Genomic DNA, 144,179 nt, shown 5'->3' with positions numbered 1-144,179 from the left:
ACAACTGAATGCCTTCAAAAATAGCATGGGCGACCAAGAAAAATAAATAAGAACAATTTAAGGCCAAACAATAATGCAGGCCAAACAATAATGCAGGCACTTGGGATGGAGGTGTGAGCATGTGGGTCTGGGCAGATTAGATGTAGTCATTGTTTGTGTGTTTCTGTAAATTGATGTTTGTATGTATAGATTTGTATATGGAGTAATGGTATAGGTCTATGTTTTGCCTCATTAATATAAACTGCAGTAACAGTGTCCAGCCAGCCAGAATTATCATATTTGTTATATTCAAGTTCATTGGATGCCTTCCACTCAGTGACTCCACAGCTTGATTATCTTAAGTGCTCGCAACTTAATTCTGCCTTCTTTACTGATCGATCCAGTTGAGATCTTTCTATTCTCCAACAGTGAGGCATGGAGGTGAAGACTTATTGTAGTCCATTTAGCTAATGACATCCTGCGGTAGAGAAATTACAGCATTGCTGTTTACAGTAAATGTGCCAATTAGCACATACTGTATATCCATTTTACAAGGCTCTTTTACGAAATGGTACTGTGCATCTCACTCAGTAATTATGAGGTTGTATCCATTTTCTTCACACTGTAACATTAACAGGAGGCATGGCTAGTGTACATCCATTGTGTCTTCAGGATATTGATTTTGTAGTTGGTACTTTAGACACTGTTACCTTGAATAACCTACAGACTTCCATAAAATCATAACCATCTATAATTCCCATCCAGTCGTAACACTGGGAGTTTCCAGAATACTCAGAAGGTAATGTTCCTCCATTTCTGGTGTTCTGATTTGTTGCTCTGATTTGGTGTCTGATTTGGTGCTCTGATTAGCGCGCTGACTTACTCACTACTGAGTCGATTTCAATCATGACTCCAGAAAGCACCATGGCTCCAGATCCCATAGCCTCAAATTTGGGTGAAAATAATATTATTTTCTTGTCTGTGTAATGACTGATAATATTAGACTTTAGCATTGTGCTCACAATAATGGAATATTGGAAATGTCTCTGCTTAAGTGTAAGGTGTGTACACTATATCAGACAGTAGAGGCCCCTTTCTGCTTGTCTCAATGCATGTCCACACTCATCTCCCTAGCCTCAAAGACAACCAATCACAGTGCTATACATCCAGCTTGCTAACATGTCATATGTCTTTGTGGATGTAAAGGGCACCAGGACTCGACATACATGTTCTCAAAAAGTCTTGAACAATAACTCTTAAAAGTTGGCACATGATTCCATGGCACATGGTTTATGAACTTAAACACAAAATGACACGGATTCAAAACGTAGAGTTTTTCAATTAAAATTATCAGAATGTTATATATACGGGTGATACAACCATCCCAGCTCTGCAGATTTTGCTGCGAAGAGACAGAATCATCAGATCATTTGTTTTGTTACTGTCCATATGTAGCTTCATATGTAGCTTGTTTTTGGTCGCAGGTTCAGGAATGGCTGAAGAATTGTAACATTTACCTGGAGCTAACTCTGCAAATAGCACTGCTGGGTAATTTGAAAAGTCATAGTCAATCGATCAATAATTTAATAATACTCTTAGCAAAATTTTTTACTTTACAATCTGTAGACACTATGGGAATAAAAATCAAAACTGGAGGGTGTTCAGAGATTTGAGGGGAGCTGAGAAGGAGGGACTAAAATAAAACAACTTAACTAATGTAAGATATACTGTGTTCCAAAAATGTACAGAATATAGGTTCAGAAGTTTTGTGAAACATCACGGCACAGTTGAAAAATAGATGGCAAATAGAAATCCAAACTGGATAGATGGAAGGTGTTGAGGGTAGCTGAAGGGTGGGACTAGGTTTTGTTGTGCCCTTTTCACGACTGTCTTGGTGTGCTTGGACCATTTTAGTTTGTTGGTGATGTGGCCGCCAAGGAACTTGATGCTCTCAACCTGCTCCACGACAGCCCTGTCGATGAGAATGGGGGTGTGCTCGGTCCTCCTTTTCCTGTAGTCCACAATCATCTCCCTTGTCTTGATCACATTGAGGGAGAGGTTTTTGTCCTTGCACCACACGGTCAGGTCTCTGACCTCCTCCCCATAGGCTGTCTCATCGTTGTCGGTGATCAGGGCTACCACTGTTGTGTCATCAGCAAACTTTATGATGGCGATGGAGTTGTGCCTGGCCGTGCAGTCATGGGTGAACAGGGAGTACAGGAGTGGACTGAGCACGCACCCCTGAGAGGCCCCTGTGTTGAGAATCAGCGTGGCGGATGTGTTGTTACCTACCCTTACCACCTGGGGGAGGACCGTCAGGACGTTTAGGATCCAGTTGCAGAGGGAGGTGTTTAGTCCCAGGATCCTTAGCTTAGTGATGAGCTTTGAGGGTACTATGGTGTTGAACGCTGAGCTGTAGTCAATGAATAGCATTCTCACATACTGTAGGTGTTCCTTTTGTCCAGGGGGAAAGGGCAGAGTGGAATGCAATAGGGATTGCATCATCTGTGGATCTGTTTGGGCGGTATGCAAATTGGAGTGGGTCTAGGGTTTCTGGGATAATGGTGTTGATGTGAGCCATGACCAGCTTTTCAAAGCATTTCACAGCTACAGACATAAGTTCTAAGGGTCGGTAGTCATTTAGGCAGGTTACCTTAGTGTTCTTTGGCACAGGGACTATGGTATATAAATCCTGTTAGAGATCGTGCTACTTTTCTCAAAATTCTGTTAAAAATCGCGCAACATTTCAACGTCCTGCTACTCATGCCAGGAATATAGTATATGCATATGATTAGTATGTGTGCATAGAAAACACTCTGAAGTTTCTAGAACTGGTTCAATGGTGTCTGTGACTATAACAGAATGAGTTCCGTTGTCAAAATCGCAAGAAAACCTCATCCCAAAATCTACAAAGAAAAATCCATCCGCCAGTGTTTGTATTGTCTAAGGCTTGTCATAAATGATGGAACTGTGTTTGCAATTCCTACAGATTCCACACGATGTCGCCAGTGTTGTGATTACCAGGGCACTTTATCCTTGGTTAGATTGGTCAATAACACATCCAGTCTTCAGGTGCGCCACAGAAAAAAATGTCCGTGAGGAACTGGAATTCTTTTTGTAAACTTCTAGCTATTGAATACAGATCTCTCCGTGATCAATTTGATCATTTATTAACGTTTACTAATACCTAAACTTGGATTACAGAAGTAGGTTGAAGTGTTTTGTCAAAGTTTATAGGCAACTTTGTGAATTTTAAAAAATTACGCTGCGTTGGGAAAGGTGCCTTTTTACATGGATTTCACGGTGTTCATAAATGGACATTTTGGGTATATATGGACCGATTTAATCGGAAAAAAAAGACCCAATTGTGATGTTTATGGGAAATATAGGAGTGCCAACAAAGAATCTCGTCAAAGGTAATGAATGTTTTATATTTTATTTCTGCATTTTTGGGTAGCGCCGGCTACGCTAATTTCTTTGTTTACGTCCCCTTTGTGTGTTTCTGGGGGCTGCATGCTATCGGATAATAGCTTCTCATGCTTTCGCCAGAAAAGCATTTTACAAATCTGACATGTTGGCTATATTCACAACGAGTGTGGCTTGAATTGAGTACCCTGCATGTGAATTTTAATGAAAGTTTGAGTTTTAACCTCTTGAATCTCCCCATCCCGGATCCGGGATCGTGACTAAAGCCTCAGGCTCATTAGCATAATGCAACGTTAACGATTTCTGAAAATCACAGATAAAATTAAAATAATGCACCTGCTCTCAAGCTTAGCCTTTTCTTAACAACACTGTCATCTCAGATTTTCAAAATATGCTTTTGAACCATAGCAATTGACTAATTTGTGTAAGAGTATGCTAAGCTAGCTTAGCATTTTGAGTAGCATTTAGCACGCAACATTTTCACAAAAACCAGATAACCAAATAAATAAAATAATTTACCTTTGAAGAGCTTCGGATGTTTTCAATGAGGAGACTATCAGTTACATACCAAATGCGCAGTTTTTCCTGAAAGCGTCTGTGTGTAGGAGAAATCGTTCCGTTTTGTACATCACATTTGGCTACCGAAACGAACCGAAAATTCAGTCACCTACAACGTCAAACTTTTTCCGAATTAACTCCATAATATCGACCGAAACATGGCAAACGTTGTTTGGAATCAATCCTCAAGGTGTTTTTTCACATATCTCTTCATTGATATATCGTTCGTGGAAGCCTGCATTCTCCTCTGAATTCTGTGGAAAAATACTTGCAGCCGACTTTTGCGCACCAATTTCGGCGCAGGACACCGGACGGACACCTGGTAAATGTGGTCTCTTATGGTCAATCTTCCAATGATATGCCTACAAATACGTCACAATGCTGCAGACACCTTGGGGAAACGACAGAAAGGGCAGACTTACTCCTCTCGCATAGCCATATAAGGAGACAATGGAATACAGAGCCTCAAAAATCCTGCTCATTTCCTGGATGCCGTCTCATCTTGGTTTTGCCTGAAGCTCACGTTCTAGGGCACGCACAGAAAATATCTTTGCAGTTCTGGACACGTCAGAGTGTTTTCTTTCGAAAGCTATCAATTATATGCATAGTCGAGCATCTTTTTGTGACAAAATATCTTGTTTAAAACGGGAACGTTTTTCATCCAAAAATGAAATTGCGCCCCTAGAGTTTCAACAGGTTAACGAGTACAATTAGTTGGCGCTCTGGAATTTCCGCTGATTTGGTTCCTGTACAGGAACCAACTCCTGAAGTTGATTTATTAATAAAAAATGTTTTTTCATAATACAAAAACCAACTTACATTGCTACATCAAACATGTCTAACAAAACAAAACACAGGTATTAACAAGAAAATACTCAAACATACAAAAATATCAATAAATTAGTACAAAAAATAAACAATTTTAGTGCAGTTGTATTCACTCTGAAAAAATCTAATTATAATGATTCAGGAAGATGTTATTATTGTTGTTATTCACTAGGGTTAATTCTAGTGGTCGTGTTATCATTGCAATATTAACATATTACATCTTTCATGTCAAAAACACAGGCAGTGTTCATAATGGTAAATAAGTATTTTGCAAGGTTTTCCCAAAATTCTGACACAAATTTACATTCAAAGAACAAGTGAGACAGATTCTCACCTTCTTTTTCACAGAAAATGCAGATATCATCAATAGCCACAAATTTGGATATCATAGAATTACATGGATATATCTTATGTAAAATTTTGAAGTGCACTTCCTTAACTTTGTTTGGTATACAGTATTTGTAAGGCCTTAACCATGCATTTTTCCAGACAATGTCAGGAATAAGCATGTTCCAGAAAAACTTTCCTCTCGGTGTAAGTTGGTTTTGTGAATGAAAAATGGATCTTATATATTTATTACAACAAGTAAGCCCACGCCTTCCAATCTGAGTTCTGGATAAACTTTTTGATCATTCCCAAAATTAAGATGAGGGACTATGGTAGTCTGCTTGAAACATGTTGGTATTACAGAGTCAGACAGGGAGAGGTTGAAAATGTCAGTGAAGACACTTGCCAGTTGGTCACCGTCTGGCCTAGCAGCCTTGTGAATGTTGACCTGTTTAAAGGTCTTACTCACATCAGCTGTGGAGAGCAGCGTGATCACACAGTCATCTGGACCAGCTGATGCGCTCATGCATGTTTCAGTGTTACTTGCTTCGAAGCAAGCATAGAAGTTATTTAGCTTGTGTAGTAGGCTAGTGTCACTGGGCAGCTCTCGGTTGTGCTTCCCTTCGTAGTCTGTAATAGTTTGCACGCCTTTCCACATCGACAAGCGTCAGAGCTGCTGTAGTACGATTTGATCTTAGTGCTGTATTGATGCTTTGCCTGTTTGATGGTTCGTCGGAGGGCATAGTTATGGTCAGATTTGTACCGGTCTCTGTAGTAAAGGTGGTCTAGAAATGTTTCACCCTCTGGTTGCACATTTAACATGCTGGTAGAAATTCGGTTTAACTGAGTTAATAGTCACCGGCCACCAGGAGCACCACCTCTGTGTGAGCGTTTTCCTGTTTGCTTATGGCATCAGGCAAGTAAGTTAAGAACAAATTCTTATTTTCAATGATGGCCTAGGAACAGTGGGTTAACTGCCTTGTTCAGGGGCAGAATGACAGATTATGACCTTGTCAGCACAGGGATTTGAACTTGCAACCTTCTGGTTACTAGTCCAATGTTCTAACCACTAGGCTATCTGCTGCTCTGTGGTGGTATGTAGACAGCTACGAAAAGTACAGATGAAAACTCTCTAGGTATTTAGTGTGGTCTACAGCTTATCATGAGATACTCTACCTCAGGTGAGCAAAACTTTGAGACTTCCTTAGATATCGTGCACCAGCTGTTGTTTACATAAATGCATAGGCCCCCGCCCTGTATCTTACCAGAGGCTCCTGTTCTGTCTTGCTGATAGAGTGTATAACCCACCAGCTGTATGTTCTTAATGTCGTCGTTCAGCCACAACTCTGTAAAACATAAGATATTACAGTTTTTAATGTCCCGTTTGTAGGATATACGTGCTTTCAGTTCGTCCCATTTATTTTTCAGCGATTTAACGTTAGCTAGCAGAATGGAAGGCAGGGGCAGATTAGCCACTCGTTGCCTGATCCTTGCAAGGCACCCAAATCTTTTGCCTCTAAATCTCAGTTTCCTTCTCCAGTGAATCACGGGGATCGGGGCCTGGTCGGGTGTTTGCAATATGTCCCTCGTGTCTGACTCACTGAAGAACAACTCCTTGTCCAATTTGAGGTGAATAATCTCAGTTCTAATGCCCAGAAGCTCTTTTCGGTCATAAGAGACTGTAGCAGCAACATTATGTACAAAACAAGTTACGAACAATGCGAAAAAACAAACACAATAGCATGATTGGTTGAGAGTCGATAAGAAGGCAGCCCTACCCTCTGGCGCCATCATAAAGGAACAAGAGTAGTGTCTGAACATAACACAGAAGCAATACTGCCCGATGGGTGATAACAAAGGAGTGCTAGATAAAGGGGGAGTAATCAGGGAAGTGATGAAGTCCAGGTGTGTCTAATGATGAGGCGAAGGTGTGCGTAATGAAGGTTGCCAGGTGAGCGTAACTATGGATCCCAGGGCTGGTGGTTAGTAGACCAGCGACGTCGAGCGCCGGAGGGGAGGAGTGGGAGTAGACATGACAGGAGGGGTGGTAGGGTTAGAAGAAAATAATAAAGGACATTTTATTTAACAATAATAATAATTGCAGCACTGTTTCTGTGTCCATTTCACTCTCCTGTGAGTCAATGCCTCAGTGACTTTACCGATTGTCTAAAATGACAGTATGCATCTTGAAGCTGCTGTCACAGTTAACATACCTGTAGTCATATTCCAACTGTGTTGTAATGTTTGTGAGGTAAAATTCTCCAGGTAACAGTGTGTCTGATTGCGTAACAGAGGGAAATACATAATTCACCTCTACACTATCCTGTAGCGATTAAAAAGTGAGAAGAGATCCTGTTGACATTGTCTCTGGATTGTGCTATTCCTCAGTAGACACCATGGAATAATATAGCATGCACCATGTTGTCTTTTATCTTTAGTCGCCCACGGACAATCCAAAGCCTAGGTTTGCAAAACCATATTTTGTTGGAGAAAAGTAATCTCTCATATGAGAGGGATGGGAGGGATGGGATGGTTACCTCAGAGGAACAAGGGAGAATTATGAAACACAGAATGAGGGCTATTTGTAATACAGATGACGGAAAAACAGAGCTATAGTATGCAATGTGCGTTGTACTGTATATGACATACATTCTGCCCACGACTCCAATGCAACACAATGCACACGTCAGTATACATCCATATGTAGTTCTGCCCTTGAGATGTTTGTGTCTATTCATGTTCTGTATTATGTCATGTTTCATGTTTTGTGTGGACCCCAGGAAGAATAACTGCTACTTTTGCAACAGTTAATGGGGATCCTAATAAAATACCAAATACCATATACAACATCCATGTACTGTAGTATTATCCATGATACAGATACATGTAGTTCATACAAATCAACAGCTTTGCTACCGCTAATGCCATGCTACAATATTCCCCACTGGATATATTAAAAGCTGATAAACATGTTATCATTACTATAATACAATTCATTCGGTGGTGTAAAAAAAGAGCAGTCTTATTAAGCAGAGCTCCTTAGGGGGTTGAAATGAATTGATACTTGTGAAAACAAACCGGAGCCTCCTCTCCCAGAAGAGGAACTGAAAAGAGAGGTCAAAGTAGTGGGAGAACAAGCACGTCAATTAGGGAAGACAAGCAGGCATGAAGCTCTGCAACTCAGTGTGTCTTCACGAAGACCCAGGAGACTACATTGCCTTTAACAATGCACAAAGGAGCTAATAAGGCAATAACATGTGGGCCTTGTGAGTTGTCTGCAATCTGTTGACAAGAGGTCAGAGTAACTGTCGCCATCTTTACGACAGAATATATTTTACGTGCAAATCACTACCTCACAAAGCCAATACACAACTCTGATGTGGAAGCTCTACTATTGATAAGGATTGTAAACCTCTTTCCATCCCTTGATTTGGTTTAATGTATCCCAGAAAAACCTTTCATGACTTTTATGCTCAGTCCCATTATATTTCAGAAATATTATTAACAATGTCAGTCACTGCACTTTTTAGTCACCCCAACACAGAATATGCATTATACCTCAAAATAACTGAAACAATAAAATAACAGTGATATGAAAATATCTTTATTCTTTATTCATGGATAAATGTAAATATAACAGAATAGTTATCCCAGTGGGCGATGTGTGGCTCTGTGACATGTGATTTAGCTGTGTAGGGTGTAGTGTCTTGGAGAGACCATGTGGGCGCTTGATTAAATTGGGGACAGCAAAGCTAATGGAGATGCTGTCTAAATCACATTGGCAGGGCTGGGCGTGGACCTGGCAACAGAAATACACTGAAAATACTCAAGATCGGTATACCTAACTCACAGACTAGTGCAGCACATATAGGCCTATGATACTGAAACATATGTACCTATATGTGCCTTTATTAAAGTCATTATTGATCTGAAACCAATTATTATGTTATTGGTGACATCAGTATGAAATATGAAAAAAGGATGTCTTCATAAGTTCAATGGAGAATACAACTAGAACGTTTGGTATAGACTACGTTCTCTGTATCGTTGGTACTTATTTGTTGTGTTTAGGGAGTAAGATATTTTATTTATTTAACCTTTATTTATTAATAAACAATATCAACATGGTCCTGGATGTGGTTGTGTAAAATAGCCTTTTGCTTTTGTCCTGGAAAGATCAGTGTATAAACACTATATACCATTACTTACATGTGGATACATGCATGATGTTTGTTCTGGAACCATTAGGTCAAATTCAATGAAAGAATATTTGGTATATAATGTGGAACGCTGCATTGTGATCAAGGCTATGTTGATGATCTGAGCAGTCAAAACTGTTCGCTGCTCTGGCCCCCCAATGGTGGAACAAACTCCCTCACGACGCCAGGACAGCGGAGTCAATCACCACCTTCCGGAGACACCTGAAACCCCACCTCTTCAAGGAATACCTAGGATAGGATAAAGTAATCCTTCTCACCCCCCCCCCCCCTTAAATGATTTAGATGCACTATTGTAAAGTGGCTGTTCCACTGGATGTCAGAAGGTGAATTCACCAATTTGTAAGTCGCTCTGGATAAGAGCGTCTGCTAAATGACTTAAATGTAAATGTAAATATACAGCATGATACGTTGGAAATAAAGGAAATGTTAATTAAGTGCCATGTACCATAATACATTGCCCATGTTGGTAATGTTAAGTGTCATGTACCATAATACATTGCTCATGTTGATAATGTTAAGTGTCATGTACCATAATAAACTACTTGAGTTGGTAATGTTACGTGTCATGTACCATAATACATTACTCATGTGGGCAATGTTACGTGTCATGTACCATAACAAATTACTCATGTTGGTAATGTTAAGTGTCATGTACCATAGGACATTGCTCGTGCTGGCAATGTCAAGTGTCATTTACCATAATACATTGCTCGTGTTGGTAATGTTAAGTGTCATGTACCATAAGAAACTGCTCATGTTGGTAATGTTACGTGTCATGTACCACAATAAACTGTTCATGTTGGTGATGTTAAGTGTCATGTACCATAGGACATTGTTCGTGTTGGTAATGTTAAGTGTCATGTACCATAATGCACTGCTCATGTTGGTAATGGTAAGTGTCATGTACCATAATAAATTGCTTGTGTTGGTAATGTTAAGCGGCATGTACCATACGAAACTGCTCATGTTGGTAATGTTAAGTGTCATGTACCATAAGAAACTGCCGATGTCGGTAATGCTAGGTGTCATGTACCATAAGAAACTGCTGATGTTGGTAATGTTCATGTGTCATAAACCATAAGAAACTGCTCATGTTGGTAATGTTAAGTGTCATGTACCATAATAAACTGCTCTTGGTGATAATGTTATGTGTCATGTACCATAAGAAACTGCTCATGCTGGTAATGTTAAGTGTCATGTACCACAATAAACTGCTCATGTTGGTAATGTTAAGTGGCATGTACCATAGGACATTGTTCATGTTGGTAATGTTAAGGGCCATGTACCATAATACACTGCTCATGTTGGTAATGTTAAGTTTCATGTACCATACGAAACTGCTCATGTTGGTAATGTTAAGTGTCATGTACCATAAGAAACTGCTCATGTTGAAAATGTTAAATGTAGTGTACTGTCAGCTCTGTCTGCTCTTTACGATTCAAATCCCTCCGAGTCGATTGATCTGTGCTACAAACGAATAAGTCACCACCATCGACAGACAAACATGGCAAGCTCTACGACATCCACAAGCTGAACTCTGTCACAGACGTCCTCATTTCGAAGAGGTCTTCTCACAAAACTGACTGTCCAGACCAAACAGTCAGAGCTACAAACTAACACGAAGGTGTCGGTTGTTCTGCTCCAAGACACACACAAGCTTTAGTCTGAAGGTAACCCAATACCAGGGTGTAAAAATGGCAAAATGTGCCACTAATAACATGACCAGATTCCCAGATATAGGACAGTCACTTCAAAACCTTATTCTGTTTTGTCATATACAAATGTGGCATTCAATGTATTTCTATGGGCTATAGCAGTAAAGACCAAATTCTATGTTTATATATATATGTATTTATACCTAGAGACTCCTAAAATTCAAAATCAAATGGCTAAATGATCCATTTTATGACCATCTTAAAACAATTCCATGTGTTAGCTTAGTAGATATTGTGATCTAAGGGCTTAGATCATTGCAGAATAAAACAAGTACACCGACCCATATGTATCTAAAATACATTTTAATCTTGCTTAGATTCACAATTGTTACAATATTTAGATTGTTCTATCTTTTTCCTTTCACTCTTTAAACATACTGTACAATTAATGAAACGTGAAGAAGTGGTCAACATCAAGGCACAAGACACAGCCATGGTCAGGGAAGCTTGTGGGGGCGGAGCTTGATGTAGTCTCCGCCCCCCTGCAGTGTGCTGCTGACACAGGAGAGAGGAGGGGTGGGGAGTCAGGGTCAAACTGTACATGTGCTCTAAGCCAAAACGGGACAGAACCAACTGGCTTGTACAGGGTAATGATCTGGTGAAAATTGACATAACAGAAGTTAGTTCTTTCATTTTTGTTGCAATCTTTTCTAGTTTGTCTCCTCATGGTTATAGAGCAAAAATGAATATCGGTAACACAGAGTATGCAAGAGGTATGCAGGAAATCAGTTCTGTAGTTTGAAGGTTTTTTTTTTTAAACAGTGAAGCGTTGTCATTCCCAGATGTCTGTAGTTGGTTCAGGACAGGATGTACTGTTGTCTCACTAAAGGGCTCATACTCTGCAGGGAGAGAAAATGGAAGGAAATGACTGTTTATCCTCCTTTCTACTGAACTCTATCTCCCAACTTGTATTCATCCATAAGACATAGACCAAATTTGAAGGCCGGCAAAGTTACAAAGAGACTGTCTGAAGAGTACTGAAGTAGAATAGATGTGGAAAGACAGAGGCTGGGGAAAGAGCATTAGAGATACAGTAGAGACAGACAGAGGTTGACAGAGGCACAGCAGTGGGAAGAGAGAGGAGTGTAGAATGTTGTTATACCAAATCCCTGAGGCCTGTTGACACATTCACATAGGTGCTGTCATGGGGCTGTCTCTCCTTCGTCGTCCGAACGCCTTGGCGCCCACGTTGGTGGGGACGAAGTTACTGTTGCCCATTCCTCCTGATCTGTTCAGGAAGTCAGCCAGGCGGTGGGTGACACATGTGGCAGTATTGCACGCACGCTTCTGTGCTGTAACGCTGCTTTTAGGAAGAGAAAGGACTGGTCATACAAACCTCTCCTAAATTCAGGATTTATTACAAAGATACAAATCTATGAATTACAATAAAAAGTACAAAGGTAATACATTACTGTTTGCTGGGGAAAATGTATAATATATATCATGAAATTGAAAATAAAGACATTCAGAGATCTAAACAATTAGTTATTCAACTTACCTCAAATGTATTGTGAATTTATGTTTACATAGCAAAAAAACTGTGGCTTATATTGTTCAAACTGTTGTGAACTATTAAAGATGTTAAAAGGCTTTGTTTCACTTGAGTAATTAGGAAGGAAAATATGTTCTGGCATAAAAAAATATGTTTATTAAACAAGAACCCAAGTCACGGTTGAAAGAAGCATTGATAAAGATTTTTGTTTTAACACTTTGAAATATTGTGAATGATCTGTATAGTAAAGGGATATCATACACCTTAAGATAGGGAAGTGAATCTAAATCATTATTCACTTTCTAAATCTAAAGGATTGGACTCTGCTTTGTACTTATATATATTTTATTCTCTGTCAAAAAAGGGGATTTTAACAAAAGAAAAAGAGAGCAGGGACATTGCGGGACATCAAGGTTTCTCTGCAGTCGGTCAAGCAAGATTCACATGCATCAGCAATCATCAGGCTAGGCTGGAACAGAGGGTTCAGGTTAACTAGGGCTGAGGGAGGGGAGGACCGCTCAGATTCCATCATATGAGTCTCCATAGCTTGCATAGCGGTTGCTCTCAGGCAAGCTGCGTTTCTTGCCAGGCGTGCCACTTCCCGTGTTGGTGCGGGGGTACGTCTGCAATTTGTGCAGCTCTTGTGACAGTTTTCCCAGCACACAGGTGCTGAGGTTGGAGCAACGCTTGGACATGGGTCTATCCAGGCTGTTAGAGAGAGAGACAAACATGCAGAAACAGGCTCATAGTAACCATGGCATGCAGATGCATCCTGCTGTTATCCACATGCTACAGTAATAACACTGTATTCCAACATCATGCATTTCAAAGTCAGTTTTTACTTGCATTTATATAAAAATAACAGTTTAAAGCCATGCTGTCAAGTCCAACACGGGCAATTGAAAATAGTCTATAGCTATAATGACCTCAGTTACTTAGGCTCATGCGGCAATCCTGTTTATAGCGTTGTAGTTAAATTATAACAAACAGCACAACTGCTGTCATGCGTCCCATTTCTCTTGCACTAATTCCCATGCTTTCTTCCATTCTTTAGGGTTATTTATCATTTAGCATTCCTCAACAGGCTTTCTCATAAACAATGCTTAAATAATGAATACATTAAAATGAAGTGTTCCAAAAACCCATGCATAGATAAACACAGAGAATATATGCTTTAACTCTAAATCTCCCTGTTGATGGTTGGGTGATGTCCATACCTCTGTGTCTTTAATAAATACCCATAGCTCTGACTGCTATAGGAGGCAGCAAAGGACTGGCCACATATTAGACATTTGGGGTTATATGTTTTCTTGAATAATAGGAACATGCGTCATCCATATAGTATACACCAAGTAAACCTAGAGAAAATGAAAATGAATGTTATTAAAAACAAGTTGTGGAGATGAGGAGAACTGTACCTACCTATTTCCTTCATTGGCTTGTTGCTCCAGTTCCTCTGAAGTCATTTGAACAAACTCCTTGACGATGGCATTGAGTAGCCTTCGGGCTTCATAGTCAGTTAGCGTGACTTGGTCTGTCATGGACTCTAAACCAGTTCTGAAAACACATAGGCAATTAGGTTGATGAACTGCACCAGCACTGAGTTAAAAATAGTATGACGTAGGTTATGTGAGTTTGCTCCAGCTAAAAGCCATTGACTCCTGCTTTAAGGGATACGAGCCAAACTCAAAACAATCTGCTAAAAGTGTTCCTTTTAAAAAGCTGACAGGTAGCCAACTTAGAGCTTTATGACTAAATCAATATTGTAGTAAGAACGGTGACCAGGGTCTCTCTATCCGGAATATTGAACACCCATGTATTCTACAACCACTTGGAAATATTCTACATGCAATAGCAATAATTTTAGCCTATTGCTGTGGCATTAAGTTGGATTGTTTCCAAATGGATAGAAGTGGTTAGGAGGTTATACATAGAATGGCTTTATGAGTCACCGGATTGACTAGATTACGATATCGTAATCCAATTGGATCATTGCACTGAAAAGAGGGCATTTAATGTAACGTAATGTATGGATTTCTGTAATCACATCATGTTATCTGAAAACAAAATAATCTAAATTAGCATACATAAGATTTATGTGGATGCCAAGACACCTCTTTAGAAAATTATCAATGAAATAACAGATGGCGTTTCCTTTTGGGATTGCTACAAATGAACATCTCTGTAGTCTATACATACATTTCAGTGACTGACTGGACATTGCAGTTTATAAAACATGCTTTGATCCTCACCTGGCTGGAGCTGCATGTGAGCTGTACATCTGACAAATGACCAGGAAATAGGCAATGAGGAGGGCAGAGAGCTTCATCATAACCATGGTCCCTGCTGTAAAACACAGTACATCCACAACCACAGAAACTTGGCTTTAAAAACATTCACATTTCTCTCAAAGCAGAATGAAATAAGCATTTCATCAAAACAAACATTTTCATATGTCCCTACACATGATGTATCGCATGTAAGCTCCATCCATCTCAGTTTCAGTTCAGTTTCTCACTGTTCTACTGGGAGTGAAGAAGCTGCCCATCTCACTCTCCCTGTCCCAATGCATTCTCTTCCCTTCTGCGATGAGACAGTCCTACCAAAGTCCCTCGTTCCCTGCTATCAGAGTGAGCCATCTAGTCTTAGTGCTCCCCTCTAACTGAAGAGAAGAGCTGGGCTTGGAGACGCAGTACCAGACATTGAGGAGGAAGGCATTAGTGATACTATCTAGATTAGGAGTTGGAGCCCCAGCCAGCCAGTCAGTGGCTCCCACAGGAGCCCATGCATTAGTGGAATGAGCTGTAGTCTAAACCCAGCTGTAGTTTAAACTCACAATCACCTCATCTACCCTTGAAAAGCCATCTGAACTGCATTTCTCAGCAGCATCTCACAGAGGGTCAACGGCCTAGGCAAAGTTTATGCCATCTCATTCTGTCCCCTCTATCATCACTGGAACACTCTGCAGATTTAACAGAATATCTAATAGCCACCGAAATGACATCCCATCCATGCTAACCCAATGCATCATGTACACAGAAAAGTGGTTGAAATTCTCTGCTTACCGTGATTGGTTGTTTTCGTGGACGAAGATGGAATGAGTTGAGGTACTTCAAGCTTTAGACCAACTTGTGAATCTGTTGCACCCTGCTACAATTCCCTGTCTTATATATCTACCACTTGGGTTTCTGTACTGTCTAAGAAGTTGTTTAATTATCTAATTTTAGCCAATCAGAGCATTCAGCCCCATCCACTAGCCAATCAGGTACCGTCCAGCGGTTACGAGAAACCAGTAAAGACGATAGAACACAAATGACGTCATCGTTCTGTCACAAAATGCTCCATTCACAAAAATCTGCCAGTCATTTGCACCATTTGATATCATAATTTTCATTGAGGACAGGGCCAAATCAGACTGGCAGATACTGAAATCATCCCAAAATAGTTCTAAATATTTTAAAGGTCCCAACAATGTTCCATTGCTTTATGTTTTTGAGGAATCAAGAGAATAAGACATCCCTTGTTGGACTTGCTGGTAGAGCCACCTACTGTACAAACAGACACATTGCAGCTCTCCAACTCTTGAGACACATTTGTTGTGTTTGTTTCAATGTCAAAGAATGAGACTGGGAACACTACGACACCGTGCTTTGTTTTCCCAACTCCGGTCCTCCAGTTACATTTTACATTTACATTTAAGTCATTTAGCAGACGCTCTTATCCAGAGCGACTTACAAATTGGTGAATTCACCTTCTGACATCCAGTGGAACAGCCACTTACAATAGTGCATCTAAATCATTTAAGGGGGGGGGGGGGGGGGGAAGGATTACTTATCCTATCCTAGGTATTCCTTGAAGAGGTGGGGTTTCAGGTGTCTCCGGAAGGTGGTGATTGACTCTGCTGTCCTGGCGTCGTGAGGGAGTTTGTTCCACCATTGGGGGGCCAGAGCAGCGAACAGTTTTGACTGGGCTGAGCGGGAAACAAACAGCACACATTTTTGTTGTAGCTCCGGACAAAACACCTGATTCAACTTTAGTTGACAAGTAGAACCAGGTGTGCTTGTCCTGGGCCACAACAAAAATATATACTGTTGGGGGTACTGGAGGACTGGAGATGGGAAACGCTGTACTACAGAATTATCAGGCAACGATCATGTGTTGTTATATTCATTTAAAATATACATGTTTGGGTTATTTGATAACAACTGTTATAATATTTTAATTGATGATATTGAAACATAATTGTTGAGTTGGTCAGGCTGCTTAATTTTGATTACCAGAATTACAAGATTATCAGAATATACAGCATTCTTAGGGCTTTTCTACATCCAAAAATGGATGACATGTGTCACATTTTAGACATTATAAATTCAAAGATGTTGGCAGTTTAAACTAGCTCTGTGAAATGCTTGGACATTAGTCTTGTGGTATTTTTTGGAACAATGACATAGTTAATACTTCATATTCCATAATCAATTCGCCATCCCCTTCTCCATACATTACACTACTGACTCCTCATTGAACTGCTCTTTTCAGGGAATCGATGGTGTGGCTGACAATAGTCGGCCCAATTTCTCAGACCCAATTACAGAGCTGTTGGTCTCTGGGCATCATCTTGTTCCCCTTACTTTACATTATTGGGTAAGGTATCGTAAAGCATCCTGCCCAAGAGTCTTCTTTTGCGTCACGGAGGAACCCCATTAGTGTGGATGAGGCTTTTAGTGCTATTGAACAGAGTGCCGGGCCTATGACGGAGCCACTAAATCAGGGAAATTGGACAGAGCCGGGGTCCACCCCCCTCGGTGCTCCCGGAGACAGCGGAAACTGCGGTTGTGTAGGCGTACAGGCTTGCCTGACTATAATTAATTGCCACTCCAGAATAAAGGCCTAACTATATGTGAACAGATGCAGCATGACCACATATCTATGGATCATCTCAGTCCCTACCTCAACTTTCTGTTCCCCGTTTCTAACTTTCAATTCAATACAGTAACCTTTCCAATCTATTTTGGTCAGAGTATCTCACGGTGCATCAACCTGGTGTAAGTTATATCAGGAGACAGATAATCATTGTCTTATCTGAACAGAGAGGGAGGGAACACTGACATGTGACATGATGCACTGTACTGTAAATAAGCTTAGCTGTATCTATTTAAAGGGTGTTGAGAGGACAGAAACACATTCATTATGCCTCCCAAATCAATACCACACTATGGTATTGGAATACAATATCAATGCCAAAATAGGAAAGATAATTTCAATTTCAAATAATGAGACTGTATCATGTGTCTGAATGCAAACATTAATAGCACTCAATGCATACTGTAGGGCAGGCTAAGCATCTCCTACAAAAAGTAGGGAATTGACAATATTTGATTATATGGAATAAAGACTGGAGACTGACACAAGCTTCCGCCACTTGATGCTCTCCATTGAAGGTTTGACCACCTGGAGACTGTGGTGACACAGGGATTACAGACTTAAACATGTACACTTGACCTGGCTGTCCTGTCAGGGCCTCGCTAGGGAATTGGATGGATGGTATCTAGAATCCTCTTTGAAATGCAACTTACCTCATCTCTGGCGGAAACAGGAAAGTTTGCACTGTGCATCATTGCTGGGACATTAAGGAAATGAGATGTAATCACAGAGCCTAGGTTACGCATCAATCAGAGCTCCTCTGTTCTGTGTGATCACACTGCAGGATGCAGCCACCTCTCTGACCTGGCCTGGCCATGGCAGCTCTCTCTGCATGGGGCTGGGCAGGCTCTCTTCTCCTGTAGCATAATGAGGAGAACCCAGTTAAATGCCGGTGCTAAAATTATACTTGTGAGAACCAAACAGCAGATTTTTATATTTGTATTAATAATATTTAGATTTATGAAATTACATTATTGTTTGTGTCATTGTGAGTCATGGATGCATAGTCCTATGGGAGTAGCTGACTAGAGCTGGGTTGTGCACAATAGAAGACAATAGAAGTCAATAGAAGAATAGAAGAACAGAAGAATATAATATAACAGACGACAATAGAAGACAATGGAACATAACATAATAAAATAGAATACAATAGAAGACAACATAATATAACAGAAGACATACAACGGGTGGGCCTAATCCTGAATGCTGATTGGTTAAAACTGTATTACAGCCAGTGTCTATTTCACAAGTTACCACCCGCTAAATCTATAACGTTAACTATTTACTCGGTTCCATCTGACTGCACAATCCACTGTCTTATCAGCCCAGCCAAGCAATTTATAAACTTGATCTCCACTATAAAAAGCATCTAGACATTTTCTCATATTTCTTTTAGACTAACATTTAGTTTTCAACAGCGGAGATTTGTATAAATCTTGCTGTCTGTCTCTCCAACATTTGCAATATTGTTTCAATATTCAAATTCGTTTATTACTATTGCACAGCAAATGCAGCTACTGTGCTGTTATTCGACTGCTAGCTAGACAACTACGGCTAACTTACAGTCACGTCAAAAATAATAACAATAGTAGCTGCATTTGCATTTGTTTAAGCTCTTTTCTAGTGATATTTATTTGGATACATCCATAACACTGAGCTAATGAGGCGTGATTTCGCTTGACATAGCCAACAACACAGCTAACACGTTAGCCAACAACACAGCTAACGCAATCACTTCAAACAATGAAGCTGTAAAGACCGCAAATTAGCTGCACTTTGTTTAGTTTCACCTATTTTCAATTAACATTTATTTGTATATATCCATAAAAATGATGCCAGCTGATTCTTGATTTCGACTGGCTGAGAAACGCTGACTACCTGTCTCCTCCCGACCCCAACACGTTCATTACTATGGGACAGCTGGAGATTGAATTTGAATATTTAAACAATGTTGCAAGACAATAAGGTTTATAGAAATCTATGCTGTTGAAAACTAAATGATGGTCTAAAAGAAATGTGAGATAATATCTAGATGCTTTTTATAGTGGAGATCAAGTTTATAACTTGCCTGGCTGGGCAGAAGAGACAGTGGATTGTACAGTCAGATGTAACAGAGTAAATAGGCATTTGAATGTCATAGGTTTATTGGTAACTTATGGAATAGACACTGGCTGGAATGCGCTTTTAACCAATCAGTATTCAGGATTAGACCCACCATTGTATAAATGTGATTATAAACTGGTTGGTTTGAGCCTGAATGCTGATTGGCTGAAAGCTGTGGTATATCAGACCGTATACCATTGGTATGACAAAACATGTATTTTTACTGCTCTAATTACACTGGTAACCAGTTTTTAATATCAATAAGGCACCTCAGTGTTATGTGATTAACGGCCAATATATCACGGCTAAGGGCTGTGTCCTAGCACTCTGCGTTTCGTTGTGCGTAAGAACAGCGCTTAGCAGTAGTATATTGGCCATATACCACACCCTCTCTGGCCTTATTGCTTAATTATAAATTGGGTGGTTTGAGCCCTGAATGCTGATTAGCTGACAGCTGTGGTATATCAGACTGTATACCAGGGGATGACAAAACATTTATTTTTACTGCTAATTACGTTGGTAACCCGTTTATAATATCAATAAGGCACCTCGGGGGTGTGTGGTATATCAAATCAAATGTTATTTGTCACATACAAGTGTTTAGCAGATGTTATTGTGGGTGTAGCAAAATGCTTGTAGTGTGGTATATGGCCAATATAACACGGCTAAGGGCTGTATCCAGGCCCCCTGCGTTGCGTCGCACTTAAGAACAGTCCTTAGCTGTGGTATATTGAGAAAACGATCTCAGAATGAGTTTCTGTTTTACACCTAAGTAGCTGCAGTAAATGACAGAATTTAAGGTTGCTGATGTATATAATGGTCGATGAGGTTATATTTAAACATCTGTTTAAAAGATGCTTGAACAAAACTTGTCAACATACTTGACGTTGTGCCTACAGTATTCAAGTAGTAAGGCTGATTTCCAGTAAACACAAGGTCTGTTGGTCTGCCCTTCCCAACACAGTCACAAGTGGACATTTCCATTCAACAGTGAGAACAACTTAATTCAATGATGTCTTTGATTGATGTGTAAAATGCTTCCTGGACAGTTTGTTGTATCTGAGGGGCTGGCAGGAAGTAGAAAAGCAGTTCCTTGAATGTCCTCATTAAGTAGCGATAACAAATCCAAATCATTGGGCGAGGTCTGGGGAGACCAGTTTGTTACATTTGGAGAAAAAATAAGCATCTCTGCCAGCTGCCTCAGCAAGAAGGAATGTCTGGCTGGGTAAACAGACATCACTGGTACTAATGAGGAGCAAGTCACCACACACTGAGTGGACAGGCAGTCGATACAGAGAACCTCCAGAATCAACGGGCACACTATTATTTGATCCGGATTTGGGCCCATATTCATAAAGCTGGCATGCTTTATAAATATGAGCCAAAATCTGGATCAAAGGGTCGGTATTGACATAGACAGGAGGTACCTGATCCTGGATCGGCTCTCCTGTCTATGAGATGCTTTATAAATACAGGCCCAGATCTGTGTTTAGGTGTGTGATTAGTGAACAGGCACAGCTTAATTAATGATCCCATGTTTCATTTCCTTCATTTCTGCCAGTAGCCTATGGACAGAGCATAAAGGTGAGTCAAATCAAACCAGGTCAACTATAACTGGAAGAGGAAAGTTTGTGTAGCATAATGCATGAGAGGACAACTCTATAAGAGGGTTTCAATTATTCCCATGCTATGATGACTATGACAACCCTGAACCAGTCCTGACCAGTCCTGTCCTGTCTGATGCCACCAGGGAGTGATGTTCTGAATCCACTGTGCTTCTTTACAAATGGCACCATTGTGCCCTATATATTGCACTACTTTTAACCAGAGCCCTGCTCAAAAGTAGTGCACTATAATAGGAATAGGGTGCCATTTGGGATGGAGCCTGTGTTTCCTTTAGCCATCACAATAGCGCCATGGTGGTTGCAGGAAGGTTTTCGTATATGTTCTAGACCCAGACAGACCCTTTCACAACCTCTACTGCTATCTGCAGGGCCTAAGACACACTACTGGAGAAATGTGTGGTATTTCATTGAAATGGCTCAGTAGGCTTTCCTTCCACACCCCAACGTGACCTGTTGGAGACTTGCAGTGGTGGAAAAAGTACCCAATTGTCATTCTTGAGTAAAAGTAAAGATACCTTCATAGAAAGTTACTCAAGTAAAAGTGAAAGTCACCCAGTAAAATACTACCTGAGTAAGTATCAATAGTTAATGTTATTGCTAAAAAATACTTATGTCTCAAAAGTAGAAGTAAAAGTATAAATCATTTCAAATTCCTTATATGAAGCAAAGCAGACGGCACCATTTTGTAGATGTATTTTTAAATGTACGGATACCCGGGGGGGATAGCCAACACTCACACATTATTTATGAAAGATGCATTGGTGTTTAGTGAATCCGCCAGACCATAGGCAGTAGGGATGACCACATGTTCTCTTGAAAAGTGGGTGAATTAGAAAAATGTTCTGTCCTGCTAAGCGTTCAAAATGTAACGAGTACTTTGGGTTGTCAGGGAAAATGTATGGGGTAAAAAGTACAATATTTTCTTTAATAATGTAATGTAGTAAAAGTTGTCAAAAATATAAATAGTAATGTAAACTACAAATACCCAAAACAACTACTTAAGTAGTACTTTAAAGTATTTTTACTTAATTACTATACACCACTGGAGATGTCCTCAGGTTCTCTCGATGCTCCAAAGGGCTGCGACAAGGTTCATTATAGTGTATCGAGCCACTCAGGAGGTTAATGTAGGAAGAAATGTGCCATATAGCACGCGCATTGCTATTGTAATAATTTGCGATTATTTTACATGATATGACAGAGACATTCTACACATTTGCTTGCAAGTTGCAAGTTGTTTGCTTTAATGACTGACACTAAAGTGGGACACTTGGGGAAAGACAATCATCTTTATATTGTAATACTCTTAATGTACAACCCAGACTACATACAGGTGCTGGTTTAGCCTACCAAAAGAAATACAGCCCAGACAGAATGGCACAATTGTAAAGAAAGTGATTGATCTATACTGTGTTCCAACAACACAGTATAGGGCAAAGTTTATCTCCTAATACAGCAACACTGTAAAGGACAAAGTATATATCTTAATGCAACAACACAGTATAGGGTGAACTACAGTATATATCCTAATGCAGACAAGGACATGTTTTACCCCATGACCTAGGTCTTTTAAAATTGTGTTATAGGTTAGGCCTATGTATTATAACTGTTATAACTGTGTTATATCACATGAATTTGAAATAAATATTGTATTTTATTATTATACAGCATTAGGCTATGAGTTATAGAAATAGCTCTCTTGAATCAATCAAACATGAACCTTGCTTTGGCAGCACAATGCAATTTATCTAGATAGAAGACACTCACATAGAAAGTATGATATGACAATGGGATCAGCCAATTTGAACTCAGGGGTAGACGTAACACTGTAAATAAAAAATCCGTATTCCAAGACACACAAATTAGTATGATGTTAGGTTTGGTATGGTATCTATTAATTTGTGACTCTCCATCATCCATTTCATATGATATGTTACGAATTGCAATGCATGCAATATGTTACGAATTTGCAACACATATGACATGTTATGAATTCCAACTTGTTGTGGATAACTTTAGCTAGGTGGCTAATGCCAACGTTAGGGTTAGGAGTTAGGTTAAAGCTTAGGGTTAAGGTGAAGGGTTAGCTAACATGCTAGTTGGAAAGTAGCTAAAAAGTAGTAAGTAGTTGCAAAGTTGCTAATTATCTACTCTGACTTTCGTTTTTGCCTTAAGTAAAAGTCTGGATTATGTAACCATAACAAATGTAATATATCATGCTGTTTTGAGTGTCCCGGGGGTTTCGTTTACTATGATATGTCTAGTCTATGAGACCAAGCTGGATCCGCGATGACGAAATAAAGCTTTTAAATTACCAACTTGATCTGTGTGGTGCCAGCTGGCCGGCAAGTTATGCTGCATGTCAACAAATGGTCAGAAATCATCATTGGGAAATCAAATCCTCAGAAATAGCAGAATCACGATTTGTTGATTGCTAGAATTGATCGAAGGCTGATCAAAGTTCATCGATAGTCATTACAGCTAAACTTCCAGCCAATCTTTGCCATGTAGAGGGAGAAGCATCCTATTGGGTAGAGGCAGGGAATAGAAACATGTGCAAGATGATATAGCCTACATAACTATTTTCCTTGTAGAGGGAGAAGCATCCTATTGGGTAGAGGCAGGGAATATAAACATGTGCAAGATGATATAGCCTACATAACTCTTTCACAGAGGAGAGCTTAGTCCAGAAAGCAAAGTTAGAGATAGAAAAATGGTATTAATTCAGTTATCATCTCTAGTCTCAGAATTGTCGCACGGACAGGCTTTCTTATGTCTGTGTAGTTTATTTATTTCCCTTATTGTTCTTTTGCTGATCCGACAGCTTGTGAAGCAGAGGAGACCCCGAGGATTCCCTCCTGGACCGTCACCTATCCCTGTCATAGGGAACATTATGTCTCTAGCAACAGAACCGCACGTCTTTATGAAGAAACAGAGTGAAATCCATGGGCAGGTACGGTACTTAAATTATTGTGTCAAAGTGGCTTGACTAAACCTAGGCATATTTTTGTGTTGGCTACTTGTGTGCACCCCCATGTAGGCTAGTCTTCTTTTGCTCAAACCGGTTTAACTCTTGCGGTTTAGCATGTTGAGTGTTCATTTATTAATTTTGCATTACAATAGATGTATTTTATATCGCGCTTTTCATTCCAGAACAGGATCTCAGTCGCTTTAATTTCACTGGTGAAAAAACTGTGCGAAATAAAATTTGTAATGGGGTGACAGGTAGCCTAGTGGCTAGAGCATTGGGCCAGTGACCGAAAGGTTGCTGGATCGAATCCCGAGTTGACAAGGTAAAAATCTGTCGTTCTGTCCCTGAACAAGGCAGTTAACCCACTGTTCCCCGGTAGGCAGTCATAGTAAATAAGAATTTGATCTTAACTGGCTTGCCATGTTAAATAAAGGTAAAAAATAATAATCCGGGAACACACACATACCATAATTCCTAAATGTGTCAAAGGTTAGTTAGGGTGGACGCTCAATTCTTGACCCTATGTCAACCTATGCGTCAGCCTATAAAAAGCTCCGAAAACTGAACAAAAGAGGCTCACTATTCGCAAATTTATTATGGCAGGCTCCAGCTGCGCTAGCAGGGTTTCTAAAAAAATGGCGAATATCCACTTAGTCAGCATGCCTCGGCAAATAGAGCGAGAGCTACTTTCCTATCTTTGGACTAGCCAAATAAACTCAGCAAAAAAAAAAACGTCCTCAGTGAAGAGCACTTTTTGCCAGTCCTGTCTGGTCCAGTGACAGTTGGTTTGTGCCCATAGGCGACGTTGTTGCCGGCAATGTCTGGTGAGGACCTGCCTTACAACAGGCCTACAAGCCCTCAGTCCAGCCTCTCTCAGCCTATTTCGAACAGTCTGAGCACTGATGGAGGGATTGTGCTTCCTGGTGTAACTCGGGTAGTTGTTGATGCCATCCTGTACCTGTCCCGCAGGTGTGATGTTAGGATGTACTGATCCTGTGCAGGTGTTGTTACACTTGGTCTGCCACTGCGAGGATGATCAGCTGTCTGTCCTGTCTCCCTGTAGCGCTGTCTTAGGCATCTCACAGTATGGACAATGCAATTTATTGCCCTGGCCACATCTGCAGTCCTCATGCCTCCTTGCAGCATGCCTAAGGCACGTTCACGCAGATGAGAAGGGACACTGGGCATCTTTCTTTTGGTGTTTTTCAGAGTCAGCAGAAAGGCCTCTTAGTGTCCTAAGTTTTCATAACTGATCTTAATTGCCTACCGTCTGTAAACTGTTAATGTCTTAACAACTGTTCCACAGGTGCATGTTCATGAATTGTTTGTGGTTAATTGAACAAGAATGGGAAACAGTGTTTAAAATCTTTACAAAGAAGATCTGTGAAGTTATTTTGGATTTTTACTAATTATCTTTGAAAGACAGGGTCCTGAAAAAGGAATGTTTCTTTTTTTGCTGATTTTAGATAATTTGCAGTTTAGATGTTATGCCATACTGGACTATAGTCTACTTTTTTTTAAGATCCAAAATTAAACATATTTAGGGAAATATATGGCATATAATTTTGGATGTCTATTTATTCAAGTATTTTATCTCAGATTTTCAGTCTTGATTTGGGAGGCTACTCAGCAGTGGTTCTGAATGGATATGATGCCATCAGAGAATGCCTGTACCACCAGGGTGATGTCTTTTCTGACCGGCCATCGCTGCCTTTATTTATGAAAATGACAAAAATGGGAGGTAAGAAAGTCAGTTATAATGTATTCTGAATATGGACATTATGACATTGTTATATTGTTATTAGTTATTATATGCAAATACAAGTTTGGTGTTATCGAACTCTAGGCTATTTGATGGTATTGAGATGAAAATAGGTCCACCTATCCTGAGAATAATATTTAGTATCTTCACACATGCTCAGAACTAATCTCAATATCTTCCTTCTCAGGACTTCTGAATGCTAAATTTGGCAACGGATGGATTGAACATCGTCAACTGGCCAGCAACTCCTTTCGTTACTTTGGAAGTTTTCAAATGCCCCTCGACCAGAAGATCTTGGAAGAGTGCATGTTTTTCGTGGATGCCATCGACGAACACAAAGGGAAACCCTTTAACCCAAAGCACCTGGTGACCAATGCTGTGTCCAACATCACCAACCTCATCATCTTCGGCGAGCGTTTCACGTACGACAACTGTGACTTCCAGCACATGATCGAGATCTTCAGTGAGAATGTGGAGCTGGCCGTCAGTGGCTGGGCCTTCCTTTATAACGCCTTCCCATGGATCGAGTACCTCCCCTTCGGAAAGCACCAGAAGCTGTTCCGCAACGCAGCCAAGGTCTATAACTTCCTGGAGCAGATCATCAGGCGCTTCTCAAAGGGCAGAGTGTGCAACTTCCCGCGCCACTACATCGATGACTATCTGAACAAGTTGGACAAGAGTGCTGGCGACTTGGGCACCCCGTATTCCAAGGAGAACCTAATCTACTCTGTGGGCGAGCTCATCATCGCGGGCACGGAGACCACCACCAACACCCTACGCTGGGCTATGCTCTACATGGCCCTCTACCCCAACATTCAAGGTCAGTGTGCTGCCTTATAGGGCGGCAGGGTAGCCTAGTGGTTAGAGTGTTGGACTAGTAATCGGAAGGTTGTGAGTTCAAACCCCCGAGCTGACAAGGTACAAGTCTGTCATTCTGCCCCTGAACAGGCAGTTAACCCACTGTTCCCAGGCCGTCATTGAAAATAAGAAAAAATAGAATAAAAAATAAATAAAATAAAAAGAGCACAGTAGGCCTCAGCATCAAGTCTTCTGCCTTATCCACACTTGGGCCTCATAGCACCCTGCCTTGTACTTACTCAGGCCTCATAGCACCCTGCTCTGTCCTAATTCAGGCCTCATAGCACCCTGCCTTGTCCTTACCCAGGCCGCATAGCACCCTTCCTTGTCCTCATTCAGGCCTCATAGCACCCTGCCTTGTCCTTACTCAGGCCTTATAGCACCCTTACTTAGGTCTCATCATGTTAAGTGCTGCATGAGACCTCCACAACGCCCTCTATCTCTTCCTGTCCTGTTCTATTCATCTATTTTCAGATGAGGCCTATTAAGCTCAGTTTCAACGGTTCTGGTCTTTCTTTCTCCTCTTCTCCTCTGGTGTCCAGTAAAGGGACTTGCCTTGTCTTTATTTAACCTTTCACCAAGCCATAATATACAGCAACTTTTATTTGCATACGTTAGATAACTAAGGTATAGATTCAACTGTACAAAGGTATACACTCCCTCCCCTCGAACAGTGAAGCTACAATTGTAAATGTGTCTCTATACTTAACGGTTTTCTTCCGCTGAAGGAGAGGAGGACCAAAACGCAGCGTGGTTCGTGTTAAACATCTTTAATAAAGACGATAACTGAGAACACTACAAAAATACAAAACAATAAATGTGAAAACCAAAACAGTCCTGTGTGGTGAAACAGACACGGAAACAATCACCCACAAACAAACAGTGAAACCCAGGCTACCTAAGTATGATTCTCAATCAGAGACAACTAACGACACCTGCCTCTGATTGAGAACCATACTAGGCCGAACACAGAAAAACAACCTAGACACACAAAACATAGAATGCCCACCCAACGCACATCCTGACCAACTAAAACAAACAATTAACACAATAACTAGGGTCAGAATGTGACAACAATTTTAGATTTGAGATCAAATATTTAATATTAGGTGACAGTACAGAATGTCACCTTTTATTTGAGGGTATTGTTATTTATTTAAATATATATATATATATTATCTGTTTTACCGTTTAGAAATGAAAGCATGTAGCTAATGTAGTTAATCCCCCCCATTTGAAGACATCATAAGTATTTGGACAAGTTCACTTATAGTGTTTTAATGTAGTAAATTATTTAGTATTTGGTCCCATATTCCTTGCACACAATGACTACCATCAAGCTGTGACTTTAAAAAATTGTTGGATGCATTTACAACTTGTTTTGGTTGTGTTTCGGATTATGCTTGGCCCAATAGGAAGTGAATGGTGGACAATGTATTGTGTAATTTCGTAGAGACTTTTATTGTAAGCAAGAATAAAATGTGTTTTTGAACGCAGCTACATTAATGTGGATGCTACCATGATTAGGGATATCATGAATTAGAAATAAAATTACTCCAGTCATCATCCATCATTCATAACCCAAAATCAACCAAACCAAACTCCAAATGCATCCAATGAGTGTGTAGTCACAAGCTTGATGTATCAAATAAAATACAATTTTATTTGTCACATACACATGGTTAGCAGATGTTAATGCGAGTGTAGCAAAATGCTTGTGCTTCTAGTTCCGACAATGCAGTAATAACCAACAAGTAATCTAACTAACAATTCCAAAACTACTGTCTTATACACACAAGTGTAAGGGGATAAAGAATATGTACATAAAGATATATGAATGAGTGATGGTACAGAGCAGCATAGGCAACATACAGTAGATGGTATCGAGTACAGTATATACATATGAGATGAGTATGTAAACAAAGTGGCATAGTTAAAGTGGCTAGTGATACATGTATTACATAAAGATGCAGTAGATGGTATAGAGTACAGTATATACGTATACATATGAGATGAATAATGTAGGGTATGTAAACATTATATTAGGTAGCATTGTTTAAAGTGGCTAGTGATATATTTTACATCATTTCCCATCAATTCCCATTATTAAAGTGGCTGGAGTTGAGTCAGTGTGTTGGCAGCAGCCACTCAATGTTAGTGGTTGCTGTTTAACAGTCTGATGGCCTTGAGATAGAAGTTGTTTTTCAGTCTCTCGGTCCCAGCTTTGATGCACCTGTACTGACCTCGCCTTCTGGATGATAGCGGGGTGAACAGGCAGTGGCTCGGGTGGTTGTTGTCCTTGATGATCTTTATGGCCTTCCTGTAACATCGGGTGGTGTAGGTGTCCTGGAGGGCAGGTAGTTTGCCCCCGGTGATGCTTTGTGCAGACCTCACTACCCCTGGAGAGCCTTACGGTTGTGGGCGGAGCAGTTGCCGTACCAGGCGGTGATATGGCAGTGTAGCCTAGTGGTTAGAGCATTGGACTAGTAACCGAAAGGTTGCAAGTTCAAATCCCCGAGCTGACAAGGTACAAAATCTGTCGTTCTGCCCCTGAACAGGCAGTTAACCCACTGTTCCAAGGCCGTCATTGAAAATAAGAATTTGTTCTTAACTGACTTGCCTCGTAAAACAAAAATACAGCCCGCCAGGATGCTCTCGATTGTGCATCTGCTTTTGGTGACAAGCCGAATTTCTTCAGCCTCCTGAGGTTGAAGAGGCGCTGCTGCGCCTTCTTCACGATGCTGTCTGTGTGGGTGGACCAATTCAGTTTGTCTGTGATGTGTACGCCGAGGAACTTAAAACTTACTACCCTCTCCACTACTGTTCCATCGATGTGTATAGGGGGGTGTTCCCTCTGCTGTTTCCTGAAGTCCACAATCATCTCCTTAGTTTTGTTGACGTTGAGTGTGAGGTTATTTTCCTGACACCACACTCCGAGGGCCCTCACCTCCTCCCTGTAGGCCGTCTCGTCGTTGTTGGTAATCAAGCCTACCACTGTTGTGTCGTCCGCAAACTTGATGATTGAGTTGGAGGCGTGTGTGGCCACACAGTCGTGGGTGAACAGGGAGTACAGGAGAGGGCTCAGAACGCACCGTTGTGGGGCCCCAGTGTTGACGGGCCACCCTTCACCACCTGGGGGTGGCCCGTCAGGAAGTCCAGTACCCAGTTGCACAGGGCGGGGTCGAGACCCAGGGTCTCGAGCTTTATGACGAGCTTGGAGGGTACTATGGTGTTAAATGCCGAGCTGTAGTCGATGAACAGCATTCTCACATAGGTATTCCTCTCGTCCAGATGGGTTAGGGCAGTGTGCAGTGTGGTTGAGATTGCATCGTCTGTGGACCTATTTGGGCGGTAAGCAAATTAGAGTGGGTCTAGGGTGTCAGGTAGGGTGGAGGTGATATGGTCCTTGACTAGTCTATCAAAGCACTTCATGATGACGGAAGTGAGTGCTACGGGGCGGTAGTCGTTTAGCTCAGTTACCTTAGCTTTCTTGGGAACAGGAACAATGGTGGCCCTCTTGAAGCATGTGGGAACAGCAGACTGAGATAGGGATTGATTGAATATGTCCGTAAACACACCAGCCAGCTGGTCTGCGCATGCTCTGAGGGCACGGCTGGGGATGCCGCCTGGGCCTGCAGCCTTGCGAGGGTTAACACGTTTAAATGTTTTACTCACCTCGGCTGCAGTGAAGGAGAGTCTGCATATTTTCGTTTTGCAGGCCGTGTCAGTGGCACTGTATTGTCCTCAAAGCGGGCAAAAAAGTTATTTAGTCTGCCTGGGAGCAAGACATCCTGGTCCGTGACTGGGCTGGTTTTCTTTTTGTAATCCGTGATTGACTGTAGACCCTGCCACATACTTGTGTCTGAGCCGTTGAATTGAGATTCTACTTTGTCTCTATACTGACGCTTAGCTTGTTTGATTGCCTTGCAGAGGGAACAGCTGCACTGTTTGTATTCGGTCATGTTTCCAGTCACCTTGCCCTGATTAAAAGCAGTGGTTCGTGCTTTCAGTTTCACGCGAATGCTGCCATCAATCCACAGTTTCTGGTTTGGGAATGTTTTAATCGTTGCTATGGGAACGACATCTTCAATGCACGTTCTAATGAACTCGCACACCGAATCAGCGTATTCGTAAATGTTGTTGTCTGACGCAATACGAAACATATCCCAGTCCACGTGATGGAAGCAGTCTTAGAGTATGGAATCAGATTGGTCGGACCAGCGTTGGACAGACCTCAGCGTGGGAGCTTCTTGTTTTAGTTTCTGTCTGTAGGCAGGGATCAACAAAATGGAGTCGTGGTCAGCTTTTCCAAAAGGAGGGCGGGGCAGGGCCTTATATGCGTCGCGGAAGTTAGAATAGCAATGATCCAAGGTTTTGCCAGCCCTGGTTGCGCAATCGATATGCTGATACAATTTAGGCAGTCTTGTTTTCAGATTAGCCTTGTTAAAATCCCCAGCTACAATGAATGCAGCCTCAGGATGTATTGATTCCAGTTTGCAAAGAGTCAAATAAAGTTTGTTCAGAGCCATCGATGTGTCTGCTTGGGGGGGAATATATACGGCTGTGATTATAATCGAAGAGAATTCTCTTGGTAGATGATGCGGTCGACATTTGATTGTGAGGAATTCTAAATCAGGTGAACAGAAGGATTTGAGTTCCTGTATGTTTTTGTGATCACACCACGTCTCGTTAGCCATAAGGCATACACCCCCACCCCTCTTCTTACCAGAAAGATGTTTGTTTCTGTCAGCGCGATGCGTGGAGAAACCAGCTGGCTGCACCGACTCCGATAACGTCTGGTCAGTGAGCCATGTTTCCGTGACGCAAAGAACGCTACAGTCTCTGATGTCCCTCTGGAATGCTACCCTTGCTCGGATTTCATCAACCTTGTTGTCAAGAAAGTCATTTAATCCTTCCTGTAGTCCACAATCATCTCATTTGTCTTGATCAAATTGGAGTGGGTTTCTGGGTTAATGGTGTTGATGTGAGCCATGACCAGCCTTTCAAAGCACTTCATGGCTACAGACGTGGGTGCTACAGGTCAGTAGTCATTTAGGCAGGTTACCTTAGTGTTCTTGGGTACAGGCACTATGGTGGTCTGTATTTTGCACTAACTGAACATTATTTAGTGCTTTATCCAGATGGCCAGAGAGTGGAGCATTGCAGTCGTCTAATCTAAAAGTTACAAAAGCATGGATTAGTTTACTGCATCATTTTTGTACAAAGTTACAGATATTTGCAATGTTACGAAAATGGAATAAAGCTACCCTTGAATTATTCTTAATATGTTCATCAAAAGAGAGTCCAGAGCAATTCAGATGTCCGCCGCATTTTTGAGACAACTGTACAACCATCAACATTCATTTTTAGGTCAAACAGCAGATCTCTTTGTTTCTTGGGACCTAGAACTTGCATCTCTGTTTTGTCCGAGTTTAAAAGTTAAACATTTGCTGCCATCCACTTCCTTATGCCAGAAACACAAGCTTCCAGGTTAGGCAATTTTGGGGCTTCACCATGTTTAATCGAAATGTTCAGCTGTGGGTCATCCGCATAGCAGTGAAAGTTGACATTGTGTTTCCGAATGACATCACCAAGAGGTAGAATGTATAGTGAAAATAAAAATGGTCCTAAAATGGAATCTTGAGGAACACCAAAACTTTTTTTTTGATTTGTGAGAGGACAAATCATCCAAAGAGAGTAAATTATATATTTTCCGACAGATAAGATCTAAACCAGGCAAGAACTTGTCCGTGTAGACCAGAGGGTTTCCAATCTCTTAAAAAGAATGGGGTGATAGTGTCACAAGCGGCACTAAGGTCTAGGAGCACGATGACAGATGCAGAGCCTTGGTCTGATGCCATTAAAAGGTCATTTACCACCTTCAAGAGTGCCGTTTCAGTGCTATGATGGGGTCTAAAACCAGACTTGAGCATTTCCTATGCAGTCGTGGACAAAAGTTTTGAGAATGACACAAATATACATTTTCACAACATCTGCTGCCTCAGTTTGTATGATGGCAATTTGCATATACTCCAGAATGTTATGAAGAGTGATCAGATGAATTACAATTCATTGAAAAGTCCCTTTTGCCATGCAAATGAACTGAATCCCCAAAAAACATTTCCACTGCATTTCAGCCCTGCCACAAAAGGACCAGCTGACATGTCAGTGATTCTCTCATTAATAATACAGGTGTGAGTGTTGACGAGGACAAGGCTGGAGATCACTCTGTCATGCTGGTTGAGTTCCAATAACAGACAGGAAGCTTAAAAAAAGGGTGTTTTTCTCTCCAGGAAAAACATCAGGGACAGACTGATATTCTGCAAAAGGTATAGGGATTTGACTGCTGAGGACTGGGATAAAGTAATTTTCTCTGATGAATCCCCTTTCCGTTTGTTTGGGGCATCCGGGAAAAAAGCTTGCCCTGAGAAGACAAGGTGAGCGCTACCATCAGTCATGTTTCATGCCAACAGTAAAGCATCCTGAGAGCATTCTTGTGTGGCGTTGCCAAGGGAGTAGGCTCACTCACAATTTTGCCTAACAACACAGCCATGAATAAATAATGGTACCAATACATCCTCCGAAAGCAACTTCTCCCAACCATCCAGGAACAGTTTGGTGATGAACAATGACTTTTCCAGCATGATGGAGCACCTTACCATAAGGCAAAAGTGATAACTAAGTGACTCGGGGAACAAAACACCGATATTTTGGGTCCATGGCCAGGAAACTCTCCAGACCTTAATCCCATTAAGAACTTGTGGTCAATCCTCAAGAGGCAGGTGGACAAACAAAACCCCACAAATTCTGACAAACTCCAAGCATTGATTATGCAAGAATGGGTTGCCATCAGTCAGGATGTGGCCCAGAAGTTAATTGACAGTATGCCAGGGCGGATTGCAGAGGTCTTGAAAAAGAAGGGTCAACATTGACTCTTTCCATCAACTTCATGTAATTGTCAATAAAAGCCTTTGACACTTATGAAATGCTTGTAATTATACTTCAGTATCCCATAGTAACATCTGACAAAAATATCAATGACACTGAAGCAGCAAACTAATATTTGTGTCATTCTCAAAACTTTTGGCCACGACTATACATTATTTTTTCTTCAGGATGGCAGCGAGTTGCTGCACAACAGCTTTTTGTAAACATGTCGAGAGGAATGGGAGATTTGATATAGGTCGATAGTTTTTACATTTTCCGTGTCAAGGTTTGGCTTTTTCAGGAAAGGCTTTTTTTAGCTAGTTTGTTACACATTCGGAGGATAGGGAGCTGTTTATTATGATCAACATAGCAGGGCCAAGCACAGGAAGTAGCTCTTTCAGTAGTGTAGTCGGAATAGGGTCCATTAGGCACCTATTCAGCGTAGAACTTTCTTGTATACTGGAGCCTCAGAATGGAATGAGTTGCCTCTGCCCATACAAACGACGTCCTCTCTGGGAAGCTTTAAAAATAAGTTTGATGTCCTCTGTGTCCATATGACACTGTAACTGCAATGATGAGATGGATGTTCTTTTTATGTTTTATTATCACAATGCCATACTCGGTCCAACGTGCCTAGCTATCTTGTCTCACCCTGGTCGAAGTATATTGTGTTTGTCTTCATTTATTTGGTCAGGCCAGGGTGTGACATGGGTTTATTGTGGTGTGTTTTATCTTGGGGTTTTGTTAGGTATTGGGTTTGTGGCTTAGTGGGGGTATCTAGCATAGTCTAGGGCTGTCTGGAGTGGTTCTCAATCAGAGGCAGGTGTTTATTGTTGTCTCTGATTGGGAACCATATTTAGGCAGCCATATTCTTTGAGTGTTTCGTGGGTGATTGTCCTTATTCTGTGTTAGTTTACACAAGTATAGGCTGTTTCGGTTTTCATTACGTTCATTACGTTCATTATGTTCATTACGTTTTGTAGTGTTTGTAGTGTTTGTAGTGTTTGTGTTTAGTCATTAAACATGAATCGTAATCTACACGCTATATTTTGGTCCGACTCTCCTTCCCATACAGAAAACCGTAACAGAATCACCCACCACAACAGGACCAAGCGGCATGTCAACAGGCAGGAGAAGCAACAGAGGCAGCAGCAGCAGCAACAGCAGCAGTGGGAAAGGCTGCATTATTTGGAGAAATTGACTTGGGAGGAGATCCTTGACGGAGAAGGACCCTGGGAACAGCCTGGAGAATATCGCCGCCCCAAGGAAGAACTGGAGGCGGAGAAAGCGGAGAGAAGCTGGTATGAGGAGGCAGCACGGCAACGCGGATGGAAGCCCGAGAGTCGGAGACCTACGCCAACTTCCTGTGGTTACCGGGGGGCTGGAGAGACCGGGCAGGCACCGTGTTATGCTGAGGTGCGCACGGTGTCCCCAGTGCGGGTGCATAGCCCGGTGCGGTATATTCCAGCTCCGCGTATCGGCCGGGCTAGATTGAGCGTCGAGCCAAATGCCATGAAGCCGGCTCTACGCATCTGGTCCCCAGTGCGTCACCTTGGGCCGGCTTACATGGCACCAGCATTGCGCACGGTGTCCCCGGTTCACCTGCATAGCCCAGTGCGGGCTATTCCACCTCACCGCACTGGTGTGCCTGCACGGTCCGGTCTACCCAGTACCACCTCCACGCACCAGCCCTCCGGTGGCAGCTCCCCGCACCAGGCTTCCTGTGCGTGTCCTCGGCCCAGTACCACCAGTGCCAGCACCACGCATCAGGCCTACAGTGTGCCTCGCCTCTCCAGCGCTGCCCGAGCCTTCCTCCTCTCCTGCGCTGCCGGAGTCTCCCGCCTGTTCAGCGCAGCCAGAGCTGCCAGCCTGCACGGAGCAGCCAGAGCTGCCAGCCTGCATGGAGCAGCCAGAGCTGCCAGTCTGCATGGAGCAGCCAGAGCTGCCAGTCTGCATGGAGCAGCCAGAGCTGCCAGTCTGCATGGAGCAGCCAGAGCTGCCATTCTGCATGGAGCAGCCAGAGCTGCCATTCTGCATGGAGCAGCCAGAGCTGCCAGTCTGCATGGCGCAGCCAGAGCTGCCAGCCTGCATGGAGCAGCCAGAGCTGCCAGCCTGCACGGAGCAGCCAGAGCTGCCAGTCTGCATGGAGCAGCCAGAGCTGCCAGTCTGCATGGAGCAGCCAGAGCTGTCAGTCTGCATGGAGCAGCTAGAGCTGTCAGTCTGCATGGAGCTGCCAGAGCTGCCAGTCTTCAAGTAGCCGCCAGAGCTGCCAGTCTGCAAGAAGCCACCAGAGCTGCCAGTCTGCATGGAGCAGCCAGAGCCGTCAGTCAGTATGGAGCAGCCAGAGCAGCCAGAGCCGCCAGTCAGCATGGAGCAGCCAGATCCGTCAGTCTGCCAGGATCCGCCAGTCGGCCAGACTCTTCCAGATCCGCCAGTCGGCCAGACTCTTCCAGATCCGCCAGTCGGCCAGACTCCAGACAGTCTTCCAGATCCGCCAGTCGGCCAGACTCTTCCAGATCCAGACTCTTCCAGTTGGCCAGACTCTTCCAGATCCGCCAGTCGGCCAGACTCTTCCAGACCCGCCAGTCGGCCAGACTCTTCCAGATCCGCCAGTCGGCCAGACTCTTCCAAGTCCGCCAGTCGGCCAGACTCTTCCACGTCCGCCAGTCGGCCAGACTCTTCCACGTCCGCCAGTCGGCCAGACTCTTCCAGATCCGCCAGGATCTGCCAGAACCGCCAGCCAGCCAGGATCTGCCAGATCCAGCCACCTGCCAGAGCTTCCTCTCAGTGCTGCCAGCTTCCAGCCAGCCAGGATCTGCCAGATCCAACCACCTGCCTGAGCTTCCTCTCAGTGCTGAGCTTCCTCTCAGTGCTGAGCTTCCTCTCAGTCCCGAGCTACCCCTCAGTCCCGAGCTACCCCTCAGTCTCGAGCTGCCCCTCAGTCCCGAGCTGCCCCTCAGTCCCGAGCTGCCCCTCAGTCCAGTGGGGTTCTGGGTGAGGACTACTAGGCCATGGTCGGCGGCGAGGGTGGACTATCCAAGGACGCGAGGAGGAGGGACTAAGACTTTGATACAGTGGGGTCCACGTCCCCGCGCCGGAGCCGCCACCATGGACAGACGCGTGTGCGTCCGGGAGTCCGCACCTTGGGGGGGGGGGGGGGGGGTTCTGTCACGCCCTGGTCGAAGTATATTGTGTTTGTCTTCATTTATTTGGTCAGGCCAGGGTGTGACATGGGTTTATTGTGGTGTGTTTTGTCTTGGGGTTTTGTTAGGTATTGGGTTTGTGGCTTAGTGGGGGTATCTAGCATCGTCTATGGCTGTCTGGAGTGGTTCTCAATCAGAGGCAGGTGTTTATCATTGTCTCTGATTGGTAACCATATTTAGGCAGCCATATTCTTTGAGTGTTTCGTGGGTGATTGTCCTTATGTCCTTAGTGTCCTTGTTCTGTGTTAGTTTACACAAGTATAGGCTGTTTCGGTTTTCGTTACGTTCATTAAGTTTATTGTTTTGTAGTGTTTGTGTTTAGTGTGTTTTGTCATTAAACATGAATCGTAATCTACACGCCGCATTTTGGTCCGACTCTCCTTCCCATACAGAAAACCGTAACATTGACCCTCCTTTGGCAGCAATAAACTCAACCAAACGTTTTCTGTAGTTGCGGATCAGACCTGCACAATGGTCAGGAGGAATTTTGGATTATTCCTTTTTACAAAACTGTTTCAGTTCAGCAATATTCTTGGGATGTCTGGTGTGAACTCTCTTGAGGTCATGCCACAGCATCTCGGGTTGAGGTCAGGACTCTGACTGGGTCACTTCAGAAGGCATATTTTCTTCTGTTGATGCCATTCTGTTGTTGATTTACTTCTGTGTTTTGGGTCGTTGCCCTGTTGCATCACCCAACTTCTGTTGAGCGTCAATTGGCAGACAGATAGCCTTACATTCTCCTGCAAAATGTCTTGATGAACCCCCTCCACAATACTTTAGAGTTGAGATATGAGGTTTTGATGTTGGTGTGCTGTGCATTTTGTCTCCACACATAGTGTTGTGTGTTCCTTCCAAACAACTCAACTGTAGCTTCATCTGTCCGCACAATATCCAGGTGCACTTTTGCAAACTTCAGACTTGCAGCAATGTTTTTTTTGGACAGCAGTGGCTTCTTCCATGGTGTCCTCCCATGAACACCATTCTTGTTTAGTGTTTTACGTATCGTAAACTTGTCAACAGAGATGTTAGCATGTACCAGAGATTTCTGTCTTTAGCTGACACTCTAGGATTCTTCTTACCCTCATTGAGCATTCTGCGCTGTGCTCTTGCAGTCATCTTTGCAGGATGGCCACTCCTAGGTAGAGTAGCAACTGTGCTGAACTTTCTCAATTTATAGACAATTTGTCTTACTGTGGACTGATGAACATCAAGGCTTTTAGAGATACTTTTGTAACCCTTTCCAGCTTTATGCAAGTCAACAATTCTTAATCTTAGGTCTTCTGAGATCTCTTTTGTTCGAGGCATGGTTCACATCAGGCAATGCTAGTTGTGAATAGCAAACTCAAATTCTGTGAGTGTTTTTTATAGGGCAAGGCAGCTCTAACCAACATCTCCAATCTCGTCTCATTGATTGGACTCCAGGTTAGCTGACTCCAATTAGCTTTTGGAGAAGTCATTAGCCTAGGGGTTCACATACTTTTTCCAACTTACACTGTGAATGATTAAATGATGATTCAATATAGACAAGAAAAATACAATAATTTGTGTGTTATTAGTTTAAGCACACTATGTTTGTCTATTGTTGTGACTTAGATGAAGATCAGATCCAATTTGATGACTAATTTATGCAGAAATCCAGGTAATTCCAAAGGGTTCACATACTTTTTCTTGCCACTATATATGTGTGCCAATCAGAGAGTGAATGGGCAAGACAAAATATCTAAGTGCCTTTGAACGGGGTATGGTAGTAGGTGCCAGGCGCACCGGTTTGTGTCAAGAACTGCAACGATGCTGGGGGTTTTCACACTCAACAGTTTCCTGTGTATTGTAGGCATGGTCCACCATCCAAAGGACATCCAGCCAATTTGACACAACTGTGGGAAGGGTTTGTATTTGTATTTTTTAGGGATCCCCTACTCTTCCTGGGGTCCAAACCTATTAAAGCACTTACATGACATATAAAATAAAATATAAAACAGTGCATCATATAACATTATTACACCACTACATATCTACAATACAAAATGTTTAATACCACCATATGACAATGTAACAATGTATTCATATAATTGTCATATAATTGTTAATAATAATATATAATTGTTATATAATAATTGTTATATAACAATAATTGTTATATAACAATATAACATATAACATTGTATGCATATCAGGGTGGCAGGGTAGCCTAGAGGTTAGAGTGATGGACTGGCTACCGAAAGGTTGCGAGTTCAAATCCCCAAGCTGGCAAGGTACAAATCTGTCGTTCTGCCCCTGAACAGGCAGTTTACCCACTGGTCCTAGGCTGTCATTGAAAATAAGAATTTGTTCTTAACTGACTTGCCGAGTTAAATGAAGGTAAAAAAATATATAACATGTGTCTCTCTTCACAGTGCCATAAGGTCTTTTTTCCCTGTGTTTTAAATCTGATTGTACTGCTTGCATCAGTTACCTGATGTGGAATAGAGTTCCATGTTGTCATGGCTCTATGTAGTACGGTTCTGGTCTTGGGGACTCTGAAGAGAGTCCCCACCTCTGGTGGCATGTCTTGTGGGTGTCAGCTTGTTAACACCTCTTACAAAAACAAATAGTCAAGAAGTCAATCTCTCTTCCACTTTGAGCCATGAGAGATTGACATGCACATCATTAATGTTAGCTCTCTGTGTACTTTTAAGGGCCACCCATGCTGCCATGTTCTGAGCCAACTGATATTTTCCTAAATCCCTCTTTGTGGCAGCTGACCACACTACTGAACAGTAGTCTAGGTGTGACAAACCTAGGGCCTGTAGGATCTGCCTTGTTGATAGTATTGTTAAGAAGCCAGAGCAGCGCTTTATTATGGATTGGAGTCAACATGGGCTAGTATCCCTGTGGAATGCTTTCAACAACTTGTAGAGTCCATGCCCCAACAAACTGAGGTTGTTCTGAGGGCAAAAGGGGGTGCAACTCAATATTAAGAAGGTCTTCTTAATGTTTTGTACACTCAGTGTGTCTGTAGATACTAGACAAGAGTTGAGGAAGCCTTTGCACCCCAGTATCTCTACCTGCACATTCATCTTCTGCCGATGTACCATTCCAGTGTTTAATTGCTATATTGTTATTACTTCGCCACGATGACCTATTTATTTCCTTAACTTACCTAATTTGCACTCACTGTATATATACTTTTTGTTTTCTTTTGTTCTACTGTATTATTGACTGTATGTTTTGTTTATTCCATGTGTAACTCTGTGTTGTTGTGTGTCGAATTGCTATGCTTTATCTTAGCCAGGTCGCAGTTGCAAATGAGAACTTGTTCTCAACTAGCCTACCTGGTTAAATAAAGGTGTTCTCAACTAGCCTACCTGGTTAAATAAAGGTGTTCTCAACTAGCCTACCTGGTTAAATAAAGGTGAAATAAAAATACAAATAAATAAAAGATAGAACATTGTGATAAAGGTATTGACAGTTTGCTGCTGGTGTTTCCTCTGTGTAGAGAAGGTGCATACAGAGCTGGACAGTGTGCTGGGAAGTGAGAAGTCCCCCTCGCTGGCGGACAAAAAGAGGATGCCCTATGTGGAAGCAGTGCTACATGAGGTCCTGCGCTTCTGTAACATCGTGCCCCTGGGCATCTTCCGCGCCACCACTCAGGACACACTGGTGAGCGGCTACAACATCCCCAAAGGCACCATGGTCATCACCAACCTGTACTCTGTGCACTTTGATGAGAAGTACTGGTGCGACCCTGGAACCTTCTCACCACATCGCTTCCTGGACAGCAATGGAAACTTTGTCAGACGGGAAGCTTTCCTACCCTTCTCTCTGGGTGAGTCTGGCTTCTTTCCACTTTTAGCCCCCCAAAGAGAGTAGCACAGACTCTCACACACATACTGTACACACCCTCTGACTTGAATTCCTCTCCTCTTGCCTAATCTAAATGGTAATGCTTAAAAACAGGGTTAATAGTCATCATGGGCATGAAATTCCAATATATTAGAGATTCTTCTGTATGTTTGTATACTTTTTAGGCAGTAGTTCTGAAAGTAGCACTCATGACCCAAACGTGGTCCCCGAATATCGCATACTACGTCACATATGTGCAGATATGTGCACCACGTCATTGCTCTCTCTCTCTCTGTACTGTGTCCACTGAGCTGGGCCCGCCCTGCAACCTCATTGGATAATGCTAGTCAGCCCTCTTGCTACCTGTCACTCAAATGTGAGAGGCCAAAGCTCATTGGCTAGAACTCAAATTGCTCGGGTGCTGGCCCACATGGAGGGAAATGTAGAGAAAATAACACAGCACAGCTTCAAACTAGGGATTTCGTGTCTAATTGAGGTAAGACAGTAATTCTGCTCATAGATTATGCATGTATGAACTACACATTGAAAAATACTTTCTTCGTCGCCAAAGTACCGGAGCATGTCTTTAACCGTATAACCCAGCTATGATCTCATTTCATTTTACCTACAATGAGTCAAATGTAATAAAAGATAGAGTCTCTCTGGTATGAAGGCCCAGTAATCTATTTGAGCACTTAATTAATAGACTGGTGAGCAAGCCTGTCCCTGGGGCTATTGCAGACTACAACGCTGCCATTAATAAAGGAAAGTACTGCTAAGACAGAAAAACACCACCATGTCAGTTCAAACAAAACAAATCCTCTCAGTCATACCACCCATACATGTGGTTCGCTCTATTGCTCAAGTTACGCTGTGTATGCAAGTGTAAACCTTTTCCCAGCCATATCATATCATTGGATTAACCTATATGCTAAAACGATAAACACTACACAGCTGATAACAGTGATAGTATAGGACCTTTACTATCACTTAACAGATACATTGAGTACAATAGATATGTTGTATTGGTTGACTGTTCACTGGAAAACAGTAGTCAGTAGTAGCTAGTGTCACTAAAATCGGCAGACGGCTCATTGTAATGGCTGGAATGGATTTCATGTCAGCCATTACGACAAGCAGTCCTCCCTTCACCAGCCTCCTCTGAGTAGAGTAAATGATACAAAGTATGACATGATCTTCACAAAAGTCAATCCATGTTGTGTGGTTTGTCCTCAGGGAAGCGTCACTGTTTGGGCGAGCATCTGGCCAGGATGGAGATGTTCCTGTTCTTCACCACCATGCTGCAGCGCTTCCACCTGCAGTTCCCTCCCGGCACAGTGCCAAGCCTCACCCCCAAACTGGGCATGACACTGCAGCCGCTGCCTTACTCCATCTGCGCCGTCCGCAGGCAGCAGTGACAGATTCTCAGAAGGCACAGCCCGAAGGGGTGAGGGTTGGGGGGGTTTAGTCAGAACTAAACAGGGGTCTAGAGCTTGGACTCCTACCCTGTGTTTTACACAGAACTGCTAGAATTCTAAACATCAGCCGATGGTTGTTTCTGAGCAATTGCATGTTTACACAGCGCCATTTGCAAAGTAACAGGATCACCAGAAATGTTACTGACAAGATCCTGAAATATCAGGTGGAACTTCTCAGTAAGTTTAATCGAGAAGATAAGTGTGAATATTTAAACAATATATGCAAACACATACAATGAATTAACCTTGGATTAGAATTGACTTTTTATCTGTGTCCTTATAATCAAATGTCTCATCTTCCCTGCGGGATTACATCAATGATTGACAGGATGGACCTCTATGATGGTTCACAGCCCTGTCTTCTCTCTCACAGCCTGCCTAGATGAGAAATGGGAACATTACCCACTGGGCACACACTGGTTGAATCATTGTTGTTTCCATGTCACGTTGAATTGATGTTCCCAGTGGGTAGTTTCAGCTGTCTACAGCACAGTGAAAATAAGTGGACTAGCAGCCAGCCTTTCCTAGAAAGCTCTGGACATGGTGTTTAGTCTGGATCAGCGCCATGTCAATCAGTCTGAACTAACAATGAACCCAATCTCTAGGGATTATTCCTTTAAGTAAATTTTACTTTTGTATATTATGGTCATACTTTGTAATAAGAACAATGCCATTTGACCTTTTTTTACAATGTTTATAGTGTGCCTTCACTAAGAGCAATTCAAGTTACATATGTTTTATGCCGCTTGTTCTTTTTCTTCAATGTGCTGACAGTATTTCTCTTAATAGGTTACAGGTCTAGGTTTTCTCTCCAAAATATCTTCCCATCTAAACTACAGTACAGGACTAGTCAGACATGGACTTTTGCAGTGAGCCGGCAAAGAATGTGTCCAGACTGGGTCGTCTAGGGATACACAGACCCAGCCATTAGAAATAATCTTCATGTGGTTGGAGCTGAGCCTGGGGCGGCGTCACCCATTTCCTTAAGTGACCTCTCACTTCTACTCTTTACTCAACAGACCAAAGGGCTGGAAAAAGACTCCATTGCAATGCTGTGCATACATCAGACTTGCGGGGTAATATTTCATATTGATTTGATGCCTCTAGCTATTTTTGGCACCCAGCATATCTCTATTAACTAGTAACTGCACTTCTCAGAAAGTTATGCCGAGGTAGAAAGACTCTGCCAATTCACCTGGATGAGAGCCTTGTCTGTGTGCATTGGAAACTGTGACATTGCAGTCATTTCAGCAAACATCACTGTTCCAACTGTGGTTGTTGGCAGGAGGATCTAAACACTAAGGGCAAAGTTATAGTACAGTTACATTCAAGGGGATCTTTATGCCACACTCAGCACACACACACACAGTTACAATTGAGTAGGTGTGTGTATGTATCAATAAAATCATTTGAGAGAACAGTTATTTTAGGGATGGTGTTTTATGACAGCTATAAATAACAAAAATCATTTCCCCCACAATTTTGATATGGTTGAACAGTTACAACAGACATACAATATCTCAATGCTACATAAGGGTAACAGCCATTCATAGACACTTTTATGACAAGAACATTAGAGGACACTGTGGTTCGTGAGACTGCACAGTGACAAGCCAACAAACAAACTTTTACAACATAATGAGCCATACAATGTGGGGGGAGGTGGCTGGAGGTTGTAGAGGCATCACAATTCACCATCAGAACTTAAGTAAGAGACACAGTGTCGCTCAACCCGAACGGACTGAAGGGCCACGGTTAGGAGTCGTGAGCTCTCCTCCACAACACCTGGGCTGGGCTTCACCAGCATCACTTTGAGCCTGCTGTGGGACATGGAGCTCAGAGAGACCTCTGGGGCCAACCATAACAAGCCCTGTGTATGAGAGCCCAGAGGCTGGGCAGTGGGCAGTGAGCAGGGACAGTTTGGCACTGGTTGGGTGGATGGGTGGACTGAGTAGACAACAGAGTTAATAGAGATTACCAAGAGAGCGAAAGTGGTTGTGATAAGGAGCAGGGAGACGCTGAACCCAAAAGAAAAACACCAAACCCCACAGTTCAACATCTGTAGTATCAGATAAAAACTCTGGAAACAGGATGAGAATTACAGGGTCTCACTGTACAATATATGTCAGCTGTGTGTAGAAAACAGATGCATTCTGTTGATTAATTAAAAAATATAATATATATTTATACACCATATTTATATGCAGATATTATTCTTTGTGCCGAGGCTAAACACTTGTTTGGTAGTAAAATGTGCACATTTATATATATATTTTTTGTCTTTAAATATACTAGCTTGAATTACACTGCCTACTTGAGAACTTCCTTCTCCAGAGAAAATGACTTGATAGGGTGATAAGTGAGTTCGGCTTGCAGGTCTGCCATCTCTTTCATTAAACTCTTTCTAGTGGAATGCCTAGAGTTTTTGCAGACAGAAATATAGAACTATTAGTATTAAACTGTCTTATGGTACAGAGAATAAGACAAAAAAACAAAAAAACAAAACCAAAGTGAAGGTGAAACCCTGGATTACTTAACCCCCTTTACGCACTGGCCTGGTTGTGGGTTTGGCAAAGATCTATAGTTTTTGTCAAAACATCAGTGTCTGTAGAATGACTGAAATTAAATGAAGAGGTTATCTAGACAAAGTATGTGTAAAAACAATGCCAACAGCAATGCACTCAAAAACACCTTTACATGAATAATCATGGGATTTTACTGTACAAAATGTTGCCTTGCTGCAAACAGGTCTTTTGCAGTCAACTGACAATCAAGGATCCCAATTCTACAGTGAGGTCTTTAGAAGATCAAGCCAACAGCGCTGCCAGCGGGGCAGCGGAGGTTGACAGAAACACTTTGCTCTATCACAGAGGAGCAGTTCAATTGCTTGAATGTGTTTGTTTTTCAAGTTGTTCTTACAAAGCTTAAAAACTATTTCAATCACCGAGATTTAATTATCTTTGTTTTAAAGTCAATTACTTAAATTCTTGCAAAATAATTATTCAACTTCACGAGAATCCTGAGTAACCGTGAAAAAATAGATATAAATCAAAAGAAAAAAAACATCCCTTCATTGGAACAACAGAGAACATCTCATCTCTGATAACATTTCAATGACTGGCGACCAAGCGTTCCTGAAGAAAACACACACATACACACGCTCACACCAACTTAATTAAACCAACAAAAAAAGAAGGAAACATAAAAGGCAGGTGGTACACATGAATAAAAGGCATCAAAAACGATGCAGGTATAATGCTCATTTCCACAACGTCTCTATGACGGAGTCAGTGATACAGTGTGTCGCCAGCAAGGGGAGAGGACTGCACAGACAAACCTAGGGTCTGGACCAGGGGACTCAGTAAAGGTTCAGACAGGCACATTTGATATATAGATCTAGAATATTCCTGACAGTGAGCCTGAAACAGTCTCAGTCTCTTGTCTTTCCACGTTTGAACTGTTCGCTTTGGTAACGGATGTCAACCACGTCAAGGTGTTTTTTATTTTCCTTTATTTGAAATCATAGGATTTGTTTTAGTACCTAAGGGAGAGTTAAGTGCTCTGCGTTCCAGGCAGCATTACAGCCAGATCACCATGGAGGGCACATCCAGACCCTTTTCCTCTCTTCCTCTCCACACCAGTGTCCTCAGCTCTGGTGTTTGTTCTTGGTCTACTCTCCATGGGGTGAAAGTGCATAGGAGTGGGGTTCCCACCATTGCAGCAAGAATCCCATCACAGTAGTAAGGCCTTTTTTCAAAACAACATGACTGCATTAGCGTGTCGGCACAGTGACAATTTCAACGTGTGGAGATCCAGCAGGGTCATCCTGTGTGTGTATGTTTGTGTATATATCTATAATATGTGTGTGTATGTATGTGTTGTGTGTGTGTATAAATGTTTGTGTGTGTATGTAAGAGGGAGGAGTTGAAGGACTTTCTCTTTCACTGTTCCTCCCTTCGCGAGCATCCTGGCTCTGTCCCTCTTCTTCATCTTCCTCATGCTACTGGCGCTCCTCTCCTTCCTCCTCCTCCCGAATGACCTGGATCTGTCCCTCCTCTTCCTCTTCTTCATCTTCCTCATGCTACTGGCACTCCTCTCCTTCCTCCTCCTCCTCCTGAATGACCTGGATCTGTCCCTCCTCTTCTTCATCTTCCTCCTGCTACTGGCGCTCCTCTCCTTCCTCCTCCTCCTGAATGACCTGGATCTGGTCGTCGGAGGGCGAAGGGGACAGGCTGAGAGGCAGGCTGTCGGCCTGCTGCTTCTCCTTGCTCTTCTCCTCCTCCTCGATGGTCTTCTTCCACACCTTGTGGTTCTCTGTCAGGTGCTGCATGATGTTGCAAAACAGCCGACGCCGGCCGTTTCTCCTTTCTGCATGGGACCACACACAAAAAAGGATTTAACATCCCATAGCTTCTTAGTTGCAATAGCAATGATCCAAAAAACATCCTGCTCTTGATAGAAATGTTAAATGCTCAATGTTAAAATGATAAATGTGTCAACTCATGATCATATATTAATTCAGAATGAGAGAAGGATAGAAAATGACGTCTTACTTGGTTCGAGCTCCTCCTCCAGCTCGTCTTCGTCAGTCTCTGTGTCCTCCACCTGCTCTTCCTCATCCTCATCCTCAGAGTGCTCCTCGTCGATCCAGTAGCCAGGGAGCAGGCCAGCGGCGTCGTACGAGTTGCAGAGCGGCCCCACGATGTGTGTGATGAAGGACTCCTGCAGCTTGGCCAGCTGGGGAGAGGAGCGGTCCATGAAGGGGCTGATGGGTAATCCCAAAGTGGCCTCCTCATCCCCCTGTAGATGATAGACAGACAGGCAGACAAACAATTTAACTAATTTGTCAATTAAGATTGTTTTATTCATTAATCTAATTTAACTTCCTAAATGGATACATGTGACATTTTGTTGATTCTAGCAGTAACAGACATCAGTAAATGAAGAAACAGTTCTGGGTAGGATATGTCAGTGTTTTCCAACCCTGGCCCTCCAGTACCCCCAACAGTACACATGTTTATTGTAACCCTGGACAAGCACACCTGATTCAATTTGTTAACTAATCATCAAGCCCTCAATGAGTTGAATGAGGTGTGGTTGTCCAGGGTTACAATAAAAATGTGTAATGTTGGGGGTACTGGAGGGCCAGGGTTGGGAAACACTGGGCTATGTGATATGTGAAGCATCAGTTCCGGGTAGGCTGTGATATGTGAAGCATCAGTTCCGGGTAGGCTATGTGATATGTGAAGCATCAGTTCTGGGTAGGCTATGTGATATGTGAAGCATCAGTTCTGGGTAGTAGGGTATGTGATACTGTATAACAGGAAGGCATGGCATTGCATTACATTGTTAACCTGACATGTGGGCCATGCAGAGTGGAGGGCTTCTATACCTGCTCATAAAACTCATTGACAATGCCTTCTGTCCACTTGAGGTGCAGATCGCGTCCTTTGGCCGGCCCGTTGATGTCTGCCAGCTTAATGCAGACTTGGCACACCAGCAGCCGGTCATTCTCATTAGTCCAGTCGATTCCTGGACTGTTCACATCATTCACCTATTTATAGCAACACAAACATTCACACAGTGATTATAACTGCCAGGCTCCTCATTTCTAACAGAGATCCAGCATGTTCCTTTAAGTATCAACTCTATTAGCCATAAAGATAAGGCGTATTGTTATTGCCTTTGCCAGTATCGAAATGACAGGAAAAACAAAGTATCAACAGAATGGAAACAGATTTTCTGAAAATGTGAGGTTCGTCATCATCATTTCAAACCTTTGAATTGAACTCGGCGAGGAAGTCAAAGTGCTTCTTCAGGTCTGTGGCGAGGATGGCCTCGATGACCAGGAAGCGAAAGCGTTTGAACTCCACGTGGTCCAAGTTGGCCAGGAAGTTGAACTCTGGCTGGGACAGGTAGAGGCTCCAGGCCGAAGCAGCGTGGTGGTTCTCCAGGACCGAACGGTCATTATACAACACCGCCTGGGGAACAGAGGGAGCAGAAGTTGAGGGAAGAAGAGAGTGAGTAGGAGGAAGGGTAGGTTGAGTGGAGAGGGATGCGGGTGGTTCAGAGGACAAGAAGAAAGGAGAGGGTAAAATATGAAAGAGGAGGTTGAAGAAGGGAATGGGAGGGGTGAGCAGGGGCAAGGAATTCGGGTCAGTGTGCTTCAGACTAAATAATGGAGCCGGTCTAAACATGGTGGACAGGTGGGTGATTGACTGACTGCCAACATACTGTTAATCAATATGCCAGGGTTGAGCTGCGTTAGTGGTTACGGGGAAGGCATGGCCCACATGTCAGGTTAGCAATGCCATGCCATGCCATCCTGTTATACAGTATCACATAGCCTACTACCCAGAACTGATGCTTCACATATCACATAGCCTACTACCCAGAACTGATGCTTCACATATCACATAGCCTACTACCCAGAACTGATGCTTCACATATCACATAGCCTACTACCCAGAACTGATGCTTCACATATCACATACCCTACTACCCAGAACTGATGCTTCAAATATCACATAGCCTACTACCCAGAACTGATGCTTCACATATCACATAGCCTACCCAGGAACTGATGCTTCACATATCACATAGCCTACCCAGAACTGATGCTTCACATATCACATACCCTACTACCCGGAACTGATGCTTCACATATCACATAGCCTACTACCCAGAACTGATGCTTCACATATCACATAGCCTACCCAGGAACTGATGCTTCACATATCACATAGCCTACCTAGGAACTGATGCTTCACATATCACATAGCCTACTACCCGGAACTGATGCTTCACATATCACATACCCTACTACCCGGAACTGATGCTTCACATATCACATAGCCTACCCAGAACTGATGCTTCACATATCACATAGCCTACCCAGAACTGATGCTTCACATATCACATAGCCTACTACCCAGGAACTGATGCTTCACATATCACATAGCCTACCCAGAACTGATGCTTCACATATCACATAGCCTACCCAGAACTGATGCTTCACATATCACATAGCCTACCCAGAACTGATGCTTCACATATCACATAGCCTACTACCCAGAACTGATGCTTCACATATCACATACCCTACTACCCGGAACTGATGCTTCACATATCACATAGCCTACCCAGAACTGATGCTTCACATATCACATAGCCTACCCAGAACTGATGCTTCACATATCACATAGCCTACTACCCGGAACTGATGCTTCACATATCACATACCCTACTACCCAGAACTGATGCTTCACATATCACATAGCCTACCCAGAACTGATGCTTCACATATCACATAGCCTACCCAGAACTGATGCTTCACATATCACATAGCCTAGGGTTTTCCAACCCTGGCCCTCCAGTACCCCCAACATTACACATATCTATTGCAACCCTGGACAACCACACCTCATTCAACTCATTGAGGGCTTGATGATTAGTTAACAAGTTGAATCAGGTGTGCTTGTCCAGGGTTACAATAAACATGTGTACTGTTGGGGGTACTGGAGGGCCAGGGTTGGAAAACAACCTAGACAGTATGCACAGTGCTATAATTAGGTCATGACAGTGCAAAACACTATTTATACAATGGTGTAGTTTCTTTGCCAACCTTTGCCATAATGTTGAATTAAGACAAGGAATTCGCTGAATTCTCAGGATTTGTGGGAACCGTTCCCTGACATGTGAACTAAGTGTAATATTATACCAGTCCCTCACTTCATTGCTTTTACCATGAGATCCAAGGCTGATTAGAAGCTGTCTATGTAGAAGGTTTTAGGCCAATAAAGATCTAATCTATGAGTCACAGGGACCAAATGAATGCTGTCCGTGACACAAGCACAACACTTCCCCTTTCCTAGGACTTAATAGCGTGTGGGAACACAAATGGGAACACTTACTGAAGTGACGGGATAGGTTGTATCTCTTCCTGATACAGGTTTTACTGTTGAACAGGTGTGGGTTTGCTAGCTGAGATGGTAGAGCAGTGGCTTTTGGGATAATAACACTTACCTGAGCTGCGTTAGTGGCTACGAGGAAGGCGTTTGTGCGACCGGGGTGGTCATAGTCATGCATGGCAGCTGCTACATATAGTGCCATGAGTTCCAGAGCAGGGATGTTCCACGCCAGGCAGCCGTAGTTGTCGTCAGAGATGGACGAGCTCTTGGAGGAGGCGTATGATACCCGGCCCGGCGAGATCCCACTGTCTGAATCTAGAGAGAAGAGCAGCAGCTTTCAGCAACGACATACTGGGACCTCACACTGGAACTACATCATAACTGGAGTTTACTGGAGAAGACTTGACTGTGTTATAAAGTGAAAACAGGGAACTAGTGTCACATTAAGAACAAAGTATGTAGAGTAGGATTTCTACAGGCAGGTTAAGCTGGTGGCCCAGTGACAGACTACTGCACTCCATTTGAAAGATTAAAAGGGCCAAAATAAGCCCTAAACATGCTGAGCTCAGCACAGACAGATCTCTATCACGACAGAGGCTTGCTCACCACCCCATCCCTTCGTCTCCGTTTCTCCACCCTTCCCTCCCCCTCTCTTTATCAGAAGGCAGCTGCTCCTCTGGCAGCTACTGAAGGATCAGTCAGCAAGCGAGCCTTAAATCATTTCCGATGCATCAAAGATGCAGTACATAAAATATAATTAGCAGGGACGGGACTGGGGATCCTGGCATTTTAAACTAAACCATCTGGTGTCTGCCGAGAAAAGGCCACACACTACAGGAATGCCTACACTGGTACATCAAGAGGCTAGAACTAGAAAAGTCCCTTTCCTAAAGAAAATGTTGACTGGTTAAAGTAGAAAAGGTAGCTATTTGGGAGAATTGAATGATTGATTGAATAGCCTACCCTGAACATGTGAAAGTTGGTGTCTCTAGCTTGAACATTCAAGAGTTACTATTATTGTTGGTGGGTTAGTAACAGACAATTTATGATCATTTGAATTGTTATAGTTTACAAAGTTTTGAAGTTGTTTTAATGTATGTAGCTGTAATAGTTAAAGAGCAGTAGCATTTGAAATGAATACCACTGTGTTCTCATGGTTGAAATTGAATCCATGAAGTGTTATGCCAATGTATTATACATTAAAATAGTTGATTGTTTATGAAGGTGTGTTAGGATAGTCTGAATGTTTTAACGTTGGTAACTTCATTTTGCTACCACTGTATTTCTATGGTTCTCATTCAAACCCCATGCTAATTCATTCAGTTGAATAAGTATATAGATGGGTGGAAAGATTGATCGATTGATAGGATATGGGAGGAGCTATAGGAGGATGGGAGGAGCTATAGGAGGATGGGCTCATTGTAATGGCTGTAATGAAATTCATGGAACGGAGACAAACATGTGGTTTCCATATGTGTGATGTGTTTGATACCGTTCCATTAATTCCAGTCCAGCTATTGCAGTGAGCCCATCCTCCTATAGCTCCTCCCATAGCTCCTCCCACTAGCCATCACTGCTGTTGGTAGGTTATTTTAAACTAATGTCACTAATTTAAATAGTTTGCTTGGAAAATGCCTAAGTTGTTTTAATGTTTGTAGTTGAAATGGTTAAAAAGCAGGAGCATTTCAATGTTACTATGGTTGGCAATGAATCCATGTTTTGTAAATCTATGCTAATTTAAATGGTTTCTAGTTTATAAAGGTTTTAAAGTCTTTTAGATTCATTTGTTATAATTTAAAAGGTATAAATCGTATAAAGAATCTGTATAAAACCTAGGGTAGGGTCAGTCTGAACATCTCAACATTGGTTTATCATTGATAGCTTAAATGGTGAAAGAGGAGATAGGTCTCAATTTTTTGCCATTGAAATACATTGGAGATCATATTATATAATGTTGTAGATAAAAAATGATCAATGATATAACAAATATTTTGTTAAGAAATCTAAGTTGGGGCAGTTTGCACATTTGGAAGTTGATTTTGTGTTAAAAAGCTTCAATCGTTTAAGCTCTAGAGCGTGCGGAAGATATCAAATAAGAGTATGTAAGAATTCTAGAATGGTCTTGCCTTCAGCAAGCACACTAATTATGCTAATAAATATGTGGCATATTGTAGTATATTATGGTAATAAATGAGGGCTTGGGGAAGTCCAGAGTTATACCTACTGAGGCAAAATGAAATAAAGAGAACAAAAATAGTGCTACCTGTGTCACTTCCTGTCACATGCTCATTGTGGATCTGCTGGAACCCTGGAACAGGCCGGGTAGTCAGGTACCAGACAGCATGGAGCACGTCAGTGGCATGGACCCGGTTATGATCTGAGTACAGGCAGAGATTCACACTGGACATCACACATCAGTCACAGTAATACTTCACCACATCATGTACATGAGGTAGAAGCTACTATTACATATGATGGTGCATGTCATGCTGTATGTAGTGAACTGTAGGCCTATGATTTCTACTTCATGACAACCCTATGGTTAGTTTCTAAACCGGGGTAAATCATTTCAAATAATACTTGAAGTGGGCATAATTTAGCTGCCTGGAAAAGTCTAAACTAGCATAATTAAGCGGTATTCAAATACCTTCATGTTATTTTTTGTACATATTTTTTACCCCCCTTTTCTCCCCCAATTTTGTAATATCCAATTACGATCTTGTCTCATCGCTGCAACTCCCCAACGGGCTGGGGTGAGGTGAAGCCATGCGTCCAAAGAAACATGACCCGCTAAACCGCGCTCCTTAACACCTGAAGACCAAAGCAGCCTACAGGCGCACGGCCCACCACAAGGAGTCGCAAGAGCGTGATGAGCCAAGTAAAGTCCCCCCAGCAAAGCCCTCCCCTAATCCGGACGACGCTGGGCCAATTGTGCGCCGCCTTATGGGACTCCCGGTCATGGCCAGTTGTGACACAGCCTGGGATCGAACCCGGGTCTGTAGTGATGCCTCTAGCACTGCCTCAGACCGCTGCGCCACTCAGGAGGCCCATACCTTCATGTTTTTCACTCAGGTCTGATCATTTCTACATCTGAGTAGACAATACACCAAGTGTTAATATGGGCTTTGTGCCTGGACTGAAGAAAGCACAGGCAGCACTATACTCACAGGGAATATCCCTATAGCCGTTCTCCAGAGCACAGAAATAGGACATGAACTCCCTCACAGGGATCTTAAACATCTCAAACAGACAAGTGTCCTGGAACAGAGTGTAGGTCACCTGGGGAGAAAGACAACAAATACAACACCTAGATTAATTTAAAACACAATTTTTTTTTTTTTTTACATTAACCAAGTCATTCCCCTCAGACACAGACAGTGAGACACTGGGAGAACACAGTGAACTAAAAACAGCACATAGAGAAATCCCCAAGACAACCACGAGCATTCGGGACATCATTCAGTCAAATATCAGTAATGGGGATCATACCGTTCTCAATATTTAAACCAATCGATCAAGTGAGTTTCTCCAAATAAATAAATTCAATGGCTGCATCACAAAACTACTCTTAGCCCTATGGGTCCTGGTCTAAATTTGTGCACTATATAGGGAATAGGGTTCCATTTGGGACAGCCCAGGTGTTGTTTATTCAAATATTAATTGATGTAACACAGTGGTTCCCAAACTTTTTATAGTCCCGTACCCCTTCAAACATTCAACCTCTGATGGGGCCACAGTGTCTCCTGACCCCTCCTGTCTCAGCCTCCAGTATTTATGCTGCAGTAGTTTGTGTCGGGGGGCTAGGGTCAGTTTGTTATATCTGGAGTACTTCTCCTGTCCTATTCGGTGTCCTGTGTGAATCTAAGTGTGCGTTCTCTAATTCTCTCCTTCTCTCTTTCTTTCTCTCCTTCTCTCTTTATTTCTCTCACTCGGAGGACCTGAGCCCTAGGACCATGCCCCAGGACTACCTGACATGATGACTCCTTGCTGTCCCCAGTCCACCTGACCGTGCTGCTGCTCCAGTTTCAACTGTTCTGCCTTATTATTATTCGACCATGCTGGTCATTTATGAACATTTGAACATCTTGGCCATGTTCTGTGTAACCCCTCTAGCACCAGGGTCAGCACACTCTCAAATGTTGTTTTTTGCCATCATTGTAAGCCTGCCTCACACGCACTATACAATACATTTATTAAACATAAGAATGAGTGTGAGTTTGTCACAACCCGGCTCGTCTTTCAAGCTGTCAGGTATTCCCTTGGCACCAAGAGCCTCTCAGTGGATGCTGCAGTGTACCCAAGTGGCGTCGGGAGCAACTGCTTGCACGCGCGTTACCACTCCACTGTGTCTCCCTGTCATGGCTTTTACTCCATCAGTACAGATACCAACATGAGCAGCAGCTACGTTTGGCTACATAAGGACCGTTAGTGGAATTCCCGCGAGAGAGTAACGGTTAATGTGATTGGATGTTAATTATTTGACAAGGCTACCTGTATTTGACATTGTGTTGTTATTTCTCTGAACACTAGATGGTTTCATTTTTATTTTAGGCAGTGAAACAAGGCTACTCAGGCAAGAAAAAACTTTGCCCAAATGTATAGCCCCGTTGGAAAATATAAATGGACTGTTTGAAAATGTGAATATTTTCTTTCTCCAAATTTAATGAAAAAAAAATGAAAAAAAGAAGAATGTGAATCACATTTTTATTTGGAGTACCCCGACGGCATTGCCCCCAGTTTGGGAATACCTGATGTAACAGATCATGGCGTAATGACAGATAGATGGTTGCTATATGGTTGGTATGTGGTTGTACTGACGTAGCTGAGTATTCTTCCCGTCTTCCCTCCTGTTCTGTCCATCAGGTCAAAGATCTGGAAGTTCCAGCTGTTGATCTTCTCCATGAGGTCATGGTGGTTCTCCAGCAGGGGGTCTAGTCTGAACTCACCCTACAGGCAGGAGAGGACCACAGCACACACACATTTTAACACACACACGTTTAGATAAACACACACATACACGCATGCAGGTAGACACAAACGCATGCAAGACACCACATCATAAATCTTATGAATCTCATTCCTCTGTTAAGGGGATGGAAGCAGGCTCCAGACTGACTATGTATGTGTTGCTTTTGAATAATTCACTTTTGAATTACCCCACAGAATCCTCAGATGAACCCTACACAGTTATCTTAACAGCTGGCTTGATTTAACAAGGCTTGGTTTGTCCAATAAAGAAAGTGAGAGCACAGCCCAAGTAAACAGAGGGGGCATTCCAGGACAGAGCCAGATCAACACTACCCCCCATCACAATGGTTTACACGGCTGTTAGATACATCACAACAGACTGAAAGACATGCACCCAATGAGTGCCTGAGGAAAACCTTTACTGTGTTCCCAGAACTAACTAGAGGACACATCCTATAGCTAGCTACACTGTTACATGTGTTGGCCTGAGTGTGTTCTCATTCAGAGGGAGTCTCCTGGTTGGGATAGTGTTAAGGGATTTTTATCAATAATGACAAAATTATGTACACATTTCAATCAGGACTGACTCATCAGAATACTATTAAATTACTGTATAGATGTATGAATTTTATGTTAATCCTAGTACTGAATATAATGTGTGTAATTATAATCAAGAATTAGAACTGCAGAGATAGCCTGCAAAGTAATGTCATACTTTCCAGGTCCATATCCAAACAGTTCGAACTACTAATTTTGAAAATTACTCTCTCCAGAAATAAGTCTCTCACTGTTGCCGCCTGCTACCGACCCCCCTCAGCTCCCAGCTGTGCCCTGGACACCATTTGTGAATTGATCGCCCCCCATCTAGCTTCAGAGTTTGTTCTGTTAGGTGACCTACAATCTAAGCTAGATGCCCTCAATCTCACACAAATCATCAAGGAACCCACCAGGTACAACCCTAACTCTGTAAACAAGGGCACCCTCATAGACGTCAATCCTGACCAACTGACCCTCCAAATACACCTCCGCTGTCTTCAACCAGGATCTCAGCGATCACTGCCTCATTGCCTGTATCCGCTACGGAGCCGCAGTCAAACGACCACCCCTCATCACTGTCAAACGCTCCCTAAAACACTTCTGTGAGCAGGCCTTTCTAATTGACCTGGCCCGGGTATCCTGGAAGGACATTGACCTCATCCCGTCAGTTGAGGATGCCTGGTCATTCTTTAAAAGTAACTTCCTCACCATTTTAGATAAGCATGCTCCGTTCAAAAAATGCAGAACTAAGAACAGATACAGCCCTTGGTTCACTCCAGACCTGACTGCCCTCGACCAGCACAAAAACATCCTGTGGCGGACTGCAATAGCATCGAATAGTCCCCGCGATATGCAACTGTTCAGGGAAGTCAGGAACCAATACACGCAGTCAGTCAGGAAAGCTAAGGCCAGCTTCTTCAGGCAGAAGTTTGCATCCTGTAGCTCCAACTCCAAAACGTTCTGGGACACTGAAGTCCATGGAGAACAAGAGCACCTCCTCCCAGCTGCCCACTGCTAGGTAACACGGTCACCACCGATAAATCCATGATTATCGAAAACTTCAACAAGCATTTCTCAACGGCTGGCCATGCCTTCCGCCTGGCTACTCCAACCTCGGCCAACAGCCCCCCCCCCCGCAGCTCCTCGCCCAAGCTTCTCCAGGTTCTCCTTTACCCAAATCCAGATAGCAGATGTTCTGAAAGAGCTGCAAAACCTGGACCCGTACAAATCAGCTGGGCTTGACAATCTGGACCCTCTATTTCTGAAACTATCGCCGCCATTGTCGCAACCCCTATTACCAGCCTGTTCAACCTCTCTTTCATATCGTCTGAGATCCCCAAGGATTGGAAAGCTGCCGCAGTCATCCCCCTCTTCAAAGGGGGAGACACCCTGGACCCAAACTGTTACAGACCTATATCCATCCTGCCCTGCCTATCTAAGGTCTTCGAAAGCCAAGTCAACATACAGGTCACTGACCATCTCGAATCCCACCGTACCTTCTCCGCTGTGCAATCTGGTTTCCGAGCCGGTCACGGGTGCACCTCAGCCACACTCAAGGTACTAAACGATATCATAACCGCCATCGATAAAAGACAGTACTGTGCAGCCGTCTTCATCGACCTTGCCAAGGCTTTCGATTCTGTCAATCACCATATTCTTATCGGCAGACTCAGTCGCCTAGGTTTTTCGTTTGACTGCCTTGCCTGGTTCACCAATTACTTTGCAGACAGAGTTCAGTGTGTCAAATCGGAGGGCATGCTGTCCGGTCCTCTGGCAGTCTCTATGGGGGTGCCACAGGGTTCAATTCTCGGGCTGACTCTTTTCTCTGTATATATCAATGATGTTGCTCTTGCTGCGGGCGATTCCCTGATCCACCTCTACGCAGACGACACCATTCTATATACTTCCGGCCCGTCCTTGGACACTGTGCTATCTAACCTCCAATTGAGCTTCAATGCCATACAACACTCCTTCCGTGGCCTCCAACTGCTCTTAAACTGCTCTTAAAACCAAATGCATGCTTTTCAACCGATCGCTGCCTGCACCCCCCTGCCCGACTAGCATCACCACCCTGGATGGTTCCGACCTTGAATATGTGGACATCTATAAGTACCCAGGTGTCTGGCTAGACTGTAAACTCTCCTTCCAGACTCATATCAAACATCTCCAATCGAAAATCAAATCAAGAGTCGGCTTTCTATTCTGCAACAAAGCCTCCTTCACTCACGCCGCCAAACTTACCCTAGTAAAACTGACTATCCTACCGATCCTCGACTTCGGCGATGTCATCTACAAAATTGCCTCCAACACTCTACTCAGCAAACTGTATGCAGTTTATCACAGTGCCATCCGTTTTGTCACTAAAGCACCTTATACCACCCACCACTGCGACTTGTATGCTCTAGTCGGCTGGCCCTCGCTACATATTCGCCGCCAGACCCACTGGCTCCAGGTCATCTACAAGTCCATGCTAGGTAAAGCTCCGCCTTATCTCAGTTTACTGGTCACGATGGCAACACCCATCCGTAGCACGCGCTCCAGCAGGTGTATCTCACTGATCATCCCTAAAGCCAACACCTCATTTGGCCGCCTTTCGTTCCAATACTCTGCTGCCTGTGACTGGAACGAATTGCAAAAATCCCTGAAGTTGGAGACTTTTATCTCCCTCACCAACTTCAAACATCTGCTATCTGAGCAGCTAACCGATCGCTGCAGCTGTACATAGTCTATTGGTAAATAGCCCACCCATTTTCACCTACCTCATCCCCATACTGTTTTTATTTATTTACTTTTCTGCTCTTTTGCACACCAATATCTCTACCAGTACATGACCATCTGGTCATTTATCACCCCAGTGTTAATCTGCAAAATTGTAATTATTCGCCTACCTCCTCATGCCTTTTGCACACAATGTATATAGACTCCCCTTTTTTTCTACTGTGTTATTGACTTGTTAATTGTTTACTCCATGTGTAACTCTGTGTTGTCTGTTCACACTGCTATGCTTTATCTTGGCCAGGTCGCAGTTGCAAATGAGAACTTGTTCTCAACTAGCCTACCTGGTTAAATAAAGGTGAAATAAATAAATAAATAAATAAAAAGAACAATGACTGTCTGTTCCTTGGTAGAAACGAATGAACTTATCGTCAGACTGGCTAGAATGCTTATCTACACAGGGAGACCTTGGCCTGGTCGTAAATTATCTAAACCGGTGAAGGACGATGTAGGAAGGCTTGAGAACTATACTGCCATTGTACCGGAGTGGAGGAGGGACGGGACAGTTTGAATCCTAATGATGTTATTTTCAGTTTATAACCTGTTGTAAATTGTATCATGTTCAGTACTCTCGAGAATAAACGCTATTGCTTGATTTTTAGACTGGTCTCCGCCCATTTTATGCAAATAAGTATCTTACAAATCCTTGGAAATGGGCGGAGTGTATTAATTGAATTGGGTAATAAATGTATGTAGGAATTTAATTCCACTAACAGATAGCACTGCTGCCGCTAAACTACACACAGGAAGGCTAACGAACGCTGTAAGGTGTTAGCATTGACTGAGACATATCCCTTCGAAGCTACTGTTATGTAACAGCGTAACCTACCTTTGTTTCTTAAGTCTGCAGCACGGCGATGTTAGCCTAGCAGTAGGGTGCATTCACACAGGGCAACACAGAGTAAAATGACAGAGCCAACACATTGTATTTCAATGGGGAAGGTGCGTTGGAGTAGCGGAGGTTGCATGAGGTTGTGTTAAACAACGCACTACCAAAACACTCTCACAATGGTACATAGCTCATACTCATCCGTTAGCTTGTGTGGGGATGCATACTGTAGCACTCCGTACCTCTGTTTCCTGAGTCTGCTGCTCTGTGGTGGCGCTCTGCTCATCCTTGTCTGTCTGGCCCCGGATCCCTGTGTCTGGACTCCTGTCCTCCATCGACTCGGCCTCCACACTCTCCTCCCTGATCAGTGCCTCCCCCATGAACTCTGACCCCTCACCTGCTGTGGAGAAGACACATTGCACATCACAGTGAGTTGACAACTAGTTTCGCATTTCGGTGAGAAGCATTATTCTAATGAATTAACTCTATGGTACAGCATGTCCAAATGGTTTTCAGTCATTTGAGAGTGGAAACAGTAAGCTTAGCCATGGGAGTGTGCCCAAAAATACTGTGCAGCCTATGTCTGTACAGAGTGAGGCTACATTCCAGCAGGTGTCATACCTGAGCGTCTGCGCTGGGCCTCAGCATGACCAGTGAATGGCAGGTGTCCCTCCCCTGCCTCCATACTGGACATGTTCTTCAGCATCTGACGACCACAGCTACAGGGTGAGCAGAGGGACAAACACAACCTGCCATTATCATCAACACACATGGTGAAATGCAACTCTACAGCCGAACTGGCTCTACAACACCAGGAGATAATGGAGGGGGTAGGGGAAGGGGGTAGTAAATTGCCCTACCTGGTGCACAGGGCAGCGGGGCTGCGATAGGGCCCCTGGAAGTCAGCGGAGCTGAGGATATAGCCCAGAGGCTTGTGCAGGTTGACGCTGGGCTTGGTGAGGAAGTCAGCTGTGTCAGGAAACTCCACCGGGGGGCGCGTAACCTGGGAGGAGAGACCTCCCCCTTGAGGACTGTGGCTGGGGGAGCTGACAGGACTCAGACTGGGGGACGCACCTGTAGAGCGAGAGAGAAATGAGAGAGAGAGAGCTAGTCAAACAACTTAAAAACACATTCTTCTTCCACACAGTGTATCAGACCTGTGTGTACAGTAAATCCTCATGATCTCACCTGCTCTCCTGGGCCCGGCATGGTAGGTCAGGGTCACAGAGGAGGACCTCTGCTTAGGGATGGTCAACAGGTTTGCATTTGGCCCATTGGACAGAGACCCCGTGCTGGAACACACACACACACACCATGGCACATACTGCTAGAACTAATGAGACAACATCAGTTAAAATGCTTTCATATTCAATCTACACCATTATAATGATTAACTTTTTCACACCCGCTCTTATGTATAAAGATGAACTTAGAGAAATGTTACATAGCATACAGTAACACTAATTATAGGACTCATTTGGTGCTCAAAGTAAGACAAGGAAAATGTATCCTTGAAGAAGTCAAAGATCCCTAAAAGGTCAAGTGAGTCATTTAAACAGTGTTGGAACAAAGAGAATGAAGGAATGTTATGGTCATTATCTGTTAGGCATATCAGCTTACAGAGCTTGACCACTACTGCCCCCCAGTGGATATACAGGGGAACCACATCTTCAGGGAGTTTAATCAAAGACACATGGTAACAAAGAATGTGTTGCTGAGGGAGGGCCTGCTTGTTCATATCAGGGAAAAGACAGGGAGTGTGCCATGTTGAAAATGACCTGACCTTGAAAGATGTGCTCCAGTACTTTTGTATACGTTTTAATCAGTAGTTCTGAAAGTAGTGCCCGCGTGCAAAAGTTGTCCCCGAAAACATCATACTACCTTGCAAATGTGCAGATATGAGCACCAAGTCATTGCTCTCTTTACTGTGTGTGTGTGTGTGTCTTGCTAGCTGTCACTCAAATGGTGGGGGGCTGAAGCTCATTGTTAGGGGGCTTGTCCACACGGAGGTAAATGTAGAGAAAATGGCACCGCAAAGAATCCAGAAAAAAGTCGCTTTCAAACTAGGGATTTCATGGCTAATTGAGGTAAAACAGTAATTCTGCTCATAGATTATGCATGTATGAACTACATATTGACACATCCAGCCGAAAGCGTGAGGTTTAAAAAAAAGTATTAGTCTCCAAATTACCCGGGGCATGTCTTTAACCTTAACCTGGTGTCTGAACTCTGAAGTCCCACCTGTGTGTGATCATACCTGGTCATATTGTGATCAGTGTGTGTGTGGTAATGTTGAGGTCAAGGTGTGTGTGGACGTACCTGGTCATATTGAAGTCACTGTGTGTGTGTGGTAATGTTGAGGTCAAGGTGTGTGTGGTCGTACCTGGTCATATTGAGGTCAGGGTGGGGTCCCGGTCTCTTGCCGTTGTTGCGTTCCCAGCGGGAGGAGGCCGACTCCAGAGGGGGGAGAGGGGAGGAGGTGGAGCCGCGGCGGAGTTGGGGGGTTGGTAGGCTGTTCCTGCTGCTAAGACCCTAGGTGTGTAGAGGGGAGGAGGGAGACATTATTACATTATGGTCAATGATGCTATAACACAGTCAAAGGCAGATCTATATTCAGCTCACCACCAGGTTACATAGAGTAGAGCAGGTGTACAACTAGAAACAACTCAACTGAATCTACGTAACACTGGTGAACACATAGAAGAGGAACATTCATTATGAGGATAAGATACCATGTATAAGTGGATAATGTGTTGGCCTGCTAGTCTCAGCAGGCTTCTTTCTGTGTGTTAGTTATGACCTGCTAGTATCACATTCAGAAGGTTGCTGGAGGCCCACCTTCAGGGGCTTCCTGTCGCCCCTCTCTGCAGGGTCCTCCACCTCGGTACAGGGGTAGAAACCTGGGAAGGGGGTGAAGGGGTTGACCCTGGGCCGACAGGAGCCAGAGAAGGTCCCCATGAGGCTGCTGACGCTGCGCAGGGACGAGACGGTGTGTGGCGACAGGGACGAGTCCATCAGCAGGTCAGACACCATGTTCCTGGCCTCGTTGATGACCGACAGGTCCACTCCGTTACCACTTACCGCTCCCTGGGGACATGGAGGAGACAAGGGGACACATGTCAGAGAGATGCCTCATTCAGCAGAGCACAAACATACAGTAGATACTGTACTAGAGAAGAGAGACTGGTGTCCTTTACAGTTTCTAATGAACCCAGAAAGGATTTAAACACAAAACCTTCTGAAGAAGAAATTCCTTCTTAATTGCCATTTTTTCCTTAACTAATGGACTTATGAAGAAAGCGAAGTTGCTATTCCTCAAAAAGATTATTGGAAATGTTCTTATGTTACTTCTTATGTATCTCCTTAAGCAAAAAGTAAGAAGAAATGAGATGCTTGAAAATAAAGTGATTTCTTGGAATTCCCAGATAGATAAACCCTTATCTTAAACACATGGCAGTGAAAGAATATTCTAATGGGAGCTATTGAACATGTTCAATGGACTCACAACCTTCATCTGAAAGTTTCAGTGTTAATTGTTTTTAGCCCAAGTTCCTATTTTAGACCAGTAATCCCAATTAGAAATATGCGAACATGATTGCCATTGCTAGATAGGCAACCCAGCCAGCTAGCTGCCTAACGACAAATATCTGAAGATTGTTAAGAAGTTCATAAGAAGACATCTGAGAAGTTCATGAGACAATCATGAATTCTTAAACAAGACATTTTTGAGGATCTGCACATATGAACTTCTTTTCTTCTTGTTAAGAAGCTTCTTAAGTTTTTGCGTAAAAAGTGTTTGGTGTATCTGGGCCCAGGACATCTACAGGTATCACACATACGCAGATAGACTGTCAGATAGCTGTAACAGGACACTGCTGGCCTCATTGTGATGGGACTGTACTTGTCACTCCTCTTACAGCAGTGGAGGGTAGTGTGAAGGGCAGACAGGCTCGCTGCTGAGCTCATGGCATTGATGCTGGGTAACTGAAAGGCTGTTTGGACCAGTGATGTCAGTAATAAAGGGGCATGGTGCTGACAGGGCATGGTGCTGGCTGGGCATGGTGCTGGCAGGGCATGGTGCTGGCAGGGCATGGTGCTGGCAGGGCATGGTGCTGGTAGGGCATGGTGCTGGTGTGTGTGGAGTAAAAGTTCAGCGCTGGCACTTCCCTGGCCCAGTGACGACAGCTCGGAGGCTGTGTGTATGTCATGACACTGATGGAGATCCTGCCTGCACCCCTACCCCTCTTCACCCTGCCTATCCTACTGACTGTTGCTGTGCTGATAGACCCCATATAAAATACTAGAGAGTTTGGAGAACTAGGCTACTTTTGAAGGCCCGGCTCTGTGGCCACAATGAGTGGTGAGTGATGAGTGGGGCACACGTCAGTGAGAGGAGCGCTGCTTCCTGTTGATCAACCTGTACAGCGTGTCTGCAAAACACCGTGGACCCCAACAGGATGACAAGACACACAAGGCACAAAATACACACACGGGCAGGCCTACATGCACAGTTCAAACACATCTACACACACATCTACACACACGGGCAGGCCTACATGCACAGTTCAAACACATCTACACACACAAACACACACACACGGGCAGCCCTACATGCACAGTTCAAACATCTACACATACACACACACACATCTACACACACGGGCAGGCCTACCTGCACAGTTCAAACACATCTACACACACATCTACACACACGGGCAGGCCAACATGCACAGTTCAAACATCTACACACACACACACACACACATCTACACACACACACACACACACATCTACACACACAGGCAGGCCTACATGCACAAATGTATCGAGATAAATCTGATTTCCTAAAAGTTTGGAGTTGGTTAAAAAAAATGCACCTTTCTACTTATTAATTCCAGCCTCAATTCTTTGAAATATGACTAAATTACAGTTACTACACTAATACTATTTTCAGTCAGTATCCTCTTTTACTTACATTTTGTCAATTCAATGCCCTCTGGGAAATCTAATTCACTTATGAGGATTCTTGTTACCCTATGAGAATTGATGATCTATAGTTGTATTCATGTTATTACAATTCATTCCATGGATGGATTTAAAGTAAAATAGGAAATTATCCCCAACCCTAATGTGAATGATAGACTGCACATGTGCTCTAACAGTGATATACTGTATCCAGAGGAGTATATTCTGTCTGTGTCTGTGTGTGTGTGAATGAGAAAACACACTAACCTGATACTGGGGCTTGTACCACTGCTTCAGGTCCCAGTCCCATAGGATCATCTGAACAAGAGAAACACACACAGCAGTCAGCAGTCTTTCAAAGATAATTTAAAAAATCCAAATAACTTCACAGATCTTCTTTGTAAAGATTTTAAACACTGTTTCCCATGCTTGTTCAATGAACCATAAACTATTTATGAACATACACCTGTGGAACGGTCGTTAAGACACTAACAGCTTACAAACGGTAGGCAATTACAGTCAGTTCTGAAAACTTAGGACACTAAAGAGGCCTTTCTACTGACTCTCAAAAACACCAAAAGAAAGATGCCCAGGGTCCCTGCTCATCTGCGTGAACGTTCCTTAGGCACGCTGCAAGGAGGCATGAGGACTGCAGATGTGGCCAGGGAAATAAATTGCATTGTCCATACTGTGAGATGCATAAGACAGCGCTACAGGGAGACAGGACGGACAGCTGATCATTCTCAGACCACTTAGAATAAATGCCGTTGACAGTGAGAGGACGTTTCTTTTTTGGCTGAGATATATATATATATATATATATATATGCACATGCAGGTATTCATTAATCACAACCAACGATTGTTGTTTTATCATAAGAGGTGAAGTACTTCAACACATGCATCAGTTCTAATACAATAGGTACACAACGAGAAACAGTCTATTTTACAACATTAGACATAGTGTAACTGTTGTAGCATATTAAAGAGGTCAACGAAAAGCAATCCTTTTACAGTATTATACAGTGTAACTGTTGTAGCATATTAAAGAGGTCAATGATAAAGTCTATTTTACAACATTAGACATAGTGTAACTGTTGTAGCATATTAAAGAAGTCAACGAGAAACAGGCTATTTTATATTAGACATAGTGTAACTGTTGTAGCATATTAAAGAGGTCAACGAGAAACAGGCTATTTTACAACATTAGACAGAGTGTAACTGTTGTAGCATATTAAAGAGGTCAACGAGAAACAGGCTATTTTACATTAGACACTAACTGTTGTAGCATATTAAAGAGGTCAACGAGATAGTGTTGTTACTTTATTCACCTCTAGTAGTTACCCTCATGTGTTTACTTTAGGTTATGATAGAATCAGGTCAAACAGCTTACATAGATGAATTACCAAACTGTGGACTTTCAACTGCTGTAGTGTTATTTAGGCCGACACACACAGAGAGAGCTATTGTGTCTAACTTATGCCTTTTGTAGAAAGGAAAAACACAAAATGCAAACCACCGCAACCAGCCAACCACAATGAAACGTCAACAATGGTACTCTCAGATCTTATCTAGCCCCCATTACGTCAATGACCAGCATTTCCACATGATCTGTCAGAGAAAAGTCACCAAACAGAGCTCAGTCTCACACAGACAAACTGCTACTACACCACGAGTGTTGAACTTCCGTTGTCATATACTGGGTTGTAGGTTTACTTACGACACACTGCAAAAAAATAGATCTACAGAGGATGCAGAATTGATGTGAATTGGTTTCGATAGGCCTAAATCTACAGTACAACCTCTAGAACGATACCATTTTTGCCATTTGTTGATATTATTTAATTCACTAGTTTGGCCTCATTTTGGACAGTATTTTCACTCCAATAAAACATTTTCAGTAGGATTGGCAGATAAATTAGTTCAAATGATCAAACTACCACTTCTGGGAAGAATAAAATAACAGCAACAAACACCCAACAGTATCTGTGGATGATCTATAGTCTAGACCGAGCAGAACAGTTTGTCCTGAAGTAAATGTGTCTTGGGAGCAGTTTGCCATCATACTGGGTGATCACTATACATGTCCTCTCAGGGAGGAAGGAACACAGGTTAGTCGCCAGGTTAAACCCAGAGAGCAAACACTCATTCCCTCAAGACTCAGAGAGCATGTAGTCTTTCTACTGGCCACAAGGGTGTGTGCTAGAGGCATGTGGATGGATGGACACACTTCAAGGCCTCTGCTCTCTCTATTCTTTAGTCACAGACCACCTCTCAGACTTAAACACAAAAACACACAGCAATTCACATCTAAATAGACACAAAGCCCAATCCCAGGCAGTAAGATTGCATACTGGTCTACTTCACTCTTATAATCTTATAATTACACTGTAAATCATTGGTGCATCGTTGATGCTTAAGTGTTAGTTCACTGGTCCCCAATGCACTGGAACATAGTGCAGGCCTATGAAAACAACCTCCTTTCTGCAATGTAAGAAAGCATTTATTATCCAGGTCTCTGTTTCACATAATTGTAAACGTTGACATGAATCACATTAATCCAATGTGTAACCCTCAAAGACATTTGTTATTTAGCTTTAACTAACATAGTAAATACGGATATCTTTGTGATTGCACAGGACCCTTAGTCTAGGTTGTGTGTTCAGTAGTAGACTGCTACAGAGTGTGAGAGCAGGTGTGGTGAGGAGTGATGCACCCTGGGAGTGTGAGTGATACCAGTGCTGTTGTAAATAATAATTGAGTGTCAGAGACCAAGAATTGCAACCAGAGATCCTCTGAATGAACACAGAACCCAAAGCATTTATGTCAGGGGAATGTCAACCCAAAACATATTTTATCTGCATCAAAAGGACACCAGACGCAAAGAATACGAGGCCATTAAATAGGTTAGATTGGATGACAAGTGTATCTGTGCTGCGCTTCTATGAGAGGCCTTGTTCCTTCCTCTCCAATCAGAGGGAGTTTCATTGATCAGACCTGGATGCTCTGTGTTTGTCATCAGAATCTGTACGACACGGCCAAACATTTAGTACAGCAAATAAGCACTGCCATGGCAACTCAACAGAGGCCAGCAAACAATGCTCCAAACGCCATGGCGACGGGATGGCGGGAGAGGGCCGGAGGAAAGATCTGTCGAACGTCTGTTTGTTTACAGAGAGAGCGGGGCGGAGGAGAGAGAGAGAGATGGGTCGGAGGGAGAGAGTGGAGAGGGAGAGATGAGAGAGAGGGAGAAGCTGCCATGGAGTGAAGTGGTTGACACAGTGAAGACGTGCTGCTGGCCTGGCTGTTAGACTAGAGCCAGGGAGTGTGTTCCTCAGACACGCGTGTCCCTCTGACGCTTTGTTCACACCTCTGTGAGCACGCACGCACGGCCTGTTCATATCTCTGTACACTCTATGTTCCTCTTTTCACCTCAACATGTAGTCTCATTTGAAAAATGCCAAGCTCTGTTCACACATGATTTGACAGTGAACGTAACAGTTCCAGAGACAGGGAAATGTGGGTCAACAGCAGAGTTCAATGGACACAATACACAGGCCTGTTAGCTAGCCCCTGTGTGTGTAACAACAACATTATATGCGCGCGCACACACACACACACACACACACACACACTGCCTAATTACAGATTCACCAGTTTTTAGGTCAAAAGAGAGCATCATGTGTTATTCTTAACAAGAAAGAGGAGGATTGTCATGAGGATGAACACATCCGAATAGGCTACACATACAAACACATATGTTTATGTAACATGGTACAATACTGTGTACAACTGTACCAATGCAAATAGGTGTGCTACATCCTCTCATCCTCTCCTATTTTAACACAACTCTACTTGTAAATTCAAATGGAGGTAAACATACTGGAACATTCTTATCTGTATGAGAGGGTCACAATATAGGGCCTAATATAGTCACAATATAGGGCCTGGTATAGTCACAATATAGGGCCAAATATAGTCACAATATAGGGCCTAGTATAGTCACAATATAGGGCCTAGTATAGTCACAATATAGGGCCTAGTATAGTCACAATATGGGCCAAATATTGTCACAATATAGGGCCAAATATAGTCACAATATATGGCCTGACAGTCACAATATAGGGCCAAATATTGTCACAATATAGGGCCTAGTATAGTCACAATATAGGGCCTAGTATAGTCACAATATAGGGCCTAGTATAGTCACAATATGGGCCAAATAGTCACAATATAGTCACAATATAGGGCCTAGTATAGTCACAATATATGGCCGAGTATAGTCACAATATATGGCCTGACAGTCACAACATATGGCCAAATATTGTCACAATATAGGGCCTAGTATAGTCACAATATAGGGCCTAGTATAGTCACAATATAGGGCCAAATATAGTCACAATATAGGGCCCAATATAGTCACAATATAGGGCCAATATAGTCACAATATATAGTATAGTCACAATATAGGGCCTAGTATAGTCACAATATGGGGCCCAGTATAGTCACAATATAGGGCCTAGTATAGTCACAATATAGGGCCTAGTATAGTCACAATATGGGCCAAATATTGTCACAATATAGGGCCAAATATAGTCACAATATATGGCCTGACAGTCACAATATAGGGCCAAATATTGTCACAATATAGGGCCTAGTATAGTCACAATATAGGGCCTAGTATAGTCACAATATAGGGCCTAGTATAGTCACAATATAGGGCCAAATATTGTCACAATATAGCGCCTAGTATAGTCACAATATAGGGCCTAGTATAGTCACAATATAGGGCCTAGTACAGTCACAATATAGGGCCAAATATTGTCACAATATAGGGTCACAATATAGGGCCTAATATAGTCACAATATAGGGCCTAATATAGTCACAATATAGGGCCTAGTATAGTCACAATATAGGGCCTAGTATAGTCACAATATAGGGCCTAGTATATCACAATATAGGGCCTATATAGTCACAATATAGGGCCAAATATTGTCACAATATAGGGCCTAGTATAGTCACAATTTAGGGCCTAGTATAGTCACAATATAGGGCCTAGTATAGTCACAATATAGGGCCAAATATAGTCACAATATAGGGCCTAGTATAGTCACAATATAGGGCCTAGTATAGTCACAATATAGGGCCAAATATTGTCACAATATAGGGCCTAGTATAGTCACAATATAGGGCCTAGTATAGTCACAATATAGGGCCTAGTATAGTCACAATATAGGGCCTAGTATAGTCACAATATAGGGCCAAATATTGTCACAATATAGCGCCTAATATATTCACAATATAGGGCCTAGTATAGTCACAATATAGGGCCTAGTATAGTCACAATATAGGGCCTAGTATAGTCACAATATAGGGCCTAGTATAGTCACAATATAGGGCCTAGTATAGTGCCTAGTATAGTCACAATATAGGGCCTAGTATAGTCACAATATAGGGCCAAATATAGTCACAATATAGGACCCAATATAGTCACAATATAGGGCCCAATATAGTCACAATATAGGGCCTAGTATAGTCACAATATAGGGCCCGATATAGTCACAATATAGGACCTAGTATAGTCACAATATAGGGCCTAGTATAGTCACAATATAGGGCCTAGTATAGTCACAATATAGGGCCTAATATAGTCACAATATAGGGCCTAGTATAGTCACAATATAGGGCCTAGACAGTCAATATAGTCACCTAGTATAGTCACAATATAGGGCCTAGTATAGTCACAATATAGGGCCTAATATAGTCACAATATAGGGCCCAATATAGTCACAATATAGGGCCTAGTATAGTCACAATATAGGGCCCGATATAGTCACAATATAGGACCCAATATAGTCACAATATAGGGCCTAGTATAGTCACAATATAGGGCCTAGTATAGTCACAATATAGGGCCTAGTATAGTCACAATATAGGGCCAGTATAGTCACAATATTGTCACAATATAGGGCCTAGTATAGTCACAATATAGGGCCTAGTATAGTCACAATATAGGGCCTAGTATAGTCACAATATAGGGCCAAATATTGTCACAATATAGGGCCTAGTATAGTCACAATATAGGGCCTAGTATAGTCACAATATAGGGCCTAGTATAGTCACAATATAGGGCCTAGTATAGTCACAATATAGGGCCTAGTATAGTCACAATATAGGGCCTAGTATAGTTACAATATAGGGCCTAGTATAGTCACAATATAGGGCCAAATATAGTCACAATATAGGGCCTAGTATAGTCACAATATAGGGCCTAGTATAGTCACAATATGGGGCCCAGTATAGTCACAATATAGGGCCTAGTATAGTCACAATATAGGGCCTAGTATAGTCACAATATGGGCCAAGTATAGTCACAATATAGGGCCTAGTATAGTCACAATATAGGGCCTGTATAGTCACAATATAGGGCCAAATATTGTCACAATATAGGGCCTAGTATAGTCACAATTTAGGGCCTAGTATAGTCACAATATAGGGCCTAGTATAGTCACAATATAGGACCCAATATAGTCACAATATAGGGCCCAATATAGTCACAATATAGGGCCCAGTATAGTCACAATATAGGGCCTAGTATAGTGCCTAGTATAGTCACAATATAGGGCCTAGTATAGGGCCAAATATAGTCACAATAAAGGCCCAATATAGTCACAATATAGGGCCCAATATAGTCACAATATAGGGCCTAGTATAGTCACAATATAGGGCCCGATATAGTCACAATATAGGACCCAATATAGTCACAATATAGGGCCTAGTATAGTCACAATATAGGGCCTAGTATAGTCACAATATAGGGCCTAGTATAGTCACAATATAGGGCCTAGTATAGTCACAATATAGGGCCTGACAGTCGCAATATAGCGCCTAGTATAGTCACAATATAGGGCCTAGTATAGTCACAATATAGGGCCAAATATAGTCACAATATAGGACCCAATATAGTCACAATATAGGGCCTAGTATAGTCACATTATAGGGCCCGATATAGTCACAATATAGGACCCAATATAGTCACAATATAAGGCCTAGTATAGTCACAATATAGGGCCTAGTATAGTCACAATATAGGGCCTAGTATAGTCACAATATGGGCCAAATAGTCACAATATGGGCCAAATAGTCACAATATAGTCACAATATAGGGCCTAGTATAGTCACAATATATGGCCAAGTATAGTCACAATATATGGCCTGACAGTCACAACATATGGCCAAATATTGTCACAATATAGGGCCTAGTATAGTCACAATATAGGGCCTAGTATAGTCACAATATAGGGCCTAGTATAGTCACAATATAGGGCCTAGTATAGTCACAATATAGGGCCTAGTATAGTTACAATATAGGGCCTAGTATAGTCACAATATAGGGCCTAGTATAGTCACAATATAGGGCCTAGTATAGTCACAAAATAGGGCCTGACAATATAGTCGCAATATAGCGCCTAGTATAGTCACAATATAGGGCCTAGTACAGTCACAATATAGGGCCAAATAGTATAGGGCCAAATAAGTCACAATATAGGACCCAATATAGTCACAATATAGGGCCCAATATAGTCACAATATAGGGCCTAGTATAGTCACAATATAGGGCCTAGTACAGTCACAATATAGGGCCAAATATAGTCACAATATAGGGCCTAGTATAGTCACAATAGGGCCTAGTATAGTCACAATATAGTCACAATATAGGGCCCGATATAGTCACAATATAGGACCCAATATAGTCACAATATAAGGCCTAGTATAGTCACAATATAGGGCCTAACAGTCACAATATAGCGCCTAATACAATGCTCAAAAAAATAAAGGGAACACTTAAACAACACAATGTAACTCCAAGTCAATCACACTTCTGTGAAATCAAACTGTCCACTCCAGCAACACTGATTGACAATAAATTTCACATGATGTTGTGCAAATGGAATAGACAACAGGTGGAAATTATAGGCAATTAGCAAGACACCCCCAATAAAGGAGTTGTTCTACAGGTGGTGACCACAGACCACTTCTCAGTTCCTATGCTTCCTGGCTGATGTTTTGGTCACTTTTGAATGCTGGCGGTGCTTTCACTCTAGTGGTAGCATGAGACGGAGTCTACAACCCACACAAGTGGCTCAGGTAGTGCAGCTCATCCAGGATGGGACATCAACGCGAGCTGTGGCAAGAAGGTTTGCTACCTCCGACTTTGTGCAAAGAGGAGCACTGCCAGAGCCATGCAAATTGACCTCCAGCAGGCCACAAATGTGCATGTGTCTGCTCAAACGGTCAGAAACAGACTCCATGAGGGTGGTATGAGGGCCCGACGTCCACAGGTGGGGGTTGTGCTTACAGCCCAACACTGTGCAGGATGTTTTTCATTTGCCAGAGAACACCAAGATTGGCAAATCCGCCACTGGCGCCCTGTGCTCTTCACAGATGAAAGCAGGTTCACACGGAGCACGTGACAGACGTGACAGTCTGGAGACGCCGTGGAGAACGTTCTGCTGCCTGCAACATCCTCCAGCATGACCGGTTTGGCGGTGGATCAGTCATGGTGTGGGTTGGCATTTCTTTGGGGGGCTGCACAGTCCTCCATGTGCTCGCCAGAGGTAGCCTGACTGCCATCAGGTACCGAGAAGAGATCCTCAGACCCCTTGTGAGACTATATGCTGGTGCGGTTGGTCCTGGGTTCCTCTTAATGCAAGACAATGCCAGACCTCATGTGGCTGGAGTGTGTCAGCTGTTCCTGCAAGAGGAAGGCATTGATGCTATGGACTGGCCCGCCCGTTCCCCAGACCTGAATCCAATTGAGCACATCTGGGACATCATGTCTCGCTCCATCCACCAACGCCACGTTGCACCACAGAGTGTCCAGGAGTTGGCGGATGCTTTAGTCCAGGTCTGGGAGGTGATCCCTCAGGAGACCATCCGCCACCTCATCAGGAGCATGCCCAGGCATTGTAGGGAGGTCATACAGGCACGTGGAGGCCACACACACTACTGAGCCTCATTTGACTTGTTTTAAGGACATTACATCAAAATTGGATCAGCCTGTAGTGTGGTTTTCCACTTTAATTTTGAGTGTGACTCCAAATCCAGACCTCCATGGGTTGATAAATTTGATTTCCATTGATAATTTTTGTGTGATTTTGTTGTCAGCACACTCAACTATGTAAAGAAAAAAGTATTTAATAAGGATATTTCATTCATTCAGATCTAGGATGTGTTATTTTAGTGTTCCCTTTATTTTTTTGAGCAGTGTATATTCACAATATAGCGCCTAGTATAGTCACAATATAGGGCCTAATATAGTCACAATATACGGCCTAATATTGTCACAATATAGGGCTTAATTCCTAATATACCAGGCTAATCATATGTTTACAGCACAGGTGAAATGTGGTGAAGATAAACTGAACAAAAATATAAACATGCAAGAATTTCAAAGATATTAATGAGATACCGTTAATATAAAGAAACCAGTCAATTGAAATAAATTCCTTAGGCCCTAATCTATGGATTTCATGACTTGGTCACATACACCTAAACAAAATCATTTGCCTCGTGCAGCTTGACAAATCTACTTCACAGAGTTGATTGTGGCCTGTAGAATGTTGACCCACTCCTCTTCAATGGCTGTGCAAAGTTACTGTATATTGACGGGAACTCGAACACAATGTCGTACACGCCGATCCAGAGCATCCAAACATGCTCAATGGATGACATGTCTAGTTGAGTATGCAGGCCATGGAAGAACTGGGACATTTTCCGCTTCCAGGAATTGTGTACAGATCCTTGCGACATGGGGCCGTGCATAATCATGCTGAAACATGAGGTGATGATGGCAGATGAATGGCATGACAATGGGCCTCAGGATCTCTTCATGGTATCTCTGTACTTTCAAATTGCCATCAATAAAATGTAATTAAGTTAGTTGTCCGTATTTATGCCTGACCATACCATAACCCCACCACCACCATGTGGCACTCTGTTTACAATGTTGACATCAGCAAACTGATCGGCTACATGACACCATCTTCCTGGTACAGTTGAAACTGGGATTCATCCGTGAAGAGCACACTTCTCCAGCGTGCCAGTGGCCATCGAAGGTGAGAATTTGCCCACTGAAGTCGGTTACGACACCAAATCGCAGTCAGGTCCAGACCCCTAGTGAAGATGCAGAGCATGCAGATGAGCTTCGGTTAGTGCAGATGAGTTTAGTGGTTAGTGCAGATGAGACAGTTAGTGCAGAAATTCTTCGGTTGTGCAAACCCAATCCGAGAGACTGGATTCAGACAATCCCGCAGGTGAATAAGCCGGATGTGAAGGTCCTGGGCTGGTGTGGTTACACGTGGTCTGTGGTTGTGAGGCTGGTTGGACGTACTGCCAAATTCTCTAAAACAACGTTGGAGGCGGCTTATGTTATAGAAATTAACATTCAATTCTCTTGCAATGGCTCTGGTGGACATTCCTGCAGTCAGCATGCCAATTGAATGCTCCCTCAATACTTGAGACATCTGTGGCATTGTGCTGTGTGACAAAACTGCACATTTTAGAGTGACCTATTATTGTCCCCAGCACAAAGTGTACCTGTGTAATGATCATGCTGTTTCATCAGCTTCTTGATATGCCACAAATTGTGTATGAAACATTTCTGCAATATTTTACTTCAGCTCATGAAACATGGGACCAACACTTTGCATGATGCATTTATATTTTTGTTCAGTGTAATAAAAAAACGTTTTCAAAATCTCAAATAGTTCATTGATTGTGAAGACCGAATTTGTTAGGTGTTTTGATTCTTGGTGTGAGGTGAGGTATTTGTGAGGAGGGAGCTGTGTATTGTGAGTGGCTGGGAGAGGGGAAAGTGTCAGTATGTGCGTTTCACACCTGCCTGCCCCTAGCCCTGGGTTATGACAGAGAGCCGAATAACTCCACACTGACATGCTACAGCCCTCAGCCCGCCCCGCCCCACCCGCCAACCAGGGCCAGCCTGTCAGGGAAGCACACCAAAACAACACCCTATAACACACCCAGGTCCTGCTGCAACACCAGCCCTATCCTTTGATGACTGATGACTACCTGGCCTTAACTGTCAATAACACCACCACAGTCAGCCACATCCCCACAACCAAACCGGACATTTAACTACTCTACTGCAGTCTGCAGACAGACGGCTTGCCGCACCATAGACCAGAGTTCCCCAACTGGCGGCCCGCATGGTTTTATTTGGCCCCCAAGATTCTGAGCAAAAGAAAAATCTGTTCAAATTTATTTGAATTTTGGAAATATGTTCCAAAGTATTCCCAAACATGATTTATAAAATATATTATTTATCTAGACACTTTGTGTTTTTGATATTGCTACTATGAAAGTAACCATTTCACTGTATTGTTTACAACTTCTTCTTCTCTATCCTGTGCATGTGACAAATAAACTTAGATTTAGTTTGATATAGTGTGTGTTTACCAGAGATGGTAATGTGAAGAACAACATGACCTGCACCAAAATCAGATTAGGATATAGACCAAGGACTAGACAGAGTATTTTTACCTAGAGTTTTTCCTTATTGTAGGCTACTACTTAGTCTTGAAATCTTTGGTTGTTTACTAAACTACTCACTCTGCTTAGCACATGGCCTCACATGTGAATCTTTAAAGAGATGGGTGGGGCTAAGGCTTAAGAGGGTGTGAACAAGTGCCAACAAAGAAGAACTCTCCAGTAGGTGTACCAAAACATTAAATGGCCATTTCCTCAAAAGTGTTGTTACAAGTTTATCAACTTTCAAAGCAGAATTACTTTCCCATTGTTCCTCAACTGCAGTGGATGATATACCACGTTTTACCTCACCAATTGTACATTTTGCTACATAGAACCGGATCCAGGTGGTGGGTCACACACACTATAAATACAGTTGAAGTCGGAAGTTTACATACACTTAGGTTGGAGTCATTAAAACAAATTTTTCAACCACTCCACAAATGTCTTGTTAACAAACTATAGTTTTGGCCAGTCGGTTAGGTCATCTACTTTGTGCATGACAAGTAATTTTTCCAACAATTGTTTACAGACAGATTATTTCACTTGTAACTCACTGAATCACAATTCCAGTGGGTCAGAAGTTTACATGCACTAAGTTGACTGTGCCTTTAAACAGCTTGGAACATTCCAGAAAATTATGTCATGGTTTTAGAAGCTTCTGATAGGATAATTGACATCATTTGAGTCAATTGGAGGTGTACCTGCTGATGTATTTCAAGGCCTACCTTCAAACTCAGTGCCTCATCATGGGAAAATCAAAAGAAATCAGCCAAAATTGTAGACTTCCACAAGTCTGGTTCATCCTTGGGAGCAATTTCCAAACACCTGAAGGTACCAAATTCATCTGTACAAACAATAGTTTGCAAGTATAAACACCATGGGAGCACGCAGCCATCATACCGATCAGGAAGGAGATGCATTGTCTCCTAGAGATGAACATACTTTGGTGCAAAAAGTACAAATCAATCCCAGAACAACAGCAAAAGGACCGTGTGAAGATGCTGGAGGAAACGGGTACAAAAGTATCTATATCCACAGTAAAATATATCGACATAACCTGAAAGGCCGCTCCGCAAGGTACAAGCCATTGCTCCAAAACTGCCATAAAAAAGGGGATGGGGACAAAGATCGCACTTTTTGGAGAAATGCCCTCTGGTCTGATGAAACAAAAACAGAACTGTTTGGCCATAATGACCATCCTTATGTTTGGATGAAAAAGGGGGAGGCTTTCAAGCCAAAGAACACCATCCCAACTGTGAAGCACAGGGGTGGCAACATCATGTTGTGGGGGTGCTTTGCTGCAGGAGGGACTGGTGCACTTCACAACATAGATGGCATCATGAGAAAGGAAAATTATGTGGATGTATTGAAGCAACATCTCAAGACATCAGTCAGGAAGTTTAACCTTGGTCGCAAATGGGTCTTCCAAATGGACAATGACCCCAAGCATACTTCCAGAGTTGTGGCAAAATGGCTTAACTTCTTTGTAATCTGAAGATTTTCCGTGGTGCCCCGACTTCCTAATTAATTACATTTACATTATTAGTTTAAGGAAAACAAAGCAGAGGTGTGGACTCGAGTCACAAATATGATGATTTGCAACTGGACTTTGACTTCAACACCAATAACTCATGACTTAACTTGGACTTGAGCCCTTTGACTCGGACTAAGTTGATACCCTCCCCAAGCCCAAATATTAAAAATGATACTATTAAAAAAAAGTGTGCAGCGCATCAAATCTTCATTTAATGGATTACAGTTGGAATCGGACAGCAGCCAATCAAATTGTGGCAGCTGAGAAAAAGTTGTGCGTGGCAATGCAGGGGAATGTCGGTGGGTGAATCCAGTCGGAGCCCTCGGAAAGATGATACCAAAAAGTATTATTTTCGGATATGAAGACTACGCTGTAAGTCAACAAAAACGTATTGCAACTTGCAAACCATGCGGGAAGAAAATTAGACGGAGGAGCAACAACTTCCAACTTGGTTCGACATTTGAAGCTGCACAAAGAACGTTAAGTCGTGGCTAATATAGCCGACAGCGATATATAACTTTGCTTGTATAGCATGTAGGCTAACATAACATTAAGTTAATGAGCCTCCACACAGTCAGTCAGTGCGGGAACGTGATCGTTACACCAAAGATTGAGCTACAACTCGGACCTGCCTTGACTTGGGACTTGAGTGCTAAGGCTTGAGACTTACTTGTGACTTGTAAAACAATGACTTGGTCCCACCTCTGCAACAAAGTCAAGGTATTGGTATTGGATTGGCCATCACAAAGCTCTGACCTCAATCCTATAGAACATTTGTGGGCAGAACTGATAAAGCGTGTGCGAGCAAGGAGGCCTACAAACCTGACTCAGTTACACCAGCTCTGTCAGGAGGAATGGGCCAAAATTCACCCAACTTATTGTGGGAAGCTTGTGGAAGGCTACCCAAAACATTTGATCCAAGTTAAACAATTTAAAGGCAATGCTACCAAATACTAATTGAGTGAATGTAAACGTCTGACCCACTAGGAATGTGATGAAAGACATAAAAGCTGAAATAAAGAATTCTCTACTATTATTCTGACATTTCACATTCTTAAAATAAAGTGGTGATCCTAGACAAGGAAAATTTACTAGGATTAAATGTCAGGAATTGTGAAAAACTGAGTTTATATGTATTTGGCTAAGGTGTATGTAAACCTCCGACTTCAACTGTTGAAAAGTATATCGATTCAGCTATTTCAGCCACACCCGCTGCTGACAGGTGTGTAAAATCGAGCACACAGCCATGCAATCACCATCGACCAGGTATTCCCAAACTGGGGTACGTACACGCAAAAAATGGGATTCAAATAAAATAGAAATAGATTTTCTTTCTCTCACATTTTCAAACAGTACATTTATATTTTCCAAAGGGGCTATACATTTGGGTCAGGTTTTTCTCTCGCCTAAGTAGCCTCGGTTCACTGCCAAAAATTAAATTAAACTATCTAGTGTTCAGTGAAATAACACCACAACGTCAAATACAGGAAGCCTAGTCAAATAATTTACATCCAATCACATTAACCGTTACTCTTTCGCGAGAAACCCTCACTCTTGCGCAGACATTTAGAAACAAAACATGACAATTTGAAAAATAAGCCAGAGGATTTTTTTTTAGCGAGAATAAAGATGACTTTGTATAAAAGCAACAGATACCATTAATAAGAAGGGTCTAGAAGCGTCTTATATGTTGCACTACCGAGTGGCTAGGACAGGCAAGCCCCATACTATTGTGGAGAACTTAATTCTTCCTGCTTCCGCGGATATGGCTGGAACAATGCTGTGAGGAAAGGCCAACAAAAACTATACAGACAATACCTTCATCAAACAACACTTTCACAACGCATCAGTGACATGGCAGGAGATGTTTTGAAACAAGTACTGCTTCGCATACAAGCCAGCGAATTATATGTGTTACAGCTGGATGAGTCAACAGACGTGGCGGGCCTGGCACAGCTCCTGGTATATGTCCGTTATGTTTATGGAGCGTCAATTAAGGAAGACATCCTCTTCTGCAAACTACTGGAAACCAGGACAACATGAGAGGATATTTTTAAAGTACTGGAAAGCTTTGTGACATCAAATGGACTTTGGTGGTCAAGTTTGGGGAAGGCCCTTTCCTGTTTCAGCATGACAATGCCCCCATGCACAAAGCGAGGTCCATACAGAAATGGATTGTCGAGATCGGTGTGGAAGAACTTGACTGGCCGGCACAGAGCCTGATCTCAACCCCATCGAACACCTTTAGGATGAATTGGAAAGCCGACTGCAAGCTAGGCCTAATCGCCCAACATCAGTGCCCGACCTCACTAATGGTCTCATGGCTGAATGGAAGCAAGTCCCTGCAGCAATGTTCTAACATCAAGTGGAAAGCCTTCCCAGAAGAGTGGAGGCCGTTCTAGCAGCAAAGGTGTATTAATACCCATGATTTTGGAATTAGATGGTCGATGAGCATGTGTTCATATAGTTTTTGTCATGTAGTGTATGTGATCATATACAAATTTGAAATGATTATGTTTAAGTCAAATATTATATCGGTCAATTTGCAGCCTACAAATGACTTTGTGGTCTGTTGGTTTATTCTGTAGGTTGGATTACTTTGAACATCATTGGTGACAGTTTTAAAGCTTTTGAAAAAGCTACAATCAGTGCATGTGACAGGAGCAATAATAAATATTCTGTAACACTCTTCAGTTGGCTCCACTTTCTTATATTGAGTGTCATGACTGGCCTGTTCGGGTCAGGTTACCATGGACCAAATTCCTACAAGAGACATCTCTCACACCCACCAGAGTGGGAGAGATCGAGAGGTATCGAGGTGGGGGGTTTTATGACACCTCACGCCCATTGTAAATCTGAAGGCAGCAGACAAAATCTCTTTGTCCTCTCACTCTGGAGGAATGGAAAGTATGATGGGCCTATGGAGAACCTACCTCAGAACAGTAACATGCAATAAATGGACTTTGGGACCATATGACAATTTGGGAAATAGAAACTCAATAAAACCACATTTTCCCATGGTGCCCCAGGTTACTGAGTTAATAATTACCTAATTCATTTAATCACGTAATTATAAACAGTTAATAATTTGATGAACAGCAGTCGTCACATTAATCAATCCAATGTCATGACAAGAGGCTTGAAGAATGATTATTGTGATACTTCATTGAGAATGTATATGCAATGAACATTTGTCCATAGAATCAATGACTGAAAGACGTATTTTCAAAGTCTGTAAATTATGTATTTTCCATATCTGGAAAATCCGTAATATTTTTTGTTTTGATCCCTATTTCTCCCCAATTTCGTGATATCCAATTGGTAGTTACAGTTTTGTCCCATCGTTGCAACTACCGTACAGACTTGGGAAAGGCGAAGGTTGAGAGCCATGCGTCCTCCGAAACACGACCACACTGCTTCTTGACACACTTCTCACTTAACCCGGAAGCCAGCCGTACCAATGTGTCGGAGGAAACACCATACACCTGGCGACCGTGTCAGCTTGCAGGCGCCCGGCCAACCACAGGAGTTGCTAGAGCACGATGGGATCAGGACATCCCGGACCAAACCCTCCCCTGACCCGGACGATGCTGGGCCAATTGTGCACCGCCTCATGGTCTCCCGGTCTCAGCCGGCTGCAACACAGGCCGGGATTGAATCCGGATCTGTAGTGACGCCTCAAGCACTTAGACTGCTGCGCCACCCAGGAGGCCGAAAATATCATTTTTTAAAGTCCAGAAAACAAGTATTTTTGTCTTTCATTCAGCACCTAAAATACACCTGATTTCAAGACGTAATTTTGCATACCAGGTTAATCTTTATCATAACTTAGTCCTGAATATTCTTCTAAAACACAGCAGTGATTTGTGCTGCTAATCAGTCCAAACCAGTCTTACACTGACCTGTTTGTTATATTTCCCCTAAACTAGCACTGAGTGTGAGATCAGATAGGGTAGAAATCATAAAAGCAGGGTAATGAGTGCGAGGGGGAATGCGAGAAGGGGGACACAGGCAGCTGGGGATTTGTATGGAGAGGAGCAGGTCAGTGCTGACGTCAGCCGCTAGAGACACACAGCGCGTCAGCAGCCCTCTTTAGACACACACAGATAATGAGGACAGAGCTCTTAGAGTCCCAGACAAAGTCACATCTGGGAAGAAATATGCCCATTACACACAGAAATACACATCTACAGAGAGCACACACACAACAAAGATATGAGACACTGAGTAGCCTAAATGGCAGAAGGAGACACATGAACAAATATATCCATAGGGTGGTTCTACACTTTAGTCTGCATCGCTGTGAAAAGAGCTGTCCTTAGCTAAGTTGATTACTGTAGCCTGCCTGCAGTCAGTTACTGTAGCCTGCCTGCAGTCAGTTTCTGCTTCTCTATTCTACCTCCATGGTACGGATAGCCTGGATTGTAATCCAAAGTCTTGGCAGGGGGACTGACGTAGTGAGGAGGGTGCAGGGGACCAGCCGGGGGTCTCAGCCTCAGCCGTGTCGCCAGGGCAACCTGGCAGGACCATGGAACATTCTTGGAGTGGGGAATGGGGTTGGAGGACAGTGTCATCCTTGGCTTTTCCCACCAGTCTACCACTTCTCCTCTCAAGTGTTGATCTGGGGCTGCACCGTGATACCCCAGACCAAGCAGGCAGTCCCCCATGGCTTGCCTGCGCCCCTCTCTCGCTCTCTCATACCAGCGATGGAGATATTATCATATTAACCTGGATTTTTACAATATGAAATATGTCTAAAGAAACCATTAAATCGTGGAGGGGTATGAGTATATAGTCTATGGTAGATAATTCAGCCAAACAGTTGTTAATTTCCTTCAAATACACTGTTGTGCTGAGATGTCTTTATTTGGCTGGACAACAAAAGCCTTTAATCACAAGGTCTCTTTGTGATTATGTCTGTATGGCACAGGATCGCTCAAACTTACCATGATAAGTCCTAATTCTTAGGAAAATCTGCCAGCAAAGTCCATTTCATCAGATTATACTCGAATTGAACAATGCACTGTCCATCTCATCAACCCAAAATGAATAGAGTTGAGGGCAATAGGTGTGTGTATGTGTGTGTGTGTGAGCTTATGTCTGTATGCCAGTTGAGGACCCTATTACTCTGAAAAGTTTCAAGGATTCAACCACCTCTAGATGAGCTAGCAGCTAAATCCTCCGGCTGCTGCAGGACATGGAGGACAGAGAGATCCAGGACACCAAACCAAAACACTACCAGCGCAATGACGGCATCCAAATACAGCCAGCAACACATACTGTTGACCCTGCAATAGACTGCCTTCCTGTCTAGGCCTTGTACTTGTACATGAAGCTGTCTCACGCTACAGAAACAGGGGACATGCTCCTGCCCTATGGGCTGTTCTGGCTCGGACAAGGCTACTTAAGGCAACTTTACTTTTGGAGGGGAGGGTTGGGGGTTCTGCACTGTTTCCTGGCTCTGTGTGTGGATCTGATGGCCAGCTGTGGCCCCTCATAGGGAAACACCAGAAACCAGACCAGAGACAAACCACCAAGGGAAAGAAATACGGTCATGCAATGCAACATGGAACTCCTGAAAAGTAGATGGAAAAGTGTGTCCTGAGCCAGAGCCAGAGCCAGGAGCTGATCCCAGCACTGTGATGGGGACTGGGACTGCAACAGGGAATGGGATGGAGCTTGGAGAGGGAGTCGGACATGGACATAGAGAGTGACTGGGAGGGAGACACTGGGCTCGGCATCCCATCTCGAGACGGACAGGACCCGTTGTGGATGCGGGCGTCTGCGGGTCACGGCAGACATGCCCAGTCTTGGCTGCCCTTCCTCTGCACATAGCTTGCTCCGTAGCTGCCTCTCCTCTCCACATTCTTGGCACAGCATAGAAACACAGAACAGGAGCACAACAATTCAAAATTGGTTTTAACTAGGCAAAAAAAATGAAACCTGACAAAAATACAAATGCCACCAAATTATACCTGTACACAGCAACATGGTTTTGATTGGAGTCAGTCGTGTGTGTGTGCATCTGGGGCACCAAAAAGCCTGTCTGTACCCGGTCCAGGAGCGTGGCAAGCTGCTGCAGCTCAGTGATTTACGTCTCTCCTGCCCGGGGCCACCTGCCTGCAGCCCGCAGCCCAGACAGAGCTGATGACGCAGGCCTGTAGAAGGCCAGGTCTCCCCCCCCGCCGGAGCCTAACCTACTACCACCCCCTCTCCCTCCAAACCACTACCCAACCCCTGCACCACAGCAATTAATGAACCACAGAGAGAGACTCCCACGTTAAGCTCCCCCAGGGACTGACTCTGCCCGGGCCACCGCTCCAGCCCCTGTCCATCCAGAGGTTTGACAGCTGTGGAACAGGGGCGGCCCCAGGGCATGAGCCAGAAGGCTAGAGAGCAGGGCCAGGGCCAGACAGGTCACCAGAGGCCTGCTCCTCCAGGGCCTGGCTCTGGGACAGGACGCCCAGCGAGTGTTTGTGGCGCCTGGCGAGAGAAACTCAATCCAGTCAAGCAGTAAATCTAAAGTGAAAGTGTTGTGCTGTTGCTCTGTTCTGCTGTGAAGCCCCAGCTCTGAAGCCTTCTTCTCCTGGTGATGTTTTACTTCCCATCTCCTATTAGCAGATCTCTACCTCACTCTACTACCTGCAGTCTTCTCTGCCCTCTCATATGTCTCTACTACAATAAGGGCTGTTGTTATGGAGGGGAAGGATCATCAACCTGGTTCAGTTTTGTTTAGGATTAGAAAATAACAGAAAAAGACAGTGAAACAATTTACAGAGCAGAGAGAGATAAATAAATATACTCCAGTTGTTGTGAATGTACGTGTGTAAGACAGACTTCCCTCCAGTATTTAGGCTAAAAGGAGTTGATGAGGTGACTGACGGGGTATTATGTTGAAACAGGAATGCAGAGCTTACTTAGAGGAGAAAATCTCAGCTCAACTGTCAGCTCTGCTTCTCATAGTTGAGGTTTTGCTCCTGGCTGCAGGCCAGACGGAGCGGAGCTTGCATAATGACAAACACGTGTTTTGCAGGAACAACAAAAATGCCACAGTCTGAGTAAGGTCAACCATATTACGTCAATGATGAACTTTTTCCCACAATGGCATGTTTCAGTCTCAAATGGCCCATTACAGTTCTGCTGTGCTCACTACCATAACTCTACAGACATACAGCCACCACGGCTCAGCTTAGACAAAGAACACAGGATTGGACCACTTTGTTCCCAAAGTTGATTAAAAGGCAAATTGAGAATTGTGGATCTAAAGCTATGGTTTGAAATGGTCTGTTTCAGAGAAAGTTCATGCTTTTCAGAGAAATGTTGTCATGTTTTCTGATATATTTTTGGATATAAAATGCCTGATGGAATATCTGTCAAATAAGCTCCTCTGGAACATCCACCTTTTACAACAACAAAACGATTTACAGGAGACTAGGTGACCATTCCAGATGGGACTTTCCTGGAAAAGCGAGGAGCTCTAGGGGTTGTGTCCAGCCGTCACACACAGGACAGGAGTGAGATATAGGCTATTCCCTTCACTCACCAAGCCAAAGCCACAACTCTGCCGAAATGCACCACTAACACACTGCTGGCATCCAAGTCTTCACTGTAGCCCTTTACACACGTAACCATATACGGGTTGAAAATGTCAGATTTGGGCACTGAGAAGCGACTAAATTGGAACGCAGTAGCTTCACAGTAACATCCTATAAATTACATCAGTTCTCAGTGTCTCTGTGTAACAGCTCTGTTTGGGTTTTGATTGACAGCCGTTCTGAACTTGAGCACCCCATCCCTCCTGCTAATTGGGCAACAGCTAGGGGAGCTAAAGAAAATGTAAAAAACACACTTTACAGGTGAAGACACTTCTTTGGGTCATACAAGTTCATTGAAATGAGTTAGGAAGTATGCACACTTTGGAGAGAAGCATGGCCACTTGGACACACCAGTTATTCCTCTCACTCAAACACTTGTCATTTTTTTGTCTTATGTTGCACCTATCCCACATTTTCCTGGAATATTCTTATCATCTTACTAAATGTATCCAGAGTATTTTCAGATTTTATTATCAACAAATGCTGAAATCAAATCAGCCTATAATTAATGATATGTGAATCCTATAGGATTCTACTGGAAAATCACTAATCAATTTAGGATTTTATAGGCCTATATCGTAATAGATTAATAGATTAGCTACATGATCAGAGACAATTATTTTTTTCAATAAAAGCATTCCTTGCGCATTGTTTAAAAGGGAAAATAAATTCAATCTACAAACAGTTTTGTTTTCTGACATGTGAGTTTATATTTTGATTCACATATAATGTATTATAGGCTGATTGATTTCAGTTGCCAATCAATGAGTGATGATGTGGAAGAATTAGAAAAACAAGGAAAAATGTGTTGTCAATATCATGAAATATCCAAAACAGAACCCCAAGCAAAATGTGGAGGTTCCATTTATATAGTTATGAACAAGCAAATAACAAAAACACTGCAATTCTGAGAAGATAGGCCTGATAATACAATTTATATACCTTAGATTTAAAAAAAAAAAAAAAAAAACATAACATATATATTCCCAGTAAAAGGGATTTAATCTCAGCGAGAGGAGTTTGATCCAAAGTTTATTGGCGACAGCTCAGTAAATCATCGTCCTAGAAATAGATGTAGGCAGTGTGCTGTGTTTCGTGCACGTTAAGTTTCATCTTTGCTTTTAACATCCCCTCGACTTGGACCTCAGCAATGCACCAGCCGGCGGGCTTTAGAGCAAATAGGGATCCATGATCTGTGGAGAGTATTGGCAGGGTGCCCTGGCAGCATAAATACCTGGAATAGTCCTTCTCAATCATAAGCACTCCTTTTTGCTTTACTTTCATTTGCTGATCTGCATCTTCATAAAAAGATCCCGGGTTTATCTACATTTAACACAAGCAATTATGAAAGAGAATGTTGACCCAGTGACGCACAGAATGTACGATTTGTGCGACAGCCCGGGCAGCTTTTATATATCACCTGAAATTTATGAACAGATCATTTATGGACGTGAAATAACTTTGTAGGTCCTCTCCTGAGTGGCTCGACTGTTTCCACTCCCCTTTCAACATCCCACGAGTCCAGTGGAAACATCAACCCTGGATTCTTCATTGGCCAGAAGTTCTGTTTACAGAACCTCTTTCTCTTGGTGATCTAACTGTGTGGAAGAACATGTTCGCTGACAATATTTTCAGCACATATTTTGGCATTTTTAAGTGTTTACATACAGGAACTATAAAACAACAACGCAAACTATTTGTGTCCTGAAATTCCAACCTCCCTAGCTCACTACATGTCCAAGTCAAAATGTAGGCTAAGCCTACTGGTGTTGTGGAAGTAACTTTTCGAGAGGACAGACGGCAGGCAGGCAGGCAGGCAGGCAGGCATTTATACTGTAATTACACTGTGAACGATGGGGAGAGTATTAGAGGTTTGTACTCTTCACAGCTCATAGGGGTGACATTACATCCAGAAACCTGGCCTACTGTACAAACCAAGAGAAAACTCCTACTGTTGGCTGACTTCAGCCTGGTGTGACCCTTACACACTCAGAGACCAAGCTTGTAGTATATTTTGACATTTCCATGACAGGCCATTTAAAAACATACCTAAATGATCATCACAATCTAGAACAGGGGGTCTTCAACTTTTTCAGCCTGGGACCCAAATGAGAAATTCTGTGTTTTCCTTGGACCCAAGCTTAAGAAAATATGCAACTATATGTAAATATTGGTACATTTCATTGACTTTAGGCCTAAAACAAAAACAATATAGTCAAAAACAAATAACAATGAAATAGAAATTAAATTTCTATTCCTATTTATTTTTTTCCCATTAAAAACACCAATCTGTATAGGTTGGAACTGTTGCAATACATCATTTTCATTCTGAACTGGAATAAACTGATCGATCACATCACACGGATGTAAACCAGAAAAAACACACACAGTCCTAATGAGAGGTGTGGGGCTGGTTGAAGTTTTCAATAAGCATGTCTATTCTGGGCTCAGTTTTTGACAGTCTAACACTGAGGTCATGCTCAGCATTGAGCCCATTTCCTGAAATGGCGCCGGAGGAACAGCGATTACTCACCTCGCGCTAAACAAAGATTTGTTCTTGAACGAGCCCGATGCGAAGGATATACTGCTTTCTTGGGAACGGGCCTAAATCCCCATCACTTGCATGAAGAGAAGATGGAGAGGTTGGGCTGCCTTCTGAGAATTCGTAGGTGAGTGCGTAAACCCCCTCTACCATCAGTCCTATTAGCCACCGTACAATTATTGGATAACAAAATGGATGAGCTCCGATCAAGGACATCCTACCAATGGGAAAAAAACGGTAATATCTTGTGTTTCACTGAGTCGTGGCTGAAGAACGACATAGATAAACATCTGGCTGGGTTTCCGCAAGATAGAACAGCTGCCTCCGGTAAGACAAGAGGTGACGATCTGTGTCTATTTGAAATAACAGCTGGTGCACAAAATCTAATATTACAGAAGTCTCAATGTTTTACTAGCCTGAGGTAGAGTATCTCATTAAAAGCTGTAGGCCAAGAGATTTCTCATCTATATTTTTCAAAGCTGTCTATTTATCACCACAAACCGATGCTGGCACGAAGACGGCACTCAACGAGCTGTATAGGTCCATAAGCAAACAGGAAAATGCTCATCCAGAGGCAGCTCTCCTAGTGGCCGAGGACTTTAATGTAGGGAAACTTAATTAGTTATTTCCTCTGTCCAGTGTCTGTTTTCTTTTGCCCATCTTAATCTTTTATTTTTATTGCCCAGTTTGATAAGGCTTCTTTGTTGTAACTCTGCCTAGAAGGCCAGCATCCCGAAGTCACCTCTTCACTGTTGACGTTGAGACTCATGTTTTGCAGGTACTATTTAATGAATCTGCCAGTTGAGGACTTGTGAGGCGTCTGTTTCTCAAACTAGACACTCTAATGTACGTGTCCTGTTGCTCAGTGGTGCACTCCTCTTTCTTTTCTGGTTAGAGACAGTATGTGCTGTTCTGTGAAGGGAGTCGTACACAGCGTTGTACGAGATCTTCAGTTTCTTGGCAATCTCTCGCATGGAATAGCCTTCATTTAATTTCTGACGAGTTTCAGAAGAAAGCTCTTTGTTTCTAGCCATTTTGAGCCTGTAATCGAACCCACAAATGCTGATGCTGCAGATACTCAACTAGTCTAAGAAGGCCAGTTTTATTGGTTCTTTAATCAGAACAACAGTTTTCAGCTGTGCTAACATAATTCTAAAAGGGTTTTCTAATGATCAATTAGCCTTTTAAAATGATAAACTTGAATTAGCTAACACAACGTGCTATTGGAACACAGGAGTGATGATTGCTGATAATGGGCCTCTGTACGCCTATGCAGATATTCCATAAAAAATCTGCCGTTTCCAGCTACAATAGTAATTTACAACACTAACAATGTCTACACTGTATTTCTGATCACTGTATTTGATGTTATTCTAAATGGACCAATAAAATAGCCTTTCTTTTAAAAACAAGGACATTTCTAAGTGACCCCAAACTTTTGAACGGTAGTGTACATATCCCAACCAGAAGCCATAGTTTACAGGCAACATCCTCATCGAGTTTCGAGTTACAGGCTAGAGTGGCTGCTTTCAAGGAGTGGGACACTAATCCGAGTGCTTATAAGAAATCCCACTATGCCCTCAGACGAACCAACAAACAAGCAAAGCGTCAATACAGGATTAAGACTGACTCCTACTACACCAGCTCTGACGCTCGTCGGATGTGGCAGGGCTTAAACTATTACGGACCACAAAGGGAAACCCAGACGCGAGCTGCCCAGTGACAAGAGCCTACCAGACGAGCTAAATGCCTTTTATACTTGCTTCGAGGCAAGCAACACTGAAGCATGCACGAGAGCACCAGCTGTTCTGGATGACTGTGTGATAATGCTCTCGGTAGCCAATGTGAACAAGACTTTTAAACAGGTCAACATTCACAAAGCCGTGGGGCCAGACGGATTACCAGGATGTGTACTCAAAGCAACTGGGAAGTGTCTTCCCTGACATTTTCAACCTCTCCCTGACCGAGTCTGTAATAACTACATGTTTCAAGCAGACCACCATGGTCCCTGTGCCCAAGGAAGGGAAGGTAACCTGCCTAAATTATTACCACCCCATAGCACTAATGTCAGCATGTATGAAGTGTTTTGAAAGGCTGGTCATGGCTCACATCAACAGCATTCCATCCACAGATGGCGTAATCTCAATCACACTCCACACTGCCCTTTCCCACTTGGACAATAGGAACACCTACGTGAGAACGCTGTTCATTGACTACAGCTCAGCGGTCAACACCATAGTGTCCTTGAAGATCATCACTAAGCAAAGGATCCTGGGACTAAACTAGAGGTTGATCGATTATGATTTTTCTACGCCGATACCGATTAATTGGACGAGATATCTACATCTACATCTACATCTACATACATACATACATACATACACATATATACATATACACATATATACATATATACATACACACACACACACACACACACACACACACACACAGTGCCTTGCGAAAGTGAAGTGGAGCGACATTTATTGGATATTTCAAACTTTAACAAATCAAAAACTGAAAAATTGGGCGTGCAAAATGATTCAGCCCCTTTACATTCAGTGCAGCAAACTCTCTCCAGAATTTCAGTGAGGATGTCTGAATGATCCAATGTTGACCTAAATGACTAATGATGATAAATACAATCCACCTGTGTGTAATCAAGTCTCTGTATAAATGCACCTGCACTGTGATAGTCTCAGAGGTCCGTTAAAAGCGCAGAGAGCATCATGAAGAACAAGGAACACACCAGGCAGGTCCGAGATACTGTTGTGAAGAAGTTTAAAGCCGGATTTGGATACAAAAAGATTTCCCAAGCTTTAAACATCCCAAGGAGCACCGTGCAAGCGATAATATTGAAATGGAAGGAGTATCAGACCACTGCAAATCTACCCAGACCTGGCCGTCCCTCTAAACTTTCAGCTCATACAAGGAGAAGACTGATCAGAGATGCAGCCAAGAGGCCCATGATCACTCTGGATGAACTGCAGAGATCTACAGCTGAGGTGGGAGACTCTGTCCATAGGACAACAATCAGGCGTATATTGCACAAATCTGGCCTTTACCACATTTCTTAAAGATATCCATAAAAAGTGTTGTTTAAAGTTTGCCACAAGCCACCTGTGAGACACACCAAACATGTGGAAGAAGATGCTCTGGTCAGATGAAACCAAAATTGAACTTTTTGGCAACAATGCAAAACGTTATGTTTGGCATAAAAGCAACACAGCTCATCACCCTGAACACACCATACCCACTGTCAAATGTGGTGGTGGCAGCATCATGGTTTGGGCCTGCTTTTCTTCAGCAGGGACAGGGAAGATGGTTAAAATTGATGGGAAGATGGATGGAGCCAAATACAGGACCATTCTGGTAGAAAACCTGATGGAGTCTGCAAAAGACCTGAGACTGGGACGGAGATTTGTCTTCCAACAAGACAATCATCCAAAACATAAAGCAAAATCTACAATGGAATGGTTAAAAAATAAACATATCCAGGTGTTAGAATGGCCAAGTCAAAGTCCAGACCTGAATCCAATTGAGAATCTGTGGAAAGACCTGAAAACTGCTGTTCACAAATGCTCTCCATCCAACCTCACTGAGCTCGAGCTGTTTTGCAAGGAGGAATGGGGAAAAATTTCAGTCTCTCGATGTGCAAAACTGATAGAGACATACCCCAAGTGACTTACAGCTGTAATCGCAGCAAAAGGTGGCGCTACAAAGTATTAACTTAAGGGGGCTGAATAATTTTGCACAGCCAATTTTTCAGTTTTTGATTGGTTAAAAAAGCTTGAAATATCCAATAAATGACGTTCCACTTCGTGATTGTGGCCCACTTGTTTTTGATTCTTCACAAAAAAATACAGTTTTATATCTTTATGTTTAACCGACCGCGACTGGGAGGTCCGTGGGGCAACGCACAATTGGCCAAGCATTGTCCGGGTTAGGCCGGTAGGGATAGCCTTGTCTCATTGGCACCAGCGACTCCTGTGGCGGACCAGTTGCAGTGCGTGCTAACCAAGGTTGCCAGGTGAACGGTGTTTCCTCCGACACATTGGTAAGGCTGGCTTCCAGGTTGGATGCGCGCTGTGTTAAGAAGCAGTGCGGCTTGGTTGGGTTGTGTATCGGAGGACGCATTACTTTCAACCTTCGTCTCTCCCGAGCCTGTAAGGAAGTTGTAGTGATGAGACAAGATAGTAGCTACTAAAACAATTGGATACCACAAAATCGGGGGGAGAAAAAGGGGTAAAAAAAATGTTTAAAGAAAAAAACATGTTTTAGGTTGTAGTTATTATAGGATTATTACTCTCTATACCATTTGTATTTCATAGGCACGTTAGTATTGCCAGCCTAATCTCGGGAGTTTATATGCTTGAAGTCATAAACAGCGCTGTGCCTCAAATGCAGTAAAGTTTGAATGAATGCTTACGAGCCTGCTGCTGCCTACCACTGCTCAGTCAGATTGCTCTATCAAATATCAAATCATAGACTTAATTATAATATAGAAATACGAGCCTTAGGTCATTAATATGGTCAAATCCGAAATCATTTGGAAAACAAAACATTTATTCTTTCAGTGAAATAAGGAACCGTTCCGTATTTTAGCGAACCGGTGGCATCCCTAAGTCTAAATACTGCTGTTACATTGCACAACCTTCAATGTTGTCATAATTATGTACAATTCTGTCAAATTAGTTCGTAATGAGCCAGGCGTTCCTAACTGTTGAATATACCCTGAATCTGAGTGCAATGAACGAAAGAGAAGTGACAGAATTTCTCTAGTTAAAATAAATTCATGTTAGCAGGCAATATTAACTAAATACGAAGGTTTAAAAATATACTTATGTTTATTGATTTTAATAAAGGCATTGATGTTTATGGTTAGGTACATTCGTGCAATGATTGTACTTTTGTTAAATCATCACCTGTTTGGCGAAGAAGGCTGTGATTCGATGAAAAATTAACAGACACTGCATTGATTATATGCAACACAGGACAAGCTAGTTAACCTAGTAATATCATCAACCATGTGCAGTTAACTAGTGATTATGTGAAGATTGATTTTTTATAAAGATAAGTTTAATGCTAGCTTGCAACTTGCTGCACTCGCGTAACAGGTGGTCAGCCTGCCAGGCAGTTCTCGTGGAATACAATGTAATCGGCATCCAAAAATGATGATTACCGATTGTAATGAAAACTTGAAATTGGCCATGCCGATTAAATCGGTCGACCTCTTGACTAAACACCTCCCTCTGCAACTGGATCCTGGACATCCTGACAGGCCGCCCCCAGGTGGTAAGGGAAGGCAACAACACGTCTGCCACGCTGATCCATAACACTGAGGCACCTCAGGGGTGTGTACTTAGTCCCTTCCTGTACTCCCTGTTCACCCACGACTGCATGGCCAAACACAACTCCAACACCATTAAGTTTGCTAATGACACAACATTGGTAGGCCTGATCACTGACAACGATGAGACAGCCTATAGGGAGGTGGTCAGAGAACTGGCAGTGCGGTGCTAGGACAACAACCACTTCCTGCTGTAGATGAGCAACCCAGAACTGTGTGAGTGTTTGCCTCAAAAAATAGCTTGCTTCAAATCAGTTTATTCCAGTTCAGAGTAAAACATTATTACTTGTATTTTAACAGCAACGGTTCCAACCTAGACTTATTTCCAACAATAACATACAATAAGATGTACCGTAGGCCTGATCATTTTTCATCTTCACCTGTACTGTTACTTAGGGTTGCACTCTCAGTAGCTACCTAGCTTGCTTTGGCTAACGTTAGCTATTAGCTGTGTACAAGGCCAGAATATTGTTTGAAAGAGAAACTCACATCTACTACTATGAGAGATAGACATCTACTACTATGAGACATAGTAAGGGAGTACTAAGACACTACATCAATGCAAGAGGCGTCACTGCAGTACCTGGTTCGAATCCAGGCTGCATCACATCCGGCCGTGATTGGAAGTCCCATAGGGTGGTGCACAATTGGCCCAGCGTTGTCCGGGTTTGGCCAGGGTCAGTCATTGTAAATAAGAATTTGTTCTTAACGGACTTGGGTAGTTAAATAAAGGTTCAATTATTTTTATTCAATCAAATTTCTGCTTATCACCACCTGTTTTAAAACGACAACAATTCCATGCTAGCTGACCTACTTTTCCACTTTGGAAGCACCGTTTCCTGAAGCATTCTGCTCTGTTCTGAAAGAACCCCATGGATTTACCGTCATGCTGTGGATGTTTGGTCAGGATGTGTCGTTACATTAATTTGTTCATTTTGACTGACTCATTACTAAGCACTTCCCCGCACAAAACACATTGTGTGCGTTTCTCGTTATTTCTCAAAGTTTGTATGAAAGAGAGAAACTCATCGGTGTATTTTCGTTTTGTGACGATTGAGCTCAGTCAGGACTTGTTGCTAGCATGAGTCCATTTGATGACAGCGGTGAGGGATGAGTCCGTGTGCGTCGGTGAGTGAAACCATGAAGCACACGGGCATCTCCCTCTCCCACTCGCGTAGCTGCCAAACTGAGCAGAGAGCGCTGCTAAGCAGAGAGTGTACTGAACAGAGACCGCAGTTGCACTTGGCCAAATCAATTCCAGTAATAAATTAAATAATTATATATTTACTCTGATACGTCGCGACCAACTATTAACAACTATTAACAGACCCACTTTGGGTTGCGACGCATACTTTAAGAAAGGCTGATGTAAGAGATGGATCAGGGAAAGTAGGGCACACGCCTCACATGGACATCCAGCACATGCATTTAAATACTAGTTAGGCACATGAATGAAAGTGAGGCTCCATTTTTCCGGTTCCTGACATATCTGCTTACGTTCTTTTGGAAAATAACCCTGTTACTCTGAACTCACACACAGGGCTTTTTTACACATTACACACAGGGCTTTTTTACACATTACAGTATACATGGTGGGTAGAATTGACACGTTGTATATTAAAAAGTCTCTGTTGTATTGAAGTACAAACAATTCCATTAGTGTCCTTCATATGCAGCTGCGTTAGAGCCAAGCGTTGAGGCGCCCAATTAAAGGCCAGACAGCAGCTAGTTTTGAGCCTGGGAGGCTTGAGTACAACAGGAAGACTATACCTGATATGGACATGCGTGCCAGATCGAGGAGGCTGGAGGCCTTGTAAGGGAACATCTGGCTTTATCATGGAATCAGAGCAGGCTCCTCTCATAAACAAAGCCTAGCGCCTGAGCCCTAGAACTCAGGCCAATAACAAGCATGCGAACAGAGCCACCATCTATCAGAGAGAGTGAGAGAGAGAGAGAGATGGAGAGAGAGGAGGCGGGAGAGAGCGAGAGAGATGGAGAGAGGAGGCGGGAGAGAGCAAGAGAGATGGAGAGAGAGGAGGAGGGAGAGAGCGAAAGCGAGGAGAGTGAGTGAGAGAAATTGCCTGTCGTCAAGTAAATCATTTACAAACAAGGGCCCACCGCTGGCCCAGGCACAACGTTTTTATTTTACAATTATCTCAGCGGTCACTTGCCTCCAGCTTTCTCTCTATGTGCATCTCATTCTGGGTGCCAACAGGCCCTGAGGTGACCAAAAACAACACTAAAACAAACAAACTTTACACTTCTCCTGTTTTCATGATGCTCACACATCATTACACAATGAGAGCAATGGGCCCCATAGCTCGTTACCCTCACCTGAATTTCATAAGGAAACACTAAGGCCCTTCTAGAATCAGTGAAATAAAGGTCAGCTCTGCTGCCTGCCACAATGCTGTGTGAGCAGTACAAAATGCCACAGTGGTAGGCTACACAAGATGTCTGGGCTCTGGGCACAACTCACAGCCCTGTAACCTGGGCCTCCAGGCACTGTGAGAAGTTCTAACACAAAGCTATGGAGCATTCCCTTCTAACCCAATAGGATACGGTGGAAACAGCAGATCAGCTTTAGTCAGAGCTGCTCCTGCTCCATGGGATTTAAAACAGTTTGAATTTGAAACTTACAACTATGTTGCGAAACACCTAAAAAATGTCTTCTTGTAGCCAAGTGTGAGAGTAATAAGTTTATGTTTTATGAGAATAATAAAATGGGGCTTGGGCTGGTAGGGAGTGTTTTCATATCGGCATTGTTGAGTCCCCGGTGTTCAGCAGCACAGCACATGTCATGAACTGAACTGAGAGAGTCCCTTGCCATGTACTACCAGGGGAGAACACAGAGACCCTGCCGCTAGGCTTGACTGACACAGACAGGGAGAAGAACACTCGTCACTAAACACGGAGGGAGGGACGGGCCAGACAGACAGACAGACAGGGAGAAGAACACTCGTCACTAAACACGGAGGGAGGGACGGGCCAGACAGACAGACAGGGAGAAGAACACTCGTCACTAAACACGGAGGGAGGGACGGGCCAGACAGACAGACAGGGAGAAGAACACTCGTCACTAAACACGGAGGGAGGGACGGGCCAGACAGACAGACAGACAGGGAGAAGAACACTCGTCACTAAACACGGAGGGAGGGACGGGCCAGACAGACAGACAGACAGACAGACAGGCAGACAGACAGACAGACAGACAGGGAGAAGAACACTCGTCACTAAACACGGAGGGAGGGACCAGACAGACAGACACACACACACACACACACACACAGACAGACGAACACTCGTCACTAAACACGGAGGGAGGGACCAGACAGACAGGGAGAAGAACACTTGTCACTAAACACGGAGGGAGGGACCAGACAGACAGGGAGAAGAACACTCGTCACTAAACACGGAGGGAGGGATCAGACAGACACACACAGACAGACAGACAGACAGACAGAGACAGAACACTTGTCACTAAACAAAGAGGGAGGGAGGGAGGGAGGGAGGGAGGGAGGGAGGGAGGGAGGGAGGGAGGGAGGGAGGGAGACATACAGACAGGGAGAAGAACACTCGTCACTAAACACAGCATCACTCACTGGAAGGGCTTTAGAGCAAGGCTCGAGCACATTTCACTTCATAAATCAGAACAGACATAGGAAGGAAAGGTTGATCTGATCCGAGACCAGTGCTCTGAGGTAGCATAACTCTTACTCACAATGGCACAAATACCATCATCTGACAGCTCAGTCTATGGCACGTGTCTAACTCATTCCATGGAGGGCCGAGGGTCTGCGGGTTTTTCACTCCACCTTTGTACTTGATTGATGAATTATTGTCACTAATTAGTAAGGAACTCCCCTCACCTGGTTGTCTAGGTCTTAATTGAAAGGAAAACACCCCTGGTCTATGGGATGAGTATGTATTATTCACAATCCTTTAAATTCAGTCAGACGGAAAAATAAGAGACAACGTCATTTCCTGTTATGAATGAGACTCCACAATCCCACGCTCTCAAATGGTCTAGAATATGGTAATATGGTAACATTAAATGCCAGTTCCTAAAATATATTTGAGTGGCTTTCAGCACAGGATGCTCCAATAGCATAGTTCCATCCCTGACAGTTGGCCTATTTCAAAATGTGAAAACAGATGGTTTGCGTGGCTATTTATCTCCAGCTTTCAATCCATTTGGTCAACAATAGCCCCTGAAAGTATCTAAATCAACAATGGCATTGTTTTCAATTACCTCTGCAACTCATCTAACTATTTACTTTTTTCAGAATTGCCACCAGTTTGATACCAAAACTTTGACAACAAATAGATACTGACATAATAAAGTAAATAAAAGTAAAAAGTAAAAATAAAAGTCCGTAAAAAAGTATAAAAGTATATTTCATGCTGAAACCCTCATATTAAACACCAATGGTATTCAGAGTTTATGTTTTGAATTTAGGATAATGTTTTACAGCCTTCATCTATCATCTTATTTAATTATATATCTTATTTAATTATTTCATATATTTTACATGTGATAAGGCTTCAAAGAGGGCTAGAGATAATTAGACACTTGTGGTAATTTGAAGTACCCAAAACAGCCACTAGATGTCTTATGATAGATTACATAAAAACCTTGAAAGATACCAAAATTATTGTAGTTTACTGGTTAACTTCAAAGGTTTCAAGTAATCTACCCTCCCTTTGCAGCCTTGGATGTAATACACTCATATTCTCAACAATACCATATCTTGGGGGTGTAAACATAGGGCATACCTTGCTCTGTTAAGCAGGGAGGGTGTTACATGAATGGGAAATGGAGATACAAAAGTCACATCTTTGGAATGTGAAGGCAAGGGAGATTCCATTACTAGTTCATCATAAAAGATCCCCGAGCATCGACATCCAGGGTTGACTGAGCAGAGCAGAGAGTCTGGAGCACAGCACAACCCAATGAGGGCCCGAGCAACATCCAAGTATGAGCGCAGACTGAGGCAAACCCTGCCTTTTGTCTCCAGCGAGAGACCGGTGCATAAACACAAACACTTCTTGCTCGCTCTGTCTCTCTCAGCAGAAGCAGGCTTACGGTGTCAGTAAAAGCAGGTTTACGGTGTCAGTAGAAGCAGGCTTACAGTGCCAGTGGAAGCAGGTTTACTGTGAAGACCGGTAAAGAACGCATATAGTATATGTTACATCTGAGCTGTGAGAAAAAAAAACACATCGCAAAAATGACAGATCTCCACAGAACACATTTTCCCCATAACTTGGCATTTCATGTCGTCAATATAGTGCCGTGCTCTCTAGAAGAAATGTCTACACTTGTGTAAATGACCGCGTATATTTGATGAATTGATGCCGTGAATGTCTGTCTCTCGGTTTCCTCATCGACCATTCAGAGACACTAGAATTCCCCCTTTGTCTTCTCTTGTCTCTCCCCCCAAAGTAAAGTGACACACATGGCGTCCATTTGCACATCATCCTCTCCAGCCGGCGCAGCAGACAGACACCACATCTCATTCTGACCCACTGGCTCTTGGAACATTGATTAAAAGGGGGGGGAGATCACTAACACCAACAGCAGAAAGAAAGCCTGGTGAATTAGAGGTCAATCAAAACTGTAATGAATGATCCTAGACCAGCAGCTGTAAAAGTCTGCACAGGTATAAATAAAAGCAGAAATTACATTTGCATGATTTCAGGGATCTTATGTTATCTGAAAGAAATCAAGCACATTCCACATTGTGTAGGCTAGCCTTTAAATTACCTTTTAAATAGCTTGGAACTGTGCCCCATATCCTTTTGTCACTGTAATGGGACAGTGTTATTTTAACAAAGCACATAAGATCACAGCACTTTGGGCACAGTCAATAAACACTGACTATTCTCACTGTGCCATTTACAACCCTAGCTAGCTTCCATAGTAGTCACATCACTGTCCCCGTCTGCTCAGAGTGTAGGCCTGTCTGTATGAGGGACACACAATGGTCTACCCCCAACCAGCTCCTGCTGCCCAATACCAAGGCCCATAACACCAGGAGCCCATAACCACAGAACCTCTGCTGGATCCTCTGACAGAGCAGCAACAGCACAGGAGAGCCAGGCCACAGAAAGACACACAAACCAGCTGTTACCATCATTCTACACACAGCAGAAAGCAGCCAACACCAACAGACTACACTCACAATCTCACTTCACACACAGGGAACCACAACTCACTGCACAAAACTAGTGGGCCAATTGCAATGTCAAGAGAAAGGAAAAAATTATCTACTTCTGAAGTGGGAAATAAATTATTCTCAATTTCAATATTATTAGCCAAGGACTTTGCTACAATGATCTGTATTAGGCTGCTCTGCCTAGGTTCATTGTTACGGATACAGTTATCCTATGTGTGTATCCTGTGTGTGTGTTTCTTTTCTCTCCTTCTCCCTTCACAGGTGAAAATCATCACTCCCCAATCAGTCAACAATCAATCATCAATCAGAAGACACACCTCCTCCTATTTCCTAACCTATCACAGTTCCTTCCCCATGGTTTAAAAACCCCATAATTTGTTTGTTCTAGAGCTCAATCTCTCTGTAAATGCCATGTCTGTAGGTCTTTGTGTTTCACTCTCGCTTTGTGTCTTAAACCTCTCTTTTGTTTAAGCACCTCATAGCACTTTGTCATCACCTGTGAGTATTGTTTTTGGTTATGGTGTTTGTTTGTTGCTGGTGGGAAAAGGGGGAAACCAAGACAAGTCGCCAATGGGCATACACTACCCGTAGGTGAACTTTGTTAAATACACTCGTTTTTTTGAATACTTATTGTTTCTTTCCTTGGGTCCAGCTCAGCCCCTTTTCCTGCTCCCCCCCATTACCGTGTGTTTATAAATAAACCTGGAGTTTGACGGTAGTTTTCTGTTGTCGTGGTTATTTCGTTCACACTTTTATTTTGTCACAATAATAATTTGCATGAGTTATGTTACGGGTCTCATTACCATCCCCCCTAGACTGTTGGGCCAAAAGGGATTCGTAACATTCATAGTTGGGCTGCACAATGAATCAAATTCACATCAAGATCTCAATATTGACGTGCAATACCACATCGCAAGAGATAGATATAATAAAAGATATCCATATCACAATATTCTGAAAAGGCCACTCAGTGTAATGTCTGTTTTTATAGTTGACTCTGTCATCTCTCTCCCTCTATCCTCTTGCGGCTGCATCCCACACAGAACTCCTCACTCCCAGTCACACAAGCAGTGCATGTCCCCGCTGTTAGATTCACTAGAAGTTTGCATGCTGTTCTGTTAGGTCAAATGCAGTCAACAGATTGTTCCAAACATGAACTCATTCCGCCATATGCTTTCAATAAAAGAAAGAATGTACACAATTCACAGATTTCTCAACTGCTCTTTGACAGCGGAGCAGAGCTAGCAGGGCACAAAAACACATCACAAGTCACATGATACATCAATGTACTGAATCACTTGGGACATTTTGGATTTTAGGTAAGCTTCTCCTTTAATATAAATCATTACATTTCTATGATTCCAACAGTTCACCCAGGGGTTTTGATCTTTATCGCAAGTCAAATCGCAAAGTTACAATATACACTGCTCAAAAAAATAAAGGGAACACTTAATTTAATTTTACCTTTATTTTACTAGGCAAGTCAGTTAAGAAAATTCTTATTTTCAATGACAGCCTAGGAACAGTGGGTTAACTGCCTGTTCAGGGGCAGAACGACAGATTTGTACCTTGTCAGCTCGGGGATTCGAACTTGCAACCTTTCGATTACTAGTCCAACGCTCTAACCACTAGGCTACCCTGCCTCCCCTTAAACACAATGTAACTCCAAGTCAATCACACTTCTGTGAAATCAAACTGTCCACTTAGGAAGCAACACTGATTGACAATAAATTTCACATGCTGTTGTGCAAATGGAATAGACAACCGGTGGAAATTATAGGCAATTAGCAAGCCACCCCCAATAAAGGAGTGGTTCTGCAGGTGTTGACCACAGACCACTTCTCAGTTCCTATGCTTCCTGGCTGATGGTTTGGTCACTTTTGAATGCTGGCGGTGCTTTCACTCTAGTGGTAGCATGAGACGGAGTCTACAACCCACACAAGTGGCTCAGGTAGTGCAGCTCATCCAGGATGGCACATCAACGCGAGCTGTGGCAAGAAGGTTTGCTGCGTCTGTCAGCGTAGTGTCCAGAGCATGGCGGCGCTACCAGGAGACAGGCCAGTACATCAGGAGACGTGGAGGAGGCCGTAAGAGGGCAACAACCCAGCAGCAGGACCGCTACCTCCGCCTTTGTGCAAGGAGGAGCAGGAGGAGCACTGCCAGAGCCCTGCAAAATGACCTCCAGCAGGCCACAAATGTGCATATGTCTGCTCAAACAGTCAAACAGACTACATGAGGGTGGTATGAGGGCCCGACGTCCACAGGTGGGGGTTGTGCTTACAGCCCAACACCGTGCAGGACGTTTGGCATTTGCCAGAGAACACCAAGATTGGCAAATTCGCCCTGTGCTCTTCACAGATTAAAGCAGGTTCACACTGAGCACATGTGACAGACGTGACAGAGTCTGGAGACGCCGTTGAGAACGTTCTGCTGCCTGCAATATCCTCCAGCATGACCGGTTTGGTGGTGGGTCAGTCATGGTGTGGGGTGGCAGCACAGCCCTCCATGTGCTCGCCAGAGGTAGCCTGACTGCCATTAGGTACCGAGATGAGACCATATGCTGGTGCGGTTGGCCCTGGGTTTCTCCTAATGCAAGACAATGCTAGACCTCATGTGGCTGGAGTGTGTCAGCAGTTCCTGCAAGAGGAAGGCATTGATGCTATGGACTGGCCCGCCCGTTCCCCAGACCTGAATCCAATTGAGCACATCTGGGACATAATGTCTCGCTCCATCCACCAATGCCACGTTGTACCACAGACTGTCCAGGAGTTGGCGGATGCTTTAGTCCAGGTCTGGGAAGAGATCCCTCTGGAGACCAGCCACCACCTCATCAGGAGCATGCCCAGGCATTGTAGGGAGGTCATACAGGCACGTGGAGGCCACACACTACTGAGCCTCATTTTGACTTGTTTTAAAGACATTACATCAAAGTTGGATCAGCCTGTAGTTTGGTTTTCCACTTTAATTTTGAGTGTGACTCTGAATCCAAACCTCCATGGGTTGATAAATTTGACTTCCATTGATAATTTGTGTGAGTTGTCAGCACATTCAACTATGTAAAGAAAAAAATATTTAATAAGAATATTTCATTAATTCAGATCTAAGATGTGTTATTTTAGTGTTCCCTTTATTTTTTTGCGCAGTAATATTTTTTTAAATTGCCGATATTGTGCATCCCTAGTGATATTTGATATATACTCAGTGGCCAGTTTATGTACACCACCCCGTTCATGAAAACGGTTTGCTCCTGCCTGGTGTAAACAGTACAGGCAAGTGGTGGTGTAAAAAAATATCTAAAAAAAAGCCTACCTGCACCTAAAATAAATGAACGTCACAGAGATCCATGTAGCCAGTCTTTTATTTCTGGCCCAGCTCTTACTGTGAGTTCTGGGTGCAGGAGTGTGTTATTTGTGACAGTTTGGCTTAGTCACAGCTCTGATTTGATCTACTAGCGCACATTGGGCACGGCTGGAACGTTCAGTTAACAACTCACCCAAGTATCACCTCCTCTGTGCTACGAGTCCAGGCCATAGGGCTGGGCGATATGGCCTGACAGTTATATCTCGATCTTCTCAAACTTATGGGCAATTTCTAGATGTAAAAAAATTTTTTCCCAAAATAAATGGTGCTGTACAATTAGAAGTAAAATTCACTGCATTTAAAACAGTCAGGAATAATCTAATATATTCAGGGCTTGTGAAGTTATACCTAGGCCAAATATAAGCCTTCCATAACCACTCACTAATAATTTAATTATTTTATCAAAATAGTTTAACCTGATTTTTATTGCAATAATCACTAATCTGGCTTTAAAGTCTGTCTATGAAAATGCCCTTTTTTGTTACAAATTTAACCAGAACCATGACTAATTCACATTCACTAATAACTTCTTGTAGCAGCCATGAGGCTATAGAAAATGAACACAGGTCTCATCAACAATCTCTCAAGCCCACGTGCTAGTGATTAGCCAGCTAATTTCAGGTTTAGACAACTTGGATCAATTTGCTAGCTAACAAGGTTGAACAGTTGAATTGTTTTGAACAGACACTTCTGTCAGTCTCCTGTTTGAAAACTGTTAGCCTCTCCACTTTGTTCAGATGTTGAAATCAAGTGGCCTACCTTATTTCTCAGAATAAGAATTATTTATATAGTTGTGTTTATTCTTACTCCACATTTATAAAACACAGACCAGACAGCTAGTATAACAGTCTTTGGGTAAAATGCTGCTAGCGGTACCCCAATGCTGCGCAGGACAAACTGAGCAGAATCAATGTTCATTGATACTCTGCCCACAATTTGAGTAGTTGTGACCTAAAAGTGGTATCATTAGAAAAGTTAACTTCTCCTCCATTACAGTAAAATACCAAATCTCAAATGCAAATAGCGAGTTGAAACCGCTGGTCAGAGCAAGATGACATCTCTGAACTTTGCTGGAGTGAGAGACGGGGGGGGGGCTTGATATGTGTGTAAATCAGAGGCGAAGCAAGAGGTTTCACTCTCGCTAAAAATCTAGTCCATAATGAGGCCAATGCGTTTCTATGGGCTTATTTTGGACCTAAGCCTGTCGCCTGCCTTCCCGCCTTTGGGACAACGAATCCCATTGTTAGGGCGGAGACGTGCATTTCTTCATTATATACAGATCTCTGGTGTAAATGGGAAGGTGCACACAGCACAGAGGAGCGAAAAAGATGACACCAAAAATACAGAATGAGAACAAGCAGCTCATAACAAAGTCGAGTCTTGCGATAAAAGCATTTGGAATATCGCGCAAAAACATACATTCCAATGAATCAAATAAACTGTGATACATTGCCCAGCCCTACCAGGCCACGTGACTGTGTCCTGTGGACAGTACACCTATCTCTCTGACCCCTCCTTATAGCAGGCATAGTACATAGTGGCTGGTTTATCTGTAGTGACAGCACACGTCATTCATAACTGACACACCAAAGACAGGCGGCTTTACGCACTCCTTCAGGCAGAGCTAGGCGAGAGTGGACACACACACACAGTTGTGGCTTTTGTGTTTTGCTACTGACGTCTTCATGAGTGCTTTTTTTCTCGTTTCAAGTGTTGACATAGTTTTCATCTAGGCCCATCGCTATCTCCGCTGTGTAGTTTAGTGTGTGACCGTGAGTCTGATTGAAAGGCAGAGAGTGAAGAAACCCAGTGACTGAGGATAGAGACATACACTTGGGAGAGAATAATAAACATGAATGATCAGTGCTGTTTCTCTTCTTTCTCAGAAACACAAAACCCTCTGTTCCTTTCCAAGCATGTAAAATAGCTATGAGAATGTAGAGCTATGAGAATGTAGAGCTATGAGAATAGACAAAAGTTTGAACAAAACAAAACCACAGGCAAGTGTTTTTATTTACCTTTAGCGTGTGAATAGCACTACATAAATGCCTCAGTAGAGTAGGAACACTATAACATGGTGTTAAAAAGGCTGTTTCATTGTCAGTGCCTCAGACAGTGTAACAGGACAGGGGTGAGATTCTACCACTGGAGGGTTGGAACATAATGAGACAGACAGGCAGGGCTGGGATGTGTTAACCCCCAGGGGAGGGAGTCAGGCAGCCAGACACCACAGAGGAAGGGTCTAGGATGGATGGTTGGTTATACCCATATGCAGGTAGGGAGGCGGTTCTCTTCACTGTCAGGTGGCCAGGCTTCCTGGTAGCTCGAGACTCTTCAACAAAATGTTTTGTCTGACTCTCCTTGGTAGGGGAGAACTGATGAGAACTTGAACTGGGGACAACATCCAAAGCAGCAGCAGAAATAACAAAAACAACAGCGACAACAATACAAGTAATGCAATTGTGCAAAAACAATCAATAACCAGAGGAGTTCCATCAAAGTATTGCTGAGGGTAAGATATATACATTGCCTATAGAAAGTATTTATTAGGGTTGAATATTTTCCCGGTATTGTTTTTTTAATGTTCCCTCCTGGGAATAAATCCCATTTCTCCCGGGTAACCCACTATTTCCCGCAAAAACCTGAAGTGTGATTCTTAAGCATATAAAGCATATATACCAAACAAAAATATAAATACAACATGTAAAGTGTTAGTCCCATGTTTCATGAGCTTAAATGAAAGATCCCAGAAATGTTCCATAAGCACAAAAAGCGTATTTCTTTCAAATGTTTGTGCACAAATTTGTTTACATCCCTGTTAGTGAGGATTTATCCTTTGCCAAGATAATCCATCAACCGGATAGGTGTGGCATATCAAGAAGCTGATTAAACAGCATGACACACAGGTGCACCTTGTGCTGGGGACGATAAAAAGGCCACTAAAATGTGCAGTTTTGTCACACAATATAATGCCACAGATGTCTCAAGTTTTGATGGAGCATTCAATTGGCATGCTGACTACAGGAATGTCCACCAGAGCTGTTGCAAGAGAATTGAATGTTCATTTCTATACCATAAGCCATCTCCAACGTCCACAGGCCACAACCAATAGCCTGATCAACTCTATGCAAAGGAGATGCGTTGCGCTGCATGTGGCAAATTATGGTCACACCAGATACTGACTGATAGGCATTTCAGCTTTTCAGCTTTTATTAATTTGTAAAAATGTCTAAAAAAGTTAAGTCCACGTTGACATTATGGTGTGTAGGCCAGTGACCCAAAATGTAAAAATAATCAACTTCAAATGCAGGCTGTAGCGCAAAAAATGTGGAAAAGGTTGAGGGGTGCGAATTAGAGTTGGGAGGTATCCAGATTTTCATATCCTCATGCCGCCCTTGTCTTACACCGGTATTTACAGTATTACACATGGGGACACCAAAAAATCCCATTGGATGTCTATTAACAGAATGCTAACAAAATTAGCACATGTAATAGCTACAGGGAGGTGACCAAGAACCCGATGGTCACTCTGACTGAGCTCCAGAGTTTCTCTGTGGAGATGGGAGAACCTTCCAGAAGGACAACCATCTCTGCAGCACGCCACCAATCATGCCTTTATGGTAGAGTGACAAGACGGAAGCCACTCCTCAGTAAAGGGCACGACAGCCTGCTTGGAGTTTGCCAAAAGGCATCTAAAGACTTTCACACCATGAGAAACAAGATTATCTTGTCTGAGGAAACCAGGATTGAGGTCTTTGGCCTGAATGCCAAGCGTCACCTCTGGAGGAAACCTGGCACCATCCCTACGGTGAAGGATGATGATGTTTTTCAGTGGCAGGGACTGGGAAACTAGTCAGGATCGATGGAAAGATGAACGGAGCAAAGTACTAAGAGATTCTTGAAGAAAACCAGACGGGCAAATGTTCACCTTCCGACAGGACAACGAACCTAAGCACATAGCCAAGACAACGCAGGAGTGGCTTCGGGACAAGTCTCTGAATGTCCTTGAGTGTCCCAGCCAGAGCCCGGACTTGAACCTGATCGAACATCTCTGGAGAGACCTGAAAATAGCTGTGCAGAAACCCTCTCCAACCAACCTGACAGAGCTTGAGAGGATCTGCAGAGAAGAATGGAAGAAACACCCCAAATACAGGTGTGCCAAGCTTGTATCGTCATACCCAAGAATACTTGAGGCTGTAATCGCTACCAAAAAGGTACTTCAACAAAGTACTGAGTAAAGGGTATGAATACTTATGTAAGTAACAAAATGTGGAAAAGTTAATATATATAATATAAGGAAGAAGGCACTGTATTTATCCAGAGGAAAAGGGGGATACCTAGTCAGTTGTACAACTGAATGCCTTCAACTGAAATGTGTCTTCTGCATTTAACCCAACCCCCCTGAATTAGAGAGGTGCGGAGGGCTGCCTTGATCGACGTCCACGTCTTCAGCACCCGGGGAACAGTGTGCTAACTGCCTTGCTCAGGGGCAGAAGGGCAACGGGTTTGGGCGGTAAATCTAGGTAACCTGGTTCCCCCAAATCAACCCATTTATCACATTGTTGCCTTACAGACAGAACTTTCAATGCATTAAAGATTGAAAAATACAAATGGTCTAAACAACCTACTTTAGAATTTCTAAGTGAAATAAATATTGTGTGAATTAGTCATTTATTTTGCTTAATATAAATATAAATATACACATATAGTATATATATATAGTATACATATATATATATATATAGTTTTCCACATTTTGTTACTTACATATATATATATATATATACACATACATATATGTATACATATATATTTACTATATATATATATATATATATATTTACTATATATATATATATATATATATAGTAAATAAATAAATTCATTAAAAATCCTACAATGTGATTTTCTGGATTTCTTTTTTCATTTTGTCTGTCATAGTTGAAGTGTACCTATGATGAAAATTACAGGCCTCATCTTTTTAAGTGGGAGTACTTGCACAATTGGTGGCTGACTAAATACTTTTTTGCCCCACTGTATATGCCCCACTGTGTGTATGTGTGTGTATATAACACGTGTTACACAATGTCATTTTTGGTAAGTTTTAACATTTACAAGTGAATGTGAACGAGAGACATTGTGTAAATTAACAAAGTTGACACATGCTTGTCTGAAGGAAGACCAGTACTGTGTACACACCATGTCTATGTGGGGTCTGGGAGTTGATAGGGCTCGGAGAAGATAGGGGCGGATCAGACAGGCCCAGAACGGAGAGGAGAAAAAACAAGGAAAAAAAGCTGCAGTGGCAGCTTTATAGAAAACTCATCCAAAGGGCTTTGACTTCTCAAACACGGCAGAAAGCTGACACAATATGATGCCCCATGACCTTATTAATTCAGCCACTTACTTAGATAGCTAGTAGTTCAACTTAGGGGTCGCCCTAACGCAGAATTCTTCATTTTTTTTAAGCAGGAAATAATTACTAAAACGCTAAATAAATATCTTGCTGTGTTTTGTAAACGCAGATTGTAATTTCTGCTCAGCATCAAACAAATGTTGTGCCTCTGTTGCACTCGGATGAGAATTCACGAACAGGCATTTATCAAAAAGACTGATTTTTTTATTGTATTAAAAAAAAAAACTAGGCAAGTCAGTTAAGAATAAATTCTTGTTTACAATGACGGCCTATACCGCCCAAACCCGGATGATGCTGGGCCAATTGTGCGCCGCCCTATGAGACTCCCAATCATGGCCGGATGTGCTCCAGCCTGGAATCGAACCAAGGACTACAGTGACACAACTTGCGCTGAGTTGCAGCTCCTTAGACCGCTTCGCTACTCGGGAGCTCTGATGAGTAGCTACTTTTCTCAGGTACTTTGATCCGTGTAGCCAGCCTACTTTTTTCTGGTAAAATGCCAGATTAACTTTATGCAAAACATTAAAAGAATGTAATCAGCTACATTTCCTATGAAAAACATTAGAAATATGATGGCGATTCATAGTTCTTAGCAAAGAAAAGACCTTGCTTTTTCATTGTGAGCTATGCATTTATCTGTTGTCATCTGATGACAATGAAGCTAATTCTCTGCCGAATGTATGTGTGGCACTAAAGTATTGTCTGTAACTACAAAAATTAAAACGCATTGAAAACGTTTTTTATTTTATTTTACGGGATTGACAGTATTGAAAAACTACCCCAGTAAACCGCCCAAGTCTAGTCTGAACACTTTCTGAAGGCACTGTATTTATCCAGAGGAAAAGGGGGATACCTAGTCAGTTGTACAACTGAATGCCTTCAACTGAAATGTGTCTTCTGCATTTAACCCAACCCCTCTGAATTAGAGAGGTGCGGAGGGCTGCCTTGATCGACATCCACGTCTTCAGCGCCCGGGGGACAGTGTGCTAACTGCCTTGCTCAGGGGCAGAAGGACAACGGGTTTGGGCGGTAAATCTAGGTAACCTGGTTCCCCCAAATCAACCCATTTATCACATTGTTGCCTTACAGACAGAACTTTCAATGCATTAAAGATTGAAAAATACAATGGTCGAAACAACCTACTCTAGAATTTAAGTGAAATAAATAGTGTGAATTAGTCATTTATTTTGCTTATATTCAGCAGAATAGTTAACTTTCTTTACTAAAATGAATAAACATGCCAAGCCTAACTTGTGTGTCATTTGTTTAGGCTATGCACAGTGCGGTGTTGATCTGTGCTGTACAATAGGGCAGGGCAGATGTTCTAGTCCAGAGAGAGAGAGAGAGAGGGATTGAGATACGGGATCCCAGGAATTGGTTACACTAAACAATGGCAAGCAGGCTCCAGAGCAACCTTGGCAACCTTGATTTTTCCCCCCTCTCCACAAAATCTTGCTTACGTCATGTGCTCTGAAAACAGAGGGGGTTCCTGGACTGGTATTTGAGCTTGTGTGTGTGTGTGTGTGTGAGGTTAGAGAAAAGGAGACCGAGGGAGTAGGGAGAGAGAAAGATAAAAGGGGTTGGGTATTGGCAGGGTTGACAGAGGAGCATTTATTATTTTTTACCTCGTAATTCCTGATCACAGGTTTCTCTGCATGAAATGCTCACAATTATTTCGAGTGGTTATCCTTGGACACTGAAGTTTAGGTTTTCATTGCAATGACTAATAGTGCTTCATAGTTTTGCCCTTTACAGTGGGGTCTGCCCTCAGCAGCCAAACACACAAGACCTCCTCTGTAGCTGCCACTGACGTCAGCCGTCACCTAGCAACAGCCTTTTGGTGTAAAAGCGGCAGTTGCTAACACTGTTTTCACTTGAGTGAGAGGGACAAGGAGCAAACGTTTCATCAGAACAGTGAACAGTTCAGTTGCCATCTTGAATTTGACAGACAGGATTATTGGTGCTATTCAGTCACAAATAAGCAATGGTGTAAAGTACTTAAGTAAAAATACTTCAAAGCATTACTAAAGTAGTTTTTTCTGGTATCTGTACTTTAAAGTTTTTTTATTGTAACTATATTCATACAGAAAATAATGTACTTTTTACTCCATACATTTTCCCTGACACCCAAAAGTACTTGCTACATTTTGAATGCTTAGCAGGACAGGAAAATGATCTCATTCACACACTTATCAAGAGAATACGTGATCATCCCTACTGTCTCTGATCTGACAGACTCACCAAACCCAAATGCATAATTTGTAAATGATGTCTGAGTTTTGGAGTGTGCCCCTGGCTATCTGTACATTTTTGAAAGAAGAAAATGGTGGTGTCTGCTTTGCTTAATATAAGGAATTTTTTATTATTTATACTTTTACTTTTGATACTTAAGTATGTATTATCAATTACATTTGATACCTAAGTATATTTCGAACCAAATACTTTCACTCAAGTAGTATTTTACTGGGTGACTAACTTTTACTTGAGAAACTTTCTATTAAAATGTATCTATTCTTTTACTCAAGTATCACAATTGGGTACTTTTTACACCACTGCAAATAAGCTGTAATTGCCAAAACAGCTAAACAGCAATAAGGCTTGTATAGAGGTGAGATACCCCCTGACTATCCGTACATTTAAAAATCAAGAAAATGGTTTGCTTAATATAAGGAATTTTTTATAATTTATACTTTTACTTTTGATACTTAAATTTATTTTAGCAAATACATTTACTTTCGATACTTAAGAATATTTAAAACCAAATACTTTTAGACTTTTACTCAAGTAGTATTTTATTGGGTGACTTTCACTTTTACTTGAGTAATTTTCTATTAATGTATCTATACTTTTACTCAAGTATGACAATTAAGTACTTTTTCCACCACTGCAAACACAAACTAACCATCCTCGCAGTCCCATTCCGCCAACATTCTCCCCAACCCCATGCGAGCCAACGAACTCAACCGAGATCTTTCACTTACGTCACTAGATCTCTGATCTCACCTAACCACCCCTCCTCCCAACCCCATTATGGTCTCACCTGCTCTCCCTCCCTCCTATCCAACCCAGCCACTGGGCTAAACAAACAGTCTTCTTTCTTTTTTTCTTCACAGGACACATGCAAGGTTCAACAACCTCCTTGTCGACTTAAAAGCTACCAGGCCACCTTAATTGTTTGAACTGTTGGGAACCTTATGGTGCAATAATCCTTTCCAGATGAGCCATGCAGAAAATCCCTGCTCCTCTTGAAACAAATGAGAGGTGTTGAGTATATGGCGAATACAGTTCCAACAATCTGCCCCTGGGTTGAGCAGAGTAGGCTTTCTCTCCCTGTGATCAGTGGAGGTGTCCACAGTCTCAACACAGGCCCAGAGAGAGAAGCATCTTAACTCTCAAATATAACCATTAAATACTACTACTCATCACTGACCGACCACTCGGGAACTTTATGCACCGTTCCATGGGTTTCGACCACATAGCGCGCACACACACACACACACACACACACACACACACACACACACACACACACACACACACACACACACACACACACACACACACACACACACACACGGTCAGATAAGAGAATAATGTCACATCAGGGCTAATTAGAAGAGCAATTAATGCAAACTTTCTCTGCCTCATCATCTCACTTTTATAATAAACACCACTCTTCAGGTCACTTTCAAAATATATACATTCTGTGAAAAAATACAACATATGAAATAAGATCAACTTTATTATCTTTTAAAACAATTTAAAAAAAATAAACATTACAAAATATAGGTAAAAACATTAATTTTTTCCTATCGCTGTTTGGAGCACAATTCCGTTCGCTGTTAGCAACAGCCATTGGACTAAGCCCTGGTAGACCTATCTTGAAAACTAAAGAGCTGCAAGCTAATTGCTGGTGATCATGACGCAAACCGTTTCCAAGGTAACCCAAGTTTTGGAGTACCCGCTCCAGCATTTCCTCATCTGTTTGCACTCACACCAGCAGGCTGACAATGCAGTCGCTGCATCCTGTTTCACTCTGCAGTCAGCCAAACACACAGAGCACCTCGCTCGGCTGGCTCCCTCGCTGCTGCTGTTAACCCTTTCATTTAACAAGTCCTAATGTCTGTTGCCAAGTAGAAAATTAACACCAAACCACTGACAGAGAACATTGAATAATAAAAAAAGATAACATTCAATTTAACTAGCAAATAAATAAGTTGCTAGAATACCTGATACCTGTGTATGTTTTATCTACCTAAGATAAAATAAGGAGTTGTCTTAATGTGAGCTGAAATACAAGATAATAACAAAATATTAGACTAATACAAATATTTTTGTATTAAAACATGATAATGATAATTTTCAAGTATTATTAATCTAATAGTCAAAAAATAAAACAAAGAGAGCAACGATAGCTGGTTTGCATCCTATGTATCTGTAAATGGAAGTAACAACACTAAATACGTTTTGGATTTAACTGACAAGCTCACACACAGATCTGAAAATTCTGGTTAAGAGTCACACTGAACAGATATACAGTATGTGTCAAGAACTGTGAATATTGGATAGATCTGTTCACTCATAGCCACTGGAAGAGATGTGCTACCTTTATTACCTATCCATTATCTATCTAGTTCAAAAATTATTAATGTAACACTAATGTTACATTTCAAAGGGTAAAATCTGTTCCTTTTACTATGTATTGCTTTATATGTTTTGCATAATTCAGTAATGTATATTTCAAAATTGACTATAGGAAGCTTTGAGGACTTGTGTCTGGCAGGCCTGTGTTTGTCTACTGCCCTTATTGAAGAGGCCCTGTCTGCTGTGTGTGTGTGTGTGTAGCACCCTGACCATGTGTTATGTGCAAAGGCCTGAGTGGTGTCGTGGCCTTAATTTAAGGTCTAATTTGATTACCGCTCATGCGTTAACTTGTGCAAGCAAGGAGGAATGACTCAATTCCTTAGTCCAACATTTCACATCAGTAAAAAATAAATAAAAACATTTACTTATCCAAAAAAATAGATCATGCTACTGCTACATTGAGAAAACCATGTTACATTGTTATCAAGCAAATGCTAGGCTACAATATTTGTCTTTGTGGATTTCTGTTCACAATAGGTCTTAATAGTACTGACAGTGAACGGTTAAAACGGTGTGTTTGGGATAATAGAAAATCTAATTCAACACCACAAGCAATATACTGTTGCTAGGTCCAGCAGACAGTTGTAGCTTTGACCCTGTCAGTGCTTTCTAGGACTTGTTTTTCGGTCATTCCGGAGCCCCTCATCTCTGGGCTCACTACAGCTGAGCACAAGAGGAGCTAATGTACTGAGACTACGCAGAAATAAATGAGTTGAGGAGATAGACAAAATAAGTTGGATGGACCACAGACGACAACAAGTAGGTCTATATATTTTTTCCTCAGTCAAGAATCACAGAATTACTAGAAATTATCAAAAGAATGATTAAATATTAAAATAAGGCCATATCTTCAATCAAACTACTATGTTCCACATTCCAGAAACATGCACGCAAATGACATTCTCTTAATATATAGAAAAACATTAATTGTCTCAAAATATACAGTATTTAAGATATTACTAATTCACTCAAGCAATTTTACAATCAGTTTAGGCTAAATATTATGACCATCAATAACCAACACTTTATCTCTATTCAATTAATGTTCATCTTCATTGAAAATATTTACAAAAAAACAAAACGGATTCTTGGTTTCTCAAAAATATTACATGTCAAAAATAAATGATAAATGATACATTTTATTTGACAACTTTAAAACAGTCCTACATACAGCGTTGAATAGTATCTGCATTTTCCTCCGTGCATTCTCTCCCCTTCTCATCACAGCTAGAGGCAGTCACTAAATTCTACAGGGCGATTAGTAAAACTTGCCTTTTTTTTTGCAGTCACACTCGTACGTCACTGGGTAGTGACGTCAATGTTATATCATTCCACATGGCTTTACAGCAAGAGAACGTGACAGCTGAGAGGCGCTCTGCTTTTCCACCGCCTTGCTCTACCTCCCTCCCTCCCACTCTTTCCCTTCCCCTCTCTCTCTATGCAGCCTGCTGCACTGTCCTTATGTGTATAGTTAAGAGTTAGTTAAGAGCATTATTTACGCTCTCAAAACACCCAGGAGCACTAACACCACACAAACAGGGGTCCATCTATGGTTCACCCTCGCCTGACCAGGTTTAAACCACCCTTCCCTCTCTCCATATGGCAAAGGAACATCACAATATCCTGTTCATACAGGATATTTTTGAATGTTACATTGAAAAGCCATATTTCATACAACATAGTCATACTTAATCTCACAATGTTCCACTCATACTATGCTCTTTTAAATAATTGTGGTTAATTAGATTAATATGCAAACAGTTTTGACATCTGGCCCTGAATTGCAGAGCGGACCTGGTCAACACATGACTTACTCAAAGTAGGATGTGGAAAACAGAAAGATAATGTTGACAGCATAATTACGGGTCTGTCCATCAGAGCTATAAATGGTTCTGTAATGACACAAAGCGGAACATCATAAGTTGACAGTTTTTGTAACTGAAGTTATATTGCAGGAGATTGTAGAGATCATATTTGGAATATCTTACTATAAAGACACAACAAATCCATAGTGCAGGGATGGGGCTCATCAACCTAGATTAAGCCTCGAGCAAAAGGTCAGGGGGTCGGAACATAATTTCAAATCATTTGTAGACTGCAAATTGACCGCAAGAAGCCCAAACAGATATAAAGTCATATCTGACTAAAACATAATAATTTCAAACCTTGCTTGCAGATATACAGTACCAGTCAAAAGTTTGGACACACCTACTCATTCAAGAGTTTCTTTATTTTTTATTTTTCTACATTGTAGAATAATAGTGACATCAGAACTATGAAATAACACATTTGGAATCATGTAGTAACCAAAAAAAAGTGTTAAAAATATAGATTTTATATTTGAGAGTCTTCAAAGTAGCCACCCTTTGAATTCTCTCAACCAGCTTTTTTTTTTTTTTTATTTTACCTTTATTTAACTAGGCAAGTCAGTTAACAACAAATTCTTATTTTCAATGACGGCCTAGGAACAGTGGGTTAACTGCCTCTTCAGGGGCAGAACGACAGATTTGTACTTTGTCAGCTCGGGGGTTTGAACTTGCTGGTTAAGTGTGCCTTGACTTCTAAATAAATCACAGACAGTGTCACCAACAAAACACCCCCACACCATCACACCTCCTCCTCCATGCATCATGGTGGGAACCACACTTGCGGAGATCATCTGTTCACCTACTATGCGTCTCACAAAGACACGGCAGTTGGAACCAAAAATCGCAAATTTGGACCAATCAGACCAAAAGGACAGATTTCCATCAGTCCATTGCTCGTGTTTCTTGGCCCAAGCAAGTCTTCTTACTGGTGTCCTTTAGTCGTGGTTTCTTTGCAGCAATCCGACCATGAAGGCCTGATTCTTGCAGTCTCCTCTGAAAAGTTGATATTAAGACGTGTCTGTTACTTGAACTCCGTGAGGTGCAATCTGAGGTCCAGTTAATTGCCGATTTATGAGACTAGTATCTATAATGAATTTATCCTCTGCAGCAGAGGTAACTCTGGGTCTTCCTTTCCTGTGGCGGTCCTCATACGAGCCAGTTTCATCATAGCGCTTGATTGTTTTTGTAACTGCACTTGAAAAAACGTTCAAAGTTCTTGAAATGATCCGGATTGCCTGGCCTTCATGTCTTAAAGTAATGATGGACTGTCGTTTCTCTTTGCTTATTTGAGCTGTTCTTGCCATAATATTGACATGGTCTTTCTTCTGTATACCAACCCTATCTTGTCACAACACAACTGATTGGCTCAAACGGATTAAGAACGAACGAAATTCCACCAATTAACATCTAACAAGGCGCACTACAGACCCTGGTTTGATTTCAGGCTGAATCACAACCGGCCGTGATTGGGAGTTTGGCCGGGCTAGGCGGTCATTGTAAATAAGAATTTGTTCTTAACTGACTTGCCTAGTTAAATAAAGACTAAATAAATTGTTTTATATAAAAGGCAAAGGGTGGCTACTTTGAAGAATCTCAAATATAACATATTTTTTAGATTTGTTTAACACTTTTTCGGTTACAACATGATTCCATATACGTTATTTAATAGTTGATGTCTTCACTATTATCTCTATTGTGTGGGAATACTTTTCCAAATTAAAATGTGCTGGTGTTTTTACAGTGTTTTATGTCCAACCATTAAAAAAGACGAGGAACCTTGCCATAGAGCATGATTTAGGTGAGATGTTATTATTTTTTATTAAATTGTGCCTGTCATTTCTTTAAATGCAGTTTACTTCTATTCTTAAAATGTGGCTGGCAGACATTGTGGGACAGGGGCAGAGAGAAAGCAGACTCAAAGGCCCTGACAGAGAGAGGGGTGTCAAGAGTAAGACAGCATGCAGAATAAAGAGTAGTGCTTTATAAGAGGGTCTTATGAGACAGACACTGTGGGTCACATCCAGGCAAGGGGCCTGGGCTTCCTCAGTCAGGGGCCAGCGTTAACACTCCACCCCTCATTCCTCCATCTTTTATTACAGACCATATGAGGATGAAGAAAAAGAGTGCAACAGCATTGCAATACATCTGGGGGTTACACACTTACACCAATGACTGACCTTTTAATAATGAGACAATTGATCAATTATTAAGGTCAAGATTCTTTTTAAGTGTATTTCTACAAGTCTATCTTTGAAAAATTGATAGCTAGCAGATAGTGGAAAGGAGGATGATCGGTTCAGATATTAATGAGTACTAAATTCTTCAATACCAACAAAGACTTTTTAATATCAGGTCGGCCCAGAATGTCTATATTAGCACATCCCTACTATAGCTAGACTGTTTCGGGGTTGTTTTCAGAATTTTAAATTGTGAGGAAAAGACTTCCCGTGGATTTCTGATATAAATTATTTTGGAAAAGGAACACACTGAGGACATTTGTGGGAAATCCTTTTTGCCTATCCCTAACCATTCTTGGGGGCAAATTTATTAACTTTGTTCCGCTGAGGCTTCATTTTTAATCATATGAACACCTTCGCTGAAACAAAAACAGAAATCCCTCCCATCCTGCTCCATAAATTATGAATCAGTAGTCTCGCCGTCACTTCATTAATACATTATGTTCACAGTGAGATCTCTAAAATGGCAGCAGCAACATCCGTGTTGAGTAGGGCTTTCCCTCCCAGACTGCCTGACAAATTGAAGGATCTCACCAACAACAGACAGATGTGTTCACTCCACACAGAGGTCGTCAGCATACAGCTGCACTGCAGGTCATACTGCACTGCAGGTCATACTGACAGGGCCACAGCTTATTGTTTTGAAAACTTGGTGATCCATTAGTTTTCTAGTAAACACAAACGGCAATTTTGACACTTTCAGAGCCATGTAAATCAGACTATGGAAAGCAGCATAGGAATTAGAGGTTGACCGATTAAATCGGCATGGCCGAATAATTAGGGCCGATTTCAAGTTAACAAATCGGTAATCGTCATTTTTGGACGAAGATTATGGCCGATTACATTGCAATCCACGAGGAGACTGCGTGGCAGGCTCACCACCTGTTACACGAGTGCAGCAAGGAGCCAAGGTAACCTTGTAAAAAACAATCAATCTTAACATAATCACTAGTTAACTACACATGGTTGATGATATTACTAGTTTAACTAGCTTGTCCTGCATTGCCTGTTAAATTATCATCAGATCACAGCCTACTTCGCCAAACGGCTGATGATTTAACAAGCGCATTCGTGAAAAAAGCACAATCGTTGCACCAATGAACCTAACCACCAACATCAATGTCTTTCTTAAAATCAATACATAAGTATATATATTTAAACCTGCATATTTAGTTAAGAAATTAATGTTAGCAGGCAATATTAACTGGGGAAATTGTGTCATTCCTCTTGCGTTCTGTGCAAGCAGAGTCAGGGTATATGCAGCAGTTTGGGCCGCCTGGCTCGCTGCGAACTGTGTGAAGGCCATTTCTTCCTAGCAAAGACCGTAAATAATTTAACAGAATTTTACATAATTATGACATAACATTGAAGGTTGTGCAATGTAACAGCAATATGTGTTAATGTCAGTCAGAAAAAAATTCAACAACTGCTTAACTGAAAAGTTTATGTTTGAGATGAAGACCAGATTTTCTACCTAAAATAGTAAAGTAAAATAGTAAAGTACATGAGAATATATATATATATATATAGTTTCCAAAGCTAAAGTACATGAATAACAACACACAGAAATACTATAATGTTATAATTAAGTCTATGATTTGATAGAGCAGTCTGACTGAGCGATGGTAGGCAGCAGCAGGCTCATGAGCATTCATTCAACCAGCACTTTCCTGCATTTTGCCAGCAGCTCTTCCCTGTGCTTCAAGCATTGAGCTGTTTATGACTTCAAGCCTATCAACTCCTGAGATTAGGCTGGTGTAACCGATGTGAAATGGCTAGCTAGTTAGGGGGGTGCGTGCTAATAGCGTTTCAAACATCACTCGCTCTGAGACTTGGAGTAGTTGTTCCCCTTGCTCTACAAGGGCCGCAGATTTTGTGGAGCGACGGGTAACAATTCTTCGAGGGTGGCTGTTGTCGATGTGTTTCTGGTTCGAGCCCAGGTAGGGGCGAGGAGAGGGATGGAAGCTATACTGTTACACTGGCAATACTATAAGAACCTCCAATAGTCAAAGGTATACAAAATACAAATGGTATATAGAGAAATAGTCCTATAAATACTATATTAACTACAACCTAAAACCTCTTAACTTGGAATATTGAAGTCTCAAGTTAAAAGGAACCACCAGCTTTCGTATGTTCTCATGTTCTGTGCAAGGAACTTAAACGTTAGCTTTTTTACATGGCACATATTGCACTTTTACTCTCTTCTCCAACACTTTATTTTTGCATTATTTAAACCAAATTGAACATGTTTGATTATTTGAGGCTAAATTTATTTTTATTGATGTATTATATTAAGTTAAAATAAGTGTTCATTCAATATTGTTGTAATTGTCATTATTACAAATAAATAAAAATTGGCCGATTAATCGGTATCAGCTTTTTTTGGTCCTCCAATAATCGGTATCGGCGTTGAAAAATCATAATCGGTCGACCTCTACTTTAAACATCTAAGAATCAATTTGGAGAGGCGATAGGACTGAATGAGCAGTAGGGAGGTGATTGAGGGCGTTGTTGGAGCCCATGCCGCCATGTCCTTTTCAGAGAGCAAAAGCAGTCATGCGCTGAGAAGACAAACACCTGCGATAACAGGCCCTCAGCAAGCGTCAACGCCCGCCCACCACACCGACCCACTTACTTCCAGCTGCACAATGCCAAACCCACAGACAAACTTCCTTATGAGTTCAAGATAAACCGATAAAACCACAACTGCCCATAGACTCACACCAGGAGAGACAGAACATACAGCTCAGTTACTTTGTGTGTGTGTGAGATATATATATATATGTGTGTGTGTAAGACAAGTTCTTTAAGTCACTCATTAAGCTTGGATCACTTTCTCTTTAAAAACTTTATATTTGTCCTCATATCTAGCCTACCAATATGCCACAAAGTGTAGTGATGTGACACAGGATGTCAGTACACTACACAGGATGTCCAACCTGCCCCTTTGCAGGAATGACACACGTCAAACAATAGACAAAATAAATCTGATTTTGTCATGATAGTCCAAACACCACCCAAAGAATGAAAAACGGTCTGGTACCAAATCATGGATTTCTTTTTCCCAAAAGACATGCAACGACTGATTTATGCATAGACAAAGTGACTGTTTTTCATTTGTCTGAACTCTTTAGGAAGTGTGGGGCCAACATGTCTGTTCCATGAAAACATTGCTACAAATGTAGGACTGTTTTATTCTGTGAGAAATGTGACCTATACAGGTAAAAGCACTGTATGGTCTTTCTACCGTTCTCATGTGTGCAGTATTTTACCAGTATTCTATCACTGAAAAAAAGAACATGATAACAACAGTGTAATACCGCAGGAATAATACTAGCCTATATAATACTGCCTAATCATGTAGGCTGTCCATCTTACTACAGAAATCAAGCCTTTAATACAATTACAAGTTCAAAACCTGACTCACTGTGTGAACTCAATTGTTTAATTGTTCTATTGACTGCTCCTATAGTATAATATGGAATACTGTCACATTATACTATAGGAATACTGGCACATTATACTATAGGAGCACAGGACCATGCGTTGAAAATATGTTTGTCAATCTCCTGTTTTCTGTACCCAAAATTGCATTTCAGGTAGAGGAGGTTCCATCACTGGGGACAGGAATGCACACCTGTTTTACTGTAGGCCCTTGTTCACAGTTTCATGTTAGGTTTTGCTTTCTTTTGAGTTTGTGCAACGCAAACTAATAATTCAATGTCAAACAGCCGATGCAAAAGATGTCAAACAGATTTCAAGCAGCACTAGACGCAACTTCTGGTCCATGCCACTTTAGTTGGGTTTAAAGACGTAGTAGGCTGCGCTGATGACGAGCACATAGCCATTACACTGTGGGAAGGAAGGCTGTGACTCACAGGCAGGGGGCAGGGAGAGGGCCTGTTAGCTGGACTCATCAGGTGGAGAAGCCACGAGGCCAGACATGACGTGAGAACACACAACAATGAGATATTCCCACAAAACTGCAATGACCAATTATCACTATAGTTGGCTAGTTTAGGAACCACAACGGGGTCTGTTGGCTACCAACTGGCTAAAAGAGTGTAATGTATGAAAACTAAGTTTCCAAAGAGAATCAGGAAGTGCAGGAGAGGCTGAGGTGTTGTACTAGCTAGGTCATAAGATCACAGGACAGACAGTGTGGCGCCTTTATCTCAACCAAGTAAGATGCTCATACGCTTAATGTTGCTCTCCATTCACAACACATTCACAGCCATTTGCTAGTCAGCAAAGAATACAGATTCAATGTTTTTATTTCACCTTTAGTTAACCAGGTAGGCAAGTTGAGAACAAGTTCAATGTACATTCCTCAGTAACATCCCCTGAAAGTATGACAATTGTACTATCTATATGAGGGAGGGTACTATTACAAGATAATGAGCTACATTGTCTGTCCGACATACAACGCAAGCAAAGATGCCCAAAGTTACTTTTTGAATAGTTTGGTATAGGCCCACTGCTGATGGCAATGTCGTGTGCAAAGCCCTTTTACACTGTTTACCTGAACTCTTCATAAATGATCCCTACCTTCCCACAGACATCGTAAACAGAAGGCTACTGCGACTGCCTGTATTATGTTCCAGGCCTATTTGTGCTCTGCGAGGATTGTTTTGCGGACAGATGACGTCACCCTTAAAGTCAAGCTGCAATAAATTTCAAAGAATGTCAAGTAATCTTGAAAACAACACAATAAATAAGATAACACACTGATGATTATGTAGTGATTTGATCTGATTTGAAATGTAAGACGTTTGTCCAACTGTGTGTCCAACACTTAAGAGCCAAACTAGTCGACATCTGGACTTCTTTTGCCTGGCTGTTTTGGCTGTACTATTCATTGCTTTTTAGCATGAACTATCAAGCTGAAATCCAAACTTCTGTATCTTTATGAAAAACATGACTGATGTGCCAATGTAAACCAAACTTTAAAAATGTAAGGTATCAGAGTCCAAAATAAGAAATACTGTATCAGTGCTTATGGCCTATCACTGATCATTCATCACTGGGACACTAAGTCTTACGCTCAGAACGTCTAACCTAATACCAGAGAAGGTTTCAGAATGACATTTTACAAAGTGAGGTGATAGACATGCAAATGAGATGTAAAACTTTCTCTCCTCTGCATTATGGTCCTCCTTAGTCATGCCTTTGTTGACCTATACAATTCATAACGAAGTAGACCTATATCATGGGTATTTGAACTGTATTAGTAGGTGTACAAAGGAGTGTCAAGCACAGTATGAAGGCTTACATACAAAAATAGTATGGTGTAACTTTGTGTTCCACATTTAAAAAAACAGCACAGCAAAATGTAGCAGCAGGGCTCTACAGTGCGACCATTTTACTTGCAAATGCGCCTAAATATTTTGCTGTGCTACCATGAATTTTAATTTAGGAACATCTGTGCACCCCCTCCCCCCCAAAAAATAAATAAATAATAAATCACCCAGATGATAAATTGTTGCAATGACTACTTCACTATACCGCAGCCCGTGGAGAATACACTGAACACAGATTCATGACCATCATGCTTGCACAATTAATACAAAGAACCTGGCTTGTTACCTCAAATATTTTTCATTGTGCTCCTAAATTTCTGTGTGCTCCTACATTTTTCAACTTAGACGCACACATGTTCCTTGTAAAAAAAAGTCAAGAGAACTGAGAAGAATGTGATAGTGCTCCAACAATTGTTTACAGACAAGACTATTTCACTTATAATTCACTGTATCACAATTCCAGTGGGTCAGAAGATAACATACACTAAGTTGACTGTGCCTTTAAACAGCTTGGAAAATTCCTTGATGTCATGGCTTTAGAATCTTCTGATAGGCTAATTGACATCATTTGAGTCAATTGGAGGTTTACCTGTGGCTGTATTTCAAGGCCTACCTTCAAACTCACTGCCTCTTTGCTTGAGATCATGGGAAAATCAAAAGAAATCAGCAAAGACGTCAGAAAAAAAATTGTAGACCTCCACAAGCCTGGTTCATCCTTGGGAGCAATTTCCAAACGCCTGAAGGTACCACGTTCATCTGTACAAACAATAGTACGCAAGTATAAACACCATAGGACCACGCAGCCGTCATACCGCTCAGGAAGGAGACGCGTTTGGTCTCCTCGAGATGAACGTTCTTTGGTGCGAAAAGTGCAAATCAATCCCAGAACAGCAAAGGACCTTGTGAAGATGCTGGAGGAAACAGGTACAAAAGTATCTATATCCACAGTATAACTCGTCCCATATCGACATAACCTGAAAGGTCGCTCAGCAAGGAAGAAGCACCTCTGCTCCAAAGCCGCCATAAAAAAGCCAGACTACGGTTTGCAACTGCACATGGGGACAAAGATCGCACTTTCTGGAGAAATGTCCTCTGGTCTGATGAAACAAAAATGGAACTGTTTGGCCATAATGACCATCCTTATGTTTGGAGGAAAAAGGAGGAGGCTTGCAAGCCGAAGTACACCATCCCAACCGTGAAGTACGGGGGTGGAAGCATCATGTTGTGGGGTGCTTTGCTGCAGGAGGGACTGGTGCACTTCACAAAATAGATGACATCATGAGAAAGGGAAATTATGTGGATATATTGAAGCAACATATCAAGACATCAGTCAGGAAGTTAAAGCTTGGTCGCAAATGGGTCTTCCAAATGGACAATGACTCCAAGCATACTTCCAAAGTTGTGGGAAAATGGCTTAAGGTCAACAAAGTCAAGGTATTGGAGTGGCCATCACAACACCCTGACCTCAATCCCATAAAACATGTTATGGGCAGAACTGAAAAAGCATGTGCGAGCAAGGAGGCCTACAAACCTGATGCAGTTACACCAGCTCTGTCAGGAGGAATGGGCCAAAATGCACCCAACTTTTTGTGGGAAGCTTGTGGAAGGCTACCTGAAACGTTTGACCCAAGTTAAACTATTTAAAGGCAATGCTACTAAATACTAATTAAGTCTATGTAAACTTCTGACCCACTGGGAATGTGATGAAAGAAATAAAAGCTGAACTAAATCATTCTCTCTACTTTTATTCTGACATTTCACATTCTTAAAATAAAGTGGTGATCCTAACTGACTTAAGACAGGGAATTTTTACTTGGATGAAATGTCAAGAATTGTGAAAAACTGAGTTTAAATGTAGTTGGCTAAGGTGTATGTAAACTTCCGACTTTAACTGTAGTTATCATGTGAGAGTTCCAGCAAGAGACAGGCCTATTAAAACAGAGTTGTCTTTCAAAGACTAAATTATTTTGATTTCAGCTGCACATGGTCTCATATCAAAAGGTGTTGGTGTTGATACGTGTCTGGCAGCTAACACTGAACATTTGTTGTGTGGAAACTAGAAACATTTAACAAACAAGGCCTAAATGCATCACTGTCTGGCAACAAAGGGACCTAATGCAGAACAGGACACATAGCATTCCATCACGTCAATACCAACAGAGCTTCTGGACAAAAGCAAGGATTGTGTCTAAACTTTGTATGAAACCCAAATGTGGTTGACCACTGATCGTATATGGTGGTGGTGTTCATTTGTGGAAAATATTATATAAATTGTGTATTTTTCCACATTGTCAATGTTGCAAGACACAATCTCTTTTAAGGTAAAAATCTTTTATTTTTTTCCCAAGTGACATGAGTTAGTCTTTTCCACATTCCACACAGCATGTCATAAGCATCATGTGCTGACCCCAAAAAATATAAATTGTTTTACTATACATTTTCTGATGAATCAATGACCAACAAATCATGTATGTCATGATACATGAGGCGCCATTTAATGTGTGACCAAACAAGTCCAGTAATCTATGCATGTGTGGATGACAATTATGATCTATGGTTCGTATTACATTTGAGTTCGTCCTTTCAGTTCCCAACTAAATGTGTCTGCTATTTGAGCGATGCTTAATTACTATTAGTCTACACTACATCATGACAAAGTGTCACATTCAGGACTTGACTGTGGACACTGAACCTGACGTACACATCACACTCTTAATTTCCTTGCCTGCGATATTAAAATATGGTCCTTCAGCTAGGACAGTAACACGTTTTAGGTAAATGCTGGCACTCTTGTCCTCTCTTGTTAAGTCAATACAGTTGGACAACAGGCAGTGACATCTTTATTTCACTGATCAATACTGGTCTACACCAATGCCCCTCACTGCCTGACAACATTAACGCTAGACCAGACCTGTATGGTAGTATCCAGACTTGAGCCTGCAATCTATTCCTGACAACATTAACGCTAGACCAGACCTGTATGGTAGTATCCAGACTTGAGCCTGCAATCTATTCCTGACAACATTAACGCTAGACCAGACCTGTATGGTAGTATCCAGACTTGAGCCTGCAATCTATTCCTGACAACATTAACGCTAGACCAGACCTGTATGGTAGTATCCAGACTTGAGCCTGCAATCTATTCCTGACAACATTAATGCTAGACAACCTGTATGGTAGTATCCAGACTTAGCCTGCAATCTATTCCTGACAACATTAATGCTAGACCAGACCTGTATGGTAGTATCCAGACTTGAGCCTGCAATCTATTCCTGACAATATTAACGCTAGACCAGACCTGTATGGTAGTATCCAGACTTGAGCCTGCAATCTATTCCTGACAACATTAATGCTAGACCAGACCTGTATGGTAGTATCCAGACTTGAGCCTGCAATCTATTCCTGACAACATTAATGCTAGACCAGACCTGTATGGTAGTATCCAGACTTGAGCCTGCAATCTATTCCTGACAACATTAACGCTAGACCAGACCTGTATGGTAGTATCCAGACTTGAGCCTGCAATCTATTCCTGACAACATTAATGCTAGACCAGACCTGTATGGTAGTATCCAGACTTGAGCCTGCAATCTATTCCTGACAATATTAACGCTAGACCAGACCTGTATGGTAGTATCCAGACTTGAGCCTGCAATCTATTCCTGACAACATTAATGCTAGACCAGACCTGTATGGTAGTATCCAGATTCTTGAGCCTGCAATCTATTCCTGACAACATTAACGCTAGACCAGACCTGTATGGTAGTATCCAGACTTGAGCCTGCAATCTATTCCTGACAACATTAACGCTAGACCAGACCTGTATGGTAGTATCCAGACTTGAGCCTGCAATCTATTCCTGACAATATTAACGCTAGACCAGACCTGTATGGTAGTATCCAGACTTGAGCCTGCAATCTATTCCTGACAACATTAACGCTAGACTAGACCTGTATGGTAGTATCCAGACTTGAGCCTGCAATCTATTCCTGACAACATTAACGCTAGACCAGACCTGTATGGTAGTATCCAGACTTGAGCCTGCAATCTATTCCTGACAACATTAACGCTAGACCAGACCTGTATGGTAGTATCCAGACTTGAGCCTGCAATCTATTCCTGACAACATCCACTGCAGGACAATGAGTCAAATGAACAAAGAACAAATTCAATGTTGTGTTGTATGAGTGAAGTGTGCTATTACAACACCGTAATAAAACATCCTTTATGCAGCTTATGTGTCTTATCTTTTCATAATAATCTCCATCTTTAAGGTAGTCCAGTTTACAACAAAGGCTATTGCTGAAACAATATTTGGCAGGGCACTTTTATAAAACGTCACAGGTTCAGACAGAATCAGAGGCAAAACTACATTCGGATAAGTCAAACTGATAATGAACAATATGATAGGCTAATCTAATATGGTCAGAGAGGGCAGAGCACATACTAAAATGTCAGCTGAACATATTGCCCTCGTTGGATTTGAAAACTCTTAATGTTAATGTGTGACATTACGCCTAAATATTTCACAAATAAACTAGAATCGGCTACCATCACTGATAATAAAATGAAGGCAGACTGCAATCCATAAAGTTTCTACACACAAATAGCCTGTTATTATAAATCTTTAAAGGAATTACATTCCTTTAGGGTTTTAAAATATGGAACATAATTTGATGTTAACGCCTGATGTCTATTTACTGTCAGAGTGGAGGGCACTGTCCTTCCAAAAACAGCTTCTTTCTGATACACAATTGGTTCTTGAGCTTAGATATTGAAAATTTAAGCAAGCTAGCAATATTTCACATCCCTGAATGTTATGATTGGGCATGCATAAGAAAGTAATATGTTATCAAGTTGTCTTCTACATAAAATCAAGGGGCATTTAAAAAAAAGATTGTAGCCTATAACATTTTACAGACAGAACCTTTAAAAAGGGCTTGCCATGCTCAGCTGGGTCAGTGATATTGTTTGTTTACAATCTACTGTAAGTGTGAACAGGATGTTTGACTATTGGGGGGGTCTTGGATGAATATCTTCCATCTTGAACTATTGGGGAACGAATATCCTCCGTGGTCACAATACATTGCCTGGAATACAGTGAGTGTTGTAGCCAAATAAATACACTTGATGTTACTCCCACTTTCCATTGCAGTGGCCTCACACCAGGATATCCTAACTACAGTGAAATAATAACCTTATAGAAAACTTCAGAGATTAGTGAACATGTAGCACTAACCACTTATTTTCTAAGCCTATATGAAAATTACGCTTGTGAGTGAATTACTAAATAATGATCATTGCATTGATTACTCTAGCATAAGTGATCACTCTTGAACTTGGACTTAACTTGTTTGACAGGTTTTCCTGTCATCAACACAACACTCAACAAACAATAATAGAATAGGATGTCTGAATAAAAGTCACTTAGGTAAATTACCTTCATGGTGCATGTGGCTGCATGTTTTAGTCATATGGGTTTAATTATTGCAGGACAATCAGAATAGTTTATTTCAAGAGATGATTATTTGGTGTGAGTAGAGGTGAATGACCTGGATGGTGAATAGTTCAGCAGTGTAGGGGTGATTGTCTGTCCTGACTACTGTAGGCCTATGCATTCTGGATATGGGGTTTAATTGCCTCCTTGCTGGAGACCACAGGTTCAAGGTTGTATACTCTTGCGCACGTGTGCTCACTCTGATCAGTCAGTGATACTTTCTGCACAAATGAATGAAGGCAATGATGAACTTTATGCCAGCCCATGACCTACCTGTTCTCTGGATATGCACGGTAACGAAGGTCTGCGAGGCATTTTACAGCTGCCATAATAGCTGGTCGACGTTTCCCCCAAAGAAACACAGCTGGATCTTCTCCTGGGTCTGATCACAGGGACTTTCTCCTCGTTGCTGGAGATCCTATTCGGCGTTTCCCTCGACGGGTAATAATGGTCAAAACAGAGGGACAAGAGCGAGCCTGAGACACCCGCCAAACACGCAAACACGGGTCTCATGAGTGCAGGCAGACAACTCAGACTGGTGAAAGACACCAACCACACAACACTGGCAAACACCAGGATCAGAACACTGTGTTTGAGTTTCAAAGTGGGGATCAGTGTTAGGAGACCCACACACCCCAACACGAATAACAACCTGCCAAACATTTGCATCTGGTGTTGGTCCTCTCCCCACTGCAAAAACCGCAAAACTAAAAAATCCCCTAAGTAACATGATGCTGGCAGTGACACAAGCCAACATGTATTACTTTCCCTCTTTTTCCTCCTTAAATAAAAGGTCAAAAAGAAGAATGCACAGCCTATGCTAAAGAGAGGGCTGATGGACTGAGAGAAGCCCGACAGAAAAGTCCGCAAATCCCAAAAGCTGAAGTCACTTTGTAAGCTCCTGGAAATAAGCAACGAAACTGCAAAAATTGCGAATGCACCCAGGTATAGGCCAGAAATTCGAAATATTTTTGAATTCAGAATGTCCTCATTGCAAAACCTACAGACGTTAAACAAAAATCCCCTTTGGTGGTCTTGTTTTAAAGGGGTGACGCAGCTCTTCACATAGCCGTTCCTGAAGCTCTCTGTGCTGTTTGCATTGGCAACCCCATCGTGGTGCCTGATTTTACTGTGCAAAACCTCTCCTTCCTCGCGAACAGCCATGTTTTCAACTGTAGCTCCTTGGATTCCTTCAAAAGTTTCCTTCTCCCAATATTCTCGACGTATTAACACTCAACTACATGACGGCAAACGCACTCCATGGTCACTCAAACGTGCTCAAGCATTTTGACTAAAAGAAAGAGAAGGTGAAATGTTGTTGTTTTTAGATAAAAGGGACTCTGTGTCGCCGCCTAGATGTGACAATCCGCTACAAAAACTACAGATCTACACATGCACGCGCTCTGCAGCACTGGAACAAACCGTGCACTCTCATGGTCAGTCAGAAAACGGAAGAAGAGTGCTGCTATATAAAATCTAAGGCTGTCGGAGTTAATCAGCTCGAGTTAACTTTTTGTAATTTTAGTGCACGCGTTTTTTAAATCACAATTAATTGCATTGTCTGAACGCGTTCAAAATACACTGAAAACCTAAAAAATTAGATTTTAGATAACATGTACAGCTAAAAACAAAAACACAACGTCAACATGTTGACCGTGACGTTAAAGAAAGTGTGCATTTATCAATTTACCAAACGTCAAATGATCTTGCCTTCAAACAGATATGCAACTTGATCTTTTATGATTGATAAAGTACATTTTGGCCAACAATAAAGCCCATTATTTGAAGGTTTTGCCATTATTATTAGTGGTAGTAGAAGTAGTAATAATAGTAGTAGTTATTTTCTAGTGTAATTACACAGCCAGGCTAGTGTACCCCTATCTAGGCCTAATTACTCTGGCAGGCCTGTGATATTGAAATATTTGCAAATATGTTAAACTAACGAAATCTTCCACTTCATTTTTGAAAAAATGCTTAATCTTAGAATACCTATTTTGTATGTGTTCTAATGAGACTTTGTAAATGAAAGCAATGTTCCTCCAAGGAATTGCTGATTTTGAGCACGACATATATCAGAGAAGATGGAACTCTATTTGGATATATCATAGAAAGCAAGTGATATTTATGTAAGAATAAGGAACGCACCTTCAAAATCGAAATTTTCAGGGGGAAATAGTTCTTTCGAGAAGATTGCAGATTATGTTTAACATTAGGTGTATTGCGTAATTGCACGCTTTTACTTTGTGTATTGTGGGGGTTTCTGATTTCTTCAGCAGTGTCTGGTGAATAATTTCACATCACATTGGCAGAGAGAAAAATACAGAACGCGGTTCCCCCTCTCTGTGATCTACTTGTTGCCCTTTGCCCAGACATCAATAGGAAAAGTAATCAAGCAATCATCGGTTATCTGAGGCTCTTGGTGGAAAGCTCTATCATCATGGTAAGCTTGGAATAAATAATATAATATGTACGATATATAAAAATGAATGCAAACGTATTAAGTAAATACACCAGAAATCTCTTATCTGTAGTTGGATGGAAAGGCTACCTAGCTAACTAGTTAGCTATCCAGCAATGAGTAAGCATTTAGTTAAGTTTACTAGCCACGCTACTGTACCGGTAAAAACAGGGTAATGAATTAGAAAGCTAGCTAAGACAACGACAATTGCTATGGCTGCATCCCTAACCTGTGACTATCCCATATTTTGGGTAGAATATGATAGGAGTAGCTAACTTCTTGCTTAATGTTATTAGCTACAATTTTAATCAATGGTAGTAGCTAGCTAGCTAATGTTATCTATTCAGCTAACGTTAGCGAGCTTAGCTACTTCTTCACAACTTGAAGTCAAACTTCACTATGTGAAGACCAAGCTGTGTTGCTAGCTAGTTAAATCAGCGCTGTTTTAGCTGAGTCATTGCCTTGTTAAAGACACTTAAGAAGTAACTGTTACCATTAAAAAGTGGGCTTTGGGCAGCCAACATAAATATAAACAATGTAGCAATAATGAATTCCATGATAACATTTTCACATGCAAATGGAACTTGATTTATATTATGGAATCAATGATGACATATTGTACTATGACGACAGCAACATGTAGGTTTCTAGATTGTGGACTAATTTTTGTATTTTTCTTAGTTCCGCAACCAGTATGACAATGATGTCACAGTTTGGAGTCCACAGGTGAGTCTGCAAATATAGGTAACATAACAGTTAGCAATTTTAGCTGCAATATTTGTGACTCATAACAGGTAACTTTTTGTGTTTCAGGGGCGTATTCATCAGATTGAATATGCTATGGAAGCAGTGAAACAAGGATCTGCCACAGTGGGTCTGAAATCTCGCAGTCATGCTGTGCTTGTGGCTCTCAAGGTACAATTTACATTGATTTTACCTTTGCATTCAAGGACATGATTATATGAAAAGTAGTGTAAATGTTGTCTATTTATAATCCTAATTTTGTGTTATTGTCCAGAGAGCTCAGTCCGAGTTGGCTGCCCATCAGAAGAAAATTCTAAATGTCGACAGCCATATTGGCATCTCCATTGCTGGCCTCACTGCTGATGCAAGGCTACTCTGGTAAGAGGATCTGTTGTGCATGGTTTTTCATATTCTTGAAGAGAATTAGACAGTGTTCTTCTGACTGAGGTTAACACTTCTCTCTTCCATCATACTCCTTCAGCAACTTTATGCGTCAGGAGTGCCTGGACTCCAGGTTCGTGTTTGATCGGCCTCTCCCTGTGTCCCGCTTGGTCACACTAATTGGAAGCAGTATCCTTTTACCACAAATGTATTTTTTATGATGGTTAACATGAATTGTCTACATTGGTCATTTTAAAAGTTTTTACACCGTTGCAACTAAGACAATCCACCTTGACCTAGCATTCAGAAACCCAGATCCCTACACAGAGATATGGAAGAAGGCCTTATGGTGTGGGGTTACTCATCGCAGGATATGATGTAAGATATGCTTTGGTTGGTTTGTCCCTCTATACATATTAGTGGAATAGTATGTCATATCTAATATTGTTTGTCTCTTCTAGGATATGGGGCCACACATTTTCCAGACCTGCCCCTCTGCCAACTACTTTGATTGCAAGGCCATGTCCATAGGGGCCCGCTCCCAGTCTGCACGTACCTACCTGGAAAGACATATGGACACATTTCTCGACTGTGAGTATTTTAAGCCTTTTCTTCTCTGCTTCTGATGTAAGCACGTTGTAGAACTTTCATTCTGTCTTGTAGGTGAACTGAATGACCTGGTTCAACATGGCCTCCGGGGACTGAGAGAAACTCTACCTGCAGAACAAGATCTTACCACAAAGGTAAACCTTAAGCTTACTGCAAGCTCTATGGAGATGCAAGATTCAGAGCGTAGCGCAATGTTGGAATGTCGTTTTTTGTCACAAAAGGGGCAGCTTCTTGTAATACCATCCGGTATTCAACATGCTTTTCTACTACCTGAAAATTGAGATGCGCCGTATCATTCTTTCCGCAGCCGTGGGGGGCAGTGTTGTCGCTTGGTTCCTCAATCCGATCTATAGGTTATTAATCAAGTAGCCTATTTTCCATTGATAACCAAACAACAAGAATCCACCCAAAAAGGTATTTTGTTAATAACTATCAGGCTGGTGTGAAATGGTAGAACCTGATATAGCCAACTAGCTAGCCATGTTCATTTTTCTCTGTAAGCAAAACGTTATGATGTTCTGTTTTTAGCTGATATGGGAATTAATACACAAGCAGCATATCAAACTGGGATAATGTTTTGGGCTACACTTAGTGATGTTACGTTTGATGCCTGAGCTCTGAGGCGTAAGTCAAAATCTCGAATAAGTATACTTTGAAGCAGTGTGCCAATGCCTGTATCACTTTATCAGAAGAACGTTATTAATGACGTCTGAAGCTTCATTTCGTCGAACAACCACCTGATTGGTTTGGTAGAAGACAAAAAGGCTATGCTGAGCACACGCTAATTTGGCTGCTCTAAATGATTTTGAACTGTAGGCGTACACTGTGTTAATTAAAGCCTTGAGTAATGAACCTATTTGACACAATTGTCTTGAAAACCTCAGCTTCAGGAAGCTTTGTTCCCCCATCAGTAGTTAAACCTGCAAGTATTCAAATATTTGCCAGTGCATATGTTTAAATTATACATCTGATTATTTCACATGGAGATAGATGTGGGATGTTAAAAAGACTAGCTAGCTTCCTATTTTTAAAGCTAGCTTGCCAGGCTGCCAGCTTGCAACTAATAAAAATAAATAACATTACAAAACTTTGCCATCGCCCCCTTGTGAGTCACTAAACCTCTACCTACATGTAAATGTTTCCTCAATTACCTCAACTAACTCTGTACCGGTACACCCTGCATATCAAATCAAAGTTTATTTGTCACGTGCGCCGAGTACAACACCTTACAGTGAAATGCTTACTTACAGGCTCTAACCAATAGTGCAAAAAAGGTATTAGGTGAACAATGGGTAAGTAAATAAATAAAACAACAGTAAAAAGACAGGCTATATACAGTAGCGAGGCTATAAAAGTAGCGAGGCTACATACAGACACCGGATAGTCAGGCTGATTGAGGTAGTATGTAGATATGGTTAAAGCGACTATGCATGTATGATGAACAGAGAGTAGCAGTAGTATAAAAGAGGGGTTGGCGGGTGGCGGGACACAATGCAGATAGCCCGGTTAGCCAATGTGTAGGAGCACTGGTTGTTCGTCCCAATTGAGGTAGTGTGTACGTGAATGTATAGTTAAAATGACATATATGCTATGCATGCAGCCTCACTACTTTTTTTTTATTGTTGGTCTTAAATTGTTATTTTTCTATTCTTTTCTTTTTTACTTCAGGTTATTTTAGTAAATACCTTCTTAACACCTATTTTTCTTAACTGCATTGTTGGTTAATGGCTTGTAAGTAAGCATTTCACTAAGGTCTAAACCTGTTCTATTTGGTGTGTGTGACAAATATATTTTGATTTGAATGGGAGTGGGACCAGCAAGGATATCATGTTACCAAAACATATCCCCTGCTCCGAAAATCCCGCTCCACCCACGCGCACGTAGATGAATGAAGTGAAGCTTGTAGTAACCTTAAGACTTTTCCATCAGGCTACTGTCCAATTATTTACTCCTCACCCTGAAGTGGGCTCTCATTCGCTCCCCATGAAGGGATGGACTAGTATAACTACTATTATGTGAAAACACCTAGCAATTCTTACACTAATCCAATGTTTTTAAATTCATGAGGGGTTCAGAGAGAAGGATCAGAACACAATTTAAATCACAGATTGACAACTTATTGTCTGCCCTTTTAGAATGTGTCCGTTGGGATTGTTGGCAAGGACATGGAGTTCACCATCTACGATGATGGCGATGTGGCATCATTCCTTGAAGGCCTTGAGGAGAGGCCACAGAGAAGGGTAAAAAACTGTGGCAAATTTTGAATACAAATATTTTCTCAGAGGAAACTTGTCAAGAGGAACGATTATTTCCTTAACTGAATAATGTACCGTCAATAATCTTATTATCTCCATACCTGACAATGCACATGCCATGTCCTCTTGTTGTGCTGCAGGTTGCCCAGCCAGACGACGAGGTGGTAGCAGAGAAGCCAGAAGAGCCCATGGAGCTCTGAGATAGTGTGTCCCAGACAGTGTGAAGATGACAAAGCTCTTATCCCTGACTCTTTCAGTCATTGGATGGCATCCTGTCCACAACCAATATTCCACCCACACTCACTTGTAACTGTATCAACATGGATAACAATTACCATTATGTTCAAGTCGACTATCTCTGATTTTTGTTAGCCATTCAATGTTTGCATTCATTTTTTGTCATTAAATACAACTTTTTTTGAACTTGTCTGGTTCGTTAAAATGAATGTAAATGTGATGTTATATTTTGTCATTACTGCATTGTCATTCTATGTTCTTATGTGGCCACTCTGTGGATGTTTTCAAAGAGAAGGTAGGAACTGAAGTGGGTTTATTTATACCTAAGCACCAACTGAACTTTGAACAACCAAAAAAAGAACAAACATCATGACTAACCTGGGATTACTATGGACTTTATTGAATCATAATCACTGGTAACACAACCTACTTACAACCCCAATTGAAATGGTAATCTTATATAATGTGGCTTGGTCAACCATCTGGATTGGGCCATACCAAGTGATGGGGGATAAACAACATCTACAATTCAATATTTCATAAAGAGCAAATGTATGTTACTTGTAGGAAAAATATGTAAAGCATCGGTTCAGGGTACATACATGGAGGCAATATAGAATATTATTATATTGGGAAACGCGTCTAGATATCCGGGTTATTTGTCCCTTTTCACTTGCTGTTGCAGTGATGTGGCTCAAAAAGTAGCTAATCTTCCACGTCACAGGGAAGTTGGGAACGGACAGCTCGAGAAGATATCAGCAATTTTACAGATGCCAAATTAAATAACAGACGCGACAAATGATATTTCGAAATATAGTAAACGTGCAGTAAAAGGCAGCTACGTGCTTATTTCTCTATCGTGACCAAGTGTGGAAAGATTGGTTTGGGTAATTATTCCAAATATGTTTTGGTATCCATCCACCATTTGCATGCTAACATTAGCTGTCATGGACGACAAGCGTTTGAGCTTGTTCAATTTGCAAAATCAAAACGTCTTAATAGGCACTGTGAAGTTTTACTGACATATTGCATATATTTTTTTTAGTGAATATCACTGATTGAGCTGCATAATTCGTTAGGCCATTGACTTGTCAATAACTAGCATACTAGCTAACTAACAGCCGAGGCGGCCTGTGTGAATGAAGAAAATTAACTAGCTACTATAGTAACGTTACTAACTAACTACTATAGTACAAGCTAGCTAACTGAGGTGTCGACTAGCTACCATATATTTCTTAGCTACAGCTGTGCAGTATTAGAAAGCACGAATCGTGTTCAGTAACGTATGTGCAATAGCATCTATGTTTACATTTCTCGGATAATGCATTAACATTACTTGATGGGTACTTCATAGGAATCATCTTAACAGTTCTGTTGATTGGGGTGTTGCAAGAGGAAAGACGATCCATCCGGCAAAATGACAGCCGCAGAGAATGTTTGTTATACTTTGATCAATGTTCCAAATGACACCGAACCTCCATCGGAAGTCAGTCTCAAAGCAGATTTAGGTAAGTGTCCTTTGTTGACCCTATCTGCATTGGCAATAGGCACCTAATTGGCCCTAAACAATCAGTGTGAATGATCTATGATTAGTGTGACTTTAAGAGTAATACAATGTTATTTTTTCCTGATATCAGAAAAAGGAGAGATCAAGGCAAAGACAGAGGCCCTGAAGAAGGTAATCATCATGATACTGAATGGAGAGAAGCTGCCAGGCCTACTGATGACCATCATCCGATTTGTCCTCCCACTTCAAGACCACACCATTAAAAAGCTTCTGCTAGTCTTCTGGGAGATTGTCCCCAAGACGACTCCAGATGGCAAGCTGCTTCAGGAGATGATCCTGGTCTGTGACGCCTACAGAAAGGTATAGTAGCATACTACACAAGTGTACTTTCTGTCTGAATGTTCAATAAATTATATAATTAGCACAAGAAAGTATGATGTGTGACTATTATCCTTGAATAAGAGGCATTAAATGTATGTTTGTCTGTTTCAGGACTTGCAGCACCCCAATGAGTTCATCCGTGGATCCACCCTGCGCTTCCTGTGCAAGTTGAAGGAGTCTGAGCTGCTGGAGCCCCTCATGCCCGCCATCCGCGCCTGCCTGGAGCACCGCCACAGCTACGTTCGCCGCAATGCTGTACTGGCCATCTACACAATCTACAGGTAAACTTACTGTACTGATACAATACGGAAGTTCGATATGACTGTTTATGACCCTTAATGGAGAACATGGCATTTACTTGAGCAATTTTATTTCCATCTCAGGAACTTTGAAAATCTCATCCCAGATGCTCCTGAGTTGATCCATGATTTCCTTGTGAATGAAAAAGATGCCAGCTGCAAGAGAAATGCTTTCATGATGCTCATTCACGCAGACCAGGTCAATTGCATCAGCTTTTTATTTATTAGAGACTGCTCACCAACATTTTTCTGTGTCTGGGACTAACACTGGTCATTTCCACTGTGCAGGACAGAGCTCTGGATTACCTCAGCACATGCATTGATCAAGTGCATACATTTGGAGATATTCTCCAGTTGGTCATTGTGGAACTCATTTACAAGGTGAGTCCTTCAGACATTTTCCCACCAGAAAATCCCACTAGAAACCTCCAGATATCTCTTTTGAGAAATATGTGAAGAAAAACACAGGATGTCACTTGATGTCTGTTTCTGTCTCACATGCACTGAGGAAGGAGCAAGCTGAAACATATGCCAATGTGTGTGGTCTATTAACACATTATGCTATGAGTTAAAGAAAATTAAAACAAAGCTTGAAGGGCCTCCCGAGTGGCGCAGTGGTCTAAGGCACTACATCGCGCTAGAGATTCTGGGTTCGAGTCCAGGCTCTGTCTCAGCCGGACGCGACTGGGAGACCCATGTGGCGGCGCACAATTGGCCCAGCGTCGTCCAGGTTAGGGGAGGGTTTTGTCAGCAGGGATGTTCTTGTCCCATCGCGCACTAGCGACTCCTGTGGCGTGCCGGACTCAGTGCAGGCTGACACGGTCCCTATGTGTACTGTGTTTCCTCTGACACATTGGTGCGGCTGGCTTCCGGGTTAAGTGGGCATTATGTCAAGAAGCAGTTGTGTTTTGGAGGATGTACGGCTCTCGACCTTCGCCTCTCCCGAGTCCGTATGGGAGTTGATGAGACAAGACTGTAACTACCAATTGGATACCACGAAATTGGGGAGAGAAAGGGGTAAAGAAAACAACAAAGCTTCAATTGGAAATTATATCCACGTAAGTACTGGCATTTTTTATTTGTCATGTCTCTTGTTTCCTCAATGTTTAGGTGTGCCACGCTAACCCGTCTGAGCGTGCCCGCTTCATCCGCTGCATCTACAACCTGTTGCAGTCCTCCAGCCCAGCCGTCAAGTACGAGGCAGCTGGCACTCTTGTCACGCTGTCCAGCGCACCCACTGCCATCAAGGTACCCCCTCGCACTTATCTACAACACAGCACCGCTGTGGATTTTGGTCTGGTATTGTCTTTCAATGGCATTTGTGTATTTGTTCTAGGCTGCTGCCCAGTGCTACATCGACCTGATCATCAAGGAGAGTGACAACAACGTGAAGCTGATCGTCCTGGATCGTCTGATAGAGCTGAAGGAGCATCCCACTCATGAACGTGTTCTCCAGGTACTCCGACTTCACTTTCATTAATGTTGCTCCTGGTGAAAAGACTCAATGTTAGGTACCAGTCAGTCTTTGAAGTGCAATAATAACCTGGTTAACATGTCTGTTCGCTGTCCACCCAGGACCTGGTGATGGACATTCTTCGTGTTTTGAGCACGCCTGACCTCGAGGTCCGGAAGAAGACCCTGCAGCTGGCCTTGGACCTAGTTTCATCCCGAAACGTAGAGGAGGTGGGGGTGTCATCCTCAGGACTGATCTCTCCTGTCTCTGTGGACTCTCCTCTCTATTTTGTAAAATGATGATTATTCTAACTAAGGTGTTCATGTGTTTGTGTTCCAGTTGGTGATAGTTCTGAAGAAGGAGGTTATTAAGACCAACAATGTGACGGAGCATGAGGACACTGATAAATTCAGGCAGCTGCTGGTGCGCACCCTCCACTCATGCAGTGTACGCTTTCCTGACATGGCGGCCAATGTCATTCCTGTGGTGAGTCTACTGATCTACCCTGTTCACACATACAAACCCTGAAATCAAACACAGCTAGGGTCATTCTGTCCTCTGTGATGTCATCTAAATAACATATGTGTGTCACTCAGCTGATGGAGTTCCTGAGTGACACTAATGAGGCAGCGGCGGCTGATGTGCTGGAGTTTGTGAGGGAGGCCATTCAGAGGTTTGACAACCTGAGGCCCCTCATCATCGAGAAGATGCTGGAAGTCTTCCATTCCATCAAGACTGTTAAGTAAGACCAAGACTGACAAGCTTGCATATAAATAGAGAATTGCAGGATACTTTTGGAGAATTACAGATTTGTTTTATTTATGCCGACATCCAATCTTTTAAACTGTGTTAGGATCTACAGAGGAGCGCTTTGGATCCTGGGAGAATACTGCAGCACTAAAGAGGACATTCAGAGTGTGATGACAGAAGTGCGCAGGTCACTTGGCGAGGTATGTGTGTGTGCTTATGGATTATTCATTCACTTTCAGCGTTCAATACCAGAGTGATACTTGATGCCAGTTGCTTATGTCTGTCCCTTTTTCAGATCCCCATAGTAGAGAACGAGATCAAGAAAGAGGCTGGGGAGGGGAAGCCGGAAGAAGAGGTGAGCGCAGCGCCAGCAGCCAAACTGGTGACAGAGATGGGCACCTACGTCACACAGAGCGCCCTCAGCTCCTCCCGACCCTCAAAGAAGGAAGAGGACAGGTAAAAGAAGTCACCTTTTGTGTCTAAAATACATAGTTTCTTAGCTTGTAGTGATTGTCTTTCAGAAGTGGACGATGTGACAGTTTCATTGAGTGTCATCCCTTTCCCTGTAGGCCTCCTCTCAGGGGCTTCTTGATGGACGGAGACTTCTATGTGGCAGCCTCCCTGGCCACAACCCTGACCAAAGTGGCCCTGCGATATGTCGCCATCGTTCAAGATAAAAAGAGACAGAATGTATGTATAGAACCTCTTATCTTCTAAAACGGTTGTGAAACAGTTTCGGTTGAAACGGTTGTGAAACATATTCACTGTCCATTGAAAGTCATGAAGTGATTCTAATGCTCTCTATCACCGTCTCCCCTTCAGTCCTTTGTGGCTGAGTCTATGCTGATCATGGCCACTATCCTCCACTTGGGCAAGTCCTCTCTGCCCAAGAAGCCCATCACAGACGACGATGTGGACCGCATCTCGCTGTGCCTCAAGGTGCTGTCCGAGTGTTCGCCCCTCATGAACGACATCTTTAACAAGGAGTGCCGCAAGTCCCTGTCTCACATGCTCACTGTCAGGCTGGAGGAGGAGAAGCTATCTCAGAAGGTAGGGAGGAGCGCTGGCTGCTAGATTACTAGGCCATAGCTTCCAGTCCACTCTTCTCACTAAACCACTGCCTTCTCCCAGTTCAATCAGCTATACTCTAGTTCTCCCTTCACCTGGCTGCCTATCCATTTGGACACTGCTGGATTGTATTGCTATGTGCTGATGGTGTTCTGTGCTCTTATCCACAGAAAGAGTCAGAGAAACGGAACGTGCTGGTGCAGGCAGATGACCCCATTTCCTTTATGCAACTGACGGCCAAGAACGAGACGTCCTCCAAGGAGGACCAGTTCCAGCTCAGTTTACTGGCTGCCATGGGAACCACTCTTAAGAAGGAGGCTAATGACCCCATGGCCTCCAAACTCAACAAGGTACACCTACAAGGACCCAGTAGACACACACACTGTTCTGTTACAGAATTACAAAATTGTGTGCTTGCGAATCACATGGTCATGTGCCTTTTTGGATAGTAGATGTATGTGATGTACCTCAAGTTGCCAGCAGGTGGCATTGTTTCCAACATGACAGTGAGCCATAGCAACAGAGAAATCTGTGTTTTATAGGTCTGTTCCATAGGTACGACTATGAAAGAGGGAATGAATATAACATTTCTAAGTTCAGGCTCTGGCATGGATTGTATCCTATTCAGAAATGTACGTTTTCATCTTAGCTATTAGTGCTGTTGAGGTAGTTATAGACAGTTGCTCCGTTGTATAACAACAGGTTGGTGAGGACCATGTCATTCTGAGTGTATGTTGTATTGCAGGTTACCCAGCTGACTGGTTTCTCAGACCCAGTCTATGCTGAGGCCTATGTCCATGTCAACCAGTATGACATTGTGCTGGATGTGCTGGTCGTCAACCAAACCAACGACACCCTTCAGAATTGCACCCTGGAGCTGGCGACATTGGGTGAGGTTCTAGTCTATAGTTCATATGACTATAGATCATATGACTATATGCAGAGTCATACAACCTTACTAAGGGTTGTTTCAGGGCAATTTCTCTTGTTTGCCATAGGTGATGTATGTTTAATGCTGATATAAACCTTTTAATCCAACAGGTGACCTAAAGCTGGTTGAGAAGCCTTCTCCTCTCACTCTGGCACCCCATGACTTTGCCAACATCAAGGCTAACGTCAAAGTGGCGTCCACAGAGAATGGCATTATATTTGGCAACATAGGTAAGAGGATCACTTCTAACTTCTGTCAGAATACTTGTCATGAATAATATGATTAGCCAGCCTCCACTCCATGTGTACGACATCAGTTCTAATGTCTGTCTGTCTCTCAGTGTATGACGTATCAGGAGCTGCCAGCGACAGGAACTGCGTGGTCCTCAGTGACATCCACATTGACATCATGGACTACATCCAGCCAGCCTCGTGCACAGACGCAGAATTCAGACAGATGTGGGCTGAGTTTGAGTGGGAGAATAAGGTACTACTGCTAGATAAGAGAACTGTCCATATTTTGTTTTGTTAGTATGTTCAGTGGATGATCGTAATAACACTTTATTCTAGGTGACGGTGAACACCAACATTGCAGACCTGAACGAGTACCTCCACCACATCCTCAGCTCCACCAACATGAAGTGCCTGACCCCAGAGAAGGTACAGTAGTCGTGGAATATTACCGATTGAACTACATCAAAAGGATGATGTGTAGAACAGAATGGAGGTTTTAAACCTGGCAGATAGGAAGGCTGAGTGGAAGTTGTCAGAGCGTCTAACATGTCTGTTGCTGCTACCTTTTTTTACAGTGTTAGGATTTGATTTCTAAATGGCTTTTTATAATTATCTGATTGAATCAATCCATTTGAAAAGAGAAGGGCACCTTGCGACATGCAGGCAATATAGACCTATTTATTTTGTTTCAAGTTCTTCATCAATCCACTAATGGATTTAGACAGATAAGCTTGACTCTCTCTTGTAATAGCCCTGTCTTCAGCAAACTGAGCACGTTTCCACAGGACCAATCAGACTCATACTACTGGGTCAAATAGGTAGTAATGCATGTGATGCTCACTCACTCCACCTTGTCTGTCCTTACAACCAGGCACTTTCTGGATTCTGTGGCTTCATGGCTGCCAACCTGTATGCCCGCTCCATCTTCGGTGAAGACGCCCTGGCCAACGTCAGCATTGAGAAGCCCATCCACCTGGGTCCTGATGCCCCTGTCAACGGACACATCCGCATCCGGGCCAAGAGCCAGGTGAGAAACTCACTTTCCACTCAGACTACATTCCAAAATGCACCCTATTCCCTTTATAGTGCAATACTTTTGTAAATAGGTTGCCATGTAGACGTAGTAATGATCGGGGTGGAATTATTTTGTGAAGTTTATACATTGCAAGTAACACTTCCCCTCTCTCTACAGGGCATGGCATTGAGTCTGGGTGACAAGATCAACCTTTCCCAGAAAAAAACATCTGCATAAAGTCAACTGAAAACCAGCAGTCTAACTGAGAACTCTACATCACTGGACAAGATTCATCTGCAAAGAAATGTGCTTTCTGCTAGTCCTCTCTAGTCTCTTCTATCTGTCTCTGGCCATAAACAGATAGCTTTTTTTTTATGGCCATTTGATTAAGTACTGTTCTATATGTGGGTATGAGAGATGGTTTTACACCTCCTGTGTCAGGAAGAAAATCCCTCTTACTGTCCTCCAAGTGATAGGCCAGGGATATCTTTAATTTTCAATAAACATGTCATATATAACAAAACATACTCCCAACATTTGTCAGACGATGGGCTGTTTGCATGTTCAGTCTTTCTTAACTTACATTAAGGGAATGCGAGGTAGGAACAACTTTGGCTCCACCACGCTGTTGACAAAAATTATGACAGTAAAGTTAAGTGCAATGTCATAGACTAAACCATGGAATATGGATTCAGTTTGAATTTACATTCTATCCACTACGGCTTTGTTTACATAGGCAGCCCAATTCTTATGTTTTTGCCACTAATTGGTCTTTTGACCAAACAAATGATCTGAATTGGCCTGCCTGTGAATAAGCAGCTTAGCTGATCTCATGTCCCATTGTCTTTACAGATAATGACTCAACAAAGTGGTTATTGTATCAGATGCATGCAAATTCCTTGAAAGTAAAACTTCAAGATTTGTGGGGAAAGGTTATTGCTTCTGTAAATTGCAAGTAATTGCATCAATGAAGTGAAAATGTATGTTTGTGCCAGGTCCCAAATTTCAAGTTATACAAATATAGAGTGAACACAATCAATATGAGATCAGTCTTTGCCATGTATTGAAATGGTGTAATGATGAAAGATCAACATCAAATCAAAATCCCTTGTCAATTTCTTGTCAGTCACACACATTTCGATTGCTTTGACTGCCTTTTCCACCTCACCATTATAGAAAAAATTCCCCAGTTGAATAGATACTCAAAAGTTCCCTTGCTTCTTGGAAAGGAAATTACGTCATGTTTTGCCTTGTATGGAAAGATTTAGAATGTGAGCACTTCACACAAGTTTTCTCACTTTGACGCACCTCTTCTGAATTTGATACCCACATTTCCTTTTGATTCTCATTGAGACAGGCATGTTTAAAGGCAACATTACGGTGAAATTATGATTGATTGTAAGAAAAGAGTTTGAAAAACACGATTTTAGGCCAATAGTCAAAAGAGTTCAGACAAACAAAACCCATGATGAATCATTAGGTCCTTTTCCTCTCAAGTCCTCATTTCACTCTAAAATCTGAAGACAAAACTACACAGAATAGAAATTATGAATATTCAGTGACTCACATTTTCAGTGATTCACATATTTTTCTTAAACTTCCTGTTCTTGCGTGGTATCACAATGACTGACTGAAAAGAAGAGACCCAAACAATGCAGTAAATCAACAAGATTTCTTCCATTACAAATCTCTTCCCTTTTTCTACCCAGAATTCCCCTTTAGCCTAGCCGTTTTAACTTTGTCGACATAGGATTTCAGAGCTGTAAATATAACATAGTTACAGAGCCATTAAGTGACCTACTGTAACATACTTAACAGGTCATATTTCCTGAAGTGTGGAGGGACTCATAGTCTGTGTGGACTATGATTTCAGCAGTTCATTTAAATTCCTCAAATGCCTTTGGCACTACGTTGCAGAGTGGGAGTCAATTGGAATTTGTTCATTCAGGAGTCTAAAATATAACATCTTGCTGAATAGCCCTCCAGGGAGGAGACAGGGAAAATGAAGGAGAATCATTATGTACTGTTCAGAGCTTTTGCTGAGTTACAGTTCATATAAGGAAATCAGTCAATTGAAGTCAATTCATTAGGCCCTAATCTATGGACTTCACATGACTGGGCAGAGGGCAGCAATCGGTGGGCCTTGGGGGGCGGGGCATAAACCCACCCACTTGGGAGCCAGGCCCAGCCAATCAAAATTATTACAGACAGAAATACTCTTCAGCATCCCCTTCCTTTGACGATCCCGCAGGTGAAGAAGCCAGATGTGTAGGTCCTGGGCTGGCGTCGTTACACGTGGTCTCTAAAATTCTCTAAAATGATATTGGTAGAGAAATAAACCAATTCTCTGCCAACAGCTCAAGTGGACCATTCCTGTAGTTGGCATGGAAATTGCACACTCCCTCAAAACTTGAGACATCTGTGGCATTGTGTTGTGTGACAAAACTGCACATTTTAGAGTGGCCTTTTATTCTCCCCAGGACAAGGTGCACCTGTGTAATGATCATGCTGTTTAAACAGCTTCTTGATATGCCACACCTGTCAGGTGGATGGATTATTTTGACAAAGGATAAAATGCTCACTGACAG

At 42.3% G+C, this 144,179-nt stretch overlaps 5 protein-coding genes across 9 annotated transcripts; 3 read left to right on the top strand and 2 right to left on the bottom strand.

Annotated features, from left to right (window-relative positions):
- Window positions 1-11,367: 11,367 nt before the first annotated feature.
- On the bottom strand, window positions 11,368-15,708 carry LOC135553829 (calcitonin-1). Of its 4 annotated transcripts, none has more exons than XM_064985769.1 (5): window positions 15,009-15,224; window positions 14,798-14,891; window positions 13,968-14,102; window positions 12,156-12,356; window positions 11,368-11,892 (listed from the first exon to the last, which is right to left on the bottom strand). In XM_064985769.1, exons 1-4 carry the CDS (start codon window positions 15,037-15,039, stop codon window positions 12,182-12,184), a joined length of 435 nt encoding a protein of 144 aa, XP_064841841.1. In that variant the 5' UTR covers window positions 15,040-15,224; the 3' UTR covers window positions 11,368-11,892; window positions 12,156-12,181. The 4 variants fall into 4 exon arrangements, with proteins under 4 accessions (XP_064841841.1, XP_064841847.1, XP_064841855.1 ...); XM_064985775.1 differs by having other exon boundaries at window positions 12,156-12,353; window positions 15,009-15,222; XM_064985783.1 differs by lacking the exons at window positions 11,368-11,892; window positions 12,156-12,356; window positions 15,009-15,224 and adding exons at window positions 12,679-13,253; window positions 15,611-15,708.
- An 8,115-nt stretch (window positions 15,709-23,823) lies between these two features.
- Window positions 23,824-42,190, top strand: LOC135557827 (vitamin D 25-hydroxylase-like). Its single transcript, XM_064991471.1, has 5 exons — window positions 23,824-24,146; window positions 25,764-25,905; window positions 26,114-26,746; window positions 40,390-40,719; window positions 41,973-42,190. The coding sequence occupies exons 1-5, from the start codon at window positions 23,907-23,909 to the stop codon at window positions 42,152-42,154; spliced, it is 1,527 nt and encodes a 508-aa protein (XP_064847543.1). The 5' UTR covers window positions 23,824-23,906; the 3' UTR covers window positions 42,155-42,190.
- A 1,445-nt stretch (window positions 42,191-43,635) lies between these two features.
- LOC135557813 (cGMP-inhibited 3',5'-cyclic phosphodiesterase 3B-like) lies at window positions 43,636-128,628 on the bottom strand. Of its 2 annotated transcripts, none has more exons than XM_064991449.1 (16): window positions 127,544-128,628; window positions 64,466-64,516; window positions 62,072-62,320; window positions 61,617-61,765; window positions 60,422-60,525; window positions 60,094-60,307; window positions 59,855-59,952; window positions 59,476-59,633; window positions 54,943-55,071; window positions 53,292-53,403; window positions 52,388-52,501; window positions 50,240-50,439; window positions 47,992-48,195; window positions 47,607-47,768; window positions 46,768-47,014; window positions 43,636-46,582 (listed from the first exon to the last, which is right to left on the bottom strand). In XM_064991449.1, the coding sequence occupies exons 1-16, from the start codon at window positions 128,432-128,434 to the stop codon at window positions 46,374-46,376; spliced, it is 3,291 nt and encodes a 1,096-aa protein (XP_064847521.1). In that variant the 5' UTR covers window positions 128,435-128,628; the 3' UTR covers window positions 43,636-46,373. The 2 variants fall into 2 exon arrangements, with proteins under 2 accessions (XP_064847521.1, XP_064847531.1); XM_064991459.1 differs by having other exon boundaries at window positions 59,476-59,630.
- Window positions 128,629-129,590: 962 nt separating this feature from the next.
- LOC135557833 (proteasome subunit alpha type-1-like) lies at window positions 129,591-134,140 on the top strand. The gene is made up of 10 exons (XM_064991483.1): window positions 129,591-129,710; window positions 130,410-130,454; window positions 130,542-130,643; window positions 130,747-130,850; window positions 130,954-131,042; window positions 131,161-131,231; window positions 131,315-131,444; window positions 131,517-131,596; window positions 133,598-133,702; window positions 133,858-134,140. The coding sequence occupies exons 1-10, from the start codon at window positions 129,708-129,710 to the stop codon at window positions 133,915-133,917; spliced, it is 789 nt and encodes a 262-aa protein (XP_064847555.1). The 5' UTR covers window positions 129,591-129,707; the 3' UTR covers window positions 133,918-134,140.
- A 511-nt stretch (window positions 134,141-134,651) lies between these two features.
- Window positions 134,652-142,118, top strand: LOC135557805 (coatomer subunit beta). Its single transcript, XM_064991438.1, has 22 exons — window positions 134,652-134,841; window positions 135,309-135,462; window positions 135,592-135,821; window positions 135,954-136,123; window positions 136,226-136,340; window positions 136,430-136,522; window positions 137,252-137,389; window positions 137,478-137,597; window positions 137,717-137,824; window positions 137,934-138,080; window positions 138,191-138,336; window positions 138,448-138,544; window positions 138,640-138,800; window positions 138,914-139,034; window positions 139,167-139,394; window positions 139,583-139,762; window positions 140,158-140,302; window positions 140,454-140,573; window positions 140,684-140,829; window positions 140,913-141,002; window positions 141,448-141,603; window positions 141,769-142,118. The coding sequence occupies exons 2-22, from the start codon at window positions 135,372-135,374 to the stop codon at window positions 141,826-141,828; spliced, it is 2,862 nt and encodes a 953-aa protein (XP_064847510.1). The 5' UTR covers window positions 134,652-134,841; window positions 135,309-135,371; the 3' UTR covers window positions 141,829-142,118.
- The last annotated feature ends 2,061 nt before the right edge of the window (window positions 142,119-144,179 follow it).

This window comes from Oncorhynchus masou, chromosome 2 (genome assembly GCF_036934945.1).
Source record: "Oncorhynchus masou masou isolate Uvic2021 chromosome 2, UVic_Omas_1.1, whole genome shotgun sequence".
Taxonomy (NCBI): domain Eukaryota; kingdom Metazoa; phylum Chordata; class Actinopteri; order Salmoniformes; family Salmonidae; genus Oncorhynchus; species Oncorhynchus masou.
This window is presented reverse-complemented; position numbering and strand designations above follow the sequence as displayed.

Bases quoted from the DNA above. Each gene is read 5' to 3' on its own strand.
- LOC135553829 (XM_064985766.1), bottom strand. From the start codon at position 15,039: ATGGATGGAGCTTACATGCGATACATCATGT. The intron at 14,892-15,008 runs GTAGGGACATAT...TGTGTTTTACAG, and splicing joins TTACATGCGATACATCATGT to CAGGGACCATGGTTATGATG. The intron at 14,103-14,797 runs GTGAGGATCAAA...ATGTGTTTTCAG, and splicing joins TCACATGCAGCTCCAGCCAG to AACTGGTTTAGAGTCCATGA.
- LOC135557827 (XM_064991471.1), top strand. From the start codon at position 23,907: ATGGTATTAATTCAGTTATCATCTCTAGTCTCAGAATTGTCGCACGGA. The intron at 24,147-25,763 runs GTACGGTACTTA...ATTTTATCTCAG, and splicing joins AGAGTGAAATCCATGGGCAG to ATTTTCAGTCTTGATTTGGG. The intron at 26,747-40,389 runs GTCAGTGTGCTG...TCCTCTGTGTAG, and splicing joins CCTCTACCCCAACATTCAAG to AGAAGGTGCATACAGAGCTG.
- LOC135557813 (XM_064991449.1), bottom strand. From the start codon at position 128,434: ATGGCTGTTCGCGAGGAAGGAGAGGTTTTGCACAGTAAAATCAGGCAC. The intron at 48,196-50,239 runs GTAAGTGTTATT...TCTGTTCCCCAG, and splicing joins TAGCCACTAACGCAGCTCAG to GCGGTGTTGTATAATGACCG. The intron at 47,015-47,606 runs GTATAGAAGCCC...TATCATCTACAG, and splicing joins TCAATGAGTTTTATGAGCAG to GGGGATGAGGAGGCCACTTT.
- LOC135557833 (XM_064991483.1), top strand. The intron at 131,043-131,160 runs GTATCCTTTTAC...CCTAGCATTCAG, and splicing joins GGTCACACTAATTGGAAGCA to AAACCCAGATCCCTACACAG. The intron at 131,232-131,314 runs GTAAGATATGCT...TGTCTCTTCTAG, and splicing joins TACTCATCGCAGGATATGAT to GATATGGGGCCACACATTTT.
- LOC135557805 (XM_064991438.1), top strand. From the start codon at position 135,372: ATGACAGCCGCAGAGAATGTTTGTTATACTTTGATCAATGTTCCAAAT. The intron at 136,341-136,429 runs GTCAATTGCATC...TCCACTGTGCAG, and splicing joins TGCTCATTCACGCAGACCAG to GACAGAGCTCTGGATTACCT. The intron at 138,801-138,913 runs GTAAAAGAAGTC...CTTTCCCTGTAG, and splicing joins TCAAAGAAGGAAGAGGACAG to GCCTCCTCTCAGGGGCTTCT.